General features: G+C 36.9%; 1 protein-coding gene across 3 annotated transcripts; it reads left to right on the plus strand.

The window, feature by feature from the left end:
• Positions 1 to 26,090: 26,090 nt before the first annotated feature.
• TBC1D32 (TBC1 domain family member 32) lies at positions 26,091 to 97,763 on the plus strand. 3 transcript variants are annotated; one of them, XM_083857002.1, is made up of 34 exons: positions 26,091 to 26,148; positions 28,398 to 28,552; positions 31,827 to 31,988; positions 32,971 to 33,148; positions 33,768 to 33,839; positions 35,006 to 35,131; positions 36,001 to 36,079; positions 36,234 to 36,334; positions 36,421 to 36,482; positions 36,969 to 37,113; positions 37,838 to 37,897; positions 39,865 to 39,964; positions 40,246 to 40,383; positions 41,746 to 41,838; positions 42,091 to 42,233; positions 42,985 to 43,109; positions 44,040 to 44,241; positions 47,505 to 47,587; positions 49,229 to 49,367; positions 49,873 to 49,960; positions 51,410 to 51,528; positions 52,123 to 52,239; positions 54,855 to 54,943; positions 64,989 to 65,111; positions 66,394 to 66,502; positions 67,317 to 67,410; positions 75,600 to 75,725; positions 81,231 to 81,314; positions 89,118 to 89,187; positions 90,000 to 90,115; positions 91,088 to 91,242; positions 92,678 to 92,818; positions 94,637 to 94,825; positions 97,084 to 97,763. In XM_083857002.1, exons 2-34 carry the CDS (start codon positions 28,398 to 28,400, stop codon positions 97,201 to 97,203), a joined length of 3,903 nt encoding a protein of 1,300 aa, XP_083713128.1. In that variant the 5' UTR covers positions 26,091 to 26,148; the 3' UTR covers positions 97,204 to 97,763. The 3 variants fall into 3 exon arrangements, with proteins under 3 accessions (XP_083713128.1, XP_083713129.1, XP_083713130.1); XM_083857003.1 differs by lacking the exon at positions 40,246 to 40,383; XM_083857004.1 differs by lacking the exon at positions 26,091 to 26,148 and having other exon boundaries at positions 28,450 to 28,651.
• Positions 97,764 to 144,179: the final 46,416 nt, after the last annotated feature.

A 144,179-nucleotide genomic window follows, 5' to 3' on the forward strand; every position in this document is an offset into this window, starting at 1 on the left:
TGTTGTTTTTGGTTTGTTGGTGGGTTTTTTTTTTGGTTTTGTGCATATGTGTGCATGCGTCTGTGTTTGGGTTTTTTTTGTTTTGTTCAATTCAGGATTGCAAGAATTGACTAAAAGTTAAAAAAATAAGTTTCACTCAGACATCAGGAGTCCTGGTTCATTGTAACCATTTAACCATTCCTCTCTTAGCTCAGCAATGAATATCTGAGAACTAGAAACTAGCGGGTTCTGAAGGGCTTCCATCTGAAAGTAATGATTCTCAAAATACATTTCAAAGCTTTGTATCAAGGTCTATAATATAAACTTGTCATAACATTTTCAGCCTTTGACAAGCTGATCAACAATATTTTGTTTGGTTCTGTTTTTCCTGTAAAAGCCAAGATAAGTTGACAGAATTCTTGCTTGACTATCTATCAGTATGGATTATCTGCAAAATCAATCTGCTTTCAACAGAGGGTACATCTCAGAAAGTTAGTCCTTGTTTTTAACTCATTTATCAGGATTTCTGCATGTCACAGAATCATAGAATAAGCTGTGTTGGAAGGGAACCTCAAGGATAATCAAATCCAAATCCCAAACTTGCACAGGACACCGCAGGAGTCACACCACATCCCTGAGAGCATTGTCCAAACACTTCCTGAATTTTGTCAGGATTGGTGCTGTGATCACTTCCCCAGGGAGCCTGTTCCAGTGCCCAATCATCTTCTAGGTAGAGAACCGTTTTTTAATATCCAACCTAAACCTTCCCTGAAACAACTTGAATCCATTCTCTTTGGTCCTGTCACTGGTCACCACACAGCAGAGATCAGTCCTCTGACCGTCCTCTTTTCCTCATGAGGAAGTTGTAACTGCAATGAGGTCTCCCCTCAGCCTCCTCTTCTCCAGGCTGAACAGACCAAGTGACCTCAGCTGCTCCACATACAGCTTCCCCTCAAGGATGCTATCTAATGATTTAATCTCTTTTTTATATTGTGGCACCATAAACTCCACACAGGGTTCAAGGTGAGGCTGCCCCAGTGCAGAGCAGAGCAGGGCAATCCCCTCCCTTGCCTGGCTGGTGATGCTGTGCCTGATGCACTCCAGGACACATTTACCATTTACATGGTGCAGTGATTTGCCTAGTACCCCAGGGTTTTCAAGGTCTATTAGCAAAACTAATTAACTGTCATTAATTGTTTTCTTGGTTCTTTTCTGTCATTCATATCACTCTATTAAAATGTTCTGGCTCTTGTGGGAAAAATACATTGCATACTTTTGTCAATAAACCTACAACACAGAAATTTTTCATTTAAAGTGTAAGTCAGTTGCACAGAAAGTGAGTGACTACTTATAATTGATTTGGTCAATTCCTTCTGGGAAATATGATAGAGCAATTGTTTTAACAACAATTTCAATTTCAGAGACTGTATGTCAAGCCTTAGTATTTTTCTCTGGAGATCATTTTTACCTGCAGAAAAAAAGAGTACTTAGATCACTTGAGCTCTAATTATCTCTAGAAGCTTTGAAATTCCTTTACAGTAAGTTAATAGGAAAAAAAAAATCAACTGGTAATGATACTTGAGCACATATTCCCATCTGATATCACTTCTAGAAAGGGTACTGAATGCATTTGGGAGAAAAAACCAAAACAAGCTCCAAGGTAAATAACCTTAGGTAATACATGGAATCACTGGTGGATGTAAGCAGCAGGAGTTAAAACACTTTCTTATTGCTCTTTATAGGATTATCAAAGCACAGGAGGCCCTTCACTTGTACTGTAGATACAAATTAATGTTGCAATAAATAAATTAACAAAAAGCCAAGAATTCCATTAAAAAGTTAAGACTTCCATTAGTCTTAAGTTGTTGTAGCAGTCATGTAATAGTAAATCATAACTTTAATAATTAGAATATCTAATTAATTTAGGCAATTCATTTAGATATTTACCTTATATTTCCAGGAACAGTTTGATAAAATTATCCATTGCTCAACACTATCCATTTAAATATTTATCTTAATGTATTGTAGGAATGTCTTGGGAATGCTCCTGCAACACATAATTCCAACCCTTTATTTCCAGTATGAGTTATTTGTAAACTACATTTTGTGGTTGGTATATTGATTGACTTCTTACACCCACAAAGGACCTTCCAGAATGTGCATTCTGCTTGTTCACCCCTAAAAAAAAAAAACCAAACATGTACACACCCAAACTGATTTGTTTCTAATATTTGATTTTCAGAAAAAGGTTCCTTATAATAAGACTTATCCTGTATGACTATCCTGAAGGAAATGTAGAATGCAGCATAAGATAGTTGACAAAAGAGTGCAATCTAAACTCCAAGCCAGTAATACAAATAGAAATGAAGGATAGTGGCAAAGTTTGGGGTTTTCTTGTTTGCCTGATTATTTGGGTTTGTGCAGAGAAGGTGAGAAAATACAGTAAGGGGAAACAAAAGATAGAAAGATGCTCTTGAATGAAGGAAAATATTTTCCAACTGCCAGAGAATGGAAACTTCATTTTATTCTCAGTCTTTGTATGCCCTGAGTTGTTCATAACTAACTGGCACATAAACTCTCAAAAGATAAAGATTTTGAAACAGAAAAACCATAAGTGAGAGGACACAATGAAAGCTATTTCCAGCTCTAAATCTTCTGATTTTGCATTTCAACAATTGGAGTCTTCTTCTTCATTGTTCTGGGGAGACCGGATGCACAGTCACAGGAAAATGAAAGAGGATCTCTTCTTGTGTCCTCTTTGAGAGCTTTGAAGACCAGTCTTAATGAAGTGAAGGCGTGGGTGATTTTTAAGCATCAAATCACAGAAGATAAAACAATCGGAGAAAGAAACATAGCACACAGATATGAAAACTCCTTATTGAAAGCCATGCACAAACTTACTCAATATTGCTACAGACATTTCTAGTAAACTGCTATCTCTTTAGAAAATATATTTTTGAATTTCCAGTAGCTGGAATGAACTCTCAACAAGGAGTTGCTCTTAACAGTGGCGAATCCTTCAGAAGTGTGAGGGATTTTTATGGAAGAAAAATGCACGCAGGTCTGTACAAAATATTAATGGTACAAAAGAGATAGTGATGTGATTAATGCTTCAATATAGGTTATACTTCTATAAATATAATCTGATTTGTTCTTGAAACAATCATATTGAGGCATTTGTTTTATTATGATCATCACACTGACACAGATTTTCAGTTTGCCTTTTCAGTTTGGGTTTTTGCTTGTTTGTCTTTTAACCTTGTTTTCTATTTCTATTGCTCTCATAATAAGCAGTGTGCCCTGCTCAGTATTAAAAGCTTTCCTGGATTAACAAAGTTCTCAAAATCAGATTTAGTACTAAAATAACCTGGACTTTAAATCATGGGTCAGGGCGGAGCAAATAATGGATAAATGTAGGAAATGGGAATTATCTCAGTTGTAAGGGCTTAATTTGAAAGATAGTTTTTAAAATTATCTCACTTATGTGAGATTTATTATTTGGATACCCTCAATAAGAAGTGAACCTCCATTATTAATTTTATGCAAAGTCATGGAGTGCACATATGCAGTGCTGCACCATTAGGGGTTTGCTAGATCTCACTCTAACTCATTTGCTTGCCTTTTTTCACCACTTTTTGGAAACTATTCTCTTTTTTATTGAGCAGGGTTATATTTGACACATACCACTTCAGACAATGTATTAAAGGAAGACATGCTTACGAAAGAGGCTGTATTAAAGACAGATTCAACTTTTTTCAATGTAAAACTTCTGTGGTACTCATTGTATCTACTGTATCTGGGATGGATATCCAGCCTTAAAATGCACAATTAGGAAAACCAAAATAATTGACATCTTGTAAGCAGGTGTAAATTTTTATTTGGAGTTGAAAGGTGAATAAGACTACCATTTGTGGACTGTGATTACTAAATAGGGAATGATATTCCAGTCTTCAAGTCTCAGCGCCTCCTCCCAAAGCTGAAGGTCCACAAGTCTTCCAGTTATCCCTGATCTAATTTCTCTTTGTAGGTTAACCCTTCCTGTGCTCCAGATTGTGAACCAGCAATTGCTTCTGAGGCTGAGCTTTTGCACAGATGAGTGCACTAGTGTGATTTGCCAAACAGGTTCATGTCTTATTCCCATATCTTAGTACCAACAGTTCAAATTTCTTTCCACTTTTCTGAGATCAAAACTCCCATTTTGAGTTTTGAGCAGAGACAGGGTTTTTCCTAGCAATGATTCTCTATGTGGTTTTAGGATCTGGTTGCCTTACCCTAAACTTTTCCTCCAGTTGTAAACACAAACACAAGCATATGAATTCCTGTCAGGTGGTTTTCAAAATAGCTTGTCTATTGAAAAATTAGCATTACTATCTGTTACATAGTGTTCTTCCATCCCAAGCGTAATTTGCCAAAAGACGTGAATTTTCTTCCTGTCTTGAATTGGCTGGTTTATGCATGTTTATCATTTTGGAGTTTAACTCCTAAAATTCTCAAGATTTGAATTTGCTGAATTATTAAATAATGCTGCAGGGCAATGTAGTTTTTTTCATGGTCTGTCCATTGAAAAACATGATGGCAATTTTATCAATGTTTTAAATAATTATTCATACTGACACCCAAATAGCTAGCTATTAATGTTAATAATTCTGTCATAGTGAAGCAAGGATATTGATGGCTGTGTATTTGTCAGAATGCAGAACAAAATTATATGAAACCATTTTTATACAAGGCACTTTCCCCTGCAGCGGGATTTTAGTTGAAGTTTTCTTCTAGTATTTATTTGAACAATTTAATAATCTGTTGCAGAGCAATTAAAAAGACAGATTGGTGTGAACCCATACTTGGAAGAATAGGATATATCACTGTCTGCTGCTGTAAAAATCCTGTTTAATTAGCATTGAAATTGGCAGCACTTACCTTTCTACCTAAATTACTGCAGCCATCTAAAATGCAATGTTTCCATATTTGTCAAATGTTCAGTATAATCAGGAAGGCAGAAGTTGTGCTTTAGGGTTTTCAGACTCTCCTACAGATGTAGCTGAATGCACTCACAAATAAAATCTTTATCAGTATCAAAGCAGTAGATTATGTAACTGACAATAAATTCAGATTTGTTAAAAAGACAGCACAGCTATTCAATAATTAAGAGTTGAATCCATTACTTTCTTGTTCTGAAAACAGATCTGTAATTTTAATGTTCGATGAGCTCAGTTGAGGCAGACTGTGGTCTGTGTGTGTTTATGTAAGAGAAAGCAAGAGAGAGACTCACTAAGCACAGAAACATTAAGACCCACATGTTCTCAAAAGAGAGAAAACAGAGAGCACAAGCTGGAAAATTGTCAGAAGCTGGGCAGTATCAGTCTAGCAAGGTCGCCTGCCTGAGAGCCCAGAGTGCATGGTTTTAATGTCATGGTCAAATTGCTGCATATGCTGCTGTCTCAATGATTGTGGTGGAGATGCAGCCTGCTTCACAAGCATCCTTCACCTTACAAATGATTTTAGTGAAATGAATAAAGAACTTTCTGCCCAGGAACTCCTACAGAGTTTCAGTGGGATGATTTCCAAGACAAGAGACTGCTTTGCTGAGAAAGGCTGGCAACCTTTCGGATGAAGAATTAATCCGGAGCAAAAAGGTGGGAAAAACTGAGAGATAAGATAACATTTCTTTACAAAACATAGTTTCTTCATCTTTTTTAATAATTTGTCATTATCAAGAGTACAAATTTCGATCTGGACACCAGGAATTTTAGTAAAAGGGAGCTGCACTGAAGGGGTTTGCCACCAAAGCACTATGATTTTGTATCGGAGATATGCATCTTGTTTGATCCTTACAGCCACCACTAACCCTTCCTGCTGATCTTACCACTTCTGGCAGGATCACCACTTCATGCAGGACATGGATTTAGTCCTATTTCTTATGGAATACCCCTTGTGCACCACCCTTGACACCACTCAGGGACCTCAATGGAAGCAGTATGGTGCCCAATTATCAAGCACAGGTAGGTCATTGGTCCGTGGTAACAATCAAATTTATCTCAGTAAAACACGAAATGTAATCTCTTTCTACTTTGTCACTACAATATTGTAAAATTGTTTCCATTGACACATTCTAAAGCTCTGGCTCCACTTGTCTTTGAGAGGCTTGGAACGAAGTTCTGTGTTCCCACTATGAAACTCACACCTTTTTGATGGGCTCTGAACTGGAGCTCTTCCTGGGGCTGGGCAAAGAATTCTTCAAGGTGACTTGAACTGTACAGCTTTGGAATATGTTTTCATAGTAGAAACCCTACAAGTACCACATTTCTACCTTGTGCATTTTTATTTTAAAATATAACTACAGTCAGATACTAATATGCCAACACTTCTTTCTCCTGTCACCTATGAAGAAGTATTTCCCTGATATAGAAAACTAGGGGTTTTTTGTGGGGTTTTTTTGGGTTTTTTTTTTTGTATCATTACAATGATGGAAGTTGCAATACGGGACAGAAATGTATCACCTGGATGGGAGGAAGAGGCTGCTAGGATTTTTACTAAATTGCATGGACACAGCACACATAGCAAGGTGTATAGCTAGTGTTTAACAAGTATGCAGCATGTGCCAAACACTGTCCTCCTTGGTGGAAAAAGTGGGAACTTTATGGCCAGCTGAGATGTTTGGTGTATCTGATCTGTCAGAGGTTCACATGGCTCACTGGACCCTGTACAGCTGCCTGCTTCCTTTCTTCAGAGGACTGTGGGTTTCTGTTCTTTGCACTAGTCAGACACAGGCTGAATGGTCAATGGCAGGGAAGATTATATTGTTACATATTAGTAATGAAAGTATTATTTCTGACAGGTATAACGGAAGATTAAAATATTTCCTGTACACTTGTATCGTGTGTGACTAGGAATATGAGGCACTACGGTGCTGCGCTGAAGCAAAAGCCTAAAGCAGTGGAAACACCTATTTCTTCTTAAATATTTCTGCCACCATCATGTCATTATACTACTAGATAGAACTGCTGTTGCTGGCAATCTCCTAGTAAGTACATGCATAATCAGCGTGGGTCCAATGACGTCTAGCTGTAGCTAGATCAATGGTCACAGGCACTGGCATACAGACTGTATGATGTTTCCTGTATTGTGCACTTTTTTAAGCAGAGTTCTTACCAAAGGAGAAACACTCCAGCCCTCCTGGGCAGGCAGGGATCCTGTTCTAGATTCCTGGGACCAGCTTCCTATTGCAGGCACCTTGCATCTAGAGAGCACACAGAACTTAGATTGTGAATGGCTTCATTTGTCCTTTGAGTAAATAATAAAGTTTCACAGTTTAAAACTCACATTGCTGACTCTGGGGTTTTCCCCATGAAAAAAAAATAGCAAGGAAAGGAATCCACTGTGCTCAGACCCATTGACTGGACTGAAATGCAGCTCAGCTAACACTGCAGCACCCTCTCCTCAGGTCCATTAGACTTGTTAAGTGCTATCTGAAGGTCTGCTCAGGAGCACTGAAAGCAGAAGCATTTACAACTATCTGGTCCCACTGAAAATAACTGAAAAAGATTTTGCAACATAGGAAAAAAAAAAAAGTAGGGATATAAATGAAATTAACTCTGACTTGTCTAGCAGTAATTTAGTAACTCTGAAGAATAAGAATTTCTCTCAAAATTATTCTCTACTGTCCCCCCTCAAATCTGACTCAAATATTCATTAGATAAATAACTGCTTTAGATTTAGTGTTTTGTCCTGAAGGTCCAGGAAAATTTAGATTTTGGGGGGTTTTGGCCCCTCCAACTTTGTACAGCCTAATTTTGTACAATAACCTTTAAAGTAATTTAAGTAACTCTTAATTGACCACACAGTAAGCTATATTTTCAAGTAAAATTAGTTTCATTTTCCTGACCATTAATAAAACCACTTAAAGAAACATTTCAATAATGTAGTGAAAGAGGTCTATTGATTGATTTCCTGTAACACAAGTTATCAATTGTCACACATGAGGAGAGAGACAAACAGAACAGTAAAGAAAAATGCCTGATCAGGAGGAATACATCTAAGATTCAATATGCAGAGTATCACTTTTACAAAGCACATCCATTCATAATTCTTCAAATGACTGTAAAGAATTAATAAACTTTTTAAAAATGCAGTTTCAGCTTTTCAAAAGGAGTTCGTCAGTGAGGCACCTTGCCACTATGCTGCAACCCTCTTACTGTTTGATGCCTGCAGACACATTTTTCTGTCCGATTTCATGCTTTTTTCTTCTTCCTCGCTTCAGCAGACCACTAGACCACAGCCACAGGCACAATGGGGAAATGTTCCTATGATGTGGTTTCTGAAATTTGTCTCAATTTTTCTTTTCTTGGCAAAGGCTTATTCATTTCCATGCTCTGTGCCAATCCTACTCCCAGTAAACGATAGCTGTGTGAATACACATGAGTGCTGAATTTGACTTTGTGTGTTCAGCTGGTTTCACAATGACTTTTTCTGACTCAGTGCTCATTCTGGCAAATAAATTCAAATTCTAGTAAGTAGGGTTGCCATTTAGCAAATCTTTTTTGTTAGTAAATAGATTTATTCCTACTACTTTGATTTTGTTTTTTTTTTCCTGTGACAATTAAAATCAAATTTAATATTTAAAATCAAATTTTCATTTAAAATCAAATCCTCATTTTTAAGCACCCTCTACAGTCTACACTAGTTTAAATTTTCAGATGTAAGTAACATATTGTTCAACCTCAACAGAGCTCAGTCATGCCTGGTGCTTACTGTAAGCAATTTAAAAAGTTACTTACATGATAAGAACAGTCTTTCAAAAGAAATAAACCAGTATAATTTATAAACATATTCTTTACAGAATGCAGACACTGACAGTTGTACAAAGGCTATATGATAAAAATTCTTGGGAGGTCCTTGCTGCAGCCCTGCTACAGAATGCTCAGTGCTGGGGTTGGACTGGGGTGCTCCAGTGATGTCAAACAGAACAGGGTAGATGCACTGGTGGGACACCACTGCCACCAGCCTCCAGGTAAACAGCAGCCTCTAACTGCTCTCTGTCCTTTGAGCTAAACCATCCAACTGCTTTTTATCTATCTGCCCACCCATCCACAGTGGAATGACTCAATTTAGTTCCAAGAATTTTGAAGGAGACTGTGCTGGAAGCCTTGCTAAAGTCAAGGTAAAATGAGCCCACTGCTGTCAGTTTGGTAAAGTATGATTGATCACTCCATTTGTTGCCAATCACCTCCTTCTTCACCTGCCCCAAAATGTCCTTCAAGAGGACTTGCTCCATGGCTTTCCCTGGGATCAGTGTTCTGGAGACTACTGTAATTAGTAGAAATTGTTCCAACTTCTATGTAAAATAGACTGCATTGCATGTCCTTCTCTACTACTAGATGGATTTGAAATCTTCAGAGTAGGTATCACATTTAATTAATCACTGAACTTCATTTCAAGTTGGTGTCTTCAAGAGCCTCATTCATTAAATTCTACTTCTTTCAGAAGATATTTTGTCTTTGACAGGAGAATTTAAGGCTTACTTTACAAAATCCCATCAAAGCTGCTGAAATCTATGGACATAGATGAAAGAAGCTTTTTTTTTACCCAGGAGATAAGTGATGACCATAATTAATTCATTTGAATTCAGCATAAGAAAATGCCTTTATGTTTATTTCTTGTTAGAATGATACATTTATTTGCACACTTTTAACTGTCTGTTTTTAAAGAAGTGTGAGTTATGGTTTGAAAAGTTAAACACAAAAAAATTTAAAAAATACATTGCTTTGTGTATTAAACCTGTCTTTGGGATATATGCCCAATCCTAGTATATTACTAAGATGCCTGAAAGCTGGTTTTGCAAGAAAAGTTCACTTGACATTTCCAAATTCTGACGCAGAAAATATTTTTTTTAGCATGGTGCTTCTTGCTTTCTCCTATTATTTTTGTTCTGTGATTGTAAACTGACAGGAACTGTTCTTTCTGTGTTTAGACAGCACCTGGACACTGCAGCCCTGGTGAGTGACTGAGGCTCCTGGCAACAATGAAAGGGAAGGATCTGCAACATATATCTAGTTGCTAAGATCTGAGATACTTGTAGGTTACGTGTCACTTCTCAAAACAATTTTGCCATAGCTTTATTTCATTTCTTCCCTTCTCCATATACATGTAGTTTAATGTGATGAAATGGGAATTACAATTGCCTGGTTTGTCTGGGAGACAATTGACAAGAACTCAGCTTTTCTTCTCCCTGCTCTCACTCTGTATGTCAGGGAAACACATAAATTTTGGGAATACTGCAGCAGACTTGGAGATAGATCTAATTTCAGTCTTAACTGTATATTTTGGCATTGCATATTGATGCATTATTGATGCAATTTATTTCCATTAGAAGGAATAACTGTTTTTTGCCTTGGCTTCTGAATCAGCCCAGGCAGAGTTTCACATTCTGTGAATATTTCAGTTTGCTATCATAGTCTTTTTTGTGGTCCATGCATTAAAGAAAGCTAATGGCAGTATGTCCTGGGTTGTAGTGTAGGATGTACACAAAGCATTTATTCTATCACCATCTTCATGAACTGTTAAACCAAGTGGGGCAGTGTTTTCCCAGGCCCCCTTCCTTTGGGGTGTCTTCTGCTAATGGCCCATCAACGCCTTGCCCATGACTCACAGGCAACTCCCTCCAGGAGTTATCTCTGTTTAATGGGCCATCAAGGACCCACTTCACAACTCATCATCCCATTGTGAGATGCTCTGCCCAGGGGGAGGAGCCAAGCATTCTCACCTGGATATAAGCTGGGATTTGGGACAGTACAAGCAGCCCTTACCCACTGGATTCTCAGAGGACCAGAGCTACCAGACTTTTCTACAGGATCACTGCTTCAGGAAGAGCACCTCATCTGGACTGCTTCCACCACCCTGCTCAGACCACAACACAGTATGAGGTATTTAGATCTCAGCAGAAGCTTACCAGAAAGAAATATTTCATCAACTCTCAAAGTCTCAAAGCCGTCCAGAAAATTATATATATATATATATATATATATATATATACATGCATATAAAATGAGTCTTATAGCAAAATTTGCAAGTATGCTAATAGTAATAGTGCAAGGTGTATAAAAGCCAATACTTAGCTATTTCAAGATAGGAAAAGGAATGTAACTCTTAATTACATCTCTGAAGGCTATCTGGAGAGGAATTAGCCAACAAAAATGAGGATATGCTTTTAGAACAGTGTCCAGTTTTCAACTCCACAATTCAAAAAAAGACATGCACAGACTAGAGAGGGTCCAAATGAGGATTCAAAGATGATTCAGTGATTCTGTTGCCGGAGAACGTGACTTACACGGAAAACTGAAAGAATTAGGCCTTTCTTTCTTTTATGACCTCATCGCAATTTTCCAGTACTTAAAAAGAGAAGTCACTTCTAGTGAAGTCACTTCACAAGGACATATATGGAGAGAACAAGGGACAACAGGCTCAAGCTCCATAAGGACAAGTTTCAAATTGATATAAGAAAATTTTTCACAGTGAAAACAATCAGCCATTGGAACAATCTTCCAGTTATATGATAATCTCCATCATAGTAGGGTTTTAAGATACCACTGGACAGAGTGCCAAATAATGTTATTAGGGCTCCCTTTCACATCAAAGTGTGAGTGAGATGAACTTCCTATCTTTTCCAACTTAGGCTGTTCTATTATTCTATAACCCATCTACTACTTTTTGTTAGCATTTGGACATGCATTATTAATCAGTTTACTTTTGCTGGTTGTTTTTTTTTTTTGTTTGTTTGTTGTTGTTGTTGTTGTTGTTGTTGTGGGGGGGTGTTTTGTTGGGGTTTTTTGTTGAGGATTTTATTATTTTTTTTAAATTCAGGAATTCCATCCAAGCTGGAAATTTAGAAGCAGATGGGAAATTTTACCATTTGCTTCCCTGAACATCTGATAACATCAGAAATATCTCCAAAATGCTTTATTATCTCCTTTGTCTCATCCTCCTTGCAATTCTCCTGGGTTCTAAATCAGATTTGATAAATTATTTGAGGATTTGGTTTTGACATGAACAATTGTCTTCTGCCATGGCTCCAATTCATAGTCAGCACTGAACAAATGGCTTATCTGTCTCACATCGTGATTCTTTGGCTGTTTAAAATAGCAAAATTATCAGTGTTGCAGTGACCTCTTTTTTTCCATGATGAAGAATTATGCTGATGTTTTTTTAATAAACTAAATTACTTTGAACATCTAAGTTGGGAGGCATAAGAAATGAGAAAAAAAATTCTACAGTTGAGAAATCGCAATAAAATGAGAGGAAAAGATTATAAGTATCAACCAACAAAATGTAATTTGTGGTTCAGCTTGCATAGAATTTGTACTATCTTCACTTGACGTAACTTTTAAGCACAAATTCAGCACATAAACCTCAAGGATTTAAAAACATATGAAATTCTAGTTATCAGAAAAAAATAAAATACTCCAGAGGATATTCTGATTTATTCCTAAAGGCCGGAAAAATTGCATCTTGAGGTTAGAAGTAACTGTCAAAGAAAAAATTAAATTACAGAGGAAAGATCTTCTTTAGCTTGAGCCAAGAACTCATTAATAGTCAGGTATGCTTAGTTAGTATATACGTGCCAAGAAGAAAATTAGGAGTTCCAAGATATGTGAAGTAATTTCTTCAATAACTTATTAAAAGTATTAATACATCATGCCCACCTTGTTACACAAATTTACCAGTCAAATATTGAAATTTGAATAGGACAACTTGAATAATTGGTCAAGAATTTTAAAACTACTTTCAAGTAGAAAAACATTACTAAATTAAGAAGTTCAGTGAAGAGTAACAGAAATGGTCAGAAGGTTGGGACTAATTATAAGGTACAATTAAAAGTGCTGAATACCTCAAATTTAGCAAGGGGTTGACTTAAGGGTGACATAACCAGTCACAGATATTTCTTGAAAAATATTAAACTCAATATGATATGGATAAAGTAAAACTGGAAACAATTAGGTAGGTATCAGTAAAAATTAAGAATAAGCATTTTCTTGTTTTCTTTAGGAAAAATTGAGGAAATTGCATACCATAGGAATATTTGCTACATTGTAAAAGTACAGATGTATTGTATGAATCAGTTGGCCACCTTCTAATTTAAAAAAAGGGGTTTTTTTTGTGGAAAGAGAGCAAAAGATCGTAATATTGAGATCACTGAAAAAGTAATATTCCAATAGCTCAAGAAACAAGTCAAGAAAGAGTTTCTTATTGCCGCTGTAGTTACCATTGACTATCACAGTGAACAAGTGTTTTGGAGAATGAGGGTGAGCCTGGATTCCCGGGTAAGGTTGCTATAGAAAGAAATTCTGCCCAACACAGCCACGGTCCCACAGCCAGTACCAAAACCTCCCTGAAATTATTGGAGCCTTTCCATGGACTTGAATAGGCTCTGACATTCTGCTATAATGAAATGAACTCATGGCTAGTACCCAAAGTTCAAGAAAGCTCAGAGGACAGGATCCTGACCTTTCTAAGCCTAGCAAGGGGAAAGAAAAAAAGAAAAACAAAACAAAAGAAAAGAACAATAAGGGAAGAGAGCAGGCAGGAGATTGGTGGAGGAATAAAGGAGAATAGCAACTCTGGGCTATGTACCTCTTGGAGAAACTGATAGGGAAGGGAAGAAAGATGATCAGAGGAAGCTGGGTCAAGGAAGAGGGAAGAAGAAGAACCTGGCACAGCAGAAGGAAATGAGTAATGCAGTTGGCAGACCCTTCATGGAGCTCTGATTATAGCTGCAAGGATTCAATGTCCTCCAAGTACCTCTCCCACTTTCCTAATCCTATTGCAAATACCAACAAAACTGAAAGCAAAAAAGCAAAGAAGACAAAGAGGAAAGCTTTTGCATTGGTGGCAAGAAGAAGTAGGTATGCTTGTTATGAGAAAAAGGGAGAATGCAAATCACAGATCAATAAAATACAGTTTCTTGCATTCATAAGTTAGCACTGAAGAAAAGGCTTTAGCTCAGAAAAATATGTGCTTAAAGTGAAAGACACATAGTTCAAAAAGATGAATAGCTATGGGCACGGTAAAAATGGTCTTCACAAGTGGGCATGAAGCAGAATGGGTGGCCTTAGACAGGGATTATGAGAAGCGATGTGGAAAAAACAGAACACTCACATCAGAAAACTTATGAAATCCATAATTACAATAAGTTTGCACTAAAAATATTTTAACCTAAGACTGCACTAAGAGACGCTTAATTTTTTTTTGTCCTGAGAGATGGTGAGCAGACCAGATTTAACCATTGATGAAGACACAGTTCCTCACCCAGGCATGGGTCATGGTCCAGATGGCAGGTGCTTCTCAGAGCTCTCACCAGCAGTGACTTGAGTGGAAGGGTTTTGCCTCTCTTCCCTTGCCAGCCAGTCCAAGCACTAATATTTATTCAAGTGGGATAAACACTAGAAACGATTCTTGGAAGAAATAGAAATTTAGTTTATTAGGACTACGAAAACTCAATGCCAGATATTAAAAAGTATAATCAAGCCACTTAAGTCCAGCCATAACATTTAGATTCTATTTAATCCTAATGTATTTTTGTGACTGATTTTTGATGAATCAGCCTTTTAAAAATTTTTATGTAAACTGTTCTTTGGATTTATATGCAAATACTATCCTTCGTAAACCAAAATGTTGGTATATATTCCCACCGCAGTTTACAAGTAGCCTAACTATTTACCCTTTAGATTATTCCTAATTTTTCTGATGGTAAATAGCATCCAAAGAAAAGAAACTTCTACCTTTTGGTATACCACTACAATAAACCTTTAGAGATCACAAAAATTCCCGCTGTTAACATTCTTGCAAGAAGGCTAATCTGAACCTGATGGGTTATCTCAATTTTGTTCTGATTGTTTGCTTAACATATGCATTAAGAACAGTTTGGGAAATTACCCACATTATACATGAGCTACTTCAAAGACTGCTAGAGTTTGTCAAAAGTCATGTAATCTTGCAATATTCCTAGTTGACCAAAATGGTATTCTTACCTTCAACTGAAGTGAGACACCTGAATAGCACAAAATTCAAAACAGGCCACAGAACAATCTCTTAAAGACTTGCTGATCTCCCTTACCAGGTCTATCCTAGAAAAAGGGAAAGAACCTCTCATTTTCTAATGTGCCCTGTCTGCTACAGCAATGAGTGCTTAAACTTCTCAAGACACTTGCTTCTACCTACTCTCATAGAAGGTTCCACACTTAAATGCTTTACCCTTGTGCTGCAGATAATTTCATCCCTGTCCAGTAAACTGGAGTGGTCAAAAATGTCAGAGAGGCTACAGAAAATAAAAAGTCACGGTCTGAGTTAAGAGGATAAAGCAGTGATATGCAGGTGTCCAGTGCAGCTTTACCAGCTAGGCTCTCTCATCATTCTGCATATGAAGGAGTTCAGCCTTGTACATTTGATGTTTGGTGGGTCTGAACCTCAGGCTGAAACATAGTAAACGGCATGGAAGAAGGAGGACTCTCATGTGGGTTTCACTAGGCTTTACTCCATCCAGAGATCCACCTGAAGAGTCAGCTCTTGGCTTCAGGTTACCAGGGGCATCTCCCATGCAAGGAGATACCTGGAACCAATTCTGGGGAAGGTGGGGAATGACCAAGAACAGGGGACAATTGGCAGGGCCATCTATGAACAGAAAGAGGAGTGGAGAACTTGATATCCTGCTGAATCACCCTGAAGCCTCACTAGAACTTTTCAGACTTAGGGTGCGGTGGCAGTGATTGACAAGATCCATCACCAGTGAAAGACCACAGGGGATTTGGGGATGGGGAGTGTAGGGATAAACCATTATAAAATTAATAACAAAACATACAGAACATTGGAAAACCCCAAAATGCACACCGCAACACAGAGAGACAACAATTTGGCATAGTTAGCTTTAAACATAGTGAAGGGCCCAAAAATGGCCTGTTAGAGCAAAAAGTCTCTAACCCCACCTTTTAAGAAGATCAGAGATTCAAACTTTATCTTGCATCACCTCAGATTTCTAAGAGATCTTCCCACAATCTACATTGTGAGTGACAGTGAAAGCTGTCATTTCAGTCATACATCAATAATGTTCATTCTGCACTTTGGTGCAGTCTATAATTACAAGCTCCTACAGAGGCTTTGAGGTCTACTTAACTTTGTTTATGTATTTCTCATAGTAAAGAATCACAAAACACTCTCTTTGAGTAAAACAACCTGCTTAACATAAAGAAATGCATAAAATCTCTCCAACAACATATTGCTACTTTAGGCACCACACTGCAGGTCTAACATCATGTCACATAATTTTTAGCTAGTACATTCTATAAGCACCCTAAAATATCACATTTGAAAGGCAAACATACAGAATAAGATATAATGAAATAACATACTGTGTATCTATCTAACATAGTGTAACATAAAGACAAAGCAATATTTTATTTTTCTCATCAGCCAATTAAATCTTGCTCAAATATGCACTACACATAGTTAGGATTTAAGGAGGGAGACATTTTGAAGAGTTCAGACAAAGCCCTATACAATACTAAAATTTAGATAACAAATGTAACAAGGTTCACCTGGGGACACTTTTGGCTCATTCCCACACATGTTCTTTAAATGTACCTTGTCCCTTGGTGCTGCAGAAGCAAATTAACAACATGGGAAATCTACTAAGGAAAACAGAAGGTGTACATTAATTTCACACCTAATTATTAACTAATTTGCTCAAGCTCTGCCAGAATAATCAGCACTTGAACAGCTTCACTTGTTCCCAATGAGCCTCTGCAGTGCCTGTGTTTAAAATTCCAGAGGTGCACAGTTGCAGCAGGATGAATAGTAATGATAGCAGGTAGCCTGAGCCTGAGCCTGAGCCTGAGCCTGAGCCTGAGCCTGAGCCTGAGCCTGAGCCTGAGCCTGAGCCTGAGCCTGAGCCTGAGCCTGAGCCTGAGCCTGCTGCAGTGTGCATTTTGGGGTTTTCCAAAGTTCTGTATGTTTTGTTATTAGTTTTGCAATGGTTTATTACTCTTTAGTGGTTTCAAATGAACACTTGTTCACTGTCCCCCATCTCCAATTCCCCTGTGGTCTTTCCCTGATAATGTATCTTGTCAATCACTGCCACCACACCCTAAGCCTGAAAAGTTTGTGAGGCTTCAGAGTGACTCAGCCAGGCATCAAATTCCCCACTCCCCTTTCTGTTCTTAGATGGCCCTGCCAATTGTCCCCTGTTCTTGGTCACTCCTCCCATCCCCAGGATTGGTTCCAGGTATCTCCTTGCATGGGAGAGCCCCTGGTACTTAATGGGCAACCTGAGCCCCTGAGCTTGCTCCTCACGGGGGCTTTGGGGTTGAATAAACCTATCTGCTACCCACGTGAGAGTCCTTCTTCCACACCATAACCACGTTTCAGCCTGAGGTTCAGACCCACCAAATATCAAAGGTACAAGGCTGTACCCTCCATATTCTGACCAGTGAGAGAGCCTAGCTGGTAAAGCTGCACCAGACACCAGAATCTGAACCTAAGTCTGGCCATGGCATGCCACTCTTTCCATGGGGCCTGCACCACATTCCTTTATAGTACCAAGAATGACCAGGATACTAATGCCAGGGCAGATAGATTTAATTTTTTTCTGATAGCCATGATAGTTGGGTTTTACTAGCATAAAACTTCAGGAGAGGATGATGCAGATGAAGTAGTTCCATTTGTTTTGTGTTGCTCTAAAATTGTAACAGTATTAAGAAAAAGTCTGTTTTATTCACACTATAAAAATTATTTAGGACAAATGAATCTGCATGATGTATTATAAACCAAGGTTTTGATACTCTGATACAAGCAATATGTAGTGTTGAGAGATGACAGGTTCAACTAACATTACATAAAACACAAACCACCTTTGACAGACAGATGATGTGAAAGGCTGACAGGATTTTTTATACATGCTGCCTCTTTTGCAGATAAAACTTCCAAACATACAGTACATGCAATCAGTTCCTTATATGTTTGATCCAGACTGCCTTTCACTTCCTTCTGTATCCCATGCAGGTTTTAATTTGCTGTAACATCTGTCTTAAATTTATACAAAATAAGTGAAAATATGAAAAAAAAATGCTTATGTAAAGATACAAACATCTTCTATATCCTATCCTTATTATGTTATCCTAGGTAACAGAAATTGATATTTAACCTGTTATTGACCTAGAAAAAGAGGCACATGTGAAAAATGGAAGACATTTAGGACCAGTTCAGAAGGTCTGAAACTGAAAATTACAGTGTAGACTCCTGTTTAGCTCTGAAGACCCTAAAAGCCTACACACCTCTTTACACTTCAGTCTCACAGTGCCCACTGAGAGTATCTAACTGTAAACTCAAAACAAACCTGCTCCTAGGAGAACTTTTTTAGTGGCCGAGAAGCAGGCTAGGCTGAGCAGGGCTTTCCTCTTCTGCTGAAGATTTGTGAAGGAGGTTGTGATTTGCCAAAGAGGGAGGGAAAGCCAACAAGTGGAAACTTGCCTCTGCAGAGACACTTGGGTAGGAGTGAGTTGTGGGATGGTTGCTATTGTCAGTGATTGTCCATTTTATATTAAACAGTGACTGGACTTAATAAAAAGTAAAGTACCAACACTCCCACATCAGTACTTAACCACAATGCTACAGTCAAGCTTCATCGCTGTGTAGGATTTTAATGAATTTGTAATTCCTTTGGGAAAGGAATGCTTTCTTTCTCTTCCATTCTCTGTGGAGCTCACAATATGGAAATTTGAGAGAGGAAGGTTTACCTAAAAAAGGCAATTTCAATGGTTCCTTTTGGGTCTTAGGTCCTATTCTGGAATTAAGAAAACAAGGGTATATAATGAGTATATTTCTGTAGAGGTCAGCTCATCTCACTAAGCTTAGGATCATATCATAGAACAATAAAAAATTATTTAGTCTCTAAAATTACTCTTTTAGCTAAGTATTTAGTCTTTGATAGATAGGAATTGGGGTGTCACGGTTAACATGCAAAAAAAAAAAAAAATCAAATCTGCATGGGGTAAATATCAGAAAGAAAAAAGGGTTCTAGTCTCCAAAATTAGATTCTTGGCATCCATTGCCTTCAGAAACAATTGAGAATGTGCAATAATGCTCAGGAGTGATCTTCATGTAACCTCTGAGGCAAAGCATTACAAATATAAACTAATTTTAAAAGACAAGTATAAAACCCATAAAATCCTAGCAGAGCTTATTTACTGTTTTATACAAAGATCTATGCTTCCATAAAACTTTGCAGAATTGCACCTAATTTACCATGGGTTATTTCTTGAATAAAAACTAGGAAGAAAGGGAATAATAATTTCCCTATAATTTTATATTGTTTTCATCACAGTAGGTAACCTACCTATAATAAAAATCCACCAACTCTGTCTTGCAATACTATGTTTATTGTATTGAGTTATATGCAATATAATACACATCAATACCATATGGTGCATAAGCAGTAAAATAAAGAGTATGAAACATAATGGCATTACAATTATTTAGTGCTATAAACATAATAAAGCATCAGAGTAGCTAGCAAAATTATTCTAAAAACTAAACAGGAATGTATTTTAAAGTGTTCTGAGAGCTTTGCCAAGAGCTACTCATCTGTGAGTATATTTTCCTTCCTCCTTAAAACTGGGGTTGAATCTTCCACTGGTGTATTTTGATAGATCCATCAGCATAAATCAAGTTAATCAACCTATAGCAGCCTAGAGTCTACATCCATGTGGATTCTTCCCTCCAGCTACTGCATCATTCTCCAATGCATGCCCAGGAACCTCAGTTAAGCAAAAAAGAGTGCACCAAAAGGGAATTAGACTTTAAAATAGTAATTATCACATTGTTAGCATAATGTGCATACTACAGGAGTGGTCCAAGGATTCCGAGCAGAATAATCAGTCTCCAATCAAATCACAAGTTCATAAAACCCATCTGACAGATGACAAAGGGATGAAGATTACACTCAGCCTTATCAAAACAGAATATTCTTCCATTTGCTTTGACTGTAAAGCCAGGTTATGAAGTTCCAACTCTCATCAAGAGTTACTTTTACTTCAGAATCAGAGCTCTTTCCTCCTTAGCAGCACTGACTTGCACACTGAAGGTCTGGTATAGTAAACAAAACCATTCACAAGTCTAAAAGAAAGGTACCTTCTGAATCAAGAGACCTGAGTCTTATCTTGTGAATTCAAATAAGCTTCTAATCCAGGAGAACAAGGACTCAGTGTGTTTGTTCTGGCAGCTGCCCCAGACAGGTGCATAAGTACAATTGCCTGGATGCAGAAGGTGGTTCCTTGAAAAAAAAGAATTGAAAAGATGAATTTTCTGAACTCAAGAGGAGAGGAGGGATCTAGACAGGCTGGATTGATGGACCAAGGCCAATTGTCTGAGGTTCAACAAGGTGCAAAGTTGTGCCCTTAGGTGACAAGAAACCAGCACCACAGACTGTATGATAAAATACGCATTACAAAATTTGTAACAGTCAGTGAGCAGGTGTATCAAGATATAGAAGTATTTATCTTATTCCTCAGTGAAAGGAGTTTGACTGACAAAATCATGTCTCTATTGGAACTTTACTCACATCATGAGGGCACTAAAAATACCAGTGAAAATTATTCAATACTCTTCTTGTTATTTAGGGAATATTTTTCATGTCAGAGAAATGTATTTTCAGATTTACTGAATCAAATTCATCCTTAACACTAAAATTCACTGAAATGATATTGAGATGAAGGTGGCATATTGATTTCAATAATGCAAAACTATAACACTTTTTTTTTCAAAGGAATTAGATTCATTATCTTAAAGAATGTGTGTTACTAATAAGATTCCATTGCCCAATAGATTCTGTTACACAACAATCTTAAAATAATTTTTTATTAAAAGACCGTATTTTGTGTATGAAGGCATTCAGGACCGGTGTTCTTCATCCATCTTTATTTCAGACACTGTACTTGTTCAGAGAATCTCCAAAAAACATTTCTCAGATGTAAAATTTTGTTAGGATCACAGACATCACTGAAGCGAAATAAAAGAAAAAGTAAAACCAAGTGTTTTCTGCAATTTAAATAAACAGTGTTGTTACCAAGCAATGTTTTCACTTTTTCCTTAAAACATCACTTTGAGGAGGAGGTCACAGTTTGCTAGGACACAAAATATTTGAAAAACAAAGCACACAGTTCATGTTGCTGAAAGTACAAAAGGAATAAAGCATGGCAAAGGATGGGCCAAATTCTGTCTTCCTGAGCCTGTCTTACGAAGAGTAAAGCTTCAAGCAGCAAAGAGCATGATTTGCTTACTTTTCAAGTATTTTATAACATTCCAAAAATGAACAGAACAAAGTTATCTGTGCGTCACATCTGGCTAGATTAATCTGTACTCATAGAAGAGACTCTTACAAGAAGACCATAACTTATATTAACAAGAGAATATAAAACAACAGCTTACATTGCAAATGTCTCCAGTATTTGACTCCCTGCAAATATTAAGATTGCAGACAGCGCTTGGTAGATGATGCAGGAAGGAAACTGTATTGTGTTTGACGCTGGGATTCAGAACTATAGCAGGATAAGCCATTGGGTAAGAAGAGAAGTTTATCTGGACAGGCACAATTTCCAGGAGACAAACGGGAAACAGGAAAGAGAAGACGTGGTGGCTCAACACTTAATCCACAAGTAACAAAACCACTTATGCAGGCTTTGTAGTAATAATGGTGTTATAAAGGAAATTATAGCAATGACACATGTTAGGGAAATCTAAGAGGGAGCAGAAAGTGGAACAGCAGTCAGTGTCAGCAAAAGAATACCACATCAGCAGTGGTGGTGTGAATGAATTCTGAAATGGCAATGTGACAAGTGCAGGAATTAATGCTGATCTTGAGAGGAAATCTGCAGGCAATTACTTTAGCAATACTTTACTAAGGATGAACATAAATTGAGCAATTATAAAATTATTCAACTTCAGGATATCAGAGTACCGTTTTGAGAGGTAGCATAAACAGTCATTGGTAAGGACAAGAAGAGAGATGGACAATTCACATACAACTACTAAAAAGGCTGTATTACAGGTCAATAGGTTCAAAAGTCAGACATTCACACAACTCCTGAATATTGCTGCCACCTTCAGGAAACACATGATAAAAAAGGACCAAAATATTAATTAGAAAATAAATGGAAAATAAAGTCAAGATCTATAATGTCACTTGGTTATTATGTTGTACTTCTGTGAGATTAATTTTCATAATGGCATATTAAGATAAGTCTATTATTCTCAATTTCCAATAAAGACCTAAGACTGATGCTAAGAGATCTGCCTAAAGCCAATCAGAGCTAGTAACACATGCCCTTGGCTCCTTGAAGTTTCACCAAAAGAAAGTTGTGGATTGGAAAATTATTTTATTGGCATTTGGATATTTATATTGTCATTGAAGCTTATTTTGTCTTTGATTCTTTGAGGTAGTTACTTAGCATTGCAGTATAGATTTTATCACCTCATTTCCAGCAGTTTTACAACTGCAGGCAGAGCATCTATTGAAAACTGCATCATAATATACAGATGGAAAAATCAGTACCTATATATTCACTAAGTTACATTTTTAATCAATAACATTCCTGATTGGTATTGGGCAGGCTGGTTCAGAGTTGGTGCTTTGCAATGTTATATGAGAGTCCTATCGATTTCCTGCCAGTTTCTCACTTTTCAGAAGAAAGAGATCAGGAACAGCAAAGATCTTCAGTCTTTTTGAAATGTCAGCATAACTGAAGTTTAATCACCAAATAAGCAAACTGACTCAATTTTTTTTTTTTTTTTTTTTTTTTATTCCTGTAATAGTTTACATGCGTCTCATACCAGCTTAGCTCTAAACAGGAATGTACAAAGTCATCTGATGTAACTTCCGACCTGTCAGGACACTTTACATTTCCCTGTTATGGAACTGATATAAATTCTGTTTGCATATGTTTCAATGCAAAACTTCTAAGTGCAGCTGATAGTATAAGTGCTCCAGCCTGCAACTCTCATGGCCATTTACCCACCAGTTCCATAGCGTTTGTTTTAACGGAAACATCTATCCAGGGCTTAGTATTTCCCCAGAGTGCACAGAGAGGAAAGGACAGATGGTCTCCAAAACAGAAAATTTCCTTTGGAGATTATTTTAAAAGATTTTCCCATCAGCAGTAGTATTTTAAGCAGTTTCCTTTTTGATATTTATGATTAGATTATGATCTAGTGATGTCTTAAAACACGCTCATTGTTCGTCCAAATTTGGGAAACTGCCATAAATGTGATGTGAGAGAGCAACAAATGCCACCACATTCATACAAGGGTTGATCAAGTGTCCTCATCTTTTATTTGGAGGCTCAAAAACTGCTTAAGGGATGCAGAAAGGTGGTGAAGACTTCTTGTGCTACCTCCAGAACCAGAATTCACATTTATTTCTCTTTTCCTAATTTATTTCTTCCTTTTCATATCTTAGTTTCAGTTTGGGAAACTCTGAAGTGAGGAGACCTTGGCTCCTTCTGATCTTGATTTAGCTCTGAAATGGGAATATAGAAAGTTGCTTCTGGTTTGGTTTGGTTGGGTTTGTCTTAGTCAAGTGGAGTTTGCCTTCCCTTTTAGTTCTTTAGTATATAATCCTTTGAAAGCTGTATCAGCCAAAGAAAGGCTGATAAACTGGAATTTCAGTAGATACTGGCTATGCTAAATTTTTTAATCAAATACTGAACCCCAATGCCTTTAGTAGGTCCTATATATAGAGCTGCTGAAAGTCTTAGCTAAAGGGTCTTGGAGAAAGTAACAGCTGTGCATCAACTACATAAAATCAAAATTTTTCCAGACCTTTGTGTGTCATCCAGAAAAAGAGTGGTCTTGTGGGAAGTTACAGTGAAGGAAAAGAGAAAAGTTAGAAAGAGTAGAACATGGGGAGAGAGATTATGTCCTTGCTGTAATGACATGGGCACCAACACAAGCCGTTTCCACTACTACTACCAGTTGTAAAGATTCCTCTGTTTTCCACAGTTTCCTTTTTTTCTGATCTGCCACATTGAAGACACTGCAGAAAAAATTTAAATTTACAGAAATTTGGCATAAACTGATAATTCAAATTTTGAGACACGTTCAAGGTATAGGGAGAAAACCGTATCAATTAAATTAAACTTCTCTACAATACTTAAATTATTCACATTCCTATAATGTTTCACAGTTGGAAACTGCTCACCTTATATGCTACACACTCTAAGAAATTATTTATTTATTTCTTCCTTTAATTTTCTTAAATTATAGAAGTCAGCACTGTGACTTTCTAACAATGCTGAGATCTTATGAAGAGTTATTTTCTCTCATGCCTTCCTGAACCGGGGTTAGGAGCCAGGCTTTCCTGTTTGTACAAATGAGAGAGAACATCTGGAATATTTTTACTAAGGAGAAGGAATTCCTATACTAAGAGAGAGTGGAATTTCACCAGTGTGAAATCCACATGAACAATGTTATAGTGATTGCAACCTCACTCATGTGACAGACATCCATCCATCCACGTAAACACACAGTACTTCAGAATAGTGTTGTTCACTCTGGAGTATCGTACTCAGAGCGTGTCTGCCTGGATGCATCCTAATAATCATGGCAAACGGCATCTCAGTTCTGCCAGCTTTGCTCACAAGAAAAGGCTCCAATGCCAATGGCTGCAAAATGTGGCTAAAGAATCTGGATGCAATACAGAAGGTGGGAGAGAGTGGAAAGGAATGGAAGGATTTCAGGAACACTGCAGGCATCATGAGGACATCCTTCTCTGATGCCACTACAAGTGCAAATTTTCTTATAAGGTGTTTTATAAGACAGGGAAAGCTTAAAGTAAGGCTTTTCAGTAAGGACTAGGACTGCTGAACACAATGAACATTGACTTTTTTCTATTCCTTCTCAGCTATGAAACTGAGATGCTGTCACTTGAATCAGTGCTCGTGAAGTGACGAAGGAATTAGAAGTGTTGCACCACTGAACCTCTCAGTTGGTATGAGGACAGAAAATAAGCAAACCATTCTGCTGCCTGTGAAGGAAGAGACTGGCATGTACTTGGAATAAGCTTGTGTCACTTGTAGCCCGTTCCAAACAGCACACTTAGAAGATGGGGAGAGTGCATGGCCAAACTAATGGGACTCTGGTAAGTTTACCAGAGCCCCTTGGCAAGCAGAAGTCAGCAGACAATTTTTCCAATTTTATTTTGTGGGTACCTGAGAGCACTGACCACATCCAAGCACTGCAGAGCTCACTGCTAAAGGTATCACAGAAACTTCATTGCAACTGATCAAAATGTGTTTTCTGAGAACTGGCAGTAAGAGAGGTTTGTGTTGCTCCTGAATCGTTCCTTTTCAATAGAAATACTGCAGTTTACAAGCTTAATTCTACTGTGCAAGTGGGTCCCCACAACTAAGTTCAGCTCTGTTAACTGAAGGGGCTACGGGCCCAGTTAAAGGAACAAGTCCTCATGGAAGATTAGCCTGACATGGAAGATTAACATTTGAGCGACACATCATCATGGAAGATTAGCATCACCATCTGAATCGTTAGAAAAATGTAGGAGGAAAGGATAATAATGCACTATGTAACACTTGGCATGCAAGCACTGACAAACATCTCTATGAGTGTTTATGGTAACCAAATTCTGGTTTATTATAGCTGACCTAATAGAGGTTACTTCATATCAAACTGCTTTTGCTGTTTTTGTGTTATTCATTTATTTGCTGGAGAGAAAAAATACTATCTGCTATTTTTGTAACATTTCCTTCATCACAGGAGAGAATGGAGAGTTAAAGTGGACTGAAAAATTCCTTGCCTTTTATTATTTTATTTACTGGGACAACCTGCTCCCCTGCTGATGTAAATTGGGAATAACGGCACAAATGATTTCAGTGGGAAACCTGGGGGCCACCGGGCTGGAGAGAGAGGAGGCTGCAGCCGGGGAGCGCTGAGGGTTCCCGCCCCCGCTGGCGCTGCCCGCACCGCCTCACGCCCCCTCACTCCCCGCCGCCCTCACGGCCCCGCGGCAGCGCCGCCCGCGCGGGCGGGGCAAGGGGGCCCACGCGGCCTCTCGCGATGTTTCCAGGGCCCGGCGAGACTCGGCGGCGGCGCCGCGGTTGCCAAGGGCCGCGGCCGCCCAAGGTGAATCCCGGCGGGGCGGGGGCGCGGGCACGGAGCCGCCCCGGGAATGCGGGGCTCCTGGGGCGGGGGGAGCACGGCGGAGCCGAGCGGGTCTGTGGGGCGAGCGCATCCGAGGAGCCCCGGCAGAGCTCACCCGCGCTGTCAGCGACAGCTGAGGGAAACACCTGGGCAGGCGCAGCTTTTCCCAACTCTCTCTCTCTCTCGGGAATAGACCGGCTGCTCTTCTCATGCGTGGGTTATCCCACGAATCGTGGTTGGTGCCCAGCCGAAGGACGGGCGGTGGAGCGCCAGGAGGGGCAGGGATTCAGCATTCCGAGAGCTGCTCTCCTCGGCTGGCCGCTAAAATCGCCTCCCTGCCCAGGCGAAGGCTTGTGTAGAGATAAATGCTGGCTACAACAGGCTCTTCTGAACCGTTCCCTGAGTTGGGCAGGATTTGAATTTGGGATAGTGCCGGGACCTGTATAAGACTGCCCAAAGTGGGCTTTGGTGAAGTTGTAATTTGGGGAGAAAATGACTATTTAAATGTTGCCTGGAAACTGAGTGGGCGATATCCCTGCTGGGAAATAACCCCCAAAGCAACAACCATCCAAAAAAAAAAAAAAAAAACCAAACAAAAAACCAACCACAACAAACCACAAACCTTTACGAATGAAATATAAGATAGGTATCCTTGTTAGTGATTACATAAATCGCGTTAAGACCTTTCAAGGCAAACTGGAGGTGAAGCTCCAATATCCTCATGATTTCTCTCTATGAATAACCTGAGCAGGGCTTTGCACTATCAGTCAGTATCTGGATATCTTGCACTTCTAAAAATGCCTAGTTAGACTAAAATACTTGGTGAGGCGCTTCTTTTTTTTTTTTTTTTTTTTTTTTTTTTTTTTTTTTTTCTCTCCTGCTTCAGGGGATTAGGATTGGGATATTGTCTGCTGTTCATATAGACCTAAAGGTGCATTTGACTGATTAAATATCTTGCGATTCTATAAGAAAAAGAGGGCTGCAAATCAGGGAGTTAAGATTACTGCATTTGGGGTGTTTTGTTGGTTTACTCCAAGTTTGTTTTAATGAAATTTCTGGTAAGATGATTGAGTTAGTATCAAATAATGACAGATTAAAGTAAAATGTTCAGCAACTGTGCTACTTACCACAGAAAAGTGCTGCCTTGATGAACTATTACCTTTCATAAAGGATAACTTTTCCAGCTGGTGCTATAAGGACTTTTTTCCTTTTTTTCTTTTTCTTTTCTTTTTTCCCCTTTTTTTTCTGGTTGATACTGTGTGATACTTAAACAGTAATTTACTATATTGTCTCTGTCAAGTGTGTGTGTACTGTTTATTCACAGGTGCTTAGAGAGTCTTTAATTTTTAATTCAAAAAAGTCAAATATCTCTTAAGTATTTTTTCCTTAAATAGGCTAGAAATATATATTTATATTTAATATATTTAATAGATATATGTTTCTAGCTTATAGTTTATATATAATATATAAAACTGCCACTGAAGTTTGAAACTATTCTATTGCATATAAATATTTTTAAGCTGTTGATTAATCAAACTCTTCTTTTGCAGCTCTTGAAAATTTAACTGATTGTCTGTCTTCTGGATTTGACAGATGTTTCCAGTTTCTCAGTGCTTCTTCTCCTCCTTGTATTTCCCAGCAGTTTCTTTTTAATTTGACAGGACTCTGTCAGGTCACTGCTGTTGATTAGCACAGGGCAGTTAAACTAGATAATTAGAGAATTCCACCTGGCCCTTGCAAAAGGTGACTGCACTTCCAGTTGTGGGCGCAGCAATAGCTCTGAGTAGAGGGATTCCAGAGTCAGAACTGGGTAGTAATAGTGGATGAGAAGCAGGTGAGAGACTATTCATAAAGTTTTCTTATCAAGATGCAGTCATTACATCTGTAAACCTTCCCTCCTTTATATGTTTTTAGCTTACTGTATGGTCTTGTGCCTCTATGATGGGCAAGTACAAATAGCAATATTCAAGCTTTTCTTAATGTAATATTTCCTTTAAAAATAATGTCCTACAATATCAGGAGTTTGAGTGAAACTGATTTGATTGTTTTGTTTTCAGTTTGTCTGAAGATAAACTCTGTCAAATATTTCCTGTCTGTGATTGTGTCTTTTGATAGAAAATCCTGTTGATAACAGTAAAAAAGTGGCAATTTAAGGGATTTGTGCTTCTCTTAGCGTCTTGTAGAAAAACAAAACTATGAGAGTTTCTTATTCTTCTATTTGTTTTCTACAGATGTCTCACTTTACAAGTGAAGATGAAGTTCTGTTACAATCTATGCTTAGACAGTTGCTGCAGAGTGTGAAGGAAAAAATCACTGGAGCCCCATCAGTAGAATGTGCAGAAGAAATTCTCTTGCATTTGGAGGAAACGGATGAGAATTTTCACAAGTAAAATATTTTTTGCTATTTTTAGATTTTGAAGAAGTTGATGTGTGTTAAACTGTATTATTCCTGGAAAACGTCTACATTTTATATTGCTTTGTAAATGTGAGTGTATTTATACATATATAGATATCCCTGTCGCTAATCAACTCTCAGAAGATGCTAATTTAAAGAATAAAATTAATGTTGCCATTTTCTTGGTTTCCTTTTTTTCCCATCCACTCTTGCTATTTTTACTGCAGTAGTAATTCATGAGCTGTTTGTGAGGGAGGAATTTAGAGAACTCTGATACATGTGCACACGTAATGTACTAAATGCACACATGAAAAGGAGCCAGAAGAAGTAGTCACTGAAGACTTTCAGTATATTTGACACATGCTAGACAACATAGTCTTGATAGAGTACTTTTTTAGAGGGCCATTTGGCTTCCATATTTGATTTTTCTCTCTAGTCTATGTTACTGAACTTGTCTATCTTATATATCTATTCCAATTATTCTTTTAATTTATGTTTCAAGTAAAACAGAAATGTATCCCCATCACACTTCTGTTAAATCAGATTTCACAGTGTGAAATCTGTGCAATCTAGATTTCCAGATCCCACGGTCCTCTTTCCTTTCCATGATGTTATAACTTGATTATATTTTTACTACATGGGAGATTTTTAGTACACATTTTATGACAAGCCAAGAGAATATCAGGCTGAAATGACCTGAAGACATTTTAATAAGAAACAGAGCTCTGTGACCCAACTTCTGAGAAAGCTGGTTCCCTGTCAGTTTTTTTCACAAGTGGCACTATTTGGATTCTCTTAAATTTACCTAGGTATTAGTAGTCCTTTGTCAGTGGTAGGAGTTGGGTAAAATTTATCCAAGATTTCACTGTAATCTTAAAATCTTGATGCTTGCATGTGTTCTGAAGATTATTTAAAAGGTATTTTAGCTCAGTTTTAGTTTTTGTTACAAATTGTGTTGGATTACAGTGTTGCTTGTACTCTTGTGAATTTTGAGTAGTAGGTTGCTGGGTGACAAGCTTGAGAGTAAAAGAATTTGGTTGTAAACATGTCAAAGTCAAAAGACATGTAATTCTGAAAGAAAAATATTATTTAGAGAAGATATATGCAATAAAGCTCAAACAAAAAAAAAATTGAAATTATTTCTGTCATTTTTTTTCTGAGAACCTAATAGAAAACCCAGGGTGAGGGAGTAAAGTCTGTAAGTGGTTGAAGCACTTCCTATATAGCTTTTCGTTTTACAACAATGAAACCTTGAATTAATTCTTGACTCTTTCTTGTGTGTTAGAAAATTGATGATCCTGAAGATGATCCTTTCTTTTCATGAGAACAGTTTTAATTTACATTAATGGAAAATCAAGTGATCTTTAAATTGAGAACATGAGGATTCCTATCTGGTGCTGCAGTATTTCTGGAAGTATTCTTGTCTTGTTTGTGACCCGTGGCAGTACAGGCTGGTTTTCTTGGAAAATCAGAGGTCATATGGTCCTTTATAAGTGATGCCATTTCTCCTTAACCTATCCATCCAGATTGCAAGCTCCAGAAGTGTGTGCTTTTGGACTATCCAGTGCTCTACTTCAGCACAGTATTTTAAGCAGTACTATTTCTGCATCATGCATATTTTGACACAGTCATTTTACCAGATTTTGAGGCCTATAGTTTACCCTTTGTTCCTGCTTTGATGTGGGAAAGACAGAAATGCAGGATCCTCAGAAAACTAATGAAAAGGAAAATTGAATCAAGTACAAAACTTCTGTACAGTAGTAGACAACAGGATTTTAAACTACATAAGTAGCACGTTTTCTGTTACATTAGAGGTATTTTCAACACCATCTCAAGTGTAATTCCTTTGTAAATCCTGCCAGATTAGTCTGAGTTGATTCTGCTTGTGATGAAGTAGTACTGTCATTGTTGAAACACATAAGTGTTACAAAACATGTCTAAGGTGGTAGAATAATGCAGAAGATGAAGACTAGAGCCTCAGACATGAAAGTAGTGGGAATAGTGATGTGGCTACTATATATTTCAGAGTGAAGGAGTCACTGCAAAAACATTTGAACAACACTGGAAATGTTGCCTTATAAAACCAAGGGGAGACAGTTTCATGAAAGATTTCATGCAGTGGAGAGTTGTGTACAGTTTCACAAATGAAAACAGAAATGAACATGTTTTGCAATCTGTCTTGAGGTATATTTCTGTTACTTTCACTGAGAACAAGAATGGAAAGGTAGGGGAAAAGAAAAATACTGACATACCTGATTGAACCTGAGGTAGACAATCCAGTGAGGAAGTATCTATCATGATACAATTTTGTGTGCTTTTTCGTTTGCTTTTTGGGTTTTTTTATCCAACTTCACATAAAGTAGTTGCACATCTAGTTTCGATACAAGGAAAATAAAATTATGCATCTAGTGTTACTATATGATTACTTTTTTGTGTGTTGCTGTTTGCCTTGCCCTTTATAAAAATCACAGAACTAGCCAAAAGAGAAGTTGATTTATTCTGAGCAGTACTCTTTAGCAATTTCTATAGCTAATATTAAGTTGGAGGACCCAGGGACAGTCTTTAGTTTGAGATCTCCCTCTGATCATTCTATTCTTTGAGCAAGTGTCTGTGGGTATCTGATCATAAGACTGCAAAGTGATGAATCCTTGATTTTGGTCTGTTTGTGTAATCACAGACAGTTTTTTTGTCAGTTTGACTGAGATCTGTGTATTGTCATGACACAGAATTTCATAGGCCGTAGGTGTTCTCATATGCCCTAAGTTATTTTTTTTTGTGTATCTTCTAATTTTGTATGTATAATGAATAAATAATATTACCAGACAGTTTATACTCTAAGACAGTCTTACGCAGTTTATACTCTCACGTTCAGAGTGCTACAAGGAATATTTCTTTTGGAATTTGAAATTTCTTGATACTCTTTGGTTTTTGTCTACAAAACCTCAACCTTTTGTCTGAGTGGATTTGTACTTTTAAAAGAAGCACAAAGTGGAGTTGTGCTATTTGGTAAACTAACTATTGGTTTTGTTTCCTCTATTTGGTAGTTTCTTCCTACAGTATGTGCTGATAATGTGCATGTTGAAGAAAATCAAACTGCTATGTGTTATTTTACACTCCTGAAGTTTATTTCTATGCAAGTCATAAACTCTTACCCCAGAGTAACAGATCTGCTGGGAGAGAAGACAGTAGTTGTTGATATAATGTTGAAAATGTTTCATGTGTATTCAAGGACATATTATATTTTAATTTTGCATATTTCTTGCAGCTATGAATTTGTGAAATACCTTAGACAATACATAAAAAATACTGTGGGACCTGTGATTGAAGAAGAAACAGAAAAATGTACCTGTGCTCAAAATCAAGGTGAAATACCTGGCTATGACACACTTGTCCAACATCTTACTAAGAAGGCCCGTGAATCGAAAGAGTGAGTACATGTAATTCACATCTCTATTTCCTCGTTGTCTTAGTTTTCCTTTCACTTTTCCATAACATGTTTTGCAAAAATAAGGTCTGAACCAATAACAATTCGGAACCTGTAACCAAAATCAGTGCTAAGAAATTCAGATATTGCCACCCTGCATTGCAATTTGTCATGCTTTGTCTCACCCCGGAATTAAGGTTGAGAACAATGACATAAAAAAGATAGAAGAAACTCCAATGAACTAAATATGTATGTTATATTTTTAATCTATTTAATATATTTTTATCCATGTAGAAGGATATTAAAGCAGAATATGATAATTTGTGTCTTTGGTGACTGTAAAATAAATAATTGTAGCATTAAAGCAAAAAATAATTTGAAATAAAACATCAACAATTTTAAAACAGGATGCTTTTCTGCAGCATTTTTTATCTTGAATTGCTTCCCGGTGGATATTATTTTTCAATTTATGGTACTTAGAAAACCCCTGGTTTTGTTGAAAGAAAATTATTTTGTCTGCATGACCTGTACTCAAGATCTTCAATCAGGATGATTCACTTCTACTGGTTCTGTTCAAGATTAATAGCAAAAGAAAAATTGGATGTTCAACTACAGGAAACAAAGTGCAACAAAAATGAGAACTGACCTGTTTTCTCAGAGACGGATCCTCCTTTTTGGTGGACTCATGTTGTTCTTTCTTAAGAACATCCCAAAATAGAATTATGATAGTTATATTTCATTGAATGGTTCTGGAAGGGACAAAAAAAGGAATTTTATTGTAATTTTAAAATATCCTTAACTGAAACATATAAGGTTTCCAAGTTTGTATTTAGATTTGGTATTCATTAATTTCTGTAAATGCAGTGAGTTCACGTCCAATTAGCATTACATCATATTAAGTTATTCATGATGTAGCAATTTCTTCTTCTGTTTTTTACATAGTGATTTTATGTTCTTATATATTAAAATCATCTTTACTTTGAAGATACAGAGAAATGATCCATGCCTTGAAGAATGTCATGATGGTTGTGGTAGAGTCTTTGATTAACAAGTTTGAAGAAGATCGGATACATGATAAGGAGCTGGCTAGTAAAGCGAGGAAAGAACGTCACAGTGGCTCTTACACAGACAACTGTTCTGACAGTGACTCCTCCTTCAACCAAGTACAATGAGTTTTCTCTCTGTGTTATGAAATAAGCATGATACTGTAAAATTGTTAAGTTTCTGGCAGTGGAGAGGTCCTAGAGAAAGATTAATTATTCCTATCTTGGTTATATCTTAAACCCAAATTATTTGCATTCCTTTCAGTTTTAAGTACTAAGCTTATACTAGCTACTTTAGGCATCATATGCTAGATGAGATCAATATGATACCCATATGCTCCAAAGTACCTATCCAAGTATGGTATAGAAAGATAGAGATAAAATCAGTACATCATCTATCTTTTGTGATTTTACTTTAGAAGCCAAATAACGTGCAGTTCATTTCCAGACTACTGTACTGTGGTACATTTCTTCCTGAATAAATTATTATAAAGGATTTTTGAAGATATAGAAAACTTTGAAGTAAAGCAAACAAAATACGTCATAGTAATTTCATTATCTTAATTCTGGGCAAACACCAGAAAACATTTGGAATGTTGACTTTATAGTAAAATTAGTATAAATGTTGGAGTCCTAATTATTAAAAGTAAATTAGGTATCAGAAAGACTGATGATTTTAATCTTCTGCTGTTCAGTTTAATAAAATATACTAATGATCATTTTATAATGTGTATTACAGAGTTATACATTCATGAGTCAAGAACAATTGCAGCTGCTGGCAGAAAGGCTTGACCCTAGTCAGCCCAAGGAAGTAAGTATAAAAGCAGAAATGAAATGTTCACACAAATGAATGTTTATGGCATATTGGAGAGCAGCCTGTATGTACATAAGAGTTCTTATGTACCTAAGTGGAAACTTGTCTTTGTTGGTTCATCTATCTTGCCTTCAGTGGAGAAACTACTCTGCACTGCAATATTTCATGGTTTGTAACCATCTGGTTCAAAACCTAGTGTTGCAACAAGTATCTATTTTTTTAGAGGTCTATGTGTTACAGATTGGCATTTTTAGGTAAAAAAAAAAAAAAAAAGTTGTTTCATGATAAATATAGTTACTAAACATTGTTTGTCCTGTATACATGTCCCTTGCCCTTCTTGGTAAATTCTGTGTGGCCCTTTGAGTTGCCCTTGTCAGAAGAGAGGAATGCCTGCTGATTCAGCAACAACCTGCTGCCAAATGGAAAATATGAATCCAGGTTAGGTTTGCTGTCCTGTCAGTGGCAGTACTAATTTGTGTCTCTAACCAACAATCAGCACCAGCTGCTGGTGTTTTTGAAGCTTGGGGAAATACCAGTTTGAGTGTGCTGTCTTGATAAGACTTGCTGGGGCTTGTCTGGCAGTTGAAAAAGACATGGTAGGTAGGAGCTGGTACAAACATTCTATGGAATTTTATTAGAAAAACATGTAAAAAGTCTGATACTACTAAATGTTATTAAAATGTCCTACAGTTTCTTTCAGTAAGATGAAATAAATTGCTACAGATAGCAGTTGTCTATGAATTGAAAAAAAAAAGTTACTTGAAATTATTTAGAATGCTGATGAAAATTCAGCAGTATAACACAATGTCCAATAACTGTCTGCTTCTCCTAGCTGCAAGCTTTAGAGAGCTATATTCCTGAATAGAAAAATACTTGATTACAGGCAGAAAGTAGAACATAAACCTTGCACCCAGTATTGAAAACCCATTTAAAATGGTTTTATTGCTTCTTCAAATACATGCATTTTCCCCACTCAGTGATGTAGTGTTTTGTCTAAATAGCCGTAAAAATATAACAGAAGATAAGTATTTGTTATTCCTTATCTGTTCTACAGCCAGGTTCTGTTCCTTCCTGTCCTCTCTCCCTCCCTCTGACTCGTAAATTACGTATTTCAGAGGTTGCTGTGAATGGGTTTTTTGTGTTTACCTTTTTGACTGCTCCAGGTTCGCCAAGAAGCTTTGCAGACGCTGTGCTTGTCCCCTGCCTCTGATATCCTGAGCTCTCAGAGCTGGCCAAGTCTGCGTAAGCATCTGACCATCTCTCTGGCAGATCCTGATGCAACATTCAGTGTAAGGGAATGTTTTGGATCTAGTTATCAGATTTGTATCCAAAGAAAGCACTACCAAAGAGGTGTAAGAAGTTGCATACGTAATATAAGTAGTCCAGCAGGCTTCAAGACATTTTATTATTTGTCTGTGAATCACATAAACTATTTTTTAAAGTAATAGAAATACAAGATTCCAGTAAATTTTGGTTTAAAGGACGGCAACAGGCTTTCAATATGATTTTTAGACACCAAAGTACTAATTTGCACTTCTTTTAATGGCAGTGAAGGTGTTTGAATTTTTCTTTTAGCAAAAACGCATGTAAAAAAATACAGACAAAACTTCTCTGTGAAATAGGTCATGTTAAATATTTCCTGCTCAAGTCAGATTTATGCTCCATGGTGATGAGAAAATGATACATACACAGGCAGTGATGAGGAAAAGAAATGACAGCTGCTTAAATGGCTTTTAGAATATTTATTATGTCAATTAAACTTCTTTACTTCTTCAAACTTTAAAGTGATTACCAAATAAATGAGAAGTTGCCCCAGCTTCTGTCATATATTTCTCTTTCACCTGAGTTCTACAATTGCTTTTAAAACATTAATAATTGCAAGTCACTGATTTTAATTGGAAAAGTAATGTTCCTTGGTCTACTTTGTAACTCAGTGAGGCTTTTCACTGGTGCTGACGTTCATGTATTTGAATAAAATTTCCTTTGAACTGGAGATTTCTGTGATCAGAAACTATATTTTTATAGATATATGCTTAACATCTGCACAGATGTCTAGATGAATAATATGAAATATTAAGAAAATATATATATTGATTATTTTACAATTATAATATGCAGTTAATGGCTCTAATACATTGCTTGCTTTTTTCACCCTTAGGAGAAAATTCTTAGGTTCTATGCAAAAACCTTTTCTTCTTCTCCATTTAATATGACAAAAGAAGTCTATAAAAGTTTAGGTATGTACATTTAATTACATTTCAATCTTCATGGGTCATGTACTTTACGAAAAGTTAATTTTTTATAATGAAGACTGCATAAGACAGTCTGTTTTGTCATTGTTGTCATGGAGGTAAAGTTTTTTTTGTTTTTGGGTTTCTCTTTTTTTTTTAGCAAGACACTTGGAATTGCACTTTCTTTCTGGAGATTATTCTCTTCATATTTCAGCTGGTCTGGATGTATCTAACTCAGATGTAAATCGTTTACTTAAAAAGGTATAAATGAACTTCCTGTATCTTTTCTATCGGTAGTGAAGCATTATGCATTCATTATTTTTTAATTTTAACAATTATGTTTTCAGGTTCGGCTTTTAAATGAGTACCAAAAGGAAGCACCATCTTCCTGGATTCGACATCCAGAGAAGTATGTCGCCTTTAAAACCCCATAACTGTTCCTTAATTTAATAGTTACTGACATAAGATGTATGTAATTTTAGCAAAGGCTCGATTATAGGATGGTCAGTGACAACAGGGGAAATAAAAGTAGAGGGTTGGAAAAGTGAAATGGGGAAGTTGCATAAAATGGGGGATTAGTCATATTAAGCTGCTTACCTAGGTTTTGGAGTGTTCTAAATAATTCTGAACAGGAAATAATTTGGATGCAAGTGTTACAAGTGTAATATTTAGCACCTAAAAGATGTAATAACTTAGGAGAATATAGATGCTTATTAGTTATGGTATTAAAAAGAATTAATGCCCATACAAGATCAAATTAAAGATAATGCTGTTGGTATTTATGATTTATCTGAACAAGGTTTTATGAGAAGTTTGTTCTCAGGTATTACTGGTGGAAGGACTTCAGCGATTATTTTTTTGTTTTATGTCCATGTTTTCCCATTTGTGTCATAAGGTACATGGAAGAAGTAGTGGAGAGTACCTTGTCACTTTTGTCATTAAAACACAAGCCTAATCATCCTGCCTCTCCAGATTTCTTGAGTCCAATGCACATCTTGGCTCTGCTGGATATCAAAGCAGTCTGGTTTAAGAAGTGGACGGTAAGCAAATAACCTGCAAGCCAACAACACGTAACTTCTTCATGTCAGACATTAATTTTGAAAAGTAACAGTTCTGACATCATGGACCTATAGTGTCCTATGACAGCCTATACTTAGAACTATAATTAAGGAAGTGCAGGGCTCTTTTAGATTTTTATGTTCACTGCTTTTCAGTATTACTCTCTACCTCAATTTCTGTTCAATTACTTGTTTTCATGAAATTTCTGAGTATTTTTTTTGCTTTGTATCTTCACTTCCTTTGGTAGAATTGACTGACAGCCATCAAAAGATGCATATATTTTTTTGGAAGAAGTGGTGAGCATGAAAGAACAGTTATATATATATTTCACACTACACACAACTTGCTGACTTCAGTTGATATTAGAGCTCTTTCCAGCCTACCATATATAAACTTAGGATTTAAGATTTACTTGGCAATTTCAAAATGCATAGTTTAGCATTTCAGTGTACTTATTGGTTTTGTGTTTTAACTACGTGTTCTACTACACTTTTTCTAATGATGTAGTTTTTTAGTCATAAATGTACTGCAAACAAAAGTCTCAGTTGAGTATAATACTGGCTTACTCGAGCTGGTGTTCAATACATTGAACATGTACTGTATATGGGATCCCTACTAGAACAGAATCAGAGATATTTTCTACTTTTTAGTTAAAAACCAGAACTTTTCTTTGCAGTTGACATTGTATTTTCTTTGTCATTCAAGCATGCATATTACAGCAGAAGAGTAGTATTTAGGCTTCTGGAAAAGAAATATAAATCCTTGGTAAGTACTTCTATTAATATGCTTTATTGATTATATATTCAATAATAGTGTGTAAATAAAAAATATTCATAGAACACAGGGTAATGGCTTGAAACTGAAAGAGGGTAGATTTAGATTAGATATTAGGAGGAACTTCTTTTTCTGTGAGAGTGGTTAGACATTGGACAAGATTGCCCAGAGATTGTGGATGCCCCTTCCCTGGAAGTGTTCAAGGCAGGTTGGATGGGGGTGCAAGGTGTCCCTGCCCATGGCATTGTTTGGACCTAGATGATCTTTAAGGTCCCTTTCAGCCCAGGCCACCACACCTGAATGTGTTCCACATGCATAGTTTCACCGAAGTCAAGAAGACGGCTCAGTCAGTGAGCTGCAGACAAAGGTTTTGAACAGCAGGACTCATACCATAGCTTTTCCTTTAGCAGGGGAAATCTTCAATTCTCCCAAAATTTTAACAAGACAATACTTTTCACAGGCCTTGTGAGCACCTGTGATGTGATATCCCAGGTCAATTCAGTTTTATGTAGGTCTGCAGGAAAGTTTACTTGCAACTTAGTCTTTTTAGCACATGGCAGTTTGGACAATTTTTTTCCTCTTTGTTGGAGCTGTTCCATGTTCTTCAGTGAGATAAGACTTTTGGATTTTTAATTTTTCTTTTCAATTTTTCTTTGCTTAAATGGATCATTGATAAATGCAAAGAGGCGTATATGGGCAGCTCTGAGTAATGGGAATTTGGATATTTTATTGCAGGTGTTAACTTAGGAGTATAATTTATTAATTTGTTACGCTTCATTCATATTAAGTAATAATTCCAAAACACAAAAATTACAAATGGTGCATGATAAATACCATAAATACACTGTTCTAAATTTGCATTTTTGAGGAAAAGTGGCTAAAAAACTGCCCTTGTATTCTCTGAAGCATTAAGGATTCAGAGTCAGAAAGATAAATCAAACTGGGGAAGTATATTTAGTAATATAGCTGTTAATCCTATCATATATTTTGTATGGGCAGATCTCTACTGGGGTGGCATTTAATTGTTTTTAATTAGACCACTGTAGATGTGAGATCCATTCATATAAACAGGACGTGGCTAGGTTTTATAAAATCTTGTACAAATGAAATCAAATGTAAAATATATGGGACCAATAAAACCGTAAGATGGAGAAAAAGATACAGACAACTGTAAGAGATCTTTATCTTTTCTATCTGTGTGCATAGAACATGGCATAGAATAAAGCATGATCCATGCAACAAAGAGTTTACAATAGAAAGTCCATGAGCAGGGTAGTCTAATCTAATTTATAAGCTCAGAGTAAACATAAGATTAAGGTTGGGATTTTTTTATTGTGTATGTCTGTATATTTACACTTGTGAATAAATCTTGGCAGCTTCAAGCTATAATAAATCTAACTATTTTTCTCAGATCATAGGAAAATAGAAAAAATTAACTCTACCCCAGCTGAAACCAGGACAATGTGCTTTGTGTTTCCTTACTACAACTATGCTTTTTAAACTTTGATTAGATTGTAGTACTATGACAATGATACACTAACAAGAACGGTAATACCACTGACAGCAAACTGTCAACCAAACCTACAGTTTATTAAGTGTTTATTAAGTGTATTATTAAGTTTTTTACGTGTGGAAATTTACTATGTTCCACAATAATGACAATAGGGCATTTACAGATTGCTGTTAACTTCTCAAAACACTTCCATGTTCTCTGTACTCTTTTTCATAGACTGTCTTTATGTGTATGGAGCTGGTTGTATGATAATGTAATAGTAATGGTGATATATTTATATATAGCCCTGTAAAATTTTGCCTCCTCTTGGTTAGTCCATCCAAAGCACTGAAAAATGAAGTAATTTAAGTGAACTGGATATTTAAGTTCTTGTGTTAAAGGATATATCAGGTGACATATCAGGTGACATATCAGGTACTTTATTATTTTGTGCTTTATTCCACAGATTAATGCAGCGGTCCAGCAATGTCTTGATTATTTTGAATTTTGCAAGGCAGCAGTTAATAAAAATTCCAAAGTCACTGACTTTTCCCAGCAGCACTGCGGTGAGTATCTTTGCATGCCTCACATTATATGCACATACATCCACATTCTTTGGGTTTTTGAGCATGCTACCTCAAGAGGAAGACACTCTATCTATTCTATTTCTTCCACAAATGTTATATGACTGTCTCTTAAGAGAAAACTAATAGCAGTGGTTCATTACTTAGGCTGTCTTTATATACAAAATGATCTGCTTGTTTTGCAGGAAGTACCTAGGTTCTGTAAAGTAAATTACAAGGGTAAAATTCTATTTTTTTTGCTTTGCTTTGCTTTGTTGTTACAGATGATTTGCAGAATTTTTCTTACACTGGACCAGAATTGCAGTACATCTATTTTGTTCATTCATTGTGCTTCTTAGGAAGATTGTTGATCTATAAGCAAGGCCAGAATCTCTTTCCAGTACAGCTGAAAAATAAAAAAGGTAGGGGAAGAGTTGAGGAAAATGGAACCTGTTGAGAAAAAATGTATACAATCTTGATATATATTTGTGTATTTTCACTGCAATATTGTAGACATTGAAGAAGAGTTCTTTATTTACTAATTCTGAGCCTGGAAACTTTCATAAAGGTGGTGTGTGTGTGTATCTATATATGAGCATCTACACATATTTTTTTATTATTTGATGGATGGGGTGGAATGGATCACTTATGCATTTTACTTTTAATATATTAATTTTGTGTTGAAGCACAGTTGGATCAGTGTGTAAATGATTCAGTTTCTCTAGGTGTGAGTAGTGGCTTCTGTCAAACCATTTGCTGTAATTGGTTGGAAGAGAGACATGTCCAGGGACAGAAACTGTTTTTCAGGTGTGAAAGAAAAATCAGTATTTCAAGCTAATTGCAAATTGAAAACAAACAGTTTCATTTGCTAGTTAAGATAAAATAAAGCTAGGAGAAAAATTCTGTATCTGTGGAACAGAGGTGTTAATAGGGACGCAAGATATGAGGTAGAAAGGCTCTTGGACAGCCAGAGAAATCTTTATGGTGCAGGGTTGGCAAACAAAAGTGTGTGAGGGCAATTGTAGTGTTCCATTGCTTTAGTGTCTCTATTAATTCAGTACAGAATACCAAACATTACTGGATACTAGTTTTATGACTTGTCTTGTCCCTCTGGTTAGAGCATCGAGACTTGATAGATGCAGTGTAGAGTAGCTGTGAAGTAGGAATTCCATGTCTGCTAATAAGAGTGCTTTCGTCATTTATGCCTGTGTAACACCCATCCAGCAGAGATCCAGGAATGGTGGTTGCTTTTTCCTTTCCCCTAAAAACATAACAATTCTCCCATTTCTCTTCTTAATGGTGTCCTTCTCAGCTTTATAGATGGCAACTCTTTCCTCACGGATTGGTTGATTTATTAACATAATTACATTAAACTTGGAGCAATTGTTCCCATCTTGCATTTAGCTACATTTGTTGTTTTTGTCTCAGACAGCCTCTCTCCTTTCCAGTTGTTTCACTTAATCTAATAGTAAGGTAATGTTTTTTTCTACTGCCATGCCATGTATATTCAGTATTTTTACAAACTGCCATTTGTTGCAGTGAAGGACATTGTAGAATTTCAAATGGCTAAATTGAGAGCAAGATTAGATCTTATAAGTTGATCATGAAATACCTTAGTGGAATCCTAAGGACATGTATGTCCTTTGCTTTATCACTTGTGCATAATTTATTTCCTCTATACAGCAAAGCATTATTTACATATATTTACAAAATCCATTTTTTATTTGGAAAATTAAATTTAGTCTTTAATTTACAAAGTACTTTCCTTTTATTTTTTTTAATAGATAGTGTATCCATAACTGATGTGTTGGTATTATTTGCTCAACTTATTTATTGCTCTCCAAGTTACCCAAAGACAGCTTTGGCAGCACATACAGGTAAATTTTTTTTTCCTTATACGCTAATGTATTTATTTACAGTGAGACATTTGATAATTTCTTTTGCAATTTTTTATTTGTGTCTATAATTAGTGCAGTTCTTTTCTTCCCTTCCACCCTTACCCTTTCTTCCTCCTTCTACATTGAATCAGGACTTAACAAAATTAATAATAATTCAGGAGCAACTGCATAAATCATATAGAGATATTTGTGTAAGTTAAAATATAAATAAATATTTCTTGTATTCACCAGACAATTATTCTCCAGAAAGTCTTGTTATGGAGATTCTGCAAGTTTTTTGTGATCAAACAGGATGTGCTGCTGAATGTTTGTATACGGACACAGTGATAGATGCCCTGCTTCATCCTGTTCAAAGTTTGCTGAGTGGCACAGAGGTTTGTAATAATCTTTCAAATGGTTTTTACATCTATAGAATATTATACTTTTTCTATATTTTCTTTGTAGAAGGTTTATTTACTCACATAATATAGTAGCTTCTGTGGTATTTTAGACATTAACTATCGTAGTGTGCATTGAATAGTTTAGTCTGTTGCTATGGTGTGTCATAGAAGTCTTGTGAATAATAGAAAAATTGTACTGTAGTGAGACTGTTTCCTTGGGAAAAAACACACTGCTCATTTTTTTCATTGGTTTTGGCTTTTTTTCTGATGTCATTTGGATATTTCTTAGATGAGTATTTTCTCTACCTTCTATTTGAAAGGCAACCTATTTTTATTTTTAAATTCAGTTGGCAACTTGTAAGTTAGGTGTTCTCAGTACCTAGTGTAAGTAAAATACATAATTCTCCATGGGAAGCTACTGTTTTCTGGATTGATAAAAGAAAAAAGATTTTATTGTAGGTTTGGTTTTTTTTGGTGGTTTTTTTTTTGTTTGTTTGTTTGTTTTTTTTTCTTGTAAATATTTCTATAAGGATTATAAAAATATTGGGAATTAGCGCCCTTTGTGATAAAGATTTTTGTGTGATGACATTTGAACATAGGCTGTTAACTTACTGTGTTTAAGACATTAAGAAATCATCAGAAAGGTGGCCTTAAGGTTCTGCATACCTAAGACAGACTTGAAAAAACAGCTTTCATAAAAACATTGAATTTAAAGCTTCCTTTTTTTTTCTTGTCTCCTAAATAGGTGTATATAAACTGTTTTGAAACCACTTTACTTGATGTAGCGGATATTTTGGCAAGGATTGCTGCTTCAGATGATGGTCTTTCTCTTCTTCTTTATGGAGAAAATGAAAAAACTGCCAAAGACAGGTAAAAGTGCATTAATGGATGGCATTAGTGAGCACTTCAGTGAATTACATTGTTCTGTATGAGACTCATTTGCTCATCTTTCATTTATCTATAAGGTCATCAATTTTGGTTTTGTTTGTGTAAAATATCTGATTATAAATTAAGGTCACGAGTGTCTTACAGAATGTATGAGGGAGATATGTATATAACCAGGTGAAATGACAATGTAAATAAATAGTTACAATAAGGGAGATTTTCATGTTTTTCTTCTTTTTCTAATACATGTGAGAGTCTTCCTTTCTCTGAATATAGTTCCACTATATTCTTAGTGTTATTTTTCAGACCAAAGACTTCTCTTCTTCAATTTTCTTTCTTTGTTTTTAGAATAAGTATTTAAACCAACCAAATTTATTGAAAGAATAGATTTAATGTAGCATTCAATATATCTAGTAAAGATAGATCTTGCATAAGAAGCCGCCATGATGTAACACTGTGCCTAAGGTGCTCCTAAGGGTGGAATATAGTAATTTAGCTGATGCTAAAACTTCTGATAGCAGTAAAACTGAGATGAGCCTTTGAAAATAGCTAAGCTGCAGGGCATGAAAATATTTGGAATGTATGTCTTCTAAGTGGAGAAATCTCAGAATTGTCTTCCCAACGGGACTCCTATAAAACATAGACTCTGTGTAGTTCATGGTCCTGTGGGCTGTGTGGAAGGCAATAGACATATTTTTGCGTTATATAGAACTATTTGCCAAAGTGATATCACTTGCTGTATGTTTTTTTTTCTTCTAACTGATGTTACAAGTTATGATACAAGTCCCTCTGTAGTGGGTCATAGTCTCTTTCCATAGTTTCTTTTCCCCTAAAAAATTTAAATAAGTTTAGTCAGAGGCTTTGTTTCAAAGCTTACTACAAAGCAAAAATTTAAATGTACTATTTTATTTCTAGTCCTACAGCTGCTCATGTACTTGTTCAGTTCACAAAGAAACTTCTTCATGATGACATTTCTCTTTTATCTGGATCTGAGCTTATGCCAGTTATTAAAGGAGCTTTCATTTTTGTATGCCGTCAAATGTACAGAACTTGTGAAGGCCTACAGATGCTAATTCCTTATGGCTTGCATGAATCTATAGCAGAGGCCTGGAGAAAGGTAAATCTTGCTTTTGGACTGGGAGAAATCTTACTGTGAGAGATTCAGCTTGTGTAATAATTGTCCTTATAGTTAAATTATTTTTAGCAGTTAAATAGTACTTGAAAATGTTATAAAATTCAAGTTGTAGTCACAATTTTTCCTTCTGAATTTGAACCTAGCAGAAGTTTAGTTTGGGACTTCTACGTCTAAGATTAAAACAGGAACTCTTGATGCAATGGTAGACTTCTCATTTATTGTCCTTGATGGTAGAAGTCGCTTGATGTCATGATAACCACTGAGTACCACAGATCTTGGTTTGGGATAATTCAAAACAAACTACTCCTGAGATGTGCACTTACTAATTTTTAGTTACACTGGTTTGTGTCAAGTGGGAGATATGAGAAATAAAAAGCAGATTGCAATTAATTGTTAAATACTGAGGTGACATTGAAATATTTTCAAGAGACCATAGTAAGAAGTGCCAGACAGGAGCTTTTGTCTTGCCTGGATTTGTTATGAAGTTTAGACTCTGTACTTCAACTTCAGTTTGATTGTTAGTCAGGTGTTTTTTCTACATGAAAGAAAGAGCTTGGATCCAACAGTTCTGTGTATTTTGCTTTCTGTTATCAACAGAATCACTGAATGAGTAAAATGGGAAGGGACCACAGTGGAGTCTCAGAGGGTCCAACCTCCCTACTCAAGCAAAGAGATCCTGTACCACATGGGACAGGATTGTGTCCAGAGGGTTCTTGAGTATCTCCATTGAGGAGACTCCACAGCCTCTCTGGGGAATCTGGTCTAGTGCTCGTTCACTTGCACAGTAAAGAAGTACTTTCCAATGTTCAGGTGGAACTTTTTGTGCATCAATTTCTGCACATTGGCTCTTGCCCTGTTGCCTGGTGCCACAGAGCAGAGCCTGAGTCCCTCCTCTTGACACCCTCCTTTCAGATACTGATAGGTATTGATGAGGTTCCCTCTCAGTTGTCTCTTCTCAAGACTGAACAGCCCACCTCCCTCAGCCTTGCTACATAAATGATGATGCTCCAGTCCTCTCATCATCGTCAGTTCTATTTTCATTGTTCTGATAATCACATGCAGTGTGAAAATTCTTGTGCATTGTAAAAAATTACTCAAGATGGAGAAATGACAGCAGATCCTGCAAATGCAGGTTTCAGAAAGTTCGCAGGGAATAAAATTTCAATGTTTGAATCATTAATATAACATTGGCACAATTTAGGAAAAGGTAGCAAACAAATCTTCAAATTTGGCTTCCAGCTTAACTGAAAGCATATTTAAACTGTAGGTATTAAGACTCACAGTGCAAAACCAAAGTCTAGCTGTGTTATTCATTTTACACTGAAAAATGAGACTATCTTTTCTAGATCTAAGAGAGGTGTTAGATCAAGCTGGACCAAAGAATGGACTAAAAGACTAAACTTGGTTTTTTTTCTGGAGGCAAAGAAGTGGGAGGAAAAATGAATGCAAGGGGAGAAAAAAGGAACAGCACTTCTTCTTCCTCCTTGTGTGCTTCTACTGTATGCTTTTATTATGATGAGATATTTAAAATACACAGTCACAATGTAAATGGAGGCAGAAGGTACCAGAAGGGTAGAACATGAATAGAAGATTCTTAAATCACCGGTTTGTGGGTGTTTCTCACTGTTTCTTCTATTACTATTGCCATGAAAGCATACATTGTCTTGAAAATAAAATATATTATTACCTAAAATCATAATTATATCACAGTAAATTCTGTTTCTCATCAAAGAGTGTTGGTTTTGAAACCTATATTCTTCCTTGCATTGAGAGCTTGAGGATTTTCATTGAATTAAGGTGCTTTAGTTAATTTGCTTCATGCTGTAGTTTATGTAACACAGCAATCTTCTTTCTGATGCTTTCCTATTGTGTAACTCTTCAGTCTTACTAAAACTAGCCTGTTATTCTGTTTAATGTTGACCACAGGCAGAGTATTAAAAGCATTTGATGGGCATTTCCAGTTATTTCCTTTTAAAAAACATGGCATTTATCCTTTGCACAAAAGAGTTCTTTCCACATTATGGTATAGAACATAATTTAGACAAATTGTCTTGACATGAATAAGATAAGTACACTGAATGTGTTGAATAAAAACAAAGTTCAGCCCATAAAATGCTATTTCTTCACTTTACTTTGGTAGTCAAATATAAACTGAAGCTGAATCGAGATATTCTTGACTTCAAGAATCAACAAGTTATTACAGAAAAGTCAACTCTGTCATCTTACTACTTTTAAAATTATTGTCTGTCATTTTCCAATTTTAAAACACCTGAAGTTTATAAAATATCTTAACATTTATAGTGTAGCAAAAAAAATGGATTATGGTGGATTCTTTCCAAGCAATAGTTTCAATTTTTAAATGGCTGGACTAGTAATTTGTAACCTTTTCTTTTACATGTCTTCTGGAGCTTTAAGACTGATGGAGAAACAAATTCTTTTTTTTCTTGGCAGATTCGGATAAAATTCTGAGACAGAATTTATAGAGATGATAATAAAAGGGGAACAATAGATCCAGTTCAATTGACTAGTTTATTGAAAGAATCTTTTGTTGTTCTTGTACATCACATTTATAAGGCAGTAAATTAATAACTGCTCATGTATATTTCAATGGCATAATTTGCTTTTTATCCCATAAACATAAGACAAATAATTAATTTTAAATATGCCATCTTTAATGCCAATTATTTTCAAATAGAATCTAAATGATCAAATGTAAAAATATGTACATATATTTATAGTCTATAACTATATGTATTAGAGTCTGTAACTGTAATGATATCCATACCAATATAGATAAACTTATGTAATTTATAAATAAAATAAAAATTGGCAGAATTATTCAGTAAGTTTGATATAGGGACTCCAGAAGCTGTTATTCCATTACCTGTGACAGAAATGGAATAAAGAGTTGAGTTACAATTTTTCCTTTTTCTTTCTTTTTTTTTTTTGTCAGTTTTTAGTTTGGGAGTCTCCAGTTGGAAAGTAAAGAAGTTTCTTTAAAAAAATCGAATAAAAAATTAAAATGTACCAGCTTTAAAATTGTTTATACCCAAGGAAGAAGTAAAATTAAGCTTTTCTGGAATAAAAATAATGTAATGGAATAGTGTATTCATGCCAAAGACTAGACTACAACTTGATCACTGTGGTTTTTTTTCTTTTGTATATAACAAGAATGAACAAGATCTGGAGTTTAAAAGTGATATAAATAAACATTAATGAGGTATTTATTCATTTTCATTTTACAGACAAGTTTGCTTTCAGAAAGAGTGCCTACTCCTGTAACTGATGCAGACTCCACTTCATCAATAAGTCAAGAATCAAAAACCAGGTGACTTGGTACTTACGCACGTGTATAAATGTGAACACACACTGCTGCTTTAACTACAACTGGAACATCTTGTAACCCCATGTCTTTGTTGTTTAATTTGAGTTGGCAACTAAATAGTGTGCAGCTATTTGCATCTCAATGGCATAGGGAGGAGAATCAGGAAAAAAAAAAAGGGTTTAGATAGGAGCAGTCTAATGATTGAAATAAAATAAAATATAGTAATACTAATAATAATACTACTACTAATGGTAGTAATGACATTAATAGTAATGAAAAGGGGAGAGAGAGAGAAGTAACACACAGGAGAAACAAGTGACATAAAATTCAATTGCCCATCACTCTCTGACCGATGCCCAGCTCATTCCTTTTTTGGCCAACTTTCTGGCCAACACCCTGCAGTTTATGTACTAAGCATGATTTCCCATGCTATGGAATATCCCCTTGGCCAGTTTGGCTCAGCTCTCCTGACTCTGCTCTCTCATGGTTTCTTGTGTACCTGCTCACTTGCAGAGCATGGAGAACTGGAAAATTCTTGTCTTTCATAAGCACATGGCAACAACTAAAATATCAGTGTGTTACCAACATTATTCTCATCCTAAATCCAAAAAAACAGCGCTTTACCGGCTACTTAGAAGAAAAAACACTCTATCCCAGCCAAACCCAGGACAATCTTTTTGCCAGGACAGTGGTAGGTAGAGAAACTAGCCTAGCACAGGTCTCAGTAGAGCTACAAAATTCTTCCTGACCTTTGAGAACTTTCTTGGCTTGAAGGGTGCTGTCTAATCTATGTAAAATTGATTTATGGTTGATTGTCTCTGACTAAAGAATTTGGTTCAAGAAAAATGCGAATTAGAAAGCACAGAAAAAAAAATAGCTGTCTGTTTATCTTATGCCTTTGATGTGGTGCTGATTAAAAATGCTGTTCTGCTGAATCATATTTACATCTTCAAAATATTATGTAGCAAGATTGGCAGCATTCTGGCTGAAAGCCTAATACATACCAAGTGAAAGGTGTCCTTCCTTTTATACTGAAACTTAATGTCTCTTTATAGAAGGTTGTATTTATTAAGATGAGAAATACACAAGTATTTGGGAAAGTATCTGAAAATTCAGGACAATGTTTATTTTCCACTTACTGCTCTTAGTATGTGAAGCTATTGTGTAAATATAGCGCTTTTCTTCATAATTCTGTACCAATTTCTTGCAGGAACCTTTAGCTCCTCAAATGTGAGGTCTTCATAGTGTTTTTACATTGTTGAGAAATTCTTTGCCTGTTTTGCCAACATGTAACTACCATGTTAAGATATTAAGACTGTATAGAGTCAGGTTGTAAGTCATACATACATATGTTTAGGGATAGCATAGGTCTTTTGGGTTCCCCATTACATCATCTCTGTCTTCTGAGTTCCTACCTAATCTTAGTTTTTGCCACACTGAGTTTGAATATTCACACAAAATGCAGTCTAGCATATTATCTTTTTTCCCAAATGCTTTTTTAAATCTAACATAAACTTATACATTAAGCATAGAGTGCAGTGAGTAAAGTACTGTTGTTTTTCAAAGTTAGGAATTATACTTTTTCTTTTTTACTTTTGCTTTTTTTACATATCATTTTTAATTACTACTTTGTTACTCTTGCAGTTTGTTATGGGAAGAGACTTTGTTAGATGCCTTGCTAAATTTTTCTACCACACCCAAAGGACTCTTTCTGCTTCACAGTACGGGTGCCATGAATGACTGCGTGAACTTTATGTTTAACAGTTTATCAAAAAAAATCCAGGTGAGCATTGCAGAGTCTTTATAGTTTACTTTTTACTCTAAAGTTTGAAATGCTAGAAAATTTTTTTTTTCTTTTCTTCTAAGTGCAAATTTTTTTTACACAATGTTGGTAGGTCATGTTGAAATCTAAATATGCTAGACAAAGTTTGACATATTAAAAAAAATCAGATAATGTGCATTTTTAGGACAAAAATGTAATGCCAAAGGCATTCTACTGAATGTGTACGAAAACATAATAATAATAATGTTTTTATTTGCTCATATTGCATGTCTCAACCACAGTATTTTGTGTTTAAATTTTTATAAGATATTTGATAAAGATGTTTGGTGAGGAATCTGGCCCTGATAAGGCTGTAGAGAATAGTATCTATGAACTGCTCAAGTCTAAACATAAAGTGGATTAAATTCTGTAAACAAGTGTAAGAAAGATCAGTATTTAAGAGATCATTTGAGAGTTTCATTCTTCTGAATAACTAACACTGCACTTTTATACTTCCTATCAATAGACAAATGAATATGAAGACTTTGGTAACAGAATCATTGTCACCCAAATGGCAACAACACCAATGGCTGCAGTAGCTCTACAGAATTCAGGTAAATTGAAGAATGGTGGTATTATGAATAATCACATGCTGTAGTCTTGCATTTTGGAAAAAGACAGTGAGAAAGATGTTAAAAAAAAGGTCAATTGTGTAAAATTATTACACAGTATTAGCCCAACCTAAATGTTACTTTCTTCTTGATGGAAATTAATTCTCTTCAACTTACAAATCATTCATTAATCTTGATGCAGCATTTTAGGGTTTGGTTTTTTTTCCTTCTGATATTATACAAAATCTTTACTTCACCAGTTTGGATTTCCAGAAATTTCCTGTGTGTATGTGAAGACATTTGAACTGCTTAAAAATGTTTGCAGGTGCTTCTTATTGATCTGCAGATCAGAATTAATAACTTTTGATGTCTGTAATTTGTATGTACATTTCCATGGTTAATGACTACTCAGAGGGTGAGGAACTGCAAGGGCCCAAATGTCATTGGTGCAGCTACACATTAGTGAGATGTAAATGAGGTTGTACTACAAGAAGAATTTGTCAATTCAAAGTACCTACAGAGTCAATCTCAGGTAACTGTTAAAATATCATCAACAGTCCAGGTAGCCATTTATATTAAAACTAGAATCTCATCAATAAAATGAAGGTAATGTCTTAAGTTGCTAAGGAAATCCATGAGGTACAAAAGTTGCAAATCATCTCTCTCAGTATCTAGAAGTGGCTGGTGTTGACTGAAAGACTGTCAGAGAGGCAGGCAAATTCTGCCAGTCAAGGAAACGGATTAATTTCTTAGTTAGTTACTATTTATGCCTCTGGGATTTTTCACAAAGCAGGGAGCAGCTCTACTGAGGAGTTACCCATCTGTCCTGTTGTAAGGTTTTCAGCCAAATTGCTTCTTATGGCCTTTTTATGCCCTTTGGCGTCAGAGACAAATGATATACCAATAATAGGCAGCATTGGTTTTCAACCCTTACATTTGAGGATTTCAGAATTAGATGGCTCTTTCCTCTTCTATTTAAATATTTAACATGATAAATTTAATAATTTAAATTCAGCTAGTAGTGCTTCTCTTAAAGTTGGGGTTTTTTTAGTCCTTTTCACTGTGGTATGTTTTAATTTATTAATGAGTTATTCTGAATCTGTATTTTTACGACCACAGAGACAATACTAGCTAAGCCTTGATCCATTGCAGTTAACTTTTTAAAGAAGGTCAGAAGCTCATTTACGTAGAAGATATATAAATATAATCCTACTCTAATGCAATAGTCTTTGGAAACCATTGCTGCAGACTGTAGATAGAACACAAGCAGACTGCTCTAGAAAGGTAGTTTTGACTAAAGGATTGAGAATAGCAAGGATAGTAACCCTAAGGCAAAATCTGTGTTGTGAAATTTCAGCCTTCAGGATAGAGAATTTTGCGAATCTTGGTTAGAGTTGTGCTGTAAAATATTTCTAATATGAAACTCGTGATTAGAACAACCATTTGTTTTAGGCTTTATAAAGGCACTTGTAACTGAATTATGGGCCCTTTTGGAGTGTGGAAAAGATGATTTGAGAATAACCCAACCCAAATCTACTCCAGTTGACCCTATTGACCAAAGTTGTCAGAAGGTGAGAAATTATTTAATCTTATGTTTTTGTATGGGAGGAAGCAGTGCTGTGATTCAGATAGGATGGCACATACTGTTCTGTAAATTTTTATTACAACTATACCTGCTTCTTGGCACATGTGTCAAAATTTGTATAATACACTTGTTAAATGATGACTGATAAAGGATTCTTGTGTTGCATGGCAGGTCACAATGCCAAGGATTAACTATAAAATAATGAATAACAATGAGGATAAAACTAAGTCTTAAATGGTACCCATCAGTTTATGTCCAGATTACTGTAATGAAATCAGGAAGAGTGATGTATTCTTTGTCTCTAGATGTTAAAATTATGTGGTAATAAAATACTATAATTTTCAAAATTGCTTGTACAATTTGATAGATAATAGATATTTTAGACACTACTGCCCTTTAGATTACATAGATGCCTACCAGGGTATGCAGTCTTATTTTGGGCAGGTCTATTTATGTTAAGTTCAGCCTGTAAAAGGATAAGAACAAAGTTAATGTAAATGGCAAATAATTGCTTACACTTATTTGATTGCACTTAACTGATTAATATTCCCTGTTGTCCCTCCTTTTTTTCTTTCTCTAGTCTTTTTTGTTTCTGGTAAACCTGCTCACTCACCCAGCAGTTTTTGAGCTCATGAGTAAACAAGATATACCAAACAAACCCATGTACTCATTCCGTGAAGTACCCACAGATATAATTGTAAGTATTCTGAAAGAAAAATGCTTTTGTGAAGACATCTTTTCCTGAGAAAATGTTATTGTTATAAAAGAATAAGTTTTTTTCTTATTAAAAGATTTTGAATTTTTCTGCATTTTGTATTATATACAGCATGAGGGCAGTATATACACACATCACTTCATATTAACCTAAATTTTCACTTTGAAATCTTAAAGGTTACTTTAATTTGTGTTAGAATTGTGTTTTTCCACAGGAAAAAAAATAACATAAATATACCCGTTTGGATGTGCATACAGTTACATATGGGAAAATGTTGGAAAATATGTATACTTGTATTTTATACAGCATTACTCTGTCGCACTATCTGTGGATTTAAAAAGAATAAAAAAACCTCAAAACAAAATGAAAACACAAAAGTCCCATACCTCAGGCTATCTTTTAATAAGACATATGATTCACACAAGGAAAAAAAATCAGTAATTGGAAAGCTACTGATTAAGACATACTTCAGAAAAATAGCTTCACCATTTCTGTGTTTAGTATTATTTTGTATTCAGTCATTCTACTGCAGTCAATTACAGCTTTTTCTCATCTACAAAGCACAGACAAGTAATTTTTGACCTTGTGTGGCAGTTAAAATCAGATTTTTTTTTTTCTAATGAGTTAGCAGTTTAAATTGCTGTTCTGTTGAAGTGTTTGTTTAGTACAGGCTCTGGATTGGTGATATTTTCAGTTGTTTAGACGGAGTTTATCATAATAGTGTATGTTATGTTTGGAAGGGATTTTTGAGTCCTTTTTTGCAATACTGTTTTGATGATTTCAGGAGGAAATTGCATTATAAATTTCATTTTTCCAATCTGCTAAATGCTAGTTCACCAATGGATAGCTTTGTTCAGTTATCAAGTTTTTTAAGGAACTGAGAGTGAGGAAGATAGATGTATGCTGAAGATGATAAGTATTTGAGAGCATTCAAATTGTGGTAGATCTCAAGAATGATTTTTGTAACTTTTGAAAGCCAGTGTTATTTTAGCTTTTGAGGCGCTTGAGTATTTTTTATGAAATTGTCTAAGTTTCTAGAAATGCCAATACTAATACAATTGTTCAAAGTTCCCCGAGGAGATAAAAATGTTTTGAATGAGGCTTGTTTCTATCACTGTGCAGTAGTGGGTTTTGTAAGCCTAGCCATCCAAGATACATCTAGCAATGTAAAATAGGCCTCCAAGTTTATGTAGTTAACAGAAAGGAAATAGTCAGATCCTCTAATATTAATTTAACGTATAATGGCTGAGTCCACGTACTCAGAAAACTTCTGAAGTTAAGAAGAGATACAGCTTTGTTATAACCGTGTTTTTGGGCAGTGATTGCAGAAAGCAAAAAATTAAAGATTTTGACCAGATATAACTACAGGAAGCAAATTAAAGGCAACTTCTGTGCTGCTAGAAGATTTGATTGGAAGACCTAACTACTTTGTATGCCTTATTTTTTCTCTATTTCTGAATCGTGTCACATTGCCACAGAATGTGACTTGTTTATGCTAAACTATATTTGCTAATACACAGAACTTAATCATTTTTGTGTATCCTTTATTTCTTGAATACCCAGGATTTAAACATTTTTACGTCCTTTGTATTTTTATCTGACTAGCTGTATCAACTGAACAGATTATCCATTGAGCTTTTACAACTTTTAACTGTAGACTAATCAGGTTTTTATTTGTGCCCTAAGGAAAATTTTCTTAATACATGCAAGGTTGCTCTTTATTGTGTTTGGCATGTAAAATTATTTTAGAAAATGGAATATTTAACTGAGGGTTCTTCTGCCTGCCTCCACTCTTGGAGGGTTCCTGCAGTATATTTATTCAGGGGGATCTAGTTTGGAAGGTACTCTCTAGACCTGTAGCTTTGAAAGACATTAGAGCAGGTGATTTTCTTCAGTGGTTCTGGAGAATCTTAGATGCTTTGTCTTAGGTATTCAAAATAGGTGACATCTGGCCTGTAATATTTAAACTATTCTCTGTGGCTGAGCAGTGCAGATCTGTCTGCATATTTTTTGGATGTAATTTTGTGTTAGACCTTGTTCATTATCTTCCTTCCTAAAATCCCAAATCACAGCTTAGTCTACTTTCTCAGTAGTCCTCCCACTGTGCCTGCTCTTTCTACTCTTTTGCAGCTCCAAGCTTTTGATGTATAAATGAGAAAAGGAGGTTGATGCCAGAGAAATATCCCTTAGCATTTAACTCTTTGTACAAATATCTAAAAAAGTCTTAAATCCCAAACAAATCAATTGCTTGCATTCTCAATTTTATGAACAGCCTTGATGCCCAAGTTGAGTTTTTTGATTGGTGGTGGTGGTTTAATACTAAAGAAGAACTAGGAAAGTTGATATGCTAGGATCTTTTTGTACGTTTCTATTTTTATTTTTTTAAATAATTTTTCCCCTAATGTTCTGGCATTTTTGCCTTCATTTTTGTCATTGACTTTTGTGTGGAAAGCACCTCCTGTTACAGAAATAATTAAATAATTCCAGTGTGCGTTTTAATAATAGCTTTTATTCAATAATAAATATCCCTATGAAACTATGATGTGCATAAGTTACAAAATCATGCACGTTTTTTAACATTTCTCTTCCTTTGACAGGATATCATTGACAGGCTTATAATTTTGAACTCAGAAGCTAAAATTCATTCCTTATTCAATTATGAACAATCCCATATATTTGGTCTGAGGTAAGATGCAGTTTTTTTATTCTCTGGTCACATTAACTAAATAGGATATAATATGCTTGGATGTGTTACTTCTGACAAGATAACATTGTTTGGGTTTTATTATGTATGAAGGTGAAATTCCCCCCTTTTATACATAAGAAGATTAAATGAAAAATGGCCTACAAAATGAGAACAGTGATGAATCTAATCTTATTATCTGTAAAAGGATATATTGTAGTATGAGAAGCAGTGATAGAAATTGCATGTTATTTTGCCTACTTGACTATAAAAACCAATTTGTACATCCAGTGTACACCAAAATAAATTATTTTTTACTATGCTTATGTCAGTTTGGTTTTATGTAGTCTCCCTGTACTTAAAATTGTTTTTTAAGTATTTGTCTAATTATTACCTATTTCATAAAAACTTAGTTTGAGGAGTGCAGCATTTGATTCCAAATATTTCTAAAACCTGAAGGTACACTTAAAAGATGCTCACACCATTATGCTCATGTATGGTAATAGTGCTTTATAATTTTAGCATAGAAATTAGTTTCTGCATTTTTATTCTTTTTTCCAGTGATGAATATATAAATCCTTGAATTCACATTTTTTTTAGGAACTTATTTTAGACAGTTGAAATAAAAATCTACTGGATTTTACTTCATAATATGGAAAACTTTGATAGCCATGCTTGAGCAAGATATAGCCCAACTAATTAGGTCCTGAAACATTAGCTTTTTGCAGCCATATTTGTACTTTGATATCACAGGAAAATTATTTCATACTATATATGAGTAAGATACAGTGTAATTTGTTGATAAGGAGGAGCGTAGAGGAGAGGAACAATAGCAGAGATTGGAGTTGGGAGATAAGTGATTTTAACATATAAATCAGAAGTTATAAATGCTGCTTTGGAGGAAATCACTAGTTCATACAGGAATGAGAAGTCTTAAGAGGAAATTTGAAAAATAAAATACTGTTCTTCATTTAGGATTAGATTGACTCCGTAGAAAGCTTGACAGAACTTCCTTTGATTTAGTTAGCATCAAGAGAAAATGAGGTGTTTTACAGTTTAAAATAAAGGATGCCTGGGGACTTGAACAGGCTCCCCAGGGAAGTGGTCAAAGCACCAAGCCTCACAAGAGTTCAAAAAAGCGTTTGGACAACACTCTCAGGTACGCGGTGTGATTCTTGCAATGCAGGGCCAGGAGTTGCACTAGATCCTAATAGGTCCCTTCTAATTCAGGATTTACAGTATTAGGACTTCTTTAGAGTATTAAGACTTGCAAGTAACCCTGGCCTGTATTACCTGAACACGAGAGGTATACAGTTCATTTTAAAGTTCCATGATCTTTCCTGTGAATGCTACTGGCTGCAGACATCGATGTTCTGTAAAATCAACCTTGCCTTCTGTAGTTGGTTTGCTCCTTGACCAAATTCCATCCAGAGTTCTAAGTTCAGCAGAGTTAGACCAAATAATATTAGATGCTTAACAGATGAAATGTGGAAATTGGAGCAAAAGATCTATATTTCTCTTTGCTGTTATGTAGAAATTAAATATTTAGGTGTTTGTGATAATTGCAGCATTGAAAAACAGTATGATTTTGTGAAGCATTTTTCTAGAAATAGTGCTGCTAGACTTAATACCAATAGTCCAGCCAAACCCAGATTCTTTTAATTGTTCACAGATCCACACAGCCATACACTGTATTTATATATGTGGCCCACCCAGAGCTGAGTGCTGAACTTCAGATCTGTTTAACTTACAGGTTATAGTGTAAGGTCCTGATTTTGTTGTTCAAAAGAGTTGCACAGTTACTTACTTGATTGTTAAACAACTTCTGCAATTTAGAACTACATTTTCCTTTGTGTGTATAGTGAGCTTCAGTGTCTTAAATTATTTTGGTTATTAGCTGTGTAATTGCATATAAAGCATAAAATACATTAGTATTTTTACAGTCCGTTTAATCCAGAATGCACAGGTGTATATATTTATGTTTGCAGTGTTGTTATTGCATTCTCTGGTGGATAGTTTTCTTCATATTGAATAAGCATGAATTCTGAATTATAATTTTGAAGGACAGTCTGGTAGGGGCTCTGCTGTTTAACTAACCTTTTCAAGCTTAACCACTCTGTAAAGTGTCATGCATGCAGTAGAAATCAAAGAGAGAACATAGGGAAGCTAGATATGGCGTGCATAGCCAATATATCTTAGTCTTTAAAGAATACTCCCTATGGTGCATTCATATAAATTTGGGTTTGTGTGGTCAAGGGTCAAATACTCAGTTCCACTGCAAGCTGTAGCTGATTTCAAATCTGTGGTTCCTTTGGTTTTCCTGTTGTTATTGTTTGGTTTTGTTAGAGGATTTTTTGTTTGTTTGGGGTTTTTTGGTTTGGTTTGTTTTTGTTTGTTTCTTTGGTTTTTTAAGTATCTTGGCTTAGGATGGTTCTTCAGTATTTTCAGAGACAGTGATCTGGTATTCCATTAATTGCATAGTGTATAGAATGATTTTCAAACTGTCAGTTCAGCTTTTAGCTTCAAAGCAGATTTACACTTATTTAGAATTGAGAAGTCTCCCAGTTGGCCAATATCAGTTGATAAAAGAGCACTGAAGGCTGTCTCGGGCACTCTTTTGTACAGGCTGAAAATCTGAATGCACAGGAACTAATACAGAAATTCTCTTCTGTCTCTTCTAGTCTTGCTGTTGTAGAAGGTTCTGAACTTGCCATCAGAGCACAAATCCTACAGAAAGTAAATTCAGAGCAGTAATTAAAGCAATATTTTTTTAACATACTAAACACAGAGTATTTTCATAATTTAATGATCAGCTTTGTTTCTCTGATACAAGTGTACCCATCGATCTGATTTTAAAAGATATTGCACATGAGAAATAACAGTTTTCTTGAACTGTGGCACTGGAAGTCTACATCACCATCCTTTTAAGGCCAAGTTCTTTGAATCTCTAGCTTACATTAATAAAGGACTCTTTCAGATAAATTATTTTATGTATTATCAACACAATTTGTCTACAGTTTCAGTACAGTAAATACATTCATGTGTTTTGAGGTTTTTCAACCTGCCAAGAAAATATATGCATAATAGGTATATTTTCAAAGTCTTTGCCTGAAGCATTATTCAGGCATTTGCATACTGTCGTTCTCTCTATTCGGAAAGTAAGTTTTCTGTTAGAGACACCGTTTTGTTAGCTGAATTAAAGTGTGGCAGAGTAAAAATTTCTACCTTTGATAATCAGGTTCCTGTCTCTAAACATTGTCAATACCCCAAAATAAATTCAAAGATACCCAATTAGTGTTAGCTTGAGTTAAAACCAGAAACATTACTGGAATATGCAAAGACTGTGGGCAGTGTGAGGGGATAACAGTTGGTTTACAGATAGGTTTGCAAAAATTCCCTTTACTTAATAGAGTTCTTTTGTAACACACTGTTCCTGGAATCTCTTTTTTATTGTTATATGATAATAAGGCAGTAAGGGGCATTTGAATATTTTAAAGAGGAAAACTAGACCTTTTCTTCCTTTGGCTGTCTTCACTAGTGGCTTATTTTGATCATAAATAAATAAACTCCAAAATATTGTGAAGTCAAAAGATCTTTTGTGTGTACATTCTGAATCAGAAGAACCTTTTTTAGCTCCACACTTCACTGAGGTGGCTCCTGCTAGTGACCATCTAGTGACAAGGAGAGCACTCTGTTAAAGAGTTTCGCCTTCTGCAGGGAAATACCTGGAAAAATTCTGAGTGTAGACACTATTCCTTCAGATATTCAGATTATCACTGTTTAATTTTAAAGACAAAATATGTTTGCCTATCATTAGAGATATCTGGAGATAACCCATTTTGTAGAAGTGTAATTTGAACTGCAATTAAAAATAGATTTATTTTAGTCTTCTGTAACGCAAGGCTGAAAACTCACTATTTATTACAATGTGAATAAATACATTTCTATTTCTGTGGAATTATAGAAAATTGTAAATATTAGTCTAAGTCATATGCTCATCTGTATCAGCCTCAGGATTGTAAAGCTACTGTCTGCTGCAAATAGAAAAAGAATATTGGCTTGTTATTTTTAGGTTTGTGCAATAAAGATTTTGACATTGTTAGGTCACATTTTCTTTATCATAAAAATTATAATGGTAAATATGTTTTTCATTTATGTTTTCTTGCTTATCAAATGAGTGCAGAAAATGATAAAAATGCATGATATCTATTTCTGTTGCCCTAAAAAACTAGAAGAGAAAGATATTGGAAATAAAATTTAAATAGCTTATATTATACTCACATCAAAATCAATCAGTGTCTTGAAATTTGCCTTAAAGCAGTATGTATCTGTCAAAATTTCATTTAGAGCGCTCCAATGAAATCCAGGTGAATGAATTAAATGAAAAAAAAAAAAAAAAAAAAAAAAAAAAAAAGATAGGCAAAATATAACTTTGTAAGTTCAGGAAATACATATAATAAAAACCCCTGCATATTCTTCTCCATTACTTTTGTCAACTGCATTGTAAACACCTCCCTTATATAATTGCATTTTATTAGTGAGGTAGGCTCAGTTTATGAAGTAGATCATTCCTCAGCTGTACTTGCATTATGTGTGTTGTTAATTAAGAGAACGTGTGATTTTAATGGTTGCAACACAATGCTGTTTATATTTAGTCTCTCTTTTCCTTTCTCTCTATTAAATGACATTAAAAGTACAAGAATCCAAAGGTAAAAGGGGACAGGGTCTGGATTAGCAGTAACTACTAGTGATGGAGATTTGTAACAGAATTATGTGAGAATGCTTCCACCATTATCTGTGATCATGTAATTACACAGTATATTCAATTTTTACTAATTTATACATTGATAGAAGTTTGTTAGGTTTATTCATCTAAAACAAATAATTATTAATAAAATAGGAACAGTAGGTTCTATGATCAGATGTCACTTGTTAGTTGAATTTTTTTTCTTTACTTAACTGAGGGAAAGTAAAACCTTTCACTTCTGAGTCCTCTGGGCCGACAAGTGATGCTTATGAAAAGCGTTTTTGTTTAGCTAGGGAAACTTTTTATCATTATCAACCACATTACATGTGATTTGTAGGTACATTGGGTAACTGAAGTGGTGTAGGTGCTCTTTTGAAAATCTTTTCATGTGGAAAACATTGTAAGGAATACATTAGTCCCTGAGTTTTCTTTCTGAGAGAAACAGGGCAGCCCTGATGTAGTAGCTTCCAGCACCCCGGGCACCAAAGTGGCAAGTTCTGATTTTTTTTTTTTTTTTTTTTTTTTTTTTTTTTTTTTTTTTTTTTAGAGACATCCTCTATCTGCTCATTGCTACTGCCTTTTGTTCAGTTTGCAGAGTGCAAAGCTTTGCTTGGCTGAAGCTTCCAAATGCCTTTTGTGTTCCAACACTGACTGAGTGGCTTTTTTAGTTTTTAGGTTTTTTGCTAGCCATTGCTTTATCTACTGGTCTGGCACTTGATAGTAATTGCCATTCACTCTTTGGATCCACATTCTATTTGTAGTTTAGGGTCTTACTCAAAACATAATAAAGAATAAATCAAATTGTTAATGTAAGCTGTGGTGTTAAATGTTTTGAGACTCTCTCCCATGATGATGACACTGGAATCATTTAATGCAAGTTTGGCTTTGGATTTCACTTATTTTGTACATACTCATTCAGTGGAAAGGAGGTCCTGCTACTGCAAAGAGGTTTCAGTCATTCTTTTTTTGCTCTTCAGTTTTTAATATTTATTCCGGAGAGATAAAAAAAAAGCACCTTACCTTGTCCCAGAGCTGATCTCTCTACAAATATCATGGTATGTATTTTGCACTGGCCTGATTCAGCCATGCCTATATCTGTAGAACACAGTAACTACAAGACAAAAAAAAAAACCTGTTACTAAAGACCAGTTTAGTCCTCTATTTCAATATCATGTCACTGTCTATAGCAGAGATGTAAGCATTTTGTGTTTAGCTGGCCGTTTTATGCTGCATGCAGACATCTATAACTGAGATTGTAGTATAGTTTACTTTGGATGAGCTTCTTTCTTTTTTCAAATGGTGGAAATTTCATGCTGCTTATAGCATAAAATTTTATCTTGTTTCACTGGACTACATGTGAACTGAGGTTAAGTTTTTTTTTACTAGCACCCCATGTGGGTGCTGTGTTTTGAATTAGTATTGCTAACACGGCATGTTTCCTCTGGCACTGTGCAAGCAACTGTTCAGCAACAGGGCTTTCTTTTTTATCAGTATTACCCAGCAAGTAGGCTAGGAATGTGCAAGAGCTTGAACACATGACCTGAACTGACCAGAGGAATGTTTTATACCATATAGCATCCCTTTCAGTAATAAGAAATGAGGGGATTGGAGGTTGCTCTTGCAGGTCACATTGGCTGGAGACTGGCCAGGCATTGGTGGTGAGGGAGTGAGCAGCAAGCAGGGTGCTTAGTTGCTGACTGGTGTCAACCCACCACAGACTGTTAGAGCTGCTGTGCTCAAGAGCAGTATCTTGCATCTATCACCACCAGCTAAGCATTAGCAGATGTGCCTTAAGTGAGGACAGAACATCAGAGTGGCTTTGGAAAGAACATACTATGAAAGTAAGGAGGAATAGCATATGGTGGTGTAGTGGGAACTGCAGAAAAATAGAATTGGGTTTACCATAATAAAGGTCCTGTTGGAGAGAAATGTGGTTTGACACTGGGAAAAAGAACAAAGGACATACTGTTTTGTGTTCTTAAAAGGAACTCATAGAAAAAATATTGAGATGTTAATAAGTTATCCTCATAATATGCATTTTTAGCAACTCAGAGTAAATCATGGACAGTTTAATTCTATTACTTTCAGGCAAAAAAAAATTAGAGAGATAACATAAAATTTAGCAGTGTTTATTTACTAGCTGATTTATATCTCACAAAGGACCTTTTGTTCTATCATAATTAAAGAAGTCATTATGATTACACATAACAAAACCAAGGAGATAGCCTGTGGAACAAAATACTAGTTAGAATGCTTTATTTTAGATTAGGAATTTCTACAGTGAAGTATTAGTTGTGAAATTGTAGTTAAAGGGGTAGAACACAGGGAGCACCTTTCAAGAAAGACTGATAGGGCAGGAAATGCAGAATTCAGAACAAAATTACTTATTCCTAGCCTATTTTCACAACTATGATATGTATTTTGATATTTCTGAATTTCTTTAGAATTCCTCTTCTATAAAGGACTGCCGTCAGATAATCTTTTATTTTATATGCATTGCAGTTTGTTCCCGGGTGTATGGTATATTATGAGTGGTGATCACAGAATTACATAATCAGAATTGAAAGGGAGATGGAGAATTGTGTAGTACAAGTGCTCTTGTACTCAAGTGCTCAAAGTGGGTTCAACTACAGAGCATTACTCAGGGCTGTGTCCAGTCTGGTTTAGAATTTTGTCAAGGCTGGTGATCCTGCAGCATCTCTGGGCAATTTGTTCCACTGTTTTACCACCATCACAGTATATTAAAATGGAAGTTCTTGTCTTTCAATTCATGCCCATTGCATCCAGTCTTTCACTGGGTATCACTGAGAAGAGTTTAACTCAATTTTCAAACCTTCCTGTTTGATATTTATACACAGTGACAGGATCTCCCCTGAGGATCCTCTTCTCCAGGCTGAGCAGTCACAGCTCACTCAGCTTTTCTCTATGTCAGATGGCCCAAGCTTTAATCATCTTCTTGGCCTTTTGCTGGACCTGTTCCAGTACATCCACATCATGCAGTTACTGGGGACCCCAGAACTAGACCCAGCACTCTAGGTATGACTTTACCAGAGCCAATAGAGGGGCAGGGTCACCTTCCTCAGTGACTTTTGGCAGCCCTCTTCATTACACAGCCCAGCATGGTGTTTGCCCTCAAGGGTACATTTCTGGCTCATGTTTAACCTATTGACCATCAGATCCCCAGGTCCTTGCCTGCAAAGCTGCCTTCATTGCTACCACCTTTGGTCCCCACCCTGTGCTCTTACATTGGGTTCTTCCCAAATACAAGAACTTCATCAAAGTGTATCTTCCAATTTTTAGTGATATTCAGGTTGGGAATTCTGTGTTCTGCTTTCCAAAGAAAATTTAAAAATGTATCTCAAAAATATATGTTTTGATCTTACTGTGTTAGATCTGTAAAGGTTTTATACATTCTCATAAGCATGTACTTCTTATAGATGCGATACTGAGATGGGTCGTCTGATCCAATTCTTACGTTTCAAATGCAATTAAAAACAAAAACAAACCCAAACAAACAAACAAACAAAAAACCCTCCATAGCTGTATTCAAGCATGGTTACAAATATACACGCTGTAAAATGTGTTTGTTTGTTTGTTTGTTTAATTGTAAATTTTAGTCTATTCATTTAGGACTTTGTAAGGTAATGTATGGAATATTACATTTAACCAAATAACCTGTACTTCAATAATAGCATTTTTAAATGTATTCTTCCAAATAGGTGAAAATTTCATTTGAATGCTCAAGCAGCTGCTCACGGTAGATCTTGTATATTTTGTCATTTATTCTATCACTATTCTATCTACTTAATTTTATTTGCTCATGGTCGATTGGTCTTGTTTTTTTTTGTTTTTTTTTTTTGTTTTTTTTTTCACTCTGCCTTGCCTAGCAGAGGAGATGCTATAAAGCATTCTCAGCCACTAGTCTTCTCCCAAGTGGTTTTTAACTGCTGGAAATGGGTCTTTGCCATTTATTGCACTTAACAGAAAAACTTATCCATCTGCATAATGGTTTCAGTGCTCTTTTCTAGTTTTCTGCCTCTAAATAATAATAAAATATTATAGTTTCTTCCGCCTTCTTTATTTCATTTCTTCTTCTGTAATTTAGAAAAGTACTGAGAACAAATTGATGTCACAAAATAGTTAATGTAAAAGAAATAAAGCTGAAGAGTACTGAAATGGAACAGATGAAGTTGTTTAATAAACAACAGGAAAAAATCTGAGACATATTCTCATCTTGACTGTTTAATCCTTGGCCACAGCTGTATAAATTTGCAGGTGTTAAATTATTGAGAGAATGGCATAGGAATTTTTGCTATTGTCAGTAGAAACATATTGGGAATCACAGGGAAGAAAATAAGCTTTGACAAACAGACTATGAATTTAAAACAGTGTATTTTGCAGTTCATATCAAATCTTATGTGAATGCAAAATATAATGCTGATCAGCCTTAATTTGTGTTGCATTTTATGACTGTGTTAAAACAGGAAATAAAACTAGTAACAAGAATGTTCAGTTACATTGTTTTCCTTGAACTGGAAGCCCTCAATGAAATTATTCTGTTGTGGTCTTAGAGTGAATAGATTAATTAAAAGAAAAAGTAGTATGATTTAGATTGCTTTACTTCAGATTTATATGAAAATATATTGGAGTACTTACCCTGCTAATTTGCCTCAAAGTTATGAAAAAAAATTGTATGTAATATATTGTCTTGTACTTGTACTTATTATTATTAATTTCATTTACCATTTGTGTTTCCCTGAAAAAAACCCAACCCAGCAGATTGGTTGGTTATGTTACATGTTAAATCTTTTATTGCTTTTGAACTGAAGGACTTTAAATGCCTCTTTTCTAAAGGAAAGATATTTTCTTACCTCCCTTCCTCTTCAGACAACCTAATTCCGAGTTGTTCTACCAGCCTATTATTGTATAATTTCCTTACATTTCACATGGAATGTCTTACTAAGCCTGCATAATTTTTGTTACAATGTGATGTAAACTCAAAAGCCGGCTGAGCTGACCAGTGGGTATTTTCTTGAGTTCAGTGCACACAAAAAATTTGTTGGGAGCCATTCCCTGTTTGCTTAAGGTTGTGCCACTTGAGTGCTTAAAAAGGATATAAAAGAGTGTTCCTGACCTAATTGTGTCTGGGTTTTTTTCAGACACTTGAAGTGGGGTTTTTTTGTTGTTTTTTCCTCCCCTCCCTTTCCATTTCAAGATCTCACAAACACGTTCACCCTTGTCTTTTCGTGGATTGCTGGGGTCCTGACTGATGTGCTATCATTTCAATGTGTCCTTCTGCAGGCTGTTAAATGTGCTGTGCTGTGAGCTCAACACCCTTTTACTCTTGGAGACTCAGTATAAAGTGTCACAGCTTTTACTAACTGCTCAGGAGGAAAATGTCACAGAAACTTCAGAAGGACCTGGGTAAGAAGTGATTGATGTAAATGTTATTTTATCTATCAGACTCTTCTGAGAACAAATGCATGCATGCCTTAGTAGCTTTAAACATACAAATGCTTTCACTTAAGCTGGTTTCTAATGTCCATAAGTTTCCTTACATGCAGATTTGTTAGCAGTTTTAAATTATGAAAAGATACAATAGCCTTCTCTTTCTCCCATGTTCATGCCAAAAGTATAAGAAATAAAAAGCAGTTATTTTAGTACTTTTTAGTTGTATTACTATTATTGTTGTTGTTTCTTAAAAAATGTTTAAAACTTGTGGATGTAAGTATGCCTTTAAATTTTGGATTTTTAAAATGTTATATATATAATATAAAATCAGGGCATTAAATCAGGTTTTAATGTTCATGAATTAAAGGCATCATCAGTATTTTGGGGTTTTTCTGGGGGAGTGTTGTTGTTACTGTTTGATTTGTAGCTTTATCAACTTTCCAACAGTTTATTTGTAACTTAGTCAATTCTCCGGCTTCTATGACTTTCTACTGTCTTCTAAATGAAATTGCACAGCACATCCTTTGAAAAGGAAAAAAGTATTTTTTTGGGACAGAAGTGGACAGTCATTTAGTTACTGACTTTTTTTTCTTTCTCGTGGCATGCTGAGTTTTAAGTATTTTCTTACTGTTTGTTATATGGGACCATTACAGAGCATAAGTCAAACAGTATGGTTGAAGATGATAGTTATTTACTGTTTGAAGATGAAACCTGCTATTTCCTTGCTAAGGCAAAACTTTTGTTAAGAAACTTGGTGAATAAAAACTGGATTTTACTTCTTCCAAGAATTTTGTACCTTGGGCTGCATGGTGACTTCAGACAGCAACTTGGCTGTGTTTCAAATAATGAATAACTCTGCTCAATTGTGACAGCAGAAGTATACTGGTAGGCCAAATAAGAAGCGAATTTTGATGGTCCATTAACTGTTGCTGCCCTAATTATATCATTTTTATGTGACATAACAAAACTTATGAGATTTTCTACTCCTTTGAGTCCAGTAATTGCTCAAATGTTTCTAATCAGTAGTAGGTAGGGAAGCACAAATTTAGAACAATGCTTGGAGATACCTGAAAATACTTCATGTTTCTGTTTATTTATGTCTTTGCGTATTCCAGGTTGTGTTTTAACGCCAGTATGTTTCTCAAAATATTCTTGCTCTTGCTTATTAAAGTTTTCTGAATTAAACAGTCAGTAAATCAAAGCGGTTCTAATTCTTATACGTTTATTGTGTTCTGTTTGGGTTTTTTTTCCCCAGAGTTTTTATAATTGATGGTCTGTCAGTGGAGAGAAACCATATTCTTGTAAGGATAAATCTGATTGGAGGACCACAGGAACGGATTTTGCCTTTGAGAGAATTAGATAAGGTTAGAGCCTAAAGTTTGCTGTAACTTCTGCCTTCATTTACGGATCATTTTGACTGATAATTCAGCATGTGAAAAATTATTTAAGAAATACCAGATTATATTTTGCTTTAGGAAGTGCTAACATTTTAAACAATTGATGCACTGAGAAAATACATTGCTCCCACTATCTGGGGATTGTCATGTACCTAGGACGCACTGTATTAGACGACGTGTTTATTTTGCTCCATTTTAATGTTCCTTTTAAGCAATTACAATTTGTTTGTGGTTTTTTTACATTTATATTTCTGTGTTTTCTTTCCATTTATCTTCATTTTATTTGATTTTTTTTCCATGCTTGGGTTTTCATATGCAGTATCTAATACCTGGAGCTTTCATCGATGTTCTAACAATGGAGTGTTTGTTAAGCAACTTCTTTAAATGTTCTGCTTCTCACTGACTGTCAGCCTCATAAAGACAAAATACAGATTACTGTCAGCACAACAAAGACACCTAAATCAATGTATAAAGTTGGAAATACAGTTTAGTTGGTTGTTCTGGGTTTTTAAATAATTTCTATAAAACTTGCAATTTCCTTTGTAGTTGAGAAAAGGAACTGTAAAATCAAAACTGTCAGTGGTATATACACCATAAAAATTATATTCGCAAATTCTTTTTGGATTTTTTATTCTTTTTTTTAGTTATGGCACATCTCATTGGAAATTGTAGTATCCAGCATAATTTTGGGTTCCCATAAATTCTGGGAACTGTACCTTTGTGTGTTAATCAAAAAAAGCTATTAATTTCTCTGCTAAATTAATTCTGGTCCTGTTTCTAGGGAAGTGGTCTATATCCTTGGCCAATGTTTTCATCGTTCCCTGTGCCAAAGTGCTATCTTGCAGAAATTCCTACAAAAGCTGAATTCAGACAAGGTACGTAGAAAGCATGCAAGCTGTGTAGATTTCATGCAAACATTTCAGTCAATTTTAAAATTTCCTTTTTCCTTCCTCCCTGCACTCTGCTCCCTACCCTCTCATCCCACAGATTATAATCTCATTAAGTACTTAAGGTTATTTCAGTGTTGGCTGCAATTGCAGCTAAATAAGTTAGTTTGGTTTTGCTTGCCTGGCTTTGTGCAACTGTCAATCTGCAAAGCTCTGTTTGGTAATCTAATTCTTATGCAAACTTCAAGATTAACCTCCTGGCTCATCTCTGGTGGGTGACTCATAAGGTACATTTATATCATCTCTCTAGTAACTGAAGCAAGGCAGTTTGCTTAAACTGCTGAGTTTTTTGTACACTATTTTCGTGATTCACATCCCTGTGTTTACAGAGCTTGGTGGTGTGTGAAATAGACAGCGTTTAGGATAGTTGGTTTCCACATTGAACATCAATTTGGAATGTGAGCAGACTGAAGAATTCTTTGAAGAACTACCTAGGCACAGCAGTTTAATTCACACAGAGAAACTGTTTTAAGGTTTTGGTTTGCATAGACAATGCAAAAGAATCTGGTGAATGGTTTGGTAAATAAATAATTCATTGTATTTGTTTGTGTTTACTATATCCCTGAGATGAATTTATTCGAAATTATTTGTGAATTTCCTTAGCAGACAGAGATTTACAGAAGTGATAGAAATTCTACATTAACTGTGGACTGCAAAATAGTCTGTTCATATATATAGGGGGAAAAAAATCAAAAGGTGATTTTCTGCTCTGACCAGAGGAAAGGCCATATAGTTATAAAAGAAGGGAGTTTTCTGTATCTTAGCTTTTTTAATACCGTTCCAGCCTTCCCAAGGCAAGTTTCATAAGACAGCAATCAAATAATGGTAAAGTGGGTGTCTTCAAGGAGGCAGTAGTATCACTCTTGGGTTGGAAAAGCATATTGTATTGTTATTATAATTAATATTCTCAGAATATGTTCAAAGGATCCTTCTGTTCTCTTGTTCAGAATAATTCAGTTCCTCTTCATTACCCAGTGGGATAATGAAATAGATATTACAGTTGTCACTTTTGTGGATGAAAACCAACTAAGAAAACTTGGGTAAAACTTTGGCTAACAGTAAATTTGCTGAAATGAAGTTTCAAAGGTTTGCAAATGAGTTTGATGAAGAATTGAAGTCAAAGAAATATTTTGATTTGGAATGGCATTTTTGATGTCAAAGATAACCAAAGTAAAAATTGTATAACTGCAAAATGAACAGAACATTTGGTAGTGGAGTCAAAATATTTTGTGTTTGTTGTTTGAAAATAAAAGGGAAATAAACCATTGAAGCTGTTATATTTCAGTACTAGATTAAAAAAACAACAGCAAACTACTGAACTATGAACATATCATTTGCTAGACTGAAGCTTTCAGGATGTGGCAGTTATTTTGAAAGAAAACATTAGAATAAATAGATCAAAAATTAAAATAATGAAATTCATAAATTGCTATTGTAGTGCTTGCAAAAAAAAGAAATCAAGAGCATGAATGGAGAATATCTGACCTGTATTTTTAAGCACTATGAAAGAGATAGAAGTTTTCTTTCACAGGAGAATTTAAAAATATGATTACAAGAGGGATCCATGAGTTACATTTACACAAGATCTTACAACTTCTTTTTTGTGAATATTCAGAATTCATGATGTGTGTAACTCAGATTGCTTGGAGTTTAGAAAAATACTGGTTAAATTTTCATTCTGCTTTAGTGCAAGGAGATGGACAGGGTTCAACACAGACTTTTAACTGGCAAGAGTTCTGCAGCCTTGGTGTGAGTGGGAATGCATGGCTGCTTCATTGTATCTGTTGACAAGGATTGAGGGCCAGCACAATGTCTCTGGTTCCCTGAACCTGTCTGTGTTCAAATTTTATGCTGTGGTGTTTCATTATGTAACCTGGGAGATATAATTTCCATCCTCTTATTTTTGGTGTTTCTATGACATGAATAATTGAGACTAGTAGATTCTTAGTACTGTTAAAGAACAGTATGGATGAAAAAGATGGAACTGTAGGTTTTATTCTGTCTGTCCTGACCTCCTATTTTTGTCCTCTCTTACTGCTCAAGAGACATGAACACCTCAAGAGAAACTTTCCTTTTCTTTGTACTTTGAAAATGTATCTTATATCCATCACATAATTGTGATGGCAGGTGTAAAAAGATAACCTGAGTTGATTTTTTAATATATTTATATAATAGATATTGGAGATGGCTGGTGAGAGTTAAAAAACCAAAAATACTTACAGATGGGCTCTTGAATATGGTACTGCTAATACTTCTGTTTCTAACCCTCCCTCAGATGGAGTTGAATGACAGATACCATAACAGAACATTTTGGAACTAGTGTGGCCAAACTGAGGTCAGGGAAAAGGAAGCTTCAGTTCCAGATCTCTGGACTTCAGTTATCCTGTGACTGTATAATGGAAACGATGGATAAAACCGAAAGTAGCTTATAAGAGGTGGTTACTTAAAAGGACTTTTTCACACTGAGTTTTCTATCATGAAAACCCAAGAAGTGGGTAGGGTTTTTATTCTGTAAATTCTTTTGAAGGACAGAGTTAAACATGCAACACTGACACCTTATGGTTCAGTTTGGGGTGCAAATGGAGGAGAATTAATGAGCTGTAAGAAAAAGCAGCGCAGCAGTTAACTCTGACAGTGTATGGAACATGTTTCCCAGCACTAAGGCCTGAAGGCTGTCTTTTTTTAACACTCTCGCTTTTATTCTGTGCTATTATGGTGATCACAGACACTAACAAGTGGATATTTTGACTCATTGAATATAAAAGGACTCTATTATAGTTTATTATTAAACTATGTAAGTTTAGTAACTGCATTGGAGTAGTGGAGTCTCTTCCATTTCTGAGGACACTTTGAGTAAGCAGACTCGCCCAAAAATACATTTGTATTTGAGGAAAACTTGTAGTATGTCAATGTTTACAAATATCTGTCTTGGTTTTGCAGATATTGGGTATTTGTCTGTGTGGTTACATGGGTCTGTAGGAAAAGATTTATAGAAAAATAAATTTGGTTGATTGTATATTAATATGCTCTAATCATTTCAGCCAGTAGTTAGAGTTTGAAAACTATTGGATAGCAGTATATTAATGACTCACTTCTGTCAAAGATAATTTATAGTGAAACTTCAAATGATTTATGTGGATCATTATTTATATGTGAAAATTAATTATGCCGTTTCTGTTTACACTGCAGCAAGATACCCTGTTGCTTTTCTTGTTTTAATTGTTCAATTACTATTTCATTAAGGTAATTTGAGGAAGAATTGTTAAGTGGTTTTCAAAGAGTGATGTAGTCCTTTTATATTCAGGATACAATTGTGAACAGATTTTTTTTTTTTTTTACTTGTAATATTAGCTGTAGTGTAGATTATTAAAAGTTAAACTCTTTAGAAGGTTATTAAACTGTAATGTTCACTCCTCTATTTGCACAGAATATGTTTTCCTTTTCTAGTCCTAGCTCTGCAGTTATGACCATTGGTAATGACTGTGGCTGAAGAATATTTTCTGTAATTGTCCTGCAATGATTCATTTCCCTAAATTTGGGTACCCTACCATTCATTAGTCTTATTTTCTTCTGAACTCATACAGTCCAGAATTGATACCAAAAATCTGTGGTTATTTCTTGTCAAAGGTATTTTGATAATTTTTCTCAGCCACTGTTCTCTGAATTCCTTGCTTTATACTTCTAACTTGAATGGGAACTTGCTGCCATGTTCCAGGTTTGGTTTCATTTGTTTGCTTGCTTGTTTGTTTTGTTTTATTTTGTGTTCTAAATCTGATTTCAGCCTTTTTTTTTAATACCTAGTATTAGCAGTCTCTATTTTTTTTTTCTAAACTTTCTCTGTCAAAGAATCAGCCGTATTATCTTTCCTATTATGCCTTATGATGTCACATAAATGCCTTTATCATCTACACTTCTTTGGCTTCTCCTTGTTTTTCTATTTGTCTTGGTATTCCTGTGTGAGTCTTTGCTTTTTGCTTTTAAGTCCACTCAATTAAAAAAAGATGAAAGAGTAGTAAGGTCTGTGAGAAATGTACATGAGGTTTCCTAAATTATTATCTCTATATGGCAAGTAAATTGTAGTCAGGTTACTCATCTCTCAATTTAGATTTTGAGTAAGATATGCTTGGATTTACAGATCTTAATTATCAATCACAGAAAAATGCTTCTGCCACAAAGCAGTCAGATGCGAAGGGACTTGTTGCATTTCTTACATTTTCTAAAACATTGATGAATTTTTCTGGATATTACTTGCTTTAGAAGAGCTAAACAAGCTAGCTGAAGCATTATTTGAAGAATTTTAAAGCAGCATCTTTTAGGAAAGGGAGATCAATTTAAACTTACAATTATGATGTAGTGGTTCAGATTTCATACATGTGTGTAAATGTACCTTATTTATAGTGCAATTTCAGAGCTTCATAAACTAGTAAATGTGGAAGTTTTGATTTTTCATGGGATTTTTTTCTCCATCCCATTTCCTCACCTATCTTTCACGTCATTCAGCAGGTCTGGTATTTTTTCAGGAAAAAAATAAAATTCAAGTAATTAATTTAGGATAACTAGTGAACTCATTTAGTGACAAACCAGAGAAGAGAAAAAATAAAAGCCAAACTTCTGTTATTTGGTGTTGGTGTGTTTAGAATATCTCTAGTGGTAGTGATAATGTGACAGCTTGCCCTCAGTAACATGTAATATGTATAGCCCAGAGCTGTGTTGTTGCTTAAGTTTCAGCTACGTGGTAATACTGTTGGGCAAGTTATAGTTGCCTACTAAATTGTGAAAGTGAGCTGACTTTTTTTTTCTATCATGAGTTTTTGTAAGCAGTTGTCGTTCCGAAAAACCCCAAGGTTCTGTCCTTTTTTTTTTTTTCTTTTTCTTTTTTTCTTTTTTTTTTTTTTTTTTTTTTTTTTACTGTGGTGACCTGCTTACAGACGTGATAGTCTATATTTAATGAAAAATTAAAGGGAAGCAAATGGTTTACATGGAAAAAAATAAGCTGCAGTAAGTTTCCACAGTATGATACCAGTTACACTTTGTAATGGATATATTAAATACATGACTGCACCACAGTATCTTGGTTGCATGGGTCCGTGGTACGTTGACTGATTAAATCTCAGCTTGTAGTCTCTGATCCTTGTCTGCCAAACTGAATTACTACAATCCTTGAGGAAGTAAAATAACTGCTTAACTTCCTTGAGGAAGTAAAATAACTGCTTAACTTGTATCAAGGACTGTTTCTTTGCAATTCTAGGATTTTCTTCAATACTCACCTGTTTCAGAAATAAAAAAAAAAAGGTAGAGAAAGAACTAGAACTCATAATACTATAAGAGTTAATTCCTTCTTCACATTAAATTTTCATATGTTAAACTATTCTAAGCATCACTGCATGAGAACTTATTTATTTGAGCATAAGAAAGAAATTTCAGCCTAATTAATTTGGGGTCATTAATGATAATAATTAAGTTACTATAATAAGATTGTTTTGAAACGTATTGTATAATAAATTCCAATTACAGGGATACAATCTACTAATTAGAAATCATTAAAGTCTTTAGATGAGCTTAAAATAAATTGCATGCAAAATCATAATTGTGTTGTAAATATTCTAATAATTTAAAATAATAAGATTGTTTGAAAAGAGTGTTTTGAAATAGAAATGCCATAAAGAAGTAAAAGTAACAGCAAATATTCTCAATATCCATAGACTGGATCAAACAAGTGTGGACGCTTGTCCTGGTTTAGGGCAAATTTTGGGAGGAAACTTCCAAAGGGGTCCCTCTAAAAAGCAGATTCAAGCGGCCCCTCCCCCCACCAGTTTGGGAGACAGAAATCTCTTCGAGAAAAGTGGAAAAACCTTTTTATTTAACAAGCAAAGTATTCACAAAAAAGAAATGAAAAAAGAATATTAAACAATAAAACCTCTCGCTGTTCTGAAGAGATGGCAAATTCAGAAAGTCCTTGTCGTGGGGTGTAGCTCGGTTCACTCAGTCCCTTATCAGTCCCTCCTGCACTGGAAAATGCCACGTCCCAGCCCTGGTGGGACACAGGTGTGAGCTCCCAGTTGCTCTTCTGGGTTTTCAGTCCAGAACAGGCTGAGCAGTTCCAAGAAAAAGAAAAGACACAGTCCAGGAAACTTCTCTGCCTCAGCTAGCTAAAAACTAACTGAAAGCAAAGGGGAGTTCTCTCCTGCTGTCTGTGCAGCAGACAACACAGTCAGTGAGAGGGAATGCAGAGGAGTGAGTGCAGTTTCTGCAAAACAAACCCCACACTTCTTCTCCCACCCTCCACTCTCAAAACCAATCTTTAAGGTGCAGAACTTAATATCCAGCATAAACACAACAGATGATTGGGGATACAAGGCATCATAAAGTCACTCTAGGACAGCACTTTAATGACAAGTCGCCTTTCATGGCAGCATTCATTTCTGTAGTGTCCAAAATGTGGAAACAGAAAAAAGGAGATCTTGCAAAGTATGAAGAATGTTCATCACCCTAGTGAATACTTAGTGATAGTGTAAGTTGCAATCCTTTCATATGATAGGAGCTGCATGGCCCAACAGCAGAGGGATTGTACACAGCTGGAGTGAATGCATGTGCATTTGCCTCTTCTCAGGCACTATCTCTCAAGATGGCCAGAAAGTATTTCAGAGCAGCATCAAGTACTCTAGGAGCCAAGTTACCTGGTAGTTGCAAGTGCCCTGGCAGCCAGGAGCACCAGCTGTGTCCTGGGAACATCAGGCACAGCGTTGTCAGCTGGGCAAGGAGGGGATTGTTCTGCTCTGCTCTACATTACCTTGAGTGGTGGGCCTCACCTCAAGTCATAGGGGCACGTTTGGGCACCAAAACATAAAAAAACCATTAAGCTGTTAGAGTGTCCAAAAGAGGGCAGCAAGAATGGTGAAGATCTGAAGGGGAATCCTTATGTAAAGTGGTTGAGGTCACTTGGTTTGTTCAGCCTGGAGAAGAGGAGGCTGAGGGGAGACCTCACTGTGGTCATCAGCATCCTCATGAGTGGAAGCGGAGGATGATCTTTTTCACACTTGTGATCAATGACAGGACTTGAGAAAATGGTATAATGCTGAGGTAGGGAGGTTTAGATTAGTTATCAGGAAAATACTATTCATCCAGAGGGTGGTTGGGTACTGGTGCAAGCTTGCCAGAGAAATGGTCACAGCAACAAGCCTTTATTAGTTCAAGAAGTGTTTGGGCAAAACTCTCAGGCACATAGTATGACTTTTGGGGTGCCCTGCATAGGGCCAGGAGTTGAACTTGATGATTCTGGTAAGTCCCTTCCAGCTCAGCTTATTCTATGATTGTATAATAGAAAAGCAAAACCCAATGGCACAGTTGAAGCAAAACAAGGAATTAATTCACTGCATTTTGGTGGCAGGCAGGTGTTCAGCCATCTGCAGGAGAACAGGACCCTATCACCTGTAGTGGTTACTTAGGGAGACAGATGCAATTACAGAATCAATTAGGTTTGGAAAGACCTCAGATACCAAGTCCAGCCTTTGACTGAACACCACCATGTCAACTGTTATCATGTCAACATCACTCAGAATGTTCCTCCCATTCCTCTTTCTTCCCTCTGCTTTATGTACTGAGCATATCATATGGTGTGAAATATCCATTTGGTTGGTTTGCGTCACCTGTCCTGGCTGTGTCTCCTCCCAGTTTCCCATGCACCCCCAGCCTCCTTGCCAAGGTAACAGTATGAAAGCAGAAAAGGCCACATCTGTGCAAGCCCTGAGTACAGAGATCTCTAGAACATCTCTAGATTATCAACTCTGTGTTCAGCACCAATCCAAAACATAGCCACGTACCAGCCACTGTGAAAATAATTCATTCTATCCCAGCCAAAATAAACATAAAACTCCATCAGTAAGTAGAATGAATATTCCTGATTTATATAAAGCATAATATCATCAGCTTTCGGACTGCTTTCCCAGTTTAATTGTCTTAGGAAAAGGTATATTTATGTAGTATGTCCTTATGAGGGCTGCCAAAAATATATGTGGCAATGGAGTTGGGGTACATGATCTTTGAGGACCCTTTCAATTCAAACTATTCTGTTAGTGTATGATCATTATAGAATAACAGCGATATTTCATTTCTTCTAGATAAAGATCTTGACAAGCTCTTGAAACTCTTAAAAAGTCCAGACCAGCCAACCGGGTGGGCAGAAATTTGTAGAAAACAGTTCTGCAAAGTCATGAAAACCAGACCAGATAGCATCAGTGGACCAAGTGAGTATGACTTAAGAAGTTTAACAAAGAAAGCAGGCAAAAAGACCACTAGTAAGCAACTCTATTTGTTATTTTCACTGACATAGTCCATAATTTTGTGTCGATTATGAAAATTATTTCAATAGGATTTTCCCAAGAAAACAAGGTTTATGCTTTAATGTCCTATTTTTTCTCTTTGCAACTGTTATCCTTCTAAGTTGTCAGTGAAATTTGACAGAGACAGAGGGCTCAAATACAAGTCTTTGTTCCAGATGTCTAAAGGGTCCATTATTAAGATACTGAGAAAATGAAAAAGCCTGAAAGAAAGCAGACGTTTCTCAGAAATTAGTGAATGAGTTTACTTGGGTTGGGAAATTATATTAATGGGCAATTTCAGTAAAAAATGTCAGAATTAAGCCATACTAAACATCAAAGAACCCGTTCATTTAGGTTTTTCTTGATTTTCATATGCATTTCTAGTGAATAGTATGATTATGCAGGAGCATTGCTATAGCTCAGTTAAAAAGCCAATGCAACCAAAGCAAAACCACAGATCATCCATATGATATAAATCAGCAGAAGTAAGACATAATCATTTCCTTGTGATGTAATATAGGCTTGTGTAGCCATAAAGGAGCAAGGTTTTCTCAGAAATTGCTGGCTTCCATTCCCATAGGAATTCTGATTATGGTCAGATGGTCAGTATGTAGTCTAGCTTGTTGTTTACAAGTGTCCAAGGTTTCCCTTCATATTATTTAGATCAGTAGTTAATACAACTGGCTGTTTCAAAGGCCTGTATCTGCTCAGAGATGTTTCAGAAGCAGCAAAATATCTGCAGCTCTATGGTTTGAGAAAACATCATGTACAGTGAATCCATTTTACAAGACACAGCTGTTCTCCTGTGTATCTTTTGCAGCATGTGAAGCTCTCCTAAATTTCAGAGGAGTGAGAGACTTCAGTCCAGATGCCCAAAAATCAAAGCTTTCTCTATTGTTACAGATGGAGCAATCTCCATGGTTTACAGAACAAAGATGCACACTTGTGCTTTCTGTACTGGGCCCATTCTAAGGGGAACTGACATTATCAGGAGTCAAACCAGAATATAATGAGCAAAGACAACATTAGATTCAAGGACTGTATAGTGTAATGTGTAATGATTTGTTTAAAATATTCTGTGATCTGGTGTCAGGATTATCAGATGCTGAATCTATAGAACCAGAACTGCTTGAACTCCATCAAAAAATGCTTGAGCAAACTGTACAGTATCAATATCTCTAATTCACCCTTCCCATGTTGATTACTCTCCTATCAACTTGGTCAATACTTTAGTGCTAAATGCTCTGGTAATGCATTGTTTTTGGGATGTCTTTAGACTGATGTTTTCTCTGCTAAAGCATCACCTCTGACTGTAGCTTTTAAGTAATTTCCACACTCAAACATCAAGAGGGCTTTATTGAACTGCTAAAAGGAGATACAAACTTTCCTCAGGCTTGCATGTCTTTTAATGCATCAGGACTGAAAGTCTGGGATTTCGTTGGTCTCCTAAAAGCAAAACATATTGTAGACGACTAGCTCCTACCATCTGTTGTTCTAAGCAAAATAAGCTGTGACAAAGACATTCTTCCAGTCATTCCTTCCATTTGGATGCCACAGATTTGTGTGTGTTAGGGTGTATAGCTCCTTGTTTTCTTTGGGTCACGTAGCAGCTGGAGAACCATGGGGAGAGCCCTTGGTCAGCTTCTTTTGGACTAACCTTTACAGTACTTGTGGCCTCCATAAAGTGTCTTTAGGACATCTAGACAAGAGCTTTCTGTGTATTAGCATCTAAACTTTGGCAGAAAAAGCAGCAGGCTTAGTTTTATGTAGAAAATAAACAGTAGCTTAGTTTTATGTAGAAAATTATTACTCTGTGTGAATCTAGGCTTAGCATACTGCATGTTCAAATAGTTCGCATGACTGAGAGGTAGCTTGTGGTTTTGGTTTTTTTTTCTCTTGAACCAGAATCTCATCTTGACTATTTAAGCCATGCCTTTTTCAATTATCTCCTTCTTTTTGCCTTTCAGGCACGGCAGAGGGCATTTCTGTTCTTTTCCATTCCAGCAACTTCTTTTTTCATCTATTCTCAGTTAATGTTGTATCAGCAAGTGACTTCTTCCTCTCCCCTTTTAGGAGACTTTAAACCCAAAGCAAAATAAATTAAGGGTGTTACAGAGATCATATCAATTACATGCTAACATTCATCCCTTCCTAATGAGATGTTCCATCCCCAAATTCTATTCTTCTCAAGCTTTATATTCATAAGTGATGTGGATAGGTGAGTAAATTCAGCTAAAATTACTAGTTCCATAGAGTCTTTCAGATTTTCCACCACTTATCTCCCTGAGGATCTGGATTTAGATCTCCAACATTCTTTAGGACTTATTTATTTACTTCCAAATAGTTTTTACTTAATAAAAACCAATCAACCAAGAAAAGAAAAGATAGTAGCTCTTGAACTTGCATGTGTGAACTTACTGTAAAACACAGGAATTCTCTTCAGCTTTTATATGTGAAATGTTTGACGGAAAGCAGGGTAGTTACAGTCAACACAGTGTCTGGAATCCTTTAATATTTTGTGAGCTCTGCATCATCTGTGATAGTGCTATCAAAACACATTGGCAAAAAATACAATGAGCCTTTGGAGGCAGTGTCATTGTTTGTGATGTATGTGTGCTGCAGCCTTTAGCAATTACCACAAAAAGTTGAAACTAACTGTAGGACTTTCCCCATAGGATAAAGAACTCATGACTGTTTTGTGCTGTAGAAGTGTTTTTAGTTCAGGATAAAAGGATATTTGCAAAATAAGTTTTTAGAATAATACAATTTTTAGAATAATATAAAATAGATGTTTACCTTTTTATGTCCTTGATTTTCCAAGGAAGCTTGCGTCAGAATTTGAGTGGAACAGTGGGTCTTTATGTTATGCAGAAAGAACAATTGCAGATCAGAAATTCTTTCTTCTGTCTCCCAAATCAGTTTGGAGTCACTGTATGCAGTGTGAATGTACGCGAATGTGTGTGCAGGTGTCTAAAGATTTGATTTGGATTTGAAGGGCTGTTTTTTCCATTAATAAAGAAAATACTTGTATATTGATATAACATACTCAATGTTCATCTCTAATGGAAGCACTGCCAGAATTTTTATTATCTTGTTTTCTTCTTTTCAGAAAAAATGTGTCATTTATTTGTCAATTTAATGTACAATAAATCAAAGTCCTTTTTGTTGTTGCCATCAATAATGGAATTGGTAACTCTGTTAGTCTTAACATAGTTCCTGTTTATTAATATAGTATAGTATAATATAGTATAGTATAGTATTTCAGTAATCGCCGTACTAATAGTCATACAGTAAATATATAGTTAGCTATAAATTTAAAGTCTGATTTCTGCTTTTTGCTGTCTACAGTTTCAGGAATAGACATATTTGCTCGTTTTACACAAATATTTGTTATATTGTTTGTGGGCCAAATTCCACTAAGCATATTAGTGAGGATTAGTGAGTTTATATATTCTTAAAGAAAGAATAAATTGTTACTCTTCTGTAAAGTAAATTGCTTTTTTTAGCCCCATGTGTTGTATTAACCATGATTAATGCTATGTTATATTTAATAGCAGTTTCTTTTCACTATAAGAGTGTATAAGAACATAAATTATTCATGTAGGTTTTTAGTTTTAATTTAGTAGTCCTTTGCAATGCAAAATTAATTTTCTTACTGTTGGAGTTGGAACTCTGATGGTAAATTCATGTTTATCTGTTGCAGTGAAACTTTGAAACTTCTTCAGCATTACCAAAACACAGCCTTTTAAAAACTTTTTTGGACTCATTCATTGTAAATTAATTTCTATAAATGTTTTAGTAAATTAATTAAGACAAAAAAATGTGATTTAATGTCAGTATGTTTGCTTAAAATAATTGGAAAAAAATTGTCATTATTATACCTTTTTCTTCACTGTTTTTCTGGCATAACAAGCATCAAACTGTGGGCAGAGGTTCTTTCTCCTCCTCCTCCTCATTCCCAAAAGAGCTTGTGCTGCTCTTTAAGTGCTTGTGTCAGTTTTCCTGTCATCATGGGTAGCTCAAGAGATTCCTGGCTTTCTCCATTGCCACCTCCAGTATGTGTTGTTGCTATGCCCCACTTGTGCTGCTGTAGCTGCTCCTGCCACTGTCTGCGTAAACAGTGATACTGGGTGTTCTTTATGGCCCCTTCCAACCCATGCCATTCTGTGAACTATTCAGATTAAAACGAGCAAACTCACCTGGGCAGTGGGTGCCTGGAGTTGTGTGCAAGAAAGGGGAAACAGGAGCTGAAGCTTCGTTGCTATTAACTGGAAGTGCTGCCAGGGAAATGGTAACATGGTCTTTAAACAGGAAATCCCACAGGTGGCAGCAGCTGTTACTCTCTAAATATGCTCCCTTGCTTTGCATTCTTGTGAGAAGTATCAGTATGTGTATCTGTATGCTTTATATCGTAGTGATGGAGCCCACAGCAGCTGTTTTAGGATAGCATTTACTTAAAAAAAAAGTTCATTGTTGCTATCCTAAATTCTTAATATGGCATACCTCATATGGGCCTCCTCCATGCAGTTTGTGTAAAGGCTTCCTTGTCACCTTTGTTTAAACTTGATTGGTGTCATGTTCAGTTGCCATAGCCTCAGACTTGCAGAACTGAAGAATCAGGGACAGTTTGGATAATTATTTGTCACTGAGGGTTCTTGCTAACTTCCTGGCTAACATCCTATCCAGGTGGGAGATAAGATTTCCTCCATAGTGAACAAATGTCAGCATCAGATTTAGTGATGCAGTATCTGCAGACTCAAAGTTCCATAACAAGAACTAAAGAAGATCATTATGGTCATCATTAAATACAGAATTTCCCAAATGAAATACTCCTATTACGTAAATTTAAGTGAATAATTTTTATCTTGTGATGGCATAGGTGGTTTTGTATTGAGTTTTTTTTTGGACACAGCCCTTAAACTTCATGTGCTTTTGTTATCAAAATTTTGGGATGGTGTCTGCTTTTTGCTGTATGCGGGTTGTTGGGTTTATTTGGGGTTTTTGGTTGGTTGGTTTTCTGGTTTTTTTTTTTGTTTTGTTTTGTTTTATTGTTTTCCTTTCTTGTTTCCATATACAGACAAATGTGGTAGGATATTATAGTTTAATTATAGTTAATTTTCATTTCATATTGAAACCATGTAACAGATTCTGAAGTAATCCTTCGAGGATATAAAGATAATATGAGATTCTCTTTCTGTTTACACTGAATATATTCTCAGTAAAGCTATTAAAATTAAATTCAAGTTAGGAATGATGTTAGGAATGTAAAAGTGCAATGCATGTTTTGAGTTGTTCCCCCATAAAAATATGAATAAATATGCAGGAATTTAAATAGCTTTACTTTCCCACATACTGTCATTTAGTTAGGTGATGTAGGTCCATATTTTGTTTGTTGCCTCTAATGTTTTAATGGGTTTTTGCTTCTTGCAGTTTTGGCAGAATTAATTGAAAAGTTCGTGTCACATCTTTCTGAAAGCAGAACAGATTGTTATTTCAGCACGGGAAGCTATAAAGGTCAGTCTCCTAATAATTTATTGCCGTGCAGCCTCTTTGTATTTAAATTGCCTTTCTTCTAAATGCATCTGTATCATTTTGGGGATTGTTTAAAATGCTCTTTAACAGCTCAGAAATTCATTACTTCACTGGTGGGAAATACCTCACTCAGGGAAATACCTGAGCAGAAGCCGATATGCTGGAGTGAATAGAACAGGAAATTAATAGTGATGGGCTTTTACATTTCTCTGTGTATAATGGAAAGATGCAGAACAGGTGAGGGTGTGATTCAGATATTTGTTGACACCTATTATGGATGATTTGCCAAGCTAGTGGCATAAATATTTAAGATGGTGTAAGCAATATGGCTCACCCTTTGAAAGCCCCACAAAGGCTCACATACACTTTATATGGTATTAAAGGATATGTATTAATGTATTATGTATTTATATGGTATTAAAGGATATGTGTTCAAGAACTGTTATTGTTGTCAGAGTAATCTGAGTGTTAGTTTGTACAGATTTCATGCTTACAACATAAAAAATAGAGGATAAATGATAAAGTTGATTTATTCTGAGTGTAAAGTAATGTGTTTTAATACTTTGAAGCACTGGTAAAATCAGAAGATTTAGAACCAATGTTAATATATGTAGGAAAACACACTTTTATTCTTCACTGTTTGTTCACGACCCTTCTGTAGGTCAGCCATTTAGAGTAATGTCAACTTTGAAGTTGACGAGTTTGAAAACTTGTCCCAAGTTTGAAAATCCCGTGACAATTGCATATATTCAATTAATTATCTAGAATGAAAAATCCAAAATAATAGATACTGAAACAAAGATAACATAGTGAAAACCTCAGTTCTTGGGGGTTTTTTGAGCGTTAAAGTTTTCTTTTAATGATAAACCGAGTCTAATATTTCTTTTTGTATTCTCTGAATGGGGAGATTTTTTGGGTCTTATACAGGCACTATTGGACATTAATTCTGGATAAGTTTGCCTGTTCAGTTATAGAATAAAGGCTCGAATATTTAAAGTGTTGTCTAATGAACAATTTTCAAAAAAAAAGTGCAAATGCTTTTCATATTCCATGTGCTTTAATGAAGACAAGCTTGGAAATGGGAGATTAAGAAATCTCAAGGATAGTCAGTAATCTGGAGGTAAGAGGTAGGCAAAGGATCGGTGGTGCCTTACTGAGTTCTTTCTCTGTTGGCAAAAACATTATCACAGACTTCTTTCATTAAGCGTTCTCCAGCCCAGGAAAGAGTGTTGCTCAAGCAAGCAGCACGTTTCATCAAAGATTTCTTTTAACTTTTATAGGAAAATAGTTATTAGAATTTCATAGCACCTTTTTCAGACAGGTGTAGCAATAAGGGTTAACCAGGGAAGTTAGTTTAAGCCAATAAATTCATGCTGATTGACATGAAACAAAAGTTTGGTTCTAAAACTAAATCTGTGATCATATTCTAATTCTACCCTGAAGCAGTAAAAGATACTAAGATATTGGTCATATAGCTAAATATATGTTCATTTTGGATTCTTTTTTACATCATAAAATAAACAGCATGGCCTTCCTATGACGGTAGGGTAATGCACTTTGAGGACTAGGTATGCATTATGCTTCCTATGTTTGTACCAAAGGGACAAAAAAACACACTCAAGTCTTTAAAAGACCTTATTTGTTTAAAATTAGATTCCTCACTGATTGAATAATGATTGGCCAGATTTCTGTACATTTCCCAAGGTTTTCTGATAGTTTTTTATGAAGGTCACAATTTCTTCAAGAAGAATTATTGAATGCCATGTTATTTCACAGTGTGTTTTTCAGATACTCCTGTAAGACCCATCTAACCTAAATTCTAAGACTAGTAACAGTAGCGATTTTTACTGAATGAGGTAAAGCTAATAAGTTGTTGGAAGGTAACAATTTTCTAGTTCCACATTTAAGTAAGCCAACTTGAACTTGGCAATAGTATGTATCCACCATTCTCTTAAATAAATTCAGGTTTGAGGAACTGAAAACCAAGTGGTAGTAGTTGTTTAATTTTGATGAAGAAAAGTCACATTTTTCATGAAAGTGGATTCAGTACAGCACATAGATATTCAGCATTTATCATGTTTCCTGAAATGAGAATTTGATTATCTTAAAAAATGACAGCTTTGTAAACCTGTAGCTAGTTGTAATTAGAATAACACAGTCATCCATCTGCTGTGGAACCCCTCAGGATTTCAGTCTCTTATAAAATTTGCAAATATGAAAAAATTAAATTAGATTGGGTTGTTACCATTTTCAAGATAAGAGAGAAGGAAAAAATATCTGATTAAACACAATGCAGTTGCAATGTTCAATTATAAACAGTAACACAAATCTTACATGAAGTTTACTTTCTCCTAGCAGCAATGGTACTGCTGTGATGTTTATTCAAATGACTGAACTTGTGTATATGTTAATGATCTCTGTCTGTCCCCTTTCCTAGAATTAATAGTTTCTAGTTTGCTTTTATTTTTTCTTTCTCCTTTATAAACCCTAAAACATTGAAAACCAAATCATTGGTGTCTAGCTGTAATAGGTAATAAAATGGCAAGAAACTGAAATTTTGCTGTAGTAGCAAAATTCAATGCATTATTAATTAGAGATTCAAAGTTCCTAAAATAGCGCCTTGCTCTTTCTGTTAGCAAATCCAGTTTAGTGTAACAGAAACGCTTTGTGAAAATGTCATTGTTTTCTCAAGGTTTTGACAAACCCATTTATCAGAGAAGTGCAAACTCATCTAAAGTATTGGTGTCTATGCTTCTTAATTGATCTCCGTGACGTGTTGCAGACTCCCTAGACTTAGGACTGCAGTAACGTTTTGTGATCAGCAGGAAGTTCTGCTTTTGCAGATGACCTTGCTGTCAAATCCTCTGTTTCCAATGGACTTTGACTCTGAAACAGCTCTGCCGTGTACTGCCAAAGGGACAGAACCTCAGGGATTTCAGGTCTTGGCCGTAAAACTCAAATGTCATGATGTGTTCCTTCTCCTAGATGATCCTTAGTTCTCTGACTGAACAAAATCTCATAGGAGCTTTCTGCCATTTAATGAGCTCTTAATCTTTGAAGGGTCAGGTGGGTCAGGTAACAAACTGAGAAATTTTAAAAACACCAGTGGGATGCTATCAGTATAGAGCTGTTCAGGAGCAGCAAATGAGAAATACAGAATTTACAACCTAAAATTAGGCTGAAAGGGAATGAGAAGGAAGGGAATTCTTCCATTCTTTTTGCATCATTTAATAAATGCACTTTTTCAAACTGTCCACCATTTTGAAGATATTGTTATGAGGAAACATTTTACCCACTGCCAATTTAGGTAACTGGGCTGAAAATGTGGTTCATTCTTAATGAAGTTATTGGAAGGTGTTTGTCAGAAGGTATTTGTTATTTGAGTATTTGTGATGATCAGAATATAATGAAGTTCTAGATATGAATATTTTGGTCTTGTATTGTTATGAAAAGAGTACTGATGACATAGCAGATACTTTCAGATGGTCAAGGTAGAATTGCACATGAGATTACCTCTGAGAAGCCATCAACATTCCCCAGCAATTACTCTTGGATCTTGTTCACATTGTCTCCATTCCCAGTTCAAATCCAACAAAAGTAATACTTTTCTTTGAAAAAAGATTTGTTTTATAGACAGTTTTAACAGTGACTATGAGGTCAGTCTGTCAGAAGTGTTCTAGATGAGTAGCCTGGTGAAGGAGGTGACATCATGAAGAAGCAGTAGCAAAATGGCAGAACAGAATATGGACAGAAACTCATAAATTTTGCTCTGCCACAAGTCCAAATAACGTTTAAAGTAGAAAACCTTTGTAAGAACATCAGAATGAGAAGGGATAGTTCCTGACAAAACATAAAGATTAATGTTGACTGTTTGGGTATCTGCCAATGGACCGGACCAGTGTTAAGAAATGAAAACCTTCACTTTTTTAAAATAAAAATAATAAATCATAGGAAAAAAGTATGAGTTCCACAATTTCAGTTTATATGGACAAAGCCATGGACTACAAATCTGATAGCAAATACTTATATGTTTCTAAGTATTTTGAAACATTTATGGGAATTATGCAGGTGGCTCTGGCTATCATGGTATTTTCAGCTTTTTGCAGAATCTTTACTTAAATATTTTCTTTGAATCAGGTTTTTTTCATCCATAGCAAGAAACCTAATCTTTCTTATCATTGTTGAAGCTAAAATTTAGCATCTGTTAGCAAATTCCAAAGATTATTTATATAGACATAAAACCATTTGGCCTGGGCACCAGGAAGTGAAAGAGCTAAACCAATAATGGGAGTGACAGCTTTAGTAATATTCTTCACTTAAGACAGAAGGGAAGCCAGTGGTGTCTTCGGTGTAACAGCACTTTAAACAGGGAAATAAATTAAATATTATCCAAAGACCATACAAGTTATATGAAATATGATGTAAAGCTGTTTCAGCTTGGCATCCTGTCATTTCAGTATGAATGTGATGTGGCCCATTTTTTGACTTAAACACATAAAAGCTTTGTCGTGGTAAGAGGGAAAATGAATAGGAAAGCAATCTTTCATACAAATTGTAAAGTTAATTGAAGTGTAGGCTGATCAGAAAGAATGCCACAGGACTGTGCATAGCAATTAGCTTACACTGCAGTATTTATAGGTATAGACTGAGTTTAATAATAATACAGAGTTGCCTTTGGAAATCATACCTCATTGGAGTTTCTTTTTGTGCTCTTGAATGCTACAAACATTTTGAAAAGTGCTGCCCACTGATGTGCTTTCTAAGAATTTTCTTAAGTTGTAAATCAGGTCCTAGAGAATTCTGATATCCTTCAAGTCACTAGTTTAATTGTGGTTTCTGTTTTACAGTGATTTTTATTTTATATAAAGAAGTGTGAAATACCTGTTCAACATAGATTTTTTTTGCTTAAAGATAAATAAAAAGGAAGCTGCCAAAGTTCATTCCATTTAATAATAGCCAGAGTTCTGTATAATATTAATTCACAGTTCAGAGAGGTGGTCTGGCCTTTGAGGATGAATGGCATTCTTATTTAGAGAACTGATTTTTCTGTATTCCTTTATGTTATGAAACCTTTTGTGTTTCAAGACAGTTTTATCAGGTGTATTGAAAAATATTTGTCAAATAGTTTTATATAAAATGAACTCCGTGCATTAAATCAGATGTATGGGCATCATCACAATAGTACAGTCACAACAAGCAAGCTTTTTGTCCATGGATTGCAATATGCAGTATTTAAATATTCCACTTGTTTTTCATAGCATTTTTATAAGTTTAATGGAGCATTAAAGGTTTCTAGGTCCAGTTTTTAATCAGTGGGAAGTAGTCCTTTGTGTATTCTAAATGACTTTACAATGTTCTTAGGACTAGTCTTCCCAGTTTGATAAACAAAAGAGAAAATAAAAACTTTTGACCTAGGACAAAGAAGCATAATCTGTGGATTAGCAGAGTAAAGAGCTGTGATTGTGTCAAATACAGTGGCGTCTGAAAGCAAGGGGGTTTGCCTTGATAGGGTACTGTGTGTTAGAGAATTATTATTCAATCCAGACTTCAGGTTAATTTTATCTTCCTGCAAAATAGAGAGGAAAATATCAGAAGTAAGTGTGGTGGGGAAAAAAAGCCCTTTTCAGCCCCTAAGAAATTGTTACGACAGAGAAGAAAACTCCTTGAAAATCAGTGAAGTCAGCTGTGTTCTTTTAATGTTAATGGACAATGGGCATTCAGTACTTGCTGTGAACTGTTACAGAATGGACACTGGGCTCAGACTGTGGGTTGTGGTACAGATTTTCCTAATTACACCCTTGCTGGGCTGGGATACCTGCATTGCCACCCACAAGAGGATCCACCTCAAAATGGAAGAGGGACTGCATTGGAGCTTAGAGATCTTTGTTCTCCTTGCCCTCTATGATTGAACATGATGGTGTTGGGACTGAATTAGTCATTAGCCATAGCTAACTCATTCAAATTCCCCCTATTTTCTAGGTTGTATCTATGCCTCTTGCCTTCCCACTTGCACACACAAACTTGAAAATTAATTGACTTAGTATGGCAATTGCACCCTCAGTGATCAGGTAACTTGGAGCAGGAGCTCTAAAAGTTATGAATATTTCAGTTATTTCTGTGGGATTTTAACTGAAATGCCCTGCAAATTTATATGTATTCTTCCAAAGATTGCACTGCTGGTATGCTATGCAAAAGATATTTGAACTTCTGTTCTTTGGATTGCAAAAACCTCTCTGATGTGGGTTTACTGTTTCAGTCTCATCAGATTATTGAATAAGATCATTTTACTCAAAGTACAATTGATTTTTGTTATGTATAAATATATTGTCAATGGTACAAGGTTAATTTCTCACAACTGTAACACTTAAACTATTGTTATTTGTGAAAGTTATAAAACAGAGTGGGGTTTTTGCCATATTTATTCTTGCCATACTTCCTTTGATGAATTTTATTGCTTCATTGTTGAGTGTAATCTTGCTGTATTATCTTCTTCATGGAAATTTTATTTGGTGGGTGGGGGTTTTGTGTTCTTTCTTTCTTTTTTGTTTTGGTATGGGTTTTTGTTGGTTTGGGTTTTTTGGTTATTTTATTTGGATGGGGGTTTTTTTGATGTGTTTTTTGTGTGGGTTTTGTTTTGTTTTGTTGTTTTGGTTTTTTTTGTTTTGTTTTTGTGGGGTTTTTTGGTTCATTTTTTGTTGTGCTTTGGTTGTTTGGTTTCTTTTTTCTCTTTGAGTCCTTTCCTCCCTGAACTTGTAACTATTTCATCTTTATTACCTTGGTCACTGTTTGTGTGCCAGGAATGTAGTGTTTACCTACATGAATAGCCAGGGAATCCATCACCCTTTGATTTCTCTGTCTGTCTGAGGATATAGAAAAATACATAAGAAGTTATTGTGTGATCTACTTAATTAGATTTTTACATTTATCATTTACATTAATATACTTTAACTTCTGCTGCCGTGTCTGTTATTTACATTTTTTAACAAATGTTGTCAGGGTAATAAGGGTTTTCATTTGTTTCATTTCCTGCTGGTTTTAAGTGGCACTTTCAAAGAAGTTTATTAAAGGTTTATTCCCTCAGCTTTGTAACACATTATATTATTAGAATGCAGTTTTTATCTGTGGTATAGTTATCTTAGATGATAACATGTACCTGATAGGGAAAATGCCCATTTAGAATTTAAAATTTTAAGGAAATGCTACAGCAGTGGTTACTTTAAAACCTTATTTAGTAATTTCTCTAGCTTGGATTTTTAATTTAAACAACTTCAGAAAATGGAGTATATTTTATTGTATGAAAAAAATGCATGTAAATACAGGATTTAATTAATTTTTAAATCCATCAGTTTTAAAGTTTTCTGTGATTCATATCAAAGTAGATTTTTTGTTAATAAAGTTGGAATTACAGCTAGGAAGTTTTAAGGCCTCTGGAATGGAAGAAAGTGGATCAGAAAAGGCTCCCTTGGCTGACTTCTAGGCTGGAAATGATAAAGTTCTACTAAAATATAGGGCTGAAAAAGATGTTGCTTGCTGTAAATCTAATGATAACCATAATGATAACCATACTTACCATGAAGATTTCCTTAAAAAGAGGGTGAGTTGAAATAAAAGTCCGTAAAGAATGCAGATTCTTTATGAATCCTTTCCAAACACTGCCAAAATAATTTGGTATAGGAGGCAGTTTTCCAGAATTGGTATTCATACACAGAAAGAGCTTTACATTAACATTCAGTTCAAATCATGTTCCTTATAATACTTTATTTAATTTATTTTCTTTTGTTTTAGTCATGGATGCAGATGTGCAGAAAGAAAACCTTTCATCTGTGCAGCAGCTTGGTGTTGAAATGACAGTCAGGTACATGGTATTAAAATATTTCCCTAGAGTATTTCTAGGATTTGTTTGATTTTCATCAGATGACTTTAATAATGCTAAATCCATCAACTCATTGCTTTATACCATTTAAATCTAAGATAAACTTTAAGAAAATTAATTCTAACTGGAATTGAAAAAGGTATTAGTACATAATTAAATTATCTTACATACAGTTTATGTATGTTATTATCCTCTATTTTTGTAAAGACTAATTGTAATGTGCTGGTAAGATTTACCATAAAATTGCATTATCCTGAATTATGTGTCTTTTTTTCCCTTGCATTACTTCTCTAAATGGTTCTGTTTAGCTAAGCTTAGTTATATGTCATCTAAACGTTTTGTTTAGCTGGTAATTTGCAGAGTTGTGATGATGGAAAAGCTTAGATGTCTCTACTTTCACAGATTGCTATCTTTAACATTAATGTTTGAATTCTGATTATAATAATTGCACATACAATAATTATGTCTAATTCTAAATATTGTACGTGAAGAAACTGAGTTGTGTGTGTTAGAGTACTTGCTCCTCCCCAAAACAATCTCCAAAAACTGAACTAAAGGGAATTTGGATAAGGATTTATAACAATGAGCAGCAGATGTTTGCTGTGTATCCTTTCTTGGAAGAGTGTAGAAGGTTTTATTTAATCATTTATGTGTATATCTACAGCATAGTTTTAGTGATGAATGATTTTATGACAGCTTAACTTTGAAATAAAGGTTTATTAAGTATGAGTTCTTCCTTTTTAAGAATTCAAAAAATATTTAAAGAGGTGGGTTTTTTTAACTTTTTGAAATAGATATGGAAAATACTTAAACTTGCTAAAAGAAGATGCTGAAAGTGGGCTATGTTTCGTGTTAATGAATTGTGAGGAGTTTCTGAAACAACAGCAAAGAACTGTGGCATCTTCACTTTGTATCCTTTCCTGATGCTATAAGTTATATAGTCTAAAAATTTCAGTAGAATTTTAGCTCCTGGTTTGTACTTTTAAGAGAAGTGTAGGTGTGTAATATTTATAGGAAGAAAAGATTTTTAAAAGAGCATTTTTACTTTGAAATTTTATTAAGTTAAATGCATACTCAATGCACTCAAGAAAATGTTGACCCTTTTGTTCCCATACTTTAGAAGTGCAAATCTCATTCACTTTTGTCATCAACTGTTTTGGAGTGGGATCGCATTTTTGAATGTGATAAAGGGCATGCAGCAATTCACCTCTGAACATTAATGAGTATTTGTGGTACTCCCACAACACCAACACTGTTAATGATACTGCCCCATGTAGTGATAAATGTGATAAGTAGACGTGGTCTGATCAACAGGAGTGGTCAGACTTTTGGTTCTTTGGGATCTACTGTGGAAATTATTGTAAAAAAAATTACAACAGATAACAGCTTTTCAACAGGCTTAGCTATATTCTTTTCTGTTACATTTACATACCACTATTAAATTATACTTCAGGTGTGTTAGCCAGAATTTGCCAAATCTCATATTAAAGGCTTTTCTTTTACTTTTTCTTTTCAATAATTTTAATTCCTGTTTTATTTCTCCACTATTCTGCTTTCTTGCACTTTATAAGTACACTCATTTTGGTGCAGGTTTTTTTGCATTTACTTGCTTTTTGTTTACTTTTATTGATTTAGCTTGACTTCTTATGGACTGAAAAAAATTAGTACATGGGGGAAAACAACTTAAATTGTTTCTCTTAATTCCATTTGAGAGACAACTGTGCCTTGATGCTGCTTTCTGTGCAGCTCTGTTTCCCTTGGCTGTGTCTAACAACCCAGCTCCCGGCTCTGTGTGTGTGGGCCTCAGAAGGAGGAGAGCTGTGACTGCTGCAGGAGAGTGAGGAAGAGATCTCTGCCCAAATTCCTTAACCTTCCCATTCAGGCTGCTTGCAGGAGCACTATCCTGGTTATGACTGGTTTGCATCTTCCATCTTCCTCATAATGTCTGGAGACAGGGAGAAGACACTGATGTTTCTTCAGCAATTTTCATGTCTTCTTGTTTCAGCATTTCTCTGGCTACCAAGACTGCATTTATCCGTAAGAATTTGTAACCTGTTTCTTTCTGAAAGGCTCCTGTGAAAGTTTACAAATGAGACTTTATTGATCTCCTTAGTTTGGTTTTTTCCTTGGTTTTTTTTTTTTTTTTTTTGTTTTGTTTTTTCTAATGCATTATATTTATCTTAAGGCCCCCTAGGTAAATGCATGACCCTGAAAAATTAATGGAAAAATATAGATCTGATATTTGCTCGAATTTTTGTTTAAAAGGAGAGAAGTAGCAGGTGGACTGATAGTGAAGAAAATGTTAATGAATTTTAAAGCTGGCAGTAAAAAAAACTTTGTTAGTGGCATTAAAGTCTGTGTGAAGGCTGTGATACTGCTGAATTACCTTTTTTTTTTAATTATTAGAGTTCAGTAAGAAAGCAAGTCCATCCATGTGATTTTTTGGGTTTTTTAGTGACAGATTTGAAATTTACTTAATACTTTTGAGTGTATTTACTAAATTTTAAAAATTATTGCTGCAGAAATACTGTATGATTGATGATTTTAAATTGTCAGTATTCTCGATTGAGGTTGCAATATAGGAAGCATAATTTCTATCATTCATTATGGGTGTTCCCAGTTATTTAAAATTAAACCCTTTATACATTGTCATGTTATCTTGAAAGTTTTGAACATAAACTCTAAACTGTAGTGTCTACCAGAGAGCTCTGGAGTACAAGAAGCTCGGATTAGGTTTTGTACTGCGTGGAGGCTTCTGTAGCAGTACCAGTTGGTCTGTCTTGTCACCAGAAGGGATGATGGTATTGCTCCATTCAGCACTGAGTCTGCCCTGAGGTTGTTCCAGAATAGTGAATTTTTTGCTGAAATTTGCTCCATTGTGTGAGTGTTAAAAAACTCTTGTGCCAAGGATTCATTAACTGGAATGGACATTGATATCCAGAGCCTTCCATAGTGATAGAATGAATCTCTGCTCCTTTTTGCTGGATATAATAGAATTTCACTCACGCCTTCCACTCGTACTGCGAAGATATGTGCATACAGAAAACAACTTCAAATATCATGGGCATTCCATTCCACCACAATGGAGGAAAAAAATCCAGCAGAAATCAGTCCTTTTTTTTCCTTCTGTTCTCCTGTTTAAAATATTACAGTTTTTCCATCCCTGTTTTGATAATTAAAGCCTGTATACAATAAGGAACTAGACTATTAGTGTACAGTAACAATCTGGATGTATTTGTTGACACTTTTCTTTAGTTACCTACATGTTTTTCTCGATGGAAGTACAACCTATTTTGTTTATCCTGTTTCCTGTCTCTAAAATAATCAGAATTACTTATTTTGCATATTAAAGTGTATATTTTTATATATTGTTCTCAGCAAGGCATTAAAAAACAACACATTTCTGTAGTGTGTAATCCTATTCCTCAAATTCATTGTTGATGATGATGTTGTTCTTGCTGTTGTTAACCAGATGCACCTGCCTGTTACAGCAGTGGAGTATGGCATCCATCCAGTCTATTTTTGCAGTGCTCACTACATTGAAATGTTGCTGAAATCTGAGTTACCCCTTGTCTGTTCAGCCTTCCACATGTCTGGTTTCACTCCATCCCAGGTAACCGATCAAACTGTATTAAAGTACCATCGACCTAATTGCTTTAATCTACAAAATCAAGGACACTGAGGAACTGCTGGCCATTTTTTCTAAATGGCACTTGTGTGGTGGTTATAAAACTGAGGGTAAGAGATAAGAACACATAGTGACTTAGAGCATCTGAAAATAGAATGTAACTGATTCATAGAATAATACCAGTGTACCGGAGCTGATGACCTTTATTGCATGTTCATGCAGAAAAATTGCTAAAAATAATATATACTAAATCCTCAGATTTAGCATTTAAACAAAATATCTTATTCCCTGGAATAATTATCTAAATTTTCTGTAGGAGAGAATGGGTAATTTACAGTAGTTATGTACTAGGAAGCAGTTCCTATGATAATAGAGAAAAATTAATTTTGTATGAGCCACTCTAACTATTACAATCAGGTAACACTATTCTTTCATATTAAAGAGGTATTACAACAGAAAAATAATTATCTGCAATGCCAGCTTTCATTTTGCTTACAAACAATTGTTTGGTAGTATGGCAAGCTATGGATGAAGCACTGTTTGTAAAGATTGCAATAATGATGAAGGGTAAAGAGCTCCATGCATTGAGTTAGATTGTCCATGTGAAGGACATCTCGCCAGAGTGCGAAAGCATATTGCTGTGCCAAGGCAAGAAAAATACTTTTTATATTCTACCTTCAAATTTCCTTTTTTGCTGTGAGATTTGCAGCTGAAGAGACATTTTAATGGGGGCAGATGCCAGTGTGATACAAACTTTGCTTAAAGTAGTCAGCTTGGGGTTTGGTTTTTGAGAAGAGTAGTGGATGAAGGAATTTATCTCAGGATAGGAATAAGGTGCTTGTAATAAGGTTCCTGGGTTTGGATAAGGACGACACATAGGGAGAGTCACTCCTTCAGGTATTCTTGTGCAAGTTACACTATGTTCTTTTTTTAATTGTGTGCACTCAGTAATAGATTATATACTATTCTAAACTCCTAACAAGGATTTTTTTTCATTTATTCAACGAGTTACTGAAATGCCATTTGTGGGTGCCACTATATCTTCTGTGTGATTTTGCAGTTCTACTGCAGCATTAAAAACAAACTCTGAACTGTGGAAACAGTTCTGATGTATTTAAGTGATTGTGTGCCTCAATAAATACCTCAAAACAGATTTACTGCCAGACTATGGTTGTTGTCATCTAATTAGAATCGTGGTAATTCTGCTGCATATTTTTAAACACTTTAAGGAATGATTAGCAGAAGATTTGTGGTCTAGAACCAAATTAAATGTGCATTATACCTCTTAATACATTGTAATTTAGAACAGGGCAAAGGAGTCACTGTGTTCATACTCAGTTCATTAAGTGAAACATGTCTTAGGGAAGGGCCTAACATTCATTTATAATGCAGAGAACTGCTTTAATTGAAAGGAAAACCCACATTGAACATGCCTTCATCACTGTCATTACCCTTCTAGGCCACATCTAAAATGAAATCTTGAAAATAAATCACTTTTGCTTTCATTGGACTTTGAATCTCAACCTCAGGAGGTGCCAGAATATAGTCATACAAGGGAGTTGCATGGATACAGGGTGTTAGGTTTAGTCAAACTCACTAGGAGTCTATTCAGAGGCTGTGCATTTAAAAATGGTGAATCTTGTATTTCTGCTTAAGCTTCTTTTGTACATTATCCCTTTTATTTTCACTACTGAGGTAATGTTATAGGGAAAAGGTACTGTAGTATAAAAAGGAGATAAAGCTGATCAATTATGACTGAATGTGTAGAATGATTTAATTATATATAATTTCATTGTCATCTAGATCTGTCTGCAATGGATAACTCAGTGTTTCTGGAATTACATGGACTGGAGTGAGATCTGCCACTACATTGCCATATGTATTTTCCTTGGTCCAGATTATCAAATATATATGTGCATTTCTGTGTTCAGACACCTACAGCAAGACATCCTGAAGCACACAGAAGCCCGAGATCTTCAGGTTTTTCTGAAAGTAAGGGTTTCTCTAATTTTTCAACAGCTGAGAAGAAGCAAAGCTAAGAATACTGAAGATATATATATACATTACTTAATCTGAAACTCTTACTGAATTTCACTTAGTCAATTTAAATGAGTGAAATAATACTTTATTTGTTCCATGACAGGAAATTGTGTATAGTATTTTACAGAAAATAGCTTTCCTGCATTTTGCACTGAGCAATTTCCTTCATGAGCAAAGAAAATAGGCACATTAAGTCATGAGAGCATTTGATTCAGTTCTCTGTATGTGGGCTCAATCTCACTGAGTAAGGTGCTCTTCAGAAAGGTGGATTTGCACAGTGGTCTCTTGCTGAAGCTTGTAGAGATGTGGCACAAATTTGAGCAAGCTGGTAGTTTGAAGAAATGCCAATTGCTGTACAACCAGCCTTGCAATTTCATATTCTTTCCCAATTATAAATTATGTTTGGGTTTGGGGTTTTTTGCAGGGTAGTGCATAGCTATAGCTGCAGTCATAAATAGATACAGTATCTTACTCTTCTTCACAGGGAAATTTTGTCTTTTTCTCTACTCTTTTTTCACCTGTCAAAAATGTTTGGAGAACTAGATATCTCAGTCTGTCCAAAGAATAATAGTTTGCTAACTGGTTTGCATCCAACTTACATATTCTTAAATATGAAAACATATCACAGCCCAATCAGCTTCCTTGAAAATGTTGGGTCCACAGTCTAATGAGTGTATTGGGGTTTTTTTTCTCTGTTTTTGGACAATACGTCTTAAAAAATGCATCTTGATGGCATTATTGGATAGAATATATAAAATGTAGAAGAGAGAATTTGCTCCCACATGCAGTATAAACAGACTAAAGTTTTGTCAAAGTACTGTTAAATTAATGAGAAAAGAATGTAAATTAATGCAGTACTGGAATATCTTCAATTTATCAAGTGACCACTGCAGAAAAAAAAGGAGCAGAGTTAACTTGTACTTGTATTGATAAATCTTAATTAATTGAAAATAAAAAAGAAAATTGAACTATAGAATGATTTGGGTTGGAAGGAACTTTAAACATCATCCAGTTCCAGTCCATCTTCCACTACACTGTTGAACCTGACCTTGAACACTTCCAGAGTGTTCCACAACATCTTTTCAGTGCCTCAGCATCCTCACAGTAAAGCTCTTCTCATACTTAATCTAAACCTACCCTCTTTGAGTTTGAAGCCACTCCCCCTTGTCCTGTCACTACATGCCATTTAGTTCCAGATGTATGCATGTATACGTGTATAGATAGATATATTTGTATATTCCACCATAGTGAGTCTACTCACAGTGCATGAGGAGCAACTTGGAAGGTAAAATCTTACTTTTGCTTTGCTTCTGTGTAGAGGAGAAGAAATATAAAGACTATTTTGAATTCCTGTTCAGATGCCAAAGTGCGGTTTTCCAAGCCTGAGTAGATGTTCTCAGGAGAATTCTACTTAGCAGAGATTTACAGTTAACATATCAGAGGTGCAGCTTATGTCCACAGAGACTGGTTCCAGAGAGTTTTTTGCAGCACATGCTGCCAACAGTGGTAATAGTGATTAGTAGATGATGAGTCCAGCAACAAATTAACCGTTTTTACCTAACCATTCTTCAGGAGCCTGTGTTCTGTGGTGCCTCCTCCTTATCTCCCTCCATTTTAGTAGCCATGAGAAGGAACATTGTCTGTTCATTGTCTGTTTCCTGAGGGCACTTTCTTTTACTCTATGTTTTGGAATTAGTAAGAATTATTCACTTGTGGTGCAGAACAGTTTATTCTGTTTTTATTTAAGCACTTCATATAGATCTTCTTTTATAATTGATTTTAAAAATGCACATCTACTGTTTCTCTTTAGAATCTAGCTGGATACAAAAGCCACACTTATAAACCTATGCCATGTACCAGTGTAGAAACCTTTCAAAAGAATATTTTAGTAGCTGGCTTTCCCTTCTTAAAGCTTACATTGTTTTTCTTAAAAATCTTCAATGAAATATTCTCCAAAAATGAAGTAAACAATGTCCCCATTGAATAAAATTCTCTCAGACCAAGTGTGTAATTAGAAAAAAAACAACTCTCTGGAAGCAGATATTGCCCAATCTGTATTTCTAAATAAAACAAAATAAAATCTATTTTAAACAGCCAGGCTCTGACAATCAAAACAAAATGAGCTATCTTTAGAAGCTTGGAATTCATTAAATTTGAGTTGTACATTCTTTTTTCTAGCTAATAAGTGCTTTCTATGTGTATTTGTGCAGGAGGAAGCACTGCATGGATTTCGAGTGAGTTATTATTTAGACTACATGGAAAGCTTGGAGGAGATCTACAGACCGATGCTGCTGAAAGACATGAGGACCATAAGAGCACAGAATACATAGATGACACACACAAGCACTTTATTTTACAGTTTTGATTACATCCTTTAAAAGGATGCTGATTGATTGATTAATTGATTGATTTATACATCAGTCTCACCTAAAATCAGCCAGGCTGTCGAAATGTACATACTGTAAAACAAATAGGTTTTCAGAATACAGTTTTTCAATAAGTCATAACCTACTTTTGATACCAGATTTTCCCAGACAGGTTATGTGCACAGCCTCATTTTCAGAAGGCAGCTTCAGAAGCCACCTGTGAGATGCTGAGGTGCCTTCTTTATAAAGCCTTGACCCTGTTCTGAACCCAGACTCTTTCTCATCTCCTTGTAGCACCTTCCTAAGCACCATATTTTGCTGGGATCTGACAAAGGGATTTTTTTTTAATATATATTTAGAAACAACTGCTATTGTGTATTCATGGGCATGAGAACTCAACAAATGAAAACCAAATTTTCTGTTCCAACTTTGTGGATAATGTTGAGAAAATGGGATGTTTGAATACATGCAATGGAAAGACTTGATATTCCTGTCTTTAAAAAAAAATAAATAAAATATTTGGAATAAAGCATTAGTAGCCTTCATTCTGAATGAAATTAGAATCTTTAAAAATTATTGTTTGGCTAAAGAAGGGAAAATACTATGTTTTGTCAACACACGGAATAGCATTTTTTTTACAGAATGCCCAGAATCTCAAAATATTTTGAGTAGAAATTAATGATACAGTAAATGTTTTGGAAGTCCAACAGAAACCAGAAATGTTGAATTTAGATTTATCCAATATTGTTACCACATTTCTAGGAGACAAACTAAACATTACTGCAAAGTTCCTGAAAAACAACTTTACTAGATAAAATGGATATATATACACAAATTGAGCACATACTCCAATTCAAATTATAAAACACATTAGAACATGCAGTGAAATTTCTGAAATTATATGCAGCATAAGAGTGAACATTGACAAAGGTTTTGCCACTAATTTCTACTTTCCTGACTGTGCATTTCATAAGTTCACAAGTTTACCTTTTTCTCCTGTCTAGCAAAGATATGTTTTAAATATTTTTGCACTTTTGTGAACTTTGTTAGCTCACCTACATGAATAAAAAAGGCTGGCAAGTATGAGGAGGGAATTATGACAAGAACAGATAGAACCAAGTGTCTGCCTGACACTGAGGCCAATGAATGTTATGACTCACATGATATTTATTCTTTTAACCTTAATAGCAGTTTCTCTTTTCTTAAATAACCTTATTTTGGCACATATCTTAAACAAGAAACAGCAAACAACTAGCATCCAAGTAGTGAATAACACTCCAACACTAATATATACATGATTCTAGACAGACCATAGTTGATTAAATATCCATTATGAAGTAAGTCATCAGTTCCTTTACCAGCAGCAGAAATTTTTCAGGAAAATAGGCCCTTGTGATAGGTATATGAGTAACCCAGGGACTCTTGCCATATAAATAGCTGTCATTTTGTATTCTTTGTACCCCAACAAAGAAGAGAGGGGTACTGCAGAGCTGACCTTGAATATTAATGTTAATATAAACAACTTCCATCACTATTGCATCATATTAATCCAAGGAGATCCAGTACACAATAACAGAAAGAAAAGTCAAATACAAATAGTAGAAAGCAAACAGCCTGACTACCAAGCAATACTACTGATAAAAGCAATTGATTGAATTGCTGAAAGCAATTCAATCAATTGCAGTTTTCCCATCTGCAAAACAGCTACACTTTCATACGGTCCATATATGCTGGGATGTTTAATTAGAGAGCATCCATAAAACAGCTAATGCATGAGAACTTTATGTAAATGCTAGATCTTAATACCTGGTAATAATTTAAAATTTTGTTGTGCCTTATGACAGAAACAGGACATTGACACCTTTTACAAGTAAACTGAAATAAATCGGGAAACCAATGGCATCTTCTTTGGATCAATGACAGTCTGAAAATAAATGACCATTTTAGCAACAGATACCTGAAGTCATACTCTCATGCTATATTACCTCCAGTCTGAAGACTCCCTCATCCAGCTTTGCTGGTTTATATATAAATTTCTCCATTCAGCTCCCTATTTTCTTTCAGGGAGTTATTCTACTGAGATGTAGACAGTTTCTATCTCAAAATCTATTTGTTTCTTTCTGGTTTCCTCTTTAGCTGCTTCTTCCTCGCTTTCCATCATGATAGTATTTACCTCTGTCAGGCTTTTTCTCTCTCTTATTTTCAGCTGTCTCATTGTTCCTAGTCCCCAGTGACAGCCCAAACACTAAAGGATAAGAAGTATTTCTTTGCTTGTACCTAAAATGTGTAACTAAACTTGATTTAAAATAAACATAATGGTGCAACTCCCCAAAAAAAGACACTAAATTAATCCCCAGCTTGGAAAAACTGAGAAGCCAGTTGTAGGAAGACATGACTCTCCTAAATATGCTGTCAGCAGTCCTGACTCACACTCCTACTGGAGGCAACTGGGCACTGCTGCCTCTACCTATCTGTCATATCGCCCTGACCATCAGCTGGGATGCCATGCTGTGTTATTTCTAAAAGATATGCAGTTTCCAAACTACCTCCTTTAGTCTCTGCAGCATGAGTCAGCCTTTTGGGATAAAAAACAATAATATCCAAATATTTTTTCACATCTTCATGTCTGCCCAATTGCCTTTTGCCAAAAATATTGTATTTCTGGAAACTTTTGAGTACTTTTCTAAAAAAAAAAAATACAGTAATGCTTTTTCTTTCTCTCTCTTTTTTTTTTTTTTTTTTTTTTTTTTTTTTTTAAATGACATTTCTGGAGGTGGAAACAGTTTCTCCATTCCTATACATAATATTCATGCAACAGGACAAATACTGACAGTGAAAGCAACTGGAAATTTTAAACCAAAATATTTTAGATGTGATAGGAAAATATAAATCAGTGGTAAAAAATTGCACTCAAAACTCTGAGTTTGACTGTTTAAATATGTCCAGCTCAATCACTAGGGCAAAAGGTAAAAGGTCTCAGCTTTTCTAAACCATTTTGTGTTGTCTTAAAGTGCTTTCTAGATAATCCATAGCAATTGTCCATAGATTAAAGATTAGATGGTAATTTCAGCATATATTTTCCAATTCAAATTATAATTATCTATATAGACACTGGACTAGAACTGAAGATAAAATTTTACCTAGTTTGAGGAGATAAAAAAAAACCTGTTTGAAATGTAAGAGTGTATTTGTGACAGAAGTAACTATCATTTATTTCCCATGAGGAATTCGTTTGGAGGGCTGCAGTGTTTCTACTGCTTCTGCAAATCTGTGAACTATATTTATGACATTTCTTCTGGAATTTTGTTTATTAACTGTTCATACATAAGTAGACAGATATATGACTCTTCCAAGCTAGATTACTCAAGGTTGTTTCCAGTAATTTAAAGTGACATTTCCAAATACACAGATCCTGTCCTTTTAGAGTTCATTTTTATTAAGCATCTAAGCTAAAGGAGAACAACTCTTTACATTTCAGGTCGTGAATGAGGTACCAGTTTTATTACTTCACCTAACAAGAACTGATTCAAAAAGTTTCATATACTCAGCAGTCTATCAGGGAAAACACATCTTCCCTGTTCCTCTGATACCAAAACACCAGTAACTAAAAAAATCCCCACAGCTCCAGAGCATAATGTTGTTTCATTCTGTTTCATCACAAAAACCAAAAGGCCTTAAAGCATAATATACAGAGCAGTGGTGCATAGGGAGGTTTCAACATGGTTTGAAAAATTAGTTTAGATGGTGTTAAATCAGGAACTGACACCTGACTAGTATTTCAGAAGGTCAGCTTCCTGTTCATAATAGAACAAGGCAAGGAGAAGACATAAAATTCACTTAAAATGATGAATGAGGAAAGCAGGCTTTTTTAGAGTACGTTTTAAAGGAAACAAACACCCAGGGATAAAAACTCCAAGGGAAATTAACCATTTAAAAGAAATTAGTGATTACTCTCTCAAAAGATTTCATCTGCTCTTCATATTTTTTCTGTTCTAACTCAAAGCCTGTCATGGAATTAGATTCATCCATGTTATGGCAATTAACTCTTTTAAAATTTGACTCAGCTTTTAAAATGCTGCTTAGTTTTAATACACACATTCACAAGCACAACAATCCAACTAAAACTTTCCTCAAAATTTTTGATGGTTTAGATACGGTAGATTTTTTTGAGTTATCCAGGCTATCCACTGCCACACGAGTTTCACTTAGAAGGCAAATTATAAGTTGTTTTTTTTTTTTGGGTTTTTTTTTTTTCAGATCAACCTTTTCTTGATTTGCAAAACCCACTGTTGTGAACAATGCCATGATGTGTATACTGTCACAATTTCTGTTATGGATTTTCTAAGTAAAGATTTCTTCTCCACTAACTTATTCCCCATGTTGCTTCAGGATTGTGTTTGGTTATGATGCCCTTTTTCCTCTAGCTCTAAATCAACAGAGAAAAGCCTCCTGTTGGAAAATAGGAAACCAAAGTTTGGAACAAATACAATTTTGGCACGGAATTCCTTCTGAGGGAAATTATAGACTCATTAAGCCAGTTAGACCATCTGTCTAAACCACTTTGAAGTCATTCAGGTATTTGTAGGAAATTAATTTTGTACAGAATCTGGAAGTGAGAGGAAACCATGGTCTCTAGATATCCCAACACTTTCACACTCCCATGAAAATTAAATTTGATGAATTTTCAGCCAAGTCACTTGGAGCCATGAAACTTTCTCCCTTAGAGAAACTAATTTTATATCCTGAATAATTGTGTTGACCTTCAACATGCAGTAGACTTGAAGCATCCAAAACATCTTGAACTGAAGGAGGGGGAGATTATCAGTGCAGTGTTTAACAACTATTGTTTTGTTTTTAGCCTGCAAGACTGCTGCAGCTACCGCTCTGGCTATTCTTAGTGCCAGCTGTTTCACCCAGATATGGACAACGTCATGCAATACTAACATTCTATGCTGAGGAAAACAGAGCTATTTTTCACCCTGAATCAACTAGCTGTGGTGAATAATAATGGGACAGTTTGCCTAAACAGAATTTTGACAACAGGTTTCATAAAATATTTTCCCAAAGCACAGGGATTCTTTTCAGAGTGGCAAATCCTTTTAAATGTCTCTCATAAAAAAAGTAATCCCTCTCTCTATCAGCACTGGCCCCCAAAATTACAAGGAATTATTTAAAATATAACACTCATTACAGAAAAATGGTAACAACTCCTGGAACATGCTGTTTTGGGCAGCTAAAACGACAACTACTACTGTCTGTAATCCCTGTCTCTGCAATAAATACTCTCACTGCTTGTGCCACTCTGATTCTTACCAGATCCTTCCACTAGCTGGTTTATGTAATTAAAACAGCAGAAGGGCATAATCATATTTTGTGAGAGTTGTTTTCTAGACACTCAAGTGGCATGTGCAAGCCCCACCAGGGTTGCAAGGTGAACATGGAACTTGACTAATAGTGTGCACATGGAAAAATGTCTCCTCCACTTGTGCCACAAGCACTTAAACTGTCATTTATTACAGTAGAGAAGATGAAAGTGTCAAAATCCAAAAGTGAAAATAGTTTGTTTCTCCCAACATGAACTTATTTCTACTGTAAATTTCAACCACTGACGAAATTTGAAAGATTTTAAAAAACACGTTAACATTCTTTATGATACATCATGTTCTGGATTGTGAGCAGCCATTTGACTTGACTTTGAAGAGCAGAGGAGGTAAAAGTCAGAACTGGTCTTCCAAATGAACCTTTCAGAAGATAAAAAAATGGGCCAGAAATATATAAAAAACCACAAAGTTATCTCTGATTCTATGTGTCCTGTTTTACAGCAAATTTAGTGAGGAAATCTCCAAAGGGGTTCCTCTAAAAAGCAGATTCAAGCGGCCCCTCCCCCCACCAGGTTTGGGTAACAGAAATCTCCTTTGAGAAAAGTGGAAAAAAAATGTTTATTTAATAAGCAAAGTACTCACAAACATGGAAAAATGAAAAATATTAAACTGTAACCTCCCCCTGTTCTGAAGAGATTACAAATTCAGAAAATCCTTTTCGTGGGGTGTAGCTCAGTTCACTCAGTCTTTTATCAGTCCCTCCTGTACTGGAAAATGCCACATCCCAGGGTTTGGTGTTTTTCTGGAATTTTGGTCCAGAGCAGGGCCAACCAGTTCCAAGAAAAAGAAAAAGAAAAAGAGGAAAAGAAAATCCACAGTCCATGGAACTTTTCTGCTTCAGCTAGATAAAAACTAACTAAAAGCAAAGGAGAACTCTCTCCTGCTATCTGTGCTGCAGACAACACGATCAAGGAGAGAGAGAGAGATGAAGCTCTTATCTCAATGTTTTTGAGTACAGCCACCTCAAACATCCTACTGTTCCTCCTTCTCCCCCACTTCACTCTCAGACCTGGTTTTAAAGGTGCAAAACTTATTTCTGGGTAAATGGAGATGAATGGAGATAAAATCCAGCATCATAAAATCACCCCAGGACACTAAGAAAATACGCTCAGCACCTACAACCAAACAAAAGCTTTTCTTTGGGAAAAAACCCTGCTAAGACCTTCAGCAGATTTTCTTTGGCACATAGCTTTTATTTCAGCTTGCTGATTGAACTATCCTTTTCCTTCACTATATACCACAGCTGCCAGTGTCTATCCCTAAGGTCCTTGTATACCCATGTCATCTACACCTTTTTAAAAAACAGCATCAAAGTTACACAACTACAATTGCAATAGTAGAAAATAAACTCATCTTAGGGATACTTAGGGGTACAAACACTAAAGAGGTACTTGAATCATTACTTGCAAATTCCAGGTTGATGCAATACAGTCAACTCAGATTGATTTTAGACTCTCATAATGTGATTTTGGATCAGCCAAGTTTAGCTTTTCTCCAGCCTCTCTGACATGAGCCACAGCCTCTTCACACAAGAGCTTGTTCAACTGGCTACTCTTTAAAAGTTGCCACAGGTCCTAACAGAAATCTGCCTGGAAGCTTGTGATAAATTGAATACTCTGATTGTTACTTAAAAGTATGAGCAGTATGGAGAACTCTACATATGTGTCTTCAAATGCCTTTTGCCAGGAAAGGGTTGTGCTTAGTTCCTCATTCCACATCCCTCTTCATGGGCAATGGCATGCAAATCAAGTTCTCCGTGCTGCAGATCCACAACTGTAGAATATGGAGAAGAATGTTTGGTCCCTTCTCCATCTTAGCTCATGAAAAATCTTCAGGAAAGAGCCTTCTCCTACTCTACCAGCAGTTTCTGTTGCAACTTGGAAAAATTTCAGAACATGGGACAGAATGTATAAAGAATTCCTTGAAATACAGTAGCAATTTCATGGTTTGTGTTTATCAAAAATCATTTACAAAAAGAATGTGCTGCTCACAAAGACCAAGGGACTTAACTGCATTTTATCACTGTAGCGCAACTTTCAACTCTGCCGTGTAATAAAGGCCAATGTTGACACATTTTTGTTTTATTTAATTCTGATGGCACTAATATTATTAATATTACATTATTTGCAAATTCTACCTCAAAAGTTTCATCTGTGACTAGAGAAAGCAATGCTAACACTTAGTAAATATTTTTCACAAAAAAGATAAATTAAGGAATTTAGGCTAGATGTGATGGGTAAATTAATATGTAGCTTTGGACGTACTTAATCTGTCTGAAGAAATTAAAGCTTTGTGTGTTCTGCTTGCAAAGAAAATTTTAGCATTATAAGCTCAGTGCACAAGGCAAAGCACTAAGTTTAAAGCTATAGCTTGTAAAAGTATATGCTTTTCTCTGTTGGCCTCAAAATAACATTATATTAAGATACATCATTACCTATACGAAGAACAGTATTGGGATTTTTTTAGAAATACCTTACTTTTATTAACTCCAGAGCAACAGACCTGATAAGATCTCAGTTTTTGTTCTGATGGAGCTGCATGTTAGGTAGTTTCTAGCTGGGTGTCAATATGTAGAGTGAGAGGTCATAAATTTCAGCAGAACTTTGAGCAAACATACTTTGATCATTTGTGAGGTGACTGTGCAGTTTGATAGATTGCAATTATTATCAGTTAAAAGTTCAATTCTTTCCACAAAGTAATCAGCCAACAAAGATTAGCTCATTATGCAAATACAGGCAGTGAACACTGTGTGCACAGTGGTGTAGCAAAGATGCTGCACTGGCAGCAAGCTACTTTAGGTACAGGGAGAAACCAGGGCTTAAAACAGTAAATGTAATAATAAAAAACAATTAGAAGGAGAGTGAAGATTAGGTCTGAGACTAAGAAATTAGAAAAGAAATAACTATCAAATTAGTATGCCAGCATGGAGCTGGAAAGCAAGGCCCTTCATAAAGTAATCAGAGCACAACAGAGACCATCTGAATTTAAAATTGCAGTTTCAATGGATATGAAAGCATCATCTGCCTGCAACAACAATCAGCCCCTAGGGGTACATGAGCTCTTACCCTACTGTAGAACAGTGTTTTCTGTCCAATGCCTTGCTATGTTCGTACAACCAAAACTTTTTTGACAGAATCCTTTTTTTTTTTTTTTTTTTCAAGTACCAGTGTATTGATTTGAGGCAGCTCTTTTGAAGCATCATACAGTAAAAGTTTTCTATAAATACATGGCCAGTATTTGGAAAACCCTCCTTGCCTTACCCAAGATCAAGCTTTTCCTACCCTTCCAGTCTGGCTGTTCTGAAAGTGGTGGCAACTATACCAAGGGCAAACTCTCAGGGCAAGAGTGATCAACTTTGAACTAGCATGTCTTTTCCCATGTCCATGTCAGCCTAGTCAGTTCAAATCTCACCAAAAAACTGCAAACTCTGAACACCTTCTTGTGCTCAAATAATTCCAGGTTTTTCAATCAGAAAAAAAAAAAAAATCTACTGGAAGTCCCAACTCCATACATTTGCTTAGATATAGTTATTCCAATAGCACTGTAACATATATTAATTCCTAGAAACTAGCTCAAAGAAATATATTTGTTTCAAAGTTTGGGGCAGCACTCAACACCTGGCATCCAATTCCTTGTGTAGGCATTCAAATTTCTATCTGTGTACTCAAATCCTTCTGAAGGTATTGTTCATCTCTTCAAAAGGATGAAAGCCTTTAAAAATTGGTGTTTGGATGTTTCACTGCCAACCATGGGTGTCTGCTGTAAGAATTTACTCAGTTTTGCTTTACAGTATTTTGGTCTTTCAGTCAGTTCAAATGTACATCACTGCTATGTTACCATTTGTATCTATCTGCAAATTGTTCACTGCTTTACAATATGATCTTCTTTGGGCTTTATCCACAAGCCACCAGTAATCCATATCTTAATTGCCTTTTGCAAAGCAGGAAGCAATAATGGATTTTAATTAGCCACATACAGTAGGAAAGCATGCATTAAGGAGACTTCTTTCTTTCTCACTCTCTTCAAATTGTGACTAACCCCATGTCATTCTGCAAGAGCTATTCATTTCTTTGTGAAGAGAGAATGCTCTTAAAGAAAATATGTTCAGAAATGCAGAAATGCAGCACTTCACCTGGTCTAGAGATGAAAGGTAGAAAAGCTCTTCAGGACCAAAGGCTGTTCATCAAAGAAAAAGAATTCAGACTGGAAAAAAAATTAGCTAACAAAAATGTAGGGATTAAGAACATGCACAGTTTGACAGAAAACACATTCCTTACTGTTTGTTAGACTGAAAGTGAAACACAAGTATTGGAACATGATACGGATGAGAAATTTGCAAAAGAGGAATTAGAGAGGAATTAATGACAAAATATTTTGGTTTCTCAAATTTCCAAGTAAACACCAAAAGTTAATTGGAGCAGGAAGAAGTGGAAAAAAAATCCCAAAAAAATCTTCAAACCACTACAAATGTAAAAAAAATGGTGCTAGATAGTGATCTTTTGCTTATTGTCTTCTAATATGACTTAAAGTTTCAGTTCCACAGAGCTATCTAATGTCAATAGGAGAAAGGTATTTATAATTTATTATCTTGAAATTATGATACAGGCTACTTCCCATAACACCAAAAGAATTAAGACCCAACTACTTAAGAGTATTTTGGCTAATCTGCCTTTGACATTTTAAGATTCACTGCTATTCTCTGATCTAACTCTGTAGACATTTCAGCTTGTGAAACTTTAGGGGAAGAGATCTCCAAACCAAAATCAAGCTCTAATATTTACACCTGGCTCTTCTATTAATTCCTGGATCTATACTACATTAAATCTTGGGTATTATCTCAGCCTGCTTGCCTGTGCACCAAAGAGGTCAGTAAAAGAAATTTATACCAGCTACTACTGCTACATGTATAACATTTCTAAAGAAACAGTAAGGATCTATTATTTCACAACCTAAGGCCTCTGTGTTTATCAGGAACACTTTTTCAACTTCACCTCTTTTTCTGTGCTGTTCGTGCACATGACAGTGATCCTTATTTGCACTGCTTCAGTTTACCTCACGTCCAGTTTGCCCACGACACCAGGGCTGCAGCAGGCTCATGAATAGCTGTGGGTTAAAGCAGTAGAGATTAATGAATTATAGACCAAAGTTCTCCAATGTGAGCACCCCAAATAATATCAGCACTCAGACAAACACTTATTTGAGTAGCATTTCTCCTCATTCTCTTTCTATGGAAAGCCAGGGAGGAGCACACAGGGCCACAGGCTGTGTGAGGATAAGTTTGTCCATGGCTCCATGATCGCATGTGCCACTTCCAACATGGGTTCAAACCTACTGAGTTCCCAGCAGATCATTTGAAACACAGAAGTCTTTAGGATTTTTTTGATATAATTTCTTTCTGAACCTTTGCCAAAAATTGACCTTGGTATTTTTCATTCAAAGCTAATATTTTAAAAACCGAAAGAGCAGCAAGGCAGGTGCTCCACTAGCCTAGTGTGGAAACCACATCAAGAACGAAGCTGTAAGAATATTTTGGCCATCCTATCCAGGTATCTGGACAAATAATTATTATAGTTTCTTTCTTTCTTTCTTTCTTTCTTTCTTTCTTTCTTTCTTTCTTTCTTTCTTTCTTTCTTTCTTTCTTTCTTTCTTTCTTTCTTTCTTTCTTTCTTTCTTTCCTCCCATCTTCTACAGGATATGCTAAAAACTATTATTTTCTTATCTTTTTTTTTTTCCTTTTCTTTTTTTTTTTTTTTTTTTTTTCAATGTTCCTCCCAACATCCCTTTTGTGCCAGAGTGAAACAGTGGCAAGCTGATCGTCTGGCAGCTAGCCAATGTCAACCTCACACAATCTGGTTTCTTCTGATATTGCTAATCACCTATTTTCTGCACTTTAAGAGGAAATCAAATATATTGTCTCCAATTCTTACAGCTTCTTTGTTTTCTTACACATAGATAAAGAGCAACTATTTTTGGTATTTTCCATATTTTTTGTAACTCTGGAGTCAATAATGTAACCGTTTGGGTTTTGTTGCTTTTTCTTTATTTTTTCAAACACATAACATTTACCTCATTCCCATCCTTTCAGATGTTACTTTCCCAGTATACTGAAGAATGGTGTCATGCAATTTTCACCATTTTCATAGCATCATCAATAGCCGAGTTCAGCTTAAGGCAATTTAAGAATTCAGCTGTGGAAAATCTCATTTATTCTAACCCACTTGAAAGGATAAACCAAACTGTAATGCGTGATCAACTGAACAGATAGCAGGATTTGCTACAGTGCCTGCATTAAGAGGGCATTATTTCCAAATGCAGAGAGAAAAATATGTCTATGACAGTGAATACAGACTGAAATTTTGAAGCTCTTCCCAAAGTCCTGTTGCATTCATGTTTAATATTCAATTTTCAAAGACATATAACCAAAGAAATTGATCAAAGCATAATCAACCAGACCTTAACCAAACACCTGGGTAGAATCTTCTTTACTGATGATACTTGTGGGTACCTCAGTACAGCAGAGGATATCACATTGATCAGTTCTGCATGTTCTTTTCCAAAGTATAGAAACAGTTAACTCAGCAATTTGTCTTGCAGACTTGCAAAAACAATCCGAAGACACCTGTATAAGTAAGTTATAGTCAATTTTCACAGGCTGATGCACAATTCTATTTATGATTAAGCTACCTGAACCCTGCATACAGTACTTGGCAAAAAAATTAGCAAACATTTGTTGGTTTTCCTTACCATTTTTCACAATATACAGATTCTTCTAGCAGGAGATTCTTGTTTTCAACACTGTTCAGGATACACACCTCTTTTCCACCACTGCCTCTTCAGTCAGCACAGGTAAGCCAACCAACTTTTCTTATTATACCCCAAAACAAGTTTCTCTCCAGATTGCATCCAGACTGATCAATAAGTACTCATTTGTTCTCATGGTCCTGTGCCTATACTTTCAAGACTTTTGTTACCATCTCAGGATTGTCATTTGACTTCCTTAATGGTTCTAAATTATCTTTGCCCTGAGGTGCAAACTCAGCAGAACTTATTTCTGACTGGAACACACGTTTACTAGAAGGCAGATGAAAATTTGTTCTTTATATCTATGTTTCACTAAGAGAATCTATCAGTACAAAGCATGCATTTATTATCCTTTATTTTGTCATGGAAAAATATAGATTCCCATAGATAAAAATTTCTCAGCCCATGAACAGTCAATGACTTTCAGCAACATTTGATGTTCCTGACCAAAAAAGTACTTGGAAAGGAGATATGCCATTGGTATTTCTGCTTCACAAAACATCCAGCAAAGCACCCTGTGCTTTCCTTGACTCAAAGAGTTTTCATTATATTTCCTTCCTCTTGTCCAGCTGAGGGGAGGAGTTATAAACAAGTTTTGGCAGGCACTTGGTATCCAGCTGGGGTCAACCCAACCACACTGGTCTGGAATAAAGAGAAGTATCTTGCAAATATTGTCTCATTGGACAGCAATTATTCAGTGTTAAAGATATCTTACTCGTGCAAACTCTTCTGTCTTAAGCAAAGCAATATTGGCTACACCACAGCAGACCTGAATACTGTCTACAAACAGCCCCAGGGGAGCCATTACCACCATCCATTACCATAGGCCAGTGATTGCAGTTCAGGAGGATTCTTTCCCTGTTGATGCATCCTGCCAGGTATCGAAATTAAACTGAGTAGAAGCAAATTGGACTACATGCCAGCATGGGGGGAATTTTAATGAGAACAGAAGCTCATTTTGCATCAGCAATATTCCCAGTAATTTTTCTCTTTTTCCATGGGTATCAAAACAGTAGAAAAACTTCTCCAATTATATTCTTGAACAGGAAAAAATTGGCTCTTCTTTTAGACCTCATAAGGAGTCTACCATCATCCATTAAGCATTACATTTCTTCTTCCCCTTTGAAAAAGAAAATTCAGAAGGTTTTGATTCCTCCCTTTTTAATTCTTCTTTCCCTTCCCCACTGTCCTTAGACAAATAGCAAATGAGTGGGATGTACATCCTCTGGAATAGACTCTACCCAAGGTCATACCCTTCTACCACCATCACCTGAGCCATGGCTGCAAGACAGAGGCAAGTGAATAGTCACTGGTGAGAAGCTGAGGTGTGTCAACCAGCCAGCCGTGCTTTCACTACCTACTACTGGAACTGAACTTTCAGTCACTCAAGAGTTCATTTTAAGTTCACACTGGTCTCTGGTGAACACAGGGTAATTTTCCCATCAACTTCAACAGTCTTGATAACACACTTCTTGTTCTTCCATCTTCATTGGTATGTATTTGGTGGCATATATTTCACATGGTCAGCTGTCCTTGCTATGAAGAAAGCTCTGAGAAAATAAAAGAAAGGAAAAATATCTTACTGTTATCTCCTTGGTGTTTTAGCAACATGCTAAGAGGTACACATCTAAACAGATTACAGAGTGCATTACAAAGTTCTAACATTTAATTTTGCTTCAAAATATCCAAGCAACCTTTACTAATTACATTGAAGGTTACAAAAATGATATCCCTAAATTAACAGTGGATTACTTCTAACATTTTTCCACCTTTCCAAGAAAAGCAAAACAGTTGTTCCAAAAGATTTAATTAAAGGTGCATTAAGCCATAATAATCAGAAAGAAATACTTGAGCTATTAACATTCCAGTTCCACTTTAATGGTACCGGCTTTAGCAGCAGGTCAGTAACAAACTCAAATTTTTCATTACAAGAAAATAATAAAGAAACCTGGCCAGACAATCATTCCTTCCTTAGCACAGTTTTCTTTTACTCTATATGTATGTCACTGATTATTCTCTCTATCCTGCTATGCTGTCTGCAATGATTAGCTCTAATTCAGTCCTAAGCTCTGAACCAGATAGTAACATGCCACGCCTGCACCAGGGACAAGGTCAGCTCTGCCAGCAGTTGGATTTCTGAAGGTCCCAGATGATAAGCTCATTCCAGGTTTTTTAATATCATCCTACCTAAATTTTCTAACACACCATGATGTGGCATAAAATGGTCCATTTTTTTTCTGTGAGGATGCCTGTTAATCTAACAGCAGCTGAGAGAAAGAAGGGAGACTTTGTGAGCAGGTATCAATTTTGTGTGTGCAGTGTGACAGGGAAAACTGACATTTGGTTCCTGTTGATCAAGAATTGATTGCTCTTCAGCTCATAGAGAGTGACTTGGTGTCTGAGCCTCTTTGAGGTATTTAGGATCATCCTCTGAGCTCTCAGAAATATCAGAAACATAATCCCTTCTAAGAAAGTGACAGCCCCACCAGCAGAAGTTCATACTTTGAGAAAGGAGAGAGAGAATATGTCCATTTTGCCTGGCACTGTGGTCTTGAGCAGTAACTTTCTCTGATAGGCAGTGAGACACTTCTTACAGAATGCCACTGCTGATGAATTGATACAAAACTAACACAGACAGCTAAAAAGGCAGACAAGGAAAACAAGGAACTGCTCATGTTGCTTTCCCGGTCCATTGAAGAACTGATGCCATACTTCCCTTCATTTACAAGTTGTCCCTTATTTGCTGCCAACATAACTGACACTCATTTGATCACCTTTCTTATCCTCACTCAGAATCAAATTGATCTTTACCAAATATATAGGGAGATTCCATTTCTTTAAATAGAAGTAACAATTAGGGATCAGGGCATGCAGAAATCATTACAATACGTGGATAAAGGTATCAAAAATTTTAAAATTTTCCACTCCCATCAATTCTAACAGAAGTTGCAAGGCAAAAATTTTATACATTTTTTGTATTTTAGGAAGAATGAGAAATCATGCCTTTTTCTGTTATTGCTAATTTCTGATTTATTTTTTAATAACATTGAACTGTATTTATGGCTTCATGTTTATCTCATTAGAAGAGCTGATTCTATGCAAACCTGTAAAAGACTCCCAGACACTTAAATTTTATTTAAAGATCCAACTTTCATAGCTGAGACATTTCCTAACTTTTCAGCAATGCTCACATCACTTATGCAAAAGTTATATTCCACAGTAACACAGCATTAAAAGGAGACTGTGGGTTTCAAATGTTAGACTGTTGTACTCTAAAAACTAGTCAAAGATATAAATGGACCTAATGAAAAAGGGCCCCTGCCAATGCTTCTTTCAAGCACCCGAAGATTTCTGCATACCTCACGTGATTCTGTAACTTTTGTGATCTCTAACTAAAGTATATAAAACCGAAAATATATAAAACTGTTTCTCTTCCACATTTTGTTATTTATTTCTGCATGCATCCCAACTGGCAGTGTCAATCACCTCACCATTCATTCAGCAGAGACTGGAGAGTAAGATGTATATAAGATCCTGTCAAAGACCTATATTTCCTTTAAATTTTTTTTTCCTTGCTTTAGCTTCAGTAAAATCAAAAAGAAACCCTCAAAACAGAGCCTACTGGGTATCCTGGAGTCCATTTAAAAGCCTTCCCTGAGGCTGTTTAGGCTGTTGCTTCCTGCTGAAGGCATTAGAGTATGAGGCCACCATCAAGAGCTCCTTTTACCAAATGTTACTATACTAAAACTTCTACTTCCTCAGATAAGTATGAAAAAAAAAAAAAAAAAAAAAAAAAAAAAAAAAAAAAAAAGAAAAAAAAAAAGAAAAAAAAAAAAGAAACTTTTGGTTTGTCAGTCTCCAAGTATCACGATTTTTCATAAAGCAGAAAGCTCAAAGTTCTATTTCAACAGAGCCTTTTGGGACAATGTAATTTCTATTCTACAGCAGCACACAAGGAATGATGTGTCTACGTTGTCTCCTGGCAGTGCTGATTATACTACATCTTTTAAACCTGTTATCAGCTCAGACTGAATACTGATGCCTTTCTGTACAGGTTGGCACAATTTGATGAGAAAATCATCTTTTCCTGACTTTAATTCAACCCCCTGACATTTTCTAGTGCATTGAGCTCTCCCTGTCCCCCCAGGGGCACATTTGGGGGCAGAATATTCATAGCAGGTAGGTCTAAGTTCAACTCCTCCTCACAGTTTCCTCACCCACTGCAGTACCTGCAGGCTGGACATGTACAAACTCTTACAGATGTCATATTTGTGTGAGAAAGATCCTTCCTGAAAGAAGCAATATACAGTATTGCACTGCAAAAAATTCCCATTTTGTCTGCCTGGTGTGGCCAAATATCTTATCTCTTATACCTTTATACCATTGTCTCCCCATCTTGTCCTCCCTCCAAAATCAATCCTACAATGATTTACAGTTATAGAAGATATTGTCTCTTTCCTATAACTCCATTTTTCCTTCAAGAAGAGATGAGAAAACTCCCAGCAGGATGAATGGAATATTAAACCTGAGCAGAGACAATGCTCTCCTGACAAAGTGGTCAGTGCTTCATCAAAATATCTGGCAACTACAGCAACTAACCCATATGAGACTCTGCTACTAAGACTGCAAAATGAAGGTTAAATTTGAACAGTGGTTTTAGCAACAAGAAATGTGAAAATACACAAACAAGTGAATGCCATGGTACTCTAGCAAAAAGTGTTAGGTTAAAAAAACAAAGCAAAACAGGTGTTTCATCTTCCTTCTCCTGAAACACAGATATATGGAGTCTCTGGCTATCACAATGCAGGAGTGGAGTAAAAGCAGACGTGTTAGATAAAAGCCAAAATAAGCTGCAACTTGAAAAACAGCAAGAACAGATATTTTAAAAGCCCATTAAGAAGATTAGACTATTCAAAATATCCTGAAATGCTGTTCTGCACCTTTGTAAAAGTTCAGACACATTTCAGTGCCTGAAATGAGTAGCGAAAAGAGCAAAGGGCTTATCTTTTCTGTCCTTATCCTCACTACAAGCTTTGTTAGTGAAAGCCTAGTCGTCATTCTAGAATCACAAATTGAATTCAGCTGAAAAGATGTAATGCATTTGGCCTCTAGTTCCCTTACACTCAATAAATAGACACTTCAGCTGCTATGAAAATTGTTTCAGGCCACATCTAGAAAGCACAGCCCACACCACAAATGACATTTCATTATAAAAGCAAGTGATTTTCTCCAAATTTTAGGGGAAGCAATGTCATGACTTCAGACTTATGTGACATATTTGATGTAGCTAATGATGGCACTATAAACCAAGATATTGCTAGCATTGCAAGGAAGTGAAGCTGACTTATTCATTGCTTCTGGCTTGCTCTGGAAGTAATAGTCCACCTTGGGATGTGTAATGATGTGATCTGCAAGAAATTTATCTTACTAGGGTGAGTAAAGATGACATAGACTGTTTAGTTCTTACCACTCCAAAAATCATTCTTCCCTGCTGAGTTTTCAGTCAGAAACAAAGTGAGCAACTTTCTTCCATTTGAAGTGCAGTTAAAAGATTTTCACATTGGAATGAAAACTAGCCAAATCTCTTCATTTGGAAGCTAAATTAAATGATGATAAGAGACCATGCTAGATGAAATTAAATGATGATAAAGATTTTTGACTGTCACTAAATCTGTGACCTACCAGGCCCACAATGACTCCATAGATAGCCAGACACATGCTGTGTGCTAAAAATGTGCCAATGTCCTTGCTAAGATGAAACCCTCAATACTGAGTATAAAACAAACCCATCTCCACAGAAAACTTTGTCTGCAATCACCTTTTTTATTGTTGTAGTTGAGTAATAAATACATAAATCAAAGAACATGGTTTTGTCCTCTTTAGTCACTGGCAAACAGACCGTATCATCCATATGGACAAAATGTGGTATATAAGGAAGAATCTCCTGTGTTAGCATTGCTTGTCAGTCCATACGCTCTACATAGTGATTACATATGGATTATCATCCACAAAGCTCCCAGTCTATTCCGTGATAGAGGATAGCAAAGATAGAGGATATCTCTTTGATAGCAAAGAGATGAACTATGAGGCATGTGGTGGTGCTTAAATTCAATTCCAATTGGGTTTTCACTGCTCCAGTTTAGTTTTATAATTTGTGTTTTATAATTTTGTATTTATTTCTATTGTTTAAGATGGCCTCTCCTTCCCTCTCCTTCTCCCCTTCCCTCAGACTCTCCTTCCCCCCTTCCCCCAAACCTTCCCGCCAAAATCTTGGTTGTCCTGGTAACCCCATCCCATAATAGTTGTTTGCCACTTTTCGGTTACCTGTCAATCTTTAAGTTATATAACTTCCCCACCCCCTCATCATGTATTCCTCCTCCCCAAGTTACCTGTTACTGGTTCAAAAGTTCTGCATCCCTCATTATACGTTGGCAAAGAGTTTTAATTGGTCCCACGCGATCCCACCCCCGAACCTACTCAATAAAAAGCCGTGCCATCTTGAGGCCAGCGTCTCTCTCCGGAACGCTGCCTTGGGACCACGCATCCCTTGGTTGCACACCTTGAGAGTCCCGCCTTTCTATTCTGCGCACCATCCGCACCGTTGTCGAGTTTGCCCACGCCTCTGGCAAAGTGAGCCCCTGGATGTAGTGGCGGCAGGGCTGGCCGGAGCTGCACCCATTGGAAAAAGCCGAACCGCTGCAGAGGCATATGGCTACTAAGCCACATAGAAGAGATCTACTTACTGCTAACCAAGATCCAAATAGCAGATATGGCGTTGAACACCTTGGCAGCAAGCATTTGCTCAGGGAAAATGCACTGCTTCTGGACATCCAGGCAAGCCTTTACTTGTCTCTTTACTGCTCTGTGGGGGTCCTTCTTTGTTTCTACCCCAAAACTCAAACCACTGCATAGTCAAGAAGCCTGCAAATTGATCCCAAATCCATCCCAACTCCAGCTAACGACACACAGAGTACAGTCTTACCTTTAAAATTGACAAGGAGATGGATGGATGATTTTGAGGGAATTAGAATGTAAGTGTTCAGGCATTCCTAAAAAGCATAAATCCTATGAACAAACCTAGCTGGAGGTAAATTGAGGATTAAAAGACCTTTGACAGTATGGATTAAAGCACCAGTAAGAAAACAGCTTTTTCAGAAAAGCCACAAATCTTCAGGCTACGGAAGTGATTTGTGATCAAGTACTTCACCATAACACAGGACACACACTTGACTCAACTATCCAATCTTGCTCTATTTGATCTATGAATCTTAAGATAAGGCTCAAGCAATAAAGGCTTGTCATACTTCTTGATGGCCATATTTAATTGCCTGTCTTAAGAAAACTGAAAAGCAGCAGCATATTTCTTGTTATGGAAGCACATCTGCTTGGATTCTGGCTTTCTTTAGTAGCTTACATTTTTCTCCTTCTTTAATAGGCTACTTAGTTTCAGAAACCTCAATTGCTAGGTAATTCTGTATTGCAATTGATTTACCTTTTAATTTGCTTCATATTAAAATAAACACCAAATTGTTTATTTGGTGGTTTCTTAGATCTCTCACTAAAGTGGAAAAAAATTTAGGAGTTTTTTTCTTATTTTTGAGGTTTTACTTTTTTTTTATTTTTCCTCTTTCCCTAAGAGCTACTTCTTTATTTGACCAAGTTTTCAGTGGGCTTGATCATGACATTTAACTTCTTCATTGATAGATCCCTGCTCTTGCAGAATCTCTTCTAACACAGGAGGGAACCAATAGTTCATACTAGACTGATAACCTGCCACGACTCATTCTCGTCTCCAGATGCATTTTGCTGAAGCAACCTGCTTTTTTTTTTTTCTTTCATTTTTTCAAATTGATTTATAAATACATGAACTTACAAGAGCAAAACTTCAACACGCAATTGTTAAATGCAATAGCATAAAATGAAAATCATTGCCCTAACTGAAATCCTTTTTTTAACCTGAACAAGAACAGAATTCTCCTTAGGAAGAGCACTCATCTTCCACATATTTTTTTTTTTCTTATTCTTACTCGTGTGTCAGAAAGGTTGGCCTATGCTCCTAGATTTGTTCTTTATATTTTCATTTTTCTTTTTCAAAATGGTCTTTCTTCAATGAAAAGAAAACTTTTACATGAATGATCACTGGTTTTAATTAATCATAGGATTCCTGCTATACCAAACACCTTGTTTGGTTGTTCTAAAGAACAAAAAATATCATCTTCTTCTTTTCAACCTTTACAATGAAGCAAAATGCCCCACTGGATACATTTTTTTCGTTATTTCATCTACCACTTATGAAGTGACAAACCTTCCTACTGATACATCTACCTTTATGATCCCTGAGGACAACAGAGTCTGTATATGAGAATAGGCCCAATAGATAAAAGAATACATTCACTGATCTTGCATCATGGTGACACTGCAGTGACTCCATTTATGACCTGATAGAAGTTACTTAATAGCTGCACTTAACCCACTTCTCCTGCCCATGTCAGAAGGCTAACACCTTTCTGCCTTATAAGAAAGTTGTGATGCTAAAGTAATGTAAACACCTTTCAGATAAGTATACAAAGGTATAATCTCCAGGGAAAAAAAAAATGGTTATTATCTGAAACATCAGATGACAGTATGTATTTGTTTTTGAAAAAAAAACCCACAAAATTCTCAGCAGCTTACCAGAAAAAGGCATTTTATGTAGTGTAGTCAAGGTTTTCTTTTGACAAAATCTTCTGCAGTAAACATTCTTCCCTAAGATTTTAGTCTGTTAAAATACATATTGAAATTCTCCATAGAACATTTCTTGCACCAAAGAGCAGTAATAGCTAAAATTTTACTTCTCTAAGTTAAAAAGGAGTTCACACTCTCCCCCACATTTGTAAGAGTTGAAAAATGGAGGAATAGCTAGTTGGATTGAAGAAATAAAACGTGAGCAGATGAATATTTTCTAATACTTACTTAGTTCAGGCTTGGTCTTTCTGTACAGTAGTTCCAAAGTTATATTCTGCTGTGAGAGCTAAGTCCAAGGCTTTAGCACAGAACATACTGTCTGCATTCAAATGAAATATAAATTACTGTGTTCTGATTCATTCTGCATTCTTTCACAGTTATTGGGAAAGGCCTGAAAGAGAAGATAAAAGAAAAGTCATAACCTTTCTTTTGTATTCAAATGGTATCCCACATAGATTACAGGTTTCCTTTTTAGTGTTCATGACTTTCCAACCTACAAAACTGAATTAGATCTGAGATTCTTTGAAGGCACATTAAGGTTTCTGCAGAACTCAATCAGACTATTTCCCATCATTACTACATGAACTCTGTCATATTTTCTGAGTAGTATTTTAATTAATTTCCATTTCTTTCATCTCTAAGATCCCTAATAAAAAGTTCTTACTGGACTTCAGGACATAGGAAACATTTATAGAGCATCTGCTTTATTTTAAAGGCTGTCTCATGTCATTTAGATGAACATCTGCATGCTAAAAGAGCTTTTGCATTTCCAACCCAAGAAGGCCCACAACATGCACGTTCAGCCAGTTTCTTTTCATTTGTTTAATTAAAAATATGTAGAGAGAGGAAAAAGAAACAAAAACATTTCCAGAAAAGATCCAAACAAACAACCAACAAAAAACCACAACAGAGGTCAACAATATTTCACCTATAATACCTTTTGAAAAGCAAGTACATCATCTGTACCTATACTTAAAAACCTGAGAGATTTTAAAAGGTAGAATTTTTTTTTTCCCGTATGAGATTTGTTCTCAGTTGCTGCAGTGGGAAGATCTAGTGTGGTGCACATGGGTGTTTCCTGATCTAGGGGAATGCCAGGGGAGCAGAGACATGTGCCAGGAGCTCACAGCCACGGAGTCAAATGAGACTTGGGTGAAGGCCAGAAGCCAGGTCAACCAAGCACCCCAACCCTATAAAATAAGTCCTTGTGGAGTGTCCATAGCCAGGGTGTGGTGTGTCAGCAAGGGCATAGAATGTCACCTGGAGCAGAAAGGGACACAGGAAGGGCACTGAAGCCCAGGCAGCTCAGCCAAGGAGCACTATTACCCATTGAGCAGAAAGCTGCTGCCTCACCAAGCTCTTCACCCACCTTGACTGCCCAGACAGAGCTCCAGTGGGATCACACCATCATCCAGGTTTATATTGGATATTATGAAAAAATTATTTATCAAAAGGGCCGTCAAGCTGCACAGGGAAGTGGTGGAGTCATCATTCCTTGATGTATTTTAAAAATGCATAGAGGTAGCACTTCAGGACATTGTTTAGTGATAGACTTGGAGATGTTAGGTTAACAGTTGGACTCAATGATCTTAAAGGTCTTTTCCAACCTAAATCATTCTATTTTTTATAACCTACTGAAATAGAGCATTTCTCAGCAGCTAATGAATTATCTTTCATATCATTCTCTGCCCTCAGATTTTGCTGGTTAGGGTGTCAATCTTTAGAGATGAGAGTAGAGTAGTTCCATATATCAGTTCAAATCTGCATAGCCTATACTAAAATGGCATCTCTTCCATGGACCTGTAAAAACAGAGTTCATTGTAGCATCTAAGCATTTTTCACAGTCCCTGAATTTATAGACCATTGGCTGCATAAACAGTGTCCAATCTTTCTCTGACTTTCCAGAAGAATGGTTACAGAATGTTTTATTTTAGTGGGGCCTGGATTTGGATTTTCTTTAGTAAGTGGTGCTGAACTTTAAGCCCTGGCTCATGACTAGTTCAGAATATTCCTGCACTGCATTGGTCCAGAGCCAGTGAGCTCTCTCTCACCCCACTACTTTCCTGCAGAAACAACTTTTGGGACAAGATTTCCACTTTAAAAAGACAGGTATCAAGGAATGTCTTTGAAAACACAGTCTGGACAGTGCTGAATCCCTAGTTTTGTCTTGACATTCTATGGGAAGCCAATAAGCCCACAAAAAAGCTGGTCTGGTGTGCACTTTGAGGACTGACTCCTTCACAAACATAAATGCTATTACCTCAGCTGGTATTCCTCTGGGTGGGAAGAGGTGGGGGCTGCTCCAGGAAACTCAAGACAGAAAACATCAAAAGCTCTTTTACAACATCTGCAAAGTCACAAATGTCTGCTACCAGATTCAATTATAGCAATCATCCTGAAACATCCCGCACTGGAGAAACTAAACACACCATCTCTCCTGTTTGAATGAGGCAGGGAAGAGAGATATGCTGCTGTCACTGTGCCTGTTGTCTATCCAGCCCTTTCAGAAGTAATTTATCAAGAGCATTTTATGCGTTCTAGGATAAGGGCCAAGAACTATGAATGTCAGTGTCTACTGACAAGGTAGATAATGCAATGCCTTTTATTGGGCCAACAAATTAAATATTATGCTTTAACTTTCAGGTCAAAAAATCTCTGTCTTTTGGATGCTGTCAGTATTTCCAGAGTACGGCATTTAAATGAGGCAACTGATTTAAGGCATTTCAGCTGTCCAACATCAATCACATCTTAGGGCTACATCAAAAAGAAAAGCCTTCTAGGAGAAAAAGACAGGCAAGATGTCAGTAGGCCCTATTTCCTGTTTTAGAGAACCTGTCCTGATATGTCTAACCTAAAATTATTCTATGTTTTTATTCAAAAGTGTTACACAGTCTGTGTAAAAATTGCCAAAATAAGAATAAGGTGTGAAGATACACAAGGAGAAATTATACCGCCTAATTAATTTGAAAGTGGCTCAGGAAACATGAAAAAGAAGTAGAAGATTCTTAGAACATCTTCTGATGAAACTGGTGAACACTGAAACAGAGTAGAGACAGAAAGAAGCATTAGAGCCCCATTTAATTTAATGTATACTAAGCTAGCTAGAGGAAAACTAAAAAATATTGGCAGGAAAAATAAAAAGACAAAAATTCCTGTGGGCCAACTGCCCTGACCTAAGCAATTAGTTATCTGAGTAACATGGCAAATTTCTTATACATAACTAGTTTTTTTGTTTAAGGTTCATTAAAGATCAGATCACATTGTCAGTAAAGATTCAAGGATGGCAAGTGCAAGAATAAAGCTATAAAATTTCCAAAATAATGTTAAAAGTATCTTGCTTGCTGCCTTTGATTGAAACTTTGAAAACTATAATCATCACAAGTGTAAATGAAGTTTTTACCTGTCTTATTCAGATGAGTAATAGAAAATGTTAAATTACCTTCTGAAACAGTGTATAAGAACCACAGAACCTGAGAATAGAGACTTTCTAAGCCTCCTTCAAGGGGCTGACCTAGGCAAAGTCTAGACAAAATGCTGACAAGGGTCCCCCCGTAACTTCTTGGCAAAGCTGTAACTGGCCAGGGAAGTTAGAGCAAAGGCAAACATTCTTCCTTTGTCTGAAATCTCTCAGCTTGTGAATAAACAAGTTTCCTTAGGAAAGGACTGCTCTTAGACTTTCAGCTAGTAAGGTGTCTTAAGCTGTTTTTCCAGACAATTTCTTTCAGTGATGCATCTCTGGGGAGATAAGAAGATAAGATACTATTTCATTATTAATAATTCCTGATGCAATGCATAAAAAACCCCAGATTATTCTCATCTTACTTTGTAGTGACCAGTAAGTCTTGCATATAACTTATACCACTCTAATGCTTTTACATCTCTTCCAGAATCATCCCCAAATCTCTTTCTCTTCTCGCAAGACTTAACTGTTAATTGTGAGATGATGGCAAATCACTGTACTTTTAAATCCATTTTTCAATGCCAAATTACTCTCTAAGCTAAAATATGGCAGCAAGCAGTTAAACAAGTTCCTTTAGTTCCCAGTTTAATGGAAGAATCACAGCTGGCAATATGCAGTAGCTTTAATACTATGATGTAAGATTGCTGGCTCACCTTAAAAGATTTATGGAACCCTCAAAATCGGGAAACTGCTTAACCTACACTAACAACAATTTTATACCTTAAATGCACAAGAACATTCTGGATCTTTACAATGAAAGCAGGAGACGTAGTTGTCTAACATCTTAGGCTCAAGAGCCTGTTATTAAATTAGAACAAATTAAGAAATGTAATGCACCTAAGCAACAGTCAGTACCTTGGTTTTTGTAATTTTAAATTAAATTTTTCTATTATTTGAAATAAGTTACAAAGTACTTTCCAACTAGTGAACTAGGAGATATTTTTCCTTATTTTCCTGTAATAGTCCCTATGGTATTACATAAACATTTTCTAGTATATTACTCAAGTTGTCAAAGTGTTGATAGCAATTAACAAAGCAGCATTATAAACAGTACTAAGTTATTTGTTTTGGTGTTTGTTTGGTAGGGTTTTTTTCCCCCAGAGGTTGTGAATCTTTTAGAAGACATAAGCGAAAATCATAATCTGATAAAACGCAAGTCTCAAAAGAAGAAAAAGAAACATCTTCAGGTTAGACAGCCAGATTTTCAAATAGAACACCTAATTCTTTGTGAGATCAGATAGTCCCAATGATTTTGGTAAGGTTGCCCTTGATCTGAGAATTGCTCCAGTTTTTTAGACTGGGTAAAACATCAGGACATGCAACATCCTGTTATAACTAGAGGCAAAATATTTTTTAGTCCACATGAAAAAGGTGTACCTACATTAAAAGAAAAAGGATTTCCAATGTAGTCTCTTCTAAAGATGGCATAAAAACACTTCTAAACTTTGTAAAACAACATGATTATGTACTTGCACAAGGGTTCAGTGCAGAGATATGTACACCTCTGCAGACCCAGCTCTCAAAATTTCACATCCTCCTCCAGATACCACAACTCTCTTTTTTTGGGGGATGACTTTTAGAAAGATCATCCTTTACCTCCTCAGCACTTTGAGCATTCAGTATTGATATAGTCTTGGAGAACATACCAAAGTATTCCAATTTAGAAGTAAGCATCTTTTAAACCAGACATGGATAGAAATTGAAACAAGCTAAACAAATAAGTGGCAAATCCTGATTTCTTTACATTTTCATGCAGTGGTTCGGCTTTTTCCAATGGGTGCAGCTCCGGCCAGCCCTGCCGCCACTACATCCAGGGGCTCACTTTGCCAGAGGCGTGGGCAAACTCGACAACGGTGCGGATAGTGCGCAGAATAGAAAGGCGGGACTCTCAAGAGGTGCAACAAGGGGATGCGTGCCCCCGAGGCAGCGCTCCGAAGAGAGACGCTGGCCTCAAGATGGCACGGCTTTTTATTGAGTAGGTTCGGGGGTGGGATCGCGTGGGACCAATTAAAACTCTTTGCCAACGTATAATGAGGGGATGCACAACTTTTGAACCAGTAACAGGTAACTTGGGGAGGAGGAATACATAATGAGGGGGTGGGGAAGTTATATAACTTAAAGATTGACAGGTAACCGAAAAGTGGTAAACAACTATTATGGGATGGGGTTACCAGAACAACCAAGATTTTGGCGGGAAGGTTTGAGGGGGGGGGAAGGAAAGTCTGAGGGAAGGAGAGAAGGAGAGGGAAGGAGAGGCCATCTTAAACAATAGAAATAAATACAAAATTATAAAACACAAATTATAAAACCCAACTGGAATTGAATTTAAGCACCACCACATCTCCCCCTTTTTTATTTTTTTGTGATGGATTTTAGTATTGTCTGTTCGGGGGATAGATTTTCTGTTCTGTGAGCCACCTCTCATCATCAGTCTCCGGTGAAAAAGTCCTCTGGGTCAGGGTATTCCTCATCTTCCCATGACGGGAGCTGCTGCATCTCGATCTCCTCGACGGGATGAACACTGGCCCAGACGTTGTTCACGCTGAGTGACGAGGTGGCTGCAGTGATGGTCTTTTGAGTGACTCGTCGGATGATGCCAAATGCAATTCCAATTATAAGTAACAAAAACAAAATTAAGAGTCCTGTTTTTACTGCAGAATTGACCCAGCCTGAGAGTCCCCAGTTTCCAAACAATTGGTCAAACCAGTCCTTCTGGGGCTCTCAGTTGGTATCTGACTGGTCTCTCCTGTAACTTAAAATATAACAAAATAAATTAATCAACAAAAAGCCAGTGAGGAATGGGGAAGGAAGGAGCGGACCTCTCTTCCTCCGGACCAACGGGCTTCCTTTTTCTTCGCCAAGTGACATTTTTCACCTGATTATCTGATCCTTTGGAGGCCCTGGGAATGTAAGGTTTCACCCACTTGGCCGGCACCCATTTAAGTCCGGTGGGTGTCGATACGCAGGCGTACCCGCGACCCCAAGTGATTAAATCATGTGGACCTTCCATTCTCATGGTCTCCGGGTCCTTGACGAGAACTGGCGGTTTGGACTCTAATTTTAAATTTGGGTTCCCTCCAAAGTGCCTAATTATTGGGGGATTCATCAATTCAAATGAACAATTTAGAAAATTAATTGTGTGCAAGGCCCTGGCTAATCGAATTTGGGGTGACTCCAATTTTAGAATTTGTCCCTGTTGATTGAGGACTCTTTTGATGTTTTGGTGTGTCCTCTCCACAATTGCTTGGCCTGTCGGGGAATAGGGGATGCCAGTTTTGTGTTCTACTCCCCATTGCTGGAGGAAGTTGCGGAACTCCTTGGAAATATAGCTTGGTCCGTTATCCGATTTGATGACCTTAGGGATGCCTAGGAAAGAGAAGGCTTGGAGAAGATGTTTAATGACATCCCCTGCTTTCTCCCCTGTGTGGGCGGAGGCATAAACTGCTCCAGAAAAGGTGTCCACAGACACATGGACGTACTTCAGCCTCCCAAACTGAGGGACATGAGTAACGTCCATCTGCCATACGTCGTTGCTGCTCAGCCCTCGGGGGTTTATCCCGGCATGCAAGGTTGGGACTGCATGTCGCTGGCAGCTGGGACACGTCGCCACAATGGCCTTGGCCTGATCTCGGGTTAGTTTGAACCCTCGGACCAAACCTGGCACATTCTGATGGAACAGTTGGTGGCTGAGCTTTGCCTGCTGGAAAACGTCAGGCAGCGGGGCCTTCGCGACAGGGGCAGCAAGAGCATCAGCCCTCCTGTTTCCCTCCGCTATGAACCCTGGCAAATCCGTGTGCGACCTGGTGTGCATCACGTAAAACGGTTGCTCTCGGTGGGAGATCAGCCTTATTAGCTTCGAGAGCAACTTAAACAGAGCAATGTTAGTCACTTCTTGGAGAACTGAGTTCTCCGCTCTGGACACCACACCTGCTACATAACTCGAATCGGTTACCAAATTAAATGGTTCAGAGAACCTTTCGAAGGCCCTGACGACTGCGGCCAACTCAGCAATCTGAGGGGATCCTTCCACCTCAGCAACGTCAGACTCCCACTGCTGAGTCTGAGGATCTTTCCAAGTCACCACTGACTTGTGGGACCCTCCAGACGCGTCTGTGAAAACTGTCAAGGCTTCGAGCGGTCTTTTGCTCTGAACACTCCTTAAATTTAATTTAAATTGAGCATCCGAATTGAAAATTTTGTGGGCAGGCCGATGGATTGAAATTTGTCCAGTGTAACTGTCCAGGGCAAACTGAAGTGCTTCGTTCTCTTGGAGCAAGTGCTCTAACATTGCTTTTGAAATTTGGCCCGAATTCAGCCGAATTGGTACATGGATCACCTCAAAGTCGCAACCAGCCAGTTCTCTAATGCGGATTCTGGCTTTCCGGATTAATTCAGCCATCAACTCCTGTGGGCGTGTCATCCTCTTGGACCTGTGGTGGCTGAGAAAGACCCATTCTATGATAAGAAGAGGATCTCTCCCGCCTCGGTCCTTCCGGGGTATGCTGGTCACCCCGTTGTCCCATTGGAATATCATTCCATGGAGGTGCGGCAGATTTCCTAGAATGACAAATCGGAAAGGCAAATCAGCATGGCATCGATTTGCCTGTCTGGTGGACATTAACTCTTGAACCTTTTCCAGTGCTTTCTGTGCCTCCGGGGTGAGTGACCTAGGGGAACTCAGCCCCTCTCCCCCTTTCAATAAACTGAAAAGAGGTGCTAGGTCCTCGGTAGTGAGACCCAGCCAAGGCCTCACCCAGTTCAAAGCCCCACACAGCTGGTGCACATCCGCTAAGGTCTCAATTTTGGTTTGGATCGCCAATTTTTGCGGAACAATGGTCCGCTTATTAATTTCGAGGCCAAGATATTTCCATGGTGGCATCTTCTGAATTTTTGCTTCCTGCAACTCGAACCCTGCAGCAACCAGTGCAGCCACTGTCAGGTCAAGCGCATGCGTCAACAGGTCGTCGTTGGGGGCGCACACGAGCACGTCATCCATATAATGCAAGATGACGGCCTGGTGTGCAGCTGCACGCACGGGGGTCAGCAAGGAAGACACGTACCACTGGCAAATGGCAGGAGAATTTTTGACTCCTTGGGGAAGAACCCTCCAGTGATACCTTTTCCTTGGGGCCTCTCGGTTGATGTTAGGAACCGAGAACGCAAACCGCGGAGCATCGTCGGGGTGAAGAGGAATTTGGAAGAAACAATCTTTGATGTCAATCACGGCCAAATTGTAATTTTGGGGCAACATGGCTGGGGAAGGCATCCCTGGTTGGAGAGAGCCCATGTCCTCGATGACCTCATTAATTTGTCTGAGGTCCTGGAGAAGCCTCCATCGGGTCTTGTCCGATTTCCGTATTACGAACACCGGGGTGTTCCAAGGAGAGGTGGTCTCCTCTATGTGACCCTTCCGGAGTTGCTCTTCCACGAGCTCATTCAGCGCCTTTAACTTTTCCTTAGAAAGCGGCCACTGCTCCACCCAAACTGGAGAATCCGTTTTCCAATTCAGTTTTTGGGTGGGGCGCAGTTCAGTGACCGCAGCCTGAAAATTTTGTGGAGGGTCAGGGAATTCAATTGTTGCCCCCCACTGGGCCAGGACATCTCTCCCCCACAGGGGTGCTTTGTAATTCAAAACAAAGGGCTGGATGTTTGCCAATTGCCCATTGGACCCCTTAATTTGCACCATGTGCTTTGATTTTTTCGCCAATTGAAGGCCTCCAACACCCTCAACTTGCTCCACCACTGTCTGCAACGGCCAACGTGACGGCCATAGGTGTTCCGGGATCACCGTTACGTCCGCCCCCGAGTCAAGAGACCTTTAATGGTGGTGGTCTCCCCGCCCACCCTTAATTTGCACACCTCCTCAGGTCTGTCATGTGTAATTTTCACGACCGTATTTATCTGGGGGTGGCAGGTCTTGCAGTCGCCCTCAGGACACACCCTTTCAGGGAGTGATGGTATTGCCTGGGCGACTATCTGTCCCTTTGACAGATAAATGGGTGGAGTCGTGCAGCGAAGCCAGAGTTCAAACCACTCGGGATCCGCAGGAGTGGTTTGGGGAACAATCTCAATCTCTGGCGGGGTATGTTTACAATCCCCCACGACTACATATGTTGTGCCAATTTTGTGCCAGGTACCTCGATTTTTAGATACCGCCACGCGGTGCCATTCATCATCACGGATCCACAGGGCATCAGACAACTGAAGATGAAAGGGCACTCCTTCGCTTGTTGTTGTCAAGGACTCTCCTGTGAAAGGAACAGGCACATTCGGGTCAGGATCATCAGGTGAAGGACTCCTCAAAGGGGAGTCCCTTGTCTTGTCCGGTAAATTCCCCCTCAGAGGGCTCCTCTGCTGCCTCTGGGAAGAAAAAGTCAAGTCCGTTAAAATGTCATGTCCGGTACAACTCAAATCATCATTCCCCATTCCTCCTCCCCCGGCTTGGGCCACCCGATTGGGGTCATCGCACTGGGTGGCTCCGCGCTCCCTTATTCGTTTTTTTGTTGGGAGCGTCCTCCCCTCCCATTTCCTCCTCCTCCCTCTTTGGCTTGTTTAAATTCCTGAAACTCCCGTCTCAGGGGACAAGCCTGCCACCAGTGTCCTTGCTTGCCACATAAGGCGCAAGCCTTGTCAGCTGAATTTCCAGATGGGCGCCTCCCTTTTGATACCACGGCCGCGTTGTCCTGATGGCAGGTTGGGCTCTCTGCGGTTGCTGCATTCACGGTTTTCCGTCGCTGTTCCGGCCTTTCTGGCTTTCCTGGTGTCAGCAGCGGGACCACCTCAGTTACCACCTCGACATAGTCCTGTAATGTCAGCTTGGGAATCCGTGGAAGGGTCAGCATGGCCTGTTTGCAGACTTCGTTGGCGTGCCTGAACGCCAGCGACGTGACCAGCCTCTCCCTTGCCACTTCGTCCTCTTCCTGCTGCTCTATGGCTACCGTTAGCCTTTCCACAAACAGCAGGAAGTTTTCCTGAGGTCCCTGAAAAACATCTGAATACGATTCCATGGGGCCGGAAGGCCGCATGGTGGAAAACGCCTTGACAGCAACACGAGCAATTTGCTTCAACAACGGCTTTGGGAGACTTTCAGCTTGTTTCTGGGGCATCTCCCATTCTCCCTCACCCATCACATGTGCCAGCGTGATCATGTTCCCATCATTGTCCACAGCCGTGTCAGGGTCATTTGACCACCCTGGGAGAGCGTCCTGCAAGTGCCTTTTCCAGGTTGCAAACCAGAGCTGATACTCAGTTCTGGAATGCAAGCACTTGAATAGGTACTTGATGTCATGTGGGACAACCTCACTCCCGGTAACTTGGCCATCTAACAATCCAAGGAAGTACGGGCTCATGCGGCCGTACTCCTTGAGGGCCTTCATGAGTTCCCTGACAACATTCTGGGACAACTGCTGCCACTTTGCCTCCTCATGCCCTCCCCTACCCCTCCTGTAGGTAACTGGAGCGATAGAAGGGACATGGGGACCATCACTTCCTGGATCCCACCCCTCCCCCTCCTTGCCCCAAGCGTGGGAACCGAAAGAAGGGGCGTGGGAACCGGGAGGCAGTGGGCGGGACTTGGGCGTCACCAAGGGGAGTGGCTTGCGACGGGAGGGGGGCGTGCCAGGGTCTGGGAAAGGCACGCCTTCGGAGGAGTGGTTTTGGGAGGAGACTCGGGAGGAGCGGCAGGTGGGGGGGTCATAGGAAGGGGTTTCAGAACAGGGACAGCCTCGGGGAAGGGTGGAAGGGGACGGAAAAGGGTTGGGGGGGGAAAACTCGGGAGACTGGGAAGGGGAAGGGAACGGGAGCGGGGCCATGGCGGCGGCGGCGGCGAGCGGCGCCTCCGGCAGCGGGCTAGCGGGCAGGGCGGACAAAGAGAACGACCGCGCCAGGCGGCCGCCGCCATTCCGCGCCTGTGCCGCGCGAGCGCTGCGTGCCTGCGCCTCTGCCGCATGGCTGCCACGCGGCTCTCCCGCATGGGCACCGCGTGCGCATTCCACGCGCGCGCAGCGCGCGCCTTCCGCGTGGACGCCGCATGCGTTTGTCGCATGGGCGGCGCATGCGCATTCCGCATCGGCGCCGGGGTCTCCTTCCGCATGGAAGCCGCGTGCGTTTGTCGCATGGGCGGCGCGTGCGTCTGCCGCATGGACGCCGCATGCCTGTGCCACGCGGTCGCCATGCGGTTCTTCCGCATGGACGCCTGCCACGCGGTCGCCGCGCGGCTCCGCGCCTGCCGCGCGGGCGCCGAGCGGCTCCGCGCCGGCATTCTGTGTGCATTCACTTCCACTAACACTGAACCGAACTCGGGGTTTGTTTAGGGAGGTTTGGGGAAGGGAAAATTCCTCGGGAGCATGGCCAGTGCTCCGCCGGACATCCCGGGCAGACTGCCCTGTCTGTCCCAGGCGGGGGGGCTGCATCCTGAAGGGGCCAGGGCTGGCGGGCTGGGGTATGCCCGCTGCACCCTTGAGAATGCCGCGGCGGGGTGAAGGGGAGGGGGATACAGAACGGGAAGAACGGGGGGAAACAGAGCTTTCTCCAGGAGACCGCTCTTTCTGCACTCCTTTCATGTTTATTACGGCAGTTTGAATTTGCCACGACCAGAACAGGTATTTCGCCGCATTTTTGTCTCCAGCGGCAGCTAATTTGGTAAGTTTTAAAACGACGGGGTCCCAATATCGGGGGTCCGTCACAACTTCCGGGTTCGTTCCGGGGAAATGCAAATAGAGCATGCGCACAAAATGCTTCAATTCTCCTTTAGAAAACTTAACCTTATTAAAACTGAGAACACCAACAAAACAACGAAAAACGCCTTTCTCCTCTGCCGAGAGCCTGGCACCCATTCTCCACTTCCAAACCGTTCCGCAACACAAAATAAACTAAAAACCGAATTCCAGCACAAAAAACTCCGGTCAGGCAGCCCCCCCCACTGCCTCCGCCCCGAAGGTGCCTCGTAAAACAAAAAGCCCGCTTTAAACCCCGTCTGTGCCCGTGCGCAGACAAAAAGCGGGGGGGCTCCGCGCCGGGACCCGCCGGGTTCCCGCGCCTCCCGCGGTCCTGGTCCCGACCGGGATTCGAACTCACGTCTCCCGCGCCCGGGCCGGCAAAAGGACGAGCACGGCCCGCCGCTCCGGTCCCGCGATCCCGCTCTCAGGGCAACCGGCTTCACCGGGAATCGAACCCAGGTCGCAGCGGTCAGAGCGCTGAACCCTAACCACTACACCACGGGCTCTGCCGTGTTGCTCCCGATCTCGCGGCCCCGGTTTCTTCCCGCGGCGCGCCTGGGTCGCTTCCCCTGATCCCGAGCGCTGCTGGGACCGGCTCAGAGCCGCGAAAACTCAAAACATAAAGCAACAAAACGAAATAAAAACAGGAACCGCGAAACAAAAACCCGAGAGAGGAAAACAAACCCCCCCCGAGCGCCGCGCGGCTGATCCCCCCAGGACAGTCTCTCCTGGGCTGGATCTTCCCTTTTTGGGTAGGGTGAGGGCGAGGGGCTCACACGCTTACCCGTCCCTGGTTCCTGCGTGGGTACAGCGGTTTGGTCTGGGGTAAATCCGCACTGAAGAGGACTCCGCTGGGTGCTGCGAAGCTACCCTCCTCTCCCTCTCGGGAGCGCACCTGAAGGCTGCTTCCACTAGGAGGCGCGACGACAATGAAAAATCCGTAAAAGGTCCCGACGGACCGGATTCGAGCACGTGGCTCTCAAATTGAGGGCACAGCGTCAGAGCCGTCGCCGTCGAGCTGCCAGTTCTTCACCCACGCGTGACAGCCCCACGTTGGGCGCCAGCTTGCAGTGGATCGGCTTTCCAATGGGTGCAGCTCCGGCCAGCCCTGCCGCCACTACATCCAGGGGCTCACTTTGCCAGAGGCGTGGGCAAACTCGACAACGGTGCGGATAGTGCGCAGAATAGAAAGGCGGGACTCTCAAGAGGTGCAACAAGGGGATGCGTGCCCCCGAGGCAGCGCTCCGAAGAGAGACGCTGGCCTCAAGATGGCACGGCTTTTTATTGAGTAGGTTCGGGGGTGGGATCGCGTGGGACCAATTAAAACTCTTTGCCAACGTATAATGAGGGGATGCACAACTTTTGAACCAGTAACAGGTAACTTGGGGAGGAGGAATACATAATGAGGGGGTGGGGAAGTTATATAACTTAAAGATTGACAGGTAACCGAAAAGTGGTAAACAACTATTATGGGATGGGGTTACCAGAACAACCAAGATTTTGGCGGGAAGGTTTGAGGGGGGGGGAAGGAAAGTCTGAGGGAAGGAGAGAAGGAGAGGGAAGGAGAGGCCATCTTAAACAATAGAAATAAATACAAAATTATAAAACACAAATTATAAAACCCAACTGGAATTGAATTTAAGCACCACCACATTTTCACATCAATATCTTATGCCTTCTTGATCAGACATGTCTATCAAATGCTGATTACAGAGTTTAGTGAATTTCTGTCAGTCAGTGACCTATGAAATACAAATGAACATATGGGATCCTGTCATCTGATATTCCACACTGTGAATTTCATTATCAATTATGTTTATAGTCAGATGTTTACAAAAGCTGATTTAAGGATCACTTTCAGGATCCATGTTTGAACCTTTTTATATATACATAAAAATATCAACTGTGTTCAGCTGCCCTTCCTGAAAGTCTGACTTTTCTCTCATTGTTAACAGTAAAGAACTGAAATTTTGAAAACATCAGAGACAAACCCAGTGTGGAAGTCCTCAATGAACAATAGAGTTTTGCATCAAATGCTGTATTTGCTTAAATTGAAGCCCATTATACTTTGGAAAAGAAAAGTTTTCCTATTAAGTGATTTAGATTAAGATTATACTAGTCTGTAAAATTCAATAAATATTACTATTTCCTGGTAAAATTTTTAAAAACAGTTTCAATCTGCTCCAACTATTAAGATAAAGTGGCAAAAGTTTGCATTTAGAAAAATAAATTTTACAAATATTCAGCTTTACTGAAAACTATCTGTCATAAAAACAACACGGTTTGCTACAAGATATTTGGCAGTTCATTAAAATTACTGAAACTCCCCTTAAAGCCGTATTATATTTTTACTTTTTTACTGTTCAGTCTTTGCTAATAAAACACTTGAGAAAGGAAAACAAAATAATAAATGTTCCAATCTGCTGCTGATGCCTTAGGATTTAGCTTTTATCTTTTTCAGATCCTTTACTGCTTTGGTGTACAACTCTAAAGCTCCACAGCCTGTCAGCTACTGTTCTCCTGTTTTATTCAGCAACACAATTCCTCTCCAGGCCTGAAACTCAAGGACACCTTACTGTCTCAGGCCTTGAGAAATGTAAACAATAGTAAACCGGGGGAGAAAAGTTGGAGTAAATTACTTCATTACCTGAAGTTGTAATTGAAGGACTAACCCCTGTTATATAAATGGACCAAACTTATAACTATGAAAAATTCATGGCCGTTGTCCATCTTGTGTGTAGCCCCTCTCAGAGGGTTTTGACTGCTCAAGTTGTACCTATTGAAGGCATTGAATGAATACCCACTTTTATTCTCTTAATTCTGTCCAGCCTCTGTTTCAGGTAGCCACCTCAAGGCACCAATAAAGGGCTTTGGATTTCACTAATGTCCTGATCTCAGACTTACTAGCATTTTCTTCTTCTGAACAGTCCTTCCCTGGTTTAAGATGAAGTTGTATGCTTCCACACATAGATTCAAAAGGTCTTCCAAAATTACTTTTCTCTATACAGTACTCCAAATCCTCTGTCTGTCCCATGTGCCTGCCACTCACATTTCTGAACTTTACTTAACTTAGCACCTGGTGGACATAAAAATCTGTTTGATGAAAACAGAGACACAGCTCTTGACTTTCATGACCGTGTGACAGCAGCTTTCAAGACAACGCAACGCAGCTCACTTGACAGACTTCACAGTTTCAGTACTAACATTAAAAAGTGATTTAGTTTCCACATCTTCAGAGAGCAAACATATGCTTCCAGTCTAACCAAAATTAAGTTTACATTAAGAGAAACATTTCAACAAGAGTGCAGATTACAGTGTTTATCCAATTCCTCTTGTGACAGTGCAAGGATGCTGTAAAGAGAGAGGGAAATACTTTGCTCTGTAGTATCAGCTGTGCCACTCGGTTTTACCTGAGACAAGGAAGGCTTTTCAATGTTTTAGAGATATAGTTGTAAATAACACTGTCTCTCTTATGCAGCTCCTCAGAGGAGTCCGGAGATCACTCATCCATGCAAAAAATTTCATAGGAAAAACTGGGGCTGCCATGTGTTTCAGGACTCCATTTGTCAATACTGGGAATAAGAAAAAATCCAGAACAGGTGTGGAAAATATTTATCTGCTTAGCTAATGAGCTGTATCTCCACAGAGAAGATTTCTGGTTGTCTGAACAAATAGACTAATATTTTTATTCTGTGGAAACTAAGTAATGGGACATGCATACCAAGTCCACTCCATAGGTTAAAGGCTATTTTAAAAGTCAGACTATGCACACATTTCAGAAATGTTCCTCAAAACAGCACTCTAATCACATGTCTCAAAGCACACTAACACTTCTTAAAGCAGCACCCTTCAACAACCGGTTAAATAATATTAACAAATAGAATATACAAATGCAATATTTGGTAATATTTGCTTTTGATATGTCCAAATACACTATGCTATGTCTTATCTATTTGGTATATTTCTGTATTCTCTCTCTCATAAATTTTGTTGAGTTGACATTCCCAATATTAAGGAGCACTCAATGCACAAAGTCATGAAGTGGAACAATGCAAAGCTAAAAAGATGAATGAAGAGGCAATACAAAGAGAACAAGCATGCCAGGAAGCTTTCTGCCTTCTTCAGACACAGTTGTTTACTGTTAAATGTGCTCAGCAGCAGTGTGGGTGTTTTTCAGCTGTGATATAAAAGCAAAAACTTGATTACATTGTTCTGCTGGTAGCAAATGCAACATACAATAATTACTAAATTTAACTGAAATTTTCTACTGCTTGACTATCTAGTGAGCAGGTCAACAAATTAAATATGCTTGCAAAAATTTGCAATGCTATTAAATACCCAGAGTTATATATTTTAATTGTTGCATGTGCATGTAAACAAATGTACTGCTGGATAATTTTTCCGTTTCTGTAATTTAAATGGTTTCTGGTATGGTTTATTGTGGGGTTTTTTTAACCTTAATATTTTTTGAGATTAAAAGTTTTACACATATTTGGTGTTCTTTTAAGAGCTTTTGGAACAGAGAAAAGGTGGGTGCAGGTATCAAATTTATTCAAAAATGGAACTATTATTCCATCAATTTGAACACAGGCTGAGAATATACAGAGGCTTGTGAATTATCATGCAGAGGCTCGAAAAAATTATACATTTGGAGATGATACTCAGTAGTACTGTACAGAAATAAAACCAAAAACCTATGGATATGTTTCAACTGTAAAATGCAATTTATTCAATATTGTCTGGAAAACTGAACTTTCTTCATGTCTACTACATTAGATAACACAGAAAATTTGGCTTTTAATTGAAGGAAATGTGTTCCCCAAATTACAACATACAGAAATTTAAAATAGTTCACATTCTTTGTCTTGTTTTTACACTACAAATTAAGTGTATACATTCATGTATAGCACAAGCACTTTAAAACTGTCAATAAAGCAGATGAATAGTATTTATTTTCACCTATGGAGCCAATAGTAAAGCTTCCACTTAAAGAACCGTGACCCAAGAAACATAAAAGCACAGATCCATTCTAGCCAAATAAGAAAATACTGCAATTCCCCATTCTGCGTTTTTCAAAGGGAGAAACACAATTTAAACTTCTTGTGGCTGAGATGTGAATTTTTTAATAAAAAAAAATCTGAAGAGTTAATTCTGTGGCATGATAAATTATTGCCACCCTTAACATGCAAACATCATTTACATGAAAGTATTGTACACATAAAAAGTGGATACAAAATGTGTGACAAAATAATAATTTGCTTATTTAAAATTAGGACAGACACAGTGGAATTTGAACTATGCAAACATATAGTGTTTATAAACATACAATAGTATTACATTGGCCAGCTGAGCACTTTTTTATTGGTTAATAGTTATGGGAGCTTACAGATACTCGGTTACCTCTAGGGAAATAAATTCTTTTTCCATTACTTCAATAGAAATGGAATAAGAATTGCAAAGGAATGCTAATAAAGATGCTGAATATCAACACTTACACATTTTAAAGGTAGTGCTTTCACTAGTTTTTTTCCCTTAACCAGATTCTTCGATGTCCTAGAGATTTGTTATGATATACCTTGTACTTCGCACAAATAGAAAAAGAAGGCTAAAAAGACAGCTTTATAAACATATTCTGCATAAATTAGATTAATTAAGTTTAACAATATAATTAATTAATTTATTAATTAGGTAAAAAGAAAAATTTAAAGGTATAATCTACCTGTTAATATTGTCTGAATAGTACTGCAGCTTTCCTTACACATAACCTGATAACAATTAACATGAAGGTAAATATCAAAATTCACATTGACTTCAAGGAACAGTTGAAAAAGAAGAAATCATTTTGAAATCTGTCTTGGAATTATCATCAAGGCACTGAATATATGCATGGAAATGAAAGAGGGCTAAAAAATCCTTTGAGTTATTGACCAATGTAAAATGGCAGCAGCTAATTCAAACCAAAATCAAAATGTCTTAAAAGTCTACAACTAGTGGAGAAAACCTGATGAAAGTAAGACTTTGATTCATCTGGAAAGTAAAAAGAAATTTGCACTTTTTCCAATCTGTGCCCAGTAATTCAGAGCATATTCTTAAGTAGCAGGGCGAACAATATTAACAATGCTGAACACTTCAAATTCAATAGGCGTACTTTTTGTGTTTTCTTATATTGCTATTAGTTTCTGACACTGAAAGACATTCTTTAAAATATCCAAGTAGAACATTAATGAGAATAGGAGGTTTTTTATTTCAAAATAAACGTTTGGAATTGGTGAGTCAAAAACTGAAGAGGTATCATAGTCACCAGCTCTGTTGTAGCTCCTGCCTTCCCTGTTAAGCCTCTCCTGATAAGGGAAAAACAAGCTATTAAAATTCAGTACCACATCAGAACATCATCACCACCAGAAGGAAAAACAGTCATCACCTAACTTCTAATCTTTCCCTTTTAGCAAGTGCTGAAAGAAAATACAGTTCCTATTCTTTAATCACACACGGTTCTCAATATCAAAATCTCAGTCTATATTTTTGTCTGAGAGTGCCATCCAAGTCTAAATCTCTTCCTATCTCTCTTCTCCCAGAGTCTGGAATATCTTCTGTTCAAGCATTTCACTTTCAAGATCTAAATATCCAATCTTATACATATCGGTGCCTGACAGGAGTTTGTCAGAAGCACAAGCTTTCACATCCTATCCCTCTCAAAGTTTTAAAATCTCAGATTCTCATCTGAGCACTGTCATCAGAGATTGCATCAGTTTAAGAGAATTTAAAACTTCATCATTGTTTTAAATTGCTTCTTTCTTCAACACTAACGAGCACATTTTAAATCCATGGGTAGGATTGCTTTTCTTCCTTCAGTTCTGAAATACATATTATAAAGAGGATTTCTTTCACATACTCATCCAAGCAATGATGCCTGAATGTAAATTGAGATCTTTTGTATGTAATTTCTTTTATCTTCCAAATCATACTTGCCGTCAGCAAAGCAACAGAAGGCGCTGATTCCTTTTGAAAGAAAACTTTGTGACAAAATGGCTCATACACCTGCCAAGGTAATAAGAGTGTTTTTTGTTTAAAAAAAACCAGAACTCTTCCCTCCTCCCCTGCATCATCACTGTTAATTGCTGTATTGTTTCAAGAAACAAAAATTCAGAGAGAAAATAGCAACTGCATATACAGCACTGTGTATCTACAAATTGTTGCAAGCTAATTGGAAGAAACTTAAGCCAGTTGTTCCAGCACTTGTATTTCACAGTTCAGAGGCTTCAGGAAAACTAATTCTTTCATCTTTCTGGCTTTTGAAACCTTGACTTTCTTATCAGTTTACTTCACATGCAGTCACTGTTGATTTTCAGTAACTACTGCGGCACAAACTGTTATTTGAATTAGAAGAGTCACTGATTCAGGCAAAAATAAATTTCTTGGAAAAATTTAAGTGTCAACAACACCCACACCTCTGTGTCTTTCAAACCAGGTGTGCTGCAAGGCACCAGGTGTAATAGTTACCCTCCTATCCCTTCCTTCAGACCACAACCCCTCCTGCTTGTGATTTTTATGAGCAACTGGAATAAGCTTCTGTTCAGTTATGATTGAATTCATCAGGCAGGAAAAGGTGGGACATGCCAAAATAGAGAACAGGAAAAATACTCATTACCACATCAAAAAAGCCCAAAAGAAACCCTTAATTTAGTATTCTGGGAGACCGCACTCGTTAGCAGGAAGGCAGAGTGTTAGCATCTTTTTTACCTGCAAATAATGTTGCTACAAAGTAAGAATAATCCCTATAAAATTGGAATACCACTTTAGTTTTATTGCCTGTCTAATTTAAAATCCTGTGTTTTCAAATAAAAAAAAAACGGAACTGAACTGTGAATTTGAAATAACTCCTTAAGGTCAACGACACCTCTATTTTCTCAATGTAACAGAAAAAGGTTTTTTATGGGGTTTTGGTAAAACAGACGACTCATCAGTGCTGCCCTGCCAACCTGAACTAGGAATCATGCAACCCTAACACAAAGACCTCACAGGAGCACTACTTCTTCCACAAGAACTTCTTCCTACAAAAATATCCTTGGTAAAGTCCCATCAACTTGAAGAGGCCCAAAACCTCATTCATAGATCCATTTTCAAACAATACCCCAACTATGTCTCCCAAATTCAGAACTTAGCTTTGACCTTAAACTGCAACAAATTAGTTACATCTTTTTGGATCCATCCTATAGAGATGAGGTTGAGGGATTTTTTTTTTTTTTAATTTTAAAAAGCAAACAACAGCTCAGAAACTGCTGTAAATATATATGTTTGACTGAATAGCAGTATCTGAATCATTCAACACAGATAATATTTTGAGTCAGAAGTGAGCAAGTCAGAGTTAATTCCATCTCAAAGCAAATATTCAGGAATATTAAAATCAGCCAAATTGCAAGTCCTTCTAAGGCCTCCAATTCTCTCCACTTGATAAAGAACAGAAAATTTATACTGTTTCGCAGAGTCAGAATTTTATCTTAGAAACTCTTAGCCCATATTTAAAGTAAAGCAATGCCCTTAAAGCTGCATTTCAAAAGCAGGTTCCATCACATTTTTATAGAGCATATCAAATTTAATGAGGTTTCTTAAAAAATAAAAATCAAGTGATTAGACTTTCACTTTCTACTCAAAGGGTTAACTTCATTCATGTTTGAAAGTGGAGAATTTTTTAAGGATGTTAAATTATTAATTTCCCTTGCTTCCTCATTAGAAACTTACTTCTAGGGAGAAGACACTCTTTATTCCTTTAGTAATGGAAAATCAGAAAGAGCTCAGTCCAAATCTTTTCCAAGGGGCAGGGGCCAACATACAGGAAGAAAAATAGAGCTCATTTAACAGGTGCAAAGGTACGGACAAGCTACACTCCTGCTGTGGTGGTTGCATTCAAGTGTGGGTTGGTGTGCAAGGACTGGTGACAATAGGAAAGCAAGTTTCATTAGTTCTGCTACTAATGGAACAGTTTGCTTTAGCTTATAAACCTTCTAGAAAAATGTAACAGCTATTAGAACCTTTGAAGATTACATTTGATCATTAAAGTGTGAAATAGAGAAATTTATGTCTGTTTTAATTGAAAAGCTTAATGCAACTTTTATGGCAGAGTTACCTCCTGATACATCTTCAAATGTCTGCAGAAGTTTTTTCTGCTGCGCATATTTTACATATGCCAGGAGATTCTAACTAGGAGAATTAGATGATGAGGACAGAAAAAAATTAATGGAGATTCAATTAAGATGTTCATAATTAACTCTCAAGAGTGATCACTTTGTCCTTTCTACCTTTTCTAGTTGTATAAAACAAGAGAAAAAAATTGGTGAAATCCTAAAGAGGATATTTTCCTACTTCTGGGAGTAATACCTCTCCACATAACGTATACTCAAAGTGTAGACTCAATGTTGTGTAGGTCAGCTCCTCAAAATTCACCTGCAGCACTCTACACAGTATTCTTCTATTGTAACTAATCAAGTTTGTATTTATGTGAGATTAAACAAATCTAATGAAGCTGCAAATCCTTAAGAATCAGAAAGATAATTCAGCTCTTTGATGCATCTGATGTCATATATACCTTGTGCACAAACCACCTTGCCCCTGGAGACTGACAGTTATACAGAGTCAACTTATGAGCTTAAAACCATTCTCCTTTGTCCTGTCACTCCAAGCCTTGGAAAAATGTCTCTTTCCCTCTTTTTTATAAGTCTTGAAAGGCCACAATCAGGCCTCCTCAGAGCCTTCTCGTCTTCAGGCTGAATGGACCCAGCTTTCTCAGCTTGTCACCAAAGAAGTGTTTCAGTCCTCTGAGTATCTTCATGGACATGCTCTGGACTCACTCCAGCAGGTCCACATCATTCTTCTGATGAGGAACTGGACACAAAATTCCAGGTGGTTTCTCAGCAGAGCAGAGGGGTAAAATCCCCTCCCTTGCCCTGCTGGCCATGATGGCCATGCTGCTTTGGATGCAGTCCAGGGCACCATTGGCTTTCCGGGCTGCTAGTGCACATTACTGGGTCATGTCCAGCCTCTCATTCACCAGTAACTCTAAGTCCTTCCCCTTAAGGCTGCTCCCAATCCTTTCATCCCTTAGCCTGTCTTTGTACTTGGGTTTGGCCCGACCCAGGTGCAGGACCTAGAAATGTTAGTCTGCGTGTATATATATATATATATATATATATATATATATATATACATATACATGTTTATGTGTATATATGTATATATATATATAGTCACAACTGTGTGTCTGACCATCATCACACTGAGACCCTGTACAACTCGCTGGGAGCATACTGTGAGTCAGACAGTTCCCTCACCGTTTGCATGGGAGAATTTGTATTCCTTTCTCCTCTGATTCAAGGTGTACTCAGGAGCAGCTCATCAGGTTTCAGCAAAAGTTCTTGCCTTGAGTTTTATGGCACAAGTTGATCAGAAAGCCTTAAATTACTGGTTTTATTTAGCTCAAAAATGTTTGTAAGAAATAACATAGGAAATCTGTCTTCATTACAAAATATGTGTTTGCACCATCTAATGGACAATTGCTAGCTACATTACTAAAACCTGTGGGGTCTTTGCTTCATCTGGAATACTTTGAATACTCTGTTAGAACAGACATTGGGCATTCAACTTACTAGTTGAGGTCAAAACAAATGCAGCAGCAAAAATCCCACTTCAGTATCTGATAGCTTTTCCACAGCTTATGTAATAGAAGCTGAAGGAGGTGATTGCTGAATGGGACCTTAGACAGATGATTTGATGGAAAAAAGAAAAATAGCGGTTGACTGGCACATAGTCACAGCTTCGTTTAAACTGGTGATTTGAGGCTAGGAAATACAATTTGCATCCTTACTGTACACAATATGGGAAAATGTCATGGCAGCCAGTATTCAATAAGATACTAGAGGAAAAGCAAATTATGAAAAAAGGACTACAATAATTGATACAAACTCCTATGACTCAGGCAGTCTGTGCATGGGACAGGAAAACTCCATCTTTTAGAAGTTCATAGAAAATAATATCCTTATAATTTTCTACAGAGGATTCAGAAATTGAATGTTTGTATAAGATGATCAATTTTGCAAAGACTAGATACTGGTGACAATTGATTAATGTGACAGTGGGATTATAAGTTTTCTATCATGTTTAAGGGCTTTACTCAGAACTTCATTATAATTTTTGGGGTTGTTTCTTTTTAAAGACAGTTTTATGAGATGAAATTAAGAGCAGGACAACCTAGCAGTTCTGTGATTTCCACCTTATTCAGATGGCAGGAAGCAGAGCAGTGTGGAACCAATCAGACTGCAAGAAAACTTCTATTCAAGGACACAGTATGTCTCTTTTATCATTCTAATTTCAAACATCACTGTTCTTGGATTACCTGTCTTCCACAAGTTTTCCTTACATCATAATATTTCCTCTTACTTCAGTTATCTAGGGATTCTCTTGTATATATTTTAAAAACTTGAAATTTTTATATAGAGTAAATTTTTTCATCTGCAAGATAAGAGAATGAAATAGTATTATCACGACTCAAGAATATTATTAGAACTGGGAAATACTTTGAATTGTTTTGATGGAAAATTAAATTTAGGAAATTAACTTGCAGTCAAATATGCTGTGAAACCATTTACTATTTTATAATTACAATAAGACTTAAACTGAAAAGTGGATTGAAAATTAAAAGCAGACACTTTGTCTCTTCTAGGATTCTCAGAATATCTTGGTTTTATAACAAAAATAGCCTCTCTCCTATGCATTATGATTTCAAAAATAAAATTTATTTCAAAAATGTATTGGGATAAAATAGGATAATTTCCCATCAGAAACACATTGAATACTTAATGCACTTAAAATTATCATGCATTTTTTGTATTGAAGATTTTTGTAGGATTTTTGTGTGCTTTTGGGAAGCTTTTCCACTCTGTTCGTAATTTATACCAATTCAGTTCTTCCATTTAAAAAGATTCTACATAGCAAAGCAGTGACTGTCAGCATGTGAATCCAAGACAAGAGCTTTTCCAGACTTTTGATTTTGAGAATAGAATTATGCATCTCTATTTAGTGAAATTTTACTGGTTTTGGTGACATTTAAGGTCTTATAAGTGGTCCAGAAACCTCTGTGAAGGTCAAACCTTCTGTTCGTTCAATTCATGTTCAATTAACTATTCAAAGAACCTGTTTCTCAAAGAGCCTGAAACCTAGGATAATCTGGTTCTAGTTGGTCAGACTTATCTCCTTTTTCAGCACTATCAAATTGATTCTTGAACCATTTATGCCTCCAAGGTTTCTATCAGGTCATTCTGTAGAAAGTCAAATGCAGGGTTAAACATCTAACACAGAGAGATCTCATAGAAGTTAAGAGATCCAAGCAAATGAGAAAATCAGGGTCTTTCCTGTCAGTAAGATACAATCTAGACAGCAGTGTAGATCATATGTGGGTCAAACCACTCTCTTAAGATGTCTGATGTGTTGAGGGCCATCCAGTACCCTGAGGAATAACTCTGGGATCCCCTTAGTACTGTTTGCATCAAAAAGTCACAGAAGTTTGTCCAAGGGGAGAGCTACTCTAGAAGCACATGTATAAATGAAAAAGATCTTAGGCAAATGTCCTAACAAATGGACTACTCAGGGAGCCAGCTGTTTCTGCTTCTCTCACTTCCAGGACACCTTACATTTTTTGCACAGTGGTCAAGTGCTGGAAAATAGGGGTCTGTAATTTATCTGAATGCTCTGGCAATCAGATTTTAAGACTGATGCTTATCAGCCAAGCATCTTCAAGTCCATATATTCACGTGAAAGTTTCTCTTTGAATCTAAGCTAATTATATTATCAGACACCTATATACTATATATTATGTTATGTTGTTAAGTTATGGAGTTGTGTTGTGTTGTGTTATGTTATATTATATATTTTTATATGTATTATAGTATGCAGCACTTTTTCCTTCCAAATCCCAAATACATACATAAGAGAAAAGCAAGTTAGATTGTTTTAAATATGAGCATACAGATGATAGTTTATAGGTATGTTTATCTGCATTCAGGCTCAAGCCATTATTTATAAACTTATCATTAGCTAAACCAACACTCATACTTAGAAGACAACAAAATAATACATTCTTCCATGGAAAATTATGTCTTTGAAGGCATATTTTCCCCATGTTCTTTTCTCTCTGACCAAAAGCTAAATTTGGGTCATTAAGATGAAGAATTTTCCCACTTAAATCAATGAAGGTTTCAGTTCTGATTTCAGTGTGAGAATGGTGACAGCTTGTGAATTACAGGTTCCTGTACACCTCTCTGACTCAGATTTATCAGCAGGGTCAGGCACAGCAATGCAGGAATAGCATTGTAAATACAAAGGTGATTGTTCTGCCAGCTAGGTGTAAATTGTCTCAGCAGTGCACAGTGAAGCCTTTCTTTTATGTGTAAATTAATTGCAGTAACTATCAAACTACAGCTGGTAAGGCAGCCAGCTGGGCATAAATAGGAATTCCAGACTGCCAAGTCTTCCTGCTGGAAAAACAGCATCTTCACAACAGGAGTCTTCAGCTGTTTGAGATAACAAACCAGAAAGGGAAAATGCCACGTCACACACCTGGCTTGAAAGTGAGCATCTGAGCTTCTGATACTCTAAACAGAGCCAAAAGCAGAAAAATCCTTCATGGTTGGTTATATGATTCAGCACAAGATCAAATGTTTGAGATTTCATGGTTTTTCTTGCAAATTGGACTTGAACTATGTTGCCTCTAAATAGAACTGCTAGTTTCTATAGCTTTTATACTTATTTATCCCTTCAACCACTTTTTTCATCTTTTGGTTATGAAGACAAACACCAGTTAAAAGAAAA

This window comes from Zosterops lateralis (assembly GCF_965231275.1).
Source record: "Zosterops lateralis genome assembly, chromosome: 3".
NCBI lineage: Eukaryota > Metazoa > Chordata > Aves > Passeriformes > Zosteropidae > Zosterops > Zosterops lateralis.

Coding starts and splice junctions, on each gene's coding strand:
- TBC1D32 (XM_083857002.1), top strand. CDS start 28,398: ATGTCTCACTTTACAAGTGAAGATGAAGTTCTGTTACAATCTATGCTT. Junction 37,898..39,864: donor AAAAGAAATATAAATCCTTG/GTAAGTACTTCT, acceptor TTTATTCCACAG/ATTAATGCAGCGGTCCAGCA. Junction 42,234..42,984: donor GTTTGCTGAGTGGCACAGAG/GTTTGTAATAAT, acceptor TCTCCTAAATAG/GTGTATATAAACTGTTTTGA.